The following is a 144,179-nucleotide window of genomic DNA, read 5'->3' as shown; positions in this document are numbered from 1 at the left end:
ATAGAGATTTTTAGGAGGGCAAAAGAATATAAATGGGTATTGGGAAGTGGATTTCAGAAATAGTGAGAGGAAAAGACCAGTGAGAATTTGCTAGTATGTGGAGTGACAAAAGACATTTTATCAGCAACAGACAGCAGTACAGTTTCCCGTGGTTTGCCTGTTATGCCAAGCAAGGCTCAGTAAAAGTCTACTGTGGCCAGGCAGTGGTGGCACACGCCTTTAATTACCAGCACTCGGGAGGCAGAGGCATGCGGATCTCTCTGAATTTGAGGACAGTCTGATTTACAGAGCAAGTTCCAGGACAGCCAGGGAAACACAGTGAAACCTTGTCTCAAAAAAAAAAAATAATGTCTACTGTACTTATACAATCATATTGAGATAATGGTGCTTTGGAAAAAAATCAAGAACTGGTTCCAAGCACAAGGTGACTGTGGTACAAGGAAGGATGGGAAGAAAAGTGAGAGGGAGTGGTCTCAGGGAGGGACCATAGCAAGCAGTGAGGGAGTGGGGGAGGGCCAGCTTTGCCTGGCACGTGGAATTGGAATTTCCGTCAGGACGGTTGGCCTTGGATGCCCAGGAGTCTCAGGGCATAGTAGACAATATAGATGTGCAGTCTATTTTTATAAGCGGTAACCGTGAAGGTTAAATCAACTGTGCCTCATGAGTTTTGGAAAGCATTTTATAGACCTAAAGTCATTGAATGTAAAGGGGTGTGTGCTATTGTTTTAATGTTTGTGGTGCTTTGAAGCTGTCACCTGTAGTGTAGGACATTTGAAGACTTGCTCCCCAGTTGGTGGCACTGTTTGGCAGTTCTCAGTGTTCAACTACTGTGAAGAGATACCATGACCACTTTTATAAAGGAAAGCACTTGACTGGGGGCTTGCTTATGGTTTCAAGGGGTTAGTACTTTGTCATCACCGTGGGGGGTGTGGTGGCAGACAGGAAGGCGTGGTGCTGGAGCAGAAGCTGGGTTCTTTACATCCTGAATCATAGGCAGAGATAGAAGGGTGGGGGGTAGGAGGGGAGAGAGGGAGGGGGAACAGGGGAAGAGAGGGAGGGGGAACAGGGGAAGAGAGGGAAAGGGTCTCTGGTGGGCTTCTGAGACCTCAAAGCCCACCCCTGGAGACACACCTTTTTCCATCAAGGCCACACCTCCTAGACCTTCCCAGACAGCTCATCACCTGGGGACCGAGTTTGTACATATATGAGCCTATGGCAGTTCTCCTGATGCGGCCTTGCTGGGGAAAGCATATCACTGGGGGTGGGATTGAGGTTTCAAAAGCCACAAACCTTCAGTTGGCTCTCTCTGTTTCCTGTCGGTGGTTGGAGGTATACACTCTCAGCACTGAGTTTCAGGCTCCAGTCACTGCTGTGTTGGTGATGGAACTGCAAACCCCGAATCAAGCCTTCCTTCTCGGAGTTGCCTTGGTCATGATGTTTTATCACAGCAATATGAAAGTAAGACAAACTTGCAACAAGGAGCAAGTTAAAGAGAAGGCGAGCAACTTGTCTAAGGGCCGGCAGTAAGCAGCACCCTGAGGTCGACCAGCCACACTCCCCTACCAGCAGCTTTCAGCACCTAACTCTTCAGAAGCCCCTGGTCCTCTGGGCCCCTTGCTCTCTCAAGTCCTCCTTGTCTAGCTTTACTGCATCTCTTGTATCCTCATCCTCATCTCCAATTTAATGTCTGCTTCGTGGGGCCTCAGCTACATTTCCATGCTGCAGGACTGAGTCTTCTTCAACCATTCAACTCCCTGAGGCTAGAGGACTCTTACAAGCCACATGGGAAGAAGGAAGACTAGGTGCTCTTGAGCAGTCCTTTCTCCCTAGTGACACTGAGGGTTCTGTCTGCTGTTGGGAAGTGGCCAACACGGCTGCCATAGTCCCCTCGCCCATTGCCCTATAATTTCTATGTAGGGCTATATAGTGACTGTCCCAGCATTAAATAGCTCTTGCTTCAGTGTGAGTCCCTTCAGTGCGGTTTACACACCTGCTACTCTTCTGGATACCCTCGTCAGAACAGTACACATTCCTCATCTGTTGCCTTGGAGAAGCCGCCCAGGATCCCACAACCTAGTTAGAATAATACTGTCTTGCTGTTGTTTCTCCGTTCTGTTTTTCATCTAGTACTTGTCTGTAGCTCACTAGATTAAAATGTGTCTCTTCGTTTCTGTTTTCCACTGGAGCTTCCTATCCTAAGAACAGGGATATTAACATCTTCCTTCACTGGTTGGTCTCACAGCCTCATGGTGCTGTCATGTAACAGGTGTTTCAAATACACCGTGAGCACCCTAGAGAGTTACAGAATGGATACATTTGTCTCACAGCATGTTTTACAAGCAAGGCTTTGCTCAGCACAGCACAAACTCCTGAACGGGGAGAAAGCTTTAGTGAGACCCTGCAGGGCGGGATGACAGAAGTGGGATGGTCTTATGAGTCTAATAACGGGGCAATGATGGTCACAGAGACCTCAAGAGCACTGTTCCAGCCCAACTATAGTAACAGCCCTATCCTACAGAGAGCCTTGCCAAGGGGTTACTGGCGGAGACTGAGGGACACAGCCAGCCAGCAATGCCCTGGAGGGAGGGATCTGGAAGAATGGAGGTCCCAGGCTCACTTCCTTCCCTCTTTTTGATCTCCTTCCAAGACCTGAACGGCTGGTGCCAGCAGAAAGCCCATGGATTATCTATACAGAACTCACCAATGTATCCACACAAGACACCGTGGAGGAGGGAGGAGGATGGGGCCAGATGTTCGGAAGAACCTACAGGAGCAGGAGTGAGCTGGACTGTGCCTCTGGTCCTTACTAACTCATCGTGTAGAAGGGCAGGGTGTCTCCAGACACACAGAGATCGTTAAGGACACTGTCTGAGTTCCATCAGATCTCTTAGGGCATCATCCTGCCTCTGGTCAGGCCTTCCAATAATTCTCTTCATGAGCTTAGTTGGTCAGAGTCCTATTAAATTCAACTTCCATTCCACAGGAGCTGCCAACTTTCTCTTAGCATAAACACTCCAGCTAACTCCAGACTGAGGTGAGCCATCCTAGCTTGACTGAGGGCTATGGACATCACCTTTGCCTGCCATACTGCATTTATTCAGCCATCAGCATGAACCTTCTGGTTCATACTCGCCCCCCCCCATCAGTCTTCAGATTTTGTCTTCCTTGGCACTTCACCATTGAGAAAACAGATTGTATTTCTAGCAAGAATGCATGATCACTCCTATTTAACCCCATACCCCAAATCCTACACAAAGCAGATCCAAGATCTGTGTGTAAGCACTGAACCTATAAAATGGGAAGATGGGCTTAAATCTAATCTCTGCGACTTTAAATTTAATATTAGTTGCTTATGAACCTATCTAAAGTATAACCAACCAATAAATAATAAATATGGCTTCATAAAAATTAAAAGCATCTATGCTTCTAAGAAAGAAAAAGATGGCCCACAAAACTGACATGAAGAGACACTTTTCCAAAGATACGCAAATAGCCAATGAACACATGCAAAGATGCAGAACATTATTGTTAATCACAGGAATTAAAATCAAAGCCACAATGAAACAGCACCGTGTACCTATTGGAATGGACAAAATAAAAAAGATACAGCAAATATTAGTGGGGAGATGCAGAAGCAGGATATTATGCATTGTTTGTGTAAATACCCACGATACCCAGCAATTTCATGTCTAGTAAATACATAAGAGGATTGAAAACATCTACATAAAAACCTGTAGTTCAGTGTCTGTGACAGTACTATTCATGGGTTAAAGCAGAAATAGCCCAAATGTTCATCAACTGATAGATAAGTAAAGGATGACACTCTTGCTGATGAAGGAATGAAGCCCTGGCATAGGTCACAATGTGGAAGAGCCTTGGAGACACTTTGTTAAGTGAAGGAAGCCACACACAGAAGTTTACGTGGTAATTCTATCCATACAACATGCCAGAACAGGCAAACAGAGTCAGGAAAGAGTTGGTACTTGCTAGGAGCTAGACAGGGAGGGGACAAGCAGTAACCCCAGGGCTTCTTTGAGAGAGCAATGAAAGGCTCTGAAATCTGAGGGGAGTGGTTAGACAAGCTTGTGAACACACTAAAATGTACCTCTTTGGACATTGGAATGATGAACTTTATAGATTATGAATACCTCAGTTTTTCAAATGGTGATAGTCACTACTGAGGCAGGACCCTTCTGGCTCGTCTTACACCAAGGAAGCTGGTGAGAGGGAAAAAGAAAAGCCCGGTGTTGCAAGAAACAATACGGATGGTGTCATGAAGTTCCATGGTTGCCCTTCTCAGAATTACAGCCGTAGAAAGGGAAGCAGACAGAGCACGGGACAGGACTGAGGCCCAGGAAACACCTCCCATGGACTTCACGGAAGCCTGAGATCTAACCAGGGGACCCTTCAGTCCAGTCCAGACGGCTGGGGGTGGGGGGGCAGCTCAGACACCAGCTTCCCTCCCCCCTCCTTCCCTCCTAACCTCCCTCCCTCCCATCCTCCCTCTCTCCCTCCCTCGCTCCCTCCCTCCTTTCCTCCCTCCCTCTCTCCCTCTCTTCCTTCCTTCCTTCCTTTCCTTTGAGATAAGGTCTCACACTTCAGCTCAAGGAGGCCTATAACTTGTTATATCACCCAAGCAGGCCTTGTGTTTTTGATCCTCCTGCCCCAGCCTTCTGAGTGTTGGGCTTACAGATGTGTGCCCCCACAACTGGAAGAGTGTTTTGTTTTTCCCATAAAGTGCTGGAAATAGAACCTATGGTTTTGTACATGCCAGAAATTAATTTTATTATAGATTCTGAACTTATAAATGGTCTCATTATATGTGTTTCTGTGTTAGGGACATTACTGGTGATCTGAGGATATAGCTCTGAGGAGTGCCTGCATATCAATCACATTTGAGGCCCTAGATTCCATCTTCAACACCAAAGTGTAAAACTGAAAACAAAATAAAACCACGACTTTGTTAATTTATTCAAAGTGCAGGTACAGTAGAGCATGCCTTTGCCTTTAATCCCAGCACTTTATTTAGTCAGGAGGCAGAGGCAGGCAGATCTCTGTGAGTTTGAGGCCAGTCTGGTCTACACATCAAGCTCCGGATCAGACAGGGCTACAAAGTGAGACCCTATTTCATAATGAATGCATATTTTCTGATGTACAACTGTTTATAACCTTACTTGGACATTTTTCTTACATTGTTATTGTTCTCATGAGTTCTGCTCCTCAGTGTTCCCACCTAGAAAAACAGGAACGGTCTGGTGTCCACCCCACTGCTGTTAGAAGGCGCTGACAAGCCATTGTGCAGAGGCCTGGCAGCTTCAGAAGCTGTTTGATGCAGGGAGTGATGTTCTGCATAAGTTCTCCCCATCAGGGCAATACAAGATAATGAGCAGGTGCTATGGACTGATGTTTTCTTCCTTTAGAGTCACATGCTGAACCCTTACCCTGGCATTTCTTGTGTGGCACTAATAGGATGTGGGACCTGTAGGGTGTGATCATGAGAGCAGAGCCCTCATCCATGGGGTTAGTGCCCTTGTAGGAGTCACACGAGAGCTTCGCTGCTCCCTGCCAAGTGAAGATACGAGGAGGCAGCTGTCTACAGCCCAGGAAAACACCATCGTTAGAACTTAACCCTGTTGGCCCCACCACAAGCAGAACTGTGAGAAACGCAGTTAGAACTTAACCCTGTTGGCTCCTGGCATTTTGTTACAGCAAGACCATGAGCATGGAACTCCCTGCACAGCAACAGAGTGTGCTGGTGGAGCCCCCTGCTGTCCTGCTGAACTTCCGGAGAGGAGCAGGAGTTCCTGATGAGGTGACCTGGACTCACAAAGCACACAGATGGTAAAGGAAGCACTTCTGAATCATAAGGGAGAACGGACAAGAGCCGCTGGTACACTGCCGGCCCTGCCCGTTAGAGCTGGAGCACCGTTGGCTGAGAAGGAACATGCCAGACCACATCCCAAACACCGCCCAGGGATGCATGCTGAGTTGGTGGCGGTTTTCTGAGCAAAGCGACAACCTATGTGAAGGCCTATCAGAGCTGTGTTCTTTCACCCACACTTCACTGAGCATCACAAGTCTCTTGTCTTACATTTTAGTTTACAGCGTGCACTCCTTAGAATAAACCTTCCTGGACGAGGACCTTGGAAAGTTCCTTGGCTGCAAATGCTTAGGAAGTAAAGCTGTGTGATGTAGTCCATTCAGACCTTTAGAGCAGAATGGCACAGGCTGAACAGCTAGCTTACAGCTAGCCAGATTATTCCCCACGGTTCTGGAGGCTGGGGAGAGTGACATCAAGGGGCTGCCAGGGTCAGTGTATGGTAGGGGCCTTCTCCTTATATCTTCACACAGCAAGTTCTCTACCTCCATTCATTTATTTTCTGTCTGTTTCTCCATCCTCTCTTGGCTCATTCCAACCTGGCCTCTGTCTGCCTTGCTATGTAGCCCCGACTGTCTTTGAAGTTTTGGTGATTCTCCTGCCTCAGTCTCCCAAGTTCTGGGATTACAGGAGTGAACCACTATGTCTGGCTCTGAAATTATGAAAAAAAAAGTGGAGTGGCGGTGGTGGTTAATCCCAGTACTCTCACAGAGGCAGGCAGATCTCTGTGAGTTTGTGGCCAGCCTGGTCTACAGAGTGAGTTCCAGGACAGCCAGGACTGTTTCACAGAGAAACCCTGTCTCGAAAAACCAAAAATAAATAAATAAGTACATAAAATAATAATGATAATCACATTCACAAAGGTTTCATGTTCAAGAACCAAAAACTCCCCACTTCCTAATACATTGTAGGATAGATTCACAACATATTAATTAGGGAGGGAGCTCGAGTGATCAGTCCATATTGCAAATCAGCAATCAGAGCAGGTTTCTATTTTGAAAACGTCCTGCCAGGGGAGGAATATAGCTTTGACTTAGGCACACTTTCAGTTGAGTTACTCTCGGCCTGATGTCAACGGTCCTTAGCAGATCCGTGAGAGGCACAACCCAAACCTTCAGGCAGTAGTCGACCCAGCAATTACTTCCAGCACAGGTTTTATAATTCAGCATGTGCTTTAGTTTCCAGATTGTACCTATCACTGGTCTCTGTGTAAACCACAGTTTAACAGGCTTTATCTGATTATAAACATAATTGGAATTAAGGTTTAGAAAGAGAGATAAGGCAGATCTAATCATAACACAAAAGGAAAACAGGTACCCACTTATTATTTTCATTATTTTAGTTGTTGTGCATCCTTAATACTTTTAAAGTTTTACATGGTGTACAGATTTGGCCTAACAGGACAACAGGAGAATGTTCATCCGGGTCTTCTAAAACTACTGGGGTGGCGGTGTTACCCCAGATACTCCGCAGCTGGCCTCCTCACTCAAGCACTGCCTGGTACTGAGAGACCTTCTATCCACTGCGCCTGCTCTGCCTCCTTTGCTTAGGGCAGGGACTACGGGCACCGCCTTTCCTGCCGGCTGTGGAGGAAGTGGCGACTTGGCCCATTCCTTCCAAACGGTTGCAGCTCTCTGCTCCGGACCAACCCAGGGAGAATGAAAAGCTCTCTTCATGCCTGGAGAGCCGCCTTCAGACAAGAAGGAAAATTTCACACCCACTTCTGATGAGCTCCACAAAAAAAGGCACTCTCTCAGCTCTGAAAAACCTGGCCAGAAAATTGCTTCCAGCAGCTCAGATCTGAAGGAAGGGCGTGGCCATGAAGGGAATGTGTTCATGTTCTCTGTATCCTCATCCCCCATCTTAATTTCACATTTTGGATATTTAGTCACGGCTCAATCCATCAGGGACGTGTGCCGGGACATTTCACCAGGGGTTTCCTGAGCTGGGGCGCATGGAGCCTAACTTAGGACAACCAACCTAAGGTGATGCACTCAGCTACAAGCCAAGTGGCAACCTGACGTAAACAAAAGTAGCTTGAGTACAGCAGAGCTCGGGAGGCTTGACTTCCTACCTCAGCTGAACTTGACTTTGCAGTTCCTCCAACTGCAGCAGAACTTCCCCCAGTCAATATTCCTGTGATGAACATTCACTCACCAAGTACCAAAGCACAGCCAATGCCAAGGCCACACCCTTCATCCACTTCTTCCTCTCAGGCTCTCTTCCATTGTAAGACATTCCTCCACGACAGTTAAGTGTGTACCCCAAAGAGACAAAATCCTTAGCAAAATGAAAATAATGAGAACCAAAAGTCCCTTTTGGTGGCTTTGGGATTAAAATCACACCAATTCCAAGAAATAGGACCAAACTATCAGAGCTGATTCTGAACAAGAAAAGCAAGGTCCACACAATTATGCCTTCAATTCTAGTTTTTGGGGTACCTTTCCTCATAAATAGGATTCTCCTTACTCTTTAAGCTATCAGCACTTTTCCAGTAGATGTTTATGGCAAATGCTATTCTTTTAAAATAATTTATTTTTATTTTATGTGCATTGGCGTTTTGCCTGCATGCATGTCTATGTGAGGGTGTCAGAAGCCCTGGAACTGGAATTACAGACAGTTGTGAGCTGCCATGTGCTGGGAATTGAACCCAGGTCATCTGGGAGAGCAGCCATCTCTCTCTCTAGCCCCCAGAAGATATCATTCTAAGTGGTTTGCACGGCATGAGCACACTGACTTGATGAAGCCGGATTGGTAAACTTAAACACTGAAGGTTTGGTAACTACCTCAGGCTCTCACAGCTGTCAAGAGGCAGAGCCTGCATTTGAATTATAGAAGGCATGCTTTTAACCAACTGCTTGTATGTAGTTCTCCAGAAGGAACTGACCTCACTCATGGTCCCTGTGAGCAACCCTGGCCCCAACTCACAAAAGGCTCAGGAACTTCCAAACCCCAATTGCAAAAGGAATATCATCTATTAAATTTTGTCTAAAGCTAACCTATTTCAAAGGTGAGTCAGTATGGAAAGGGAGATATAATTTCACATACTTAATGGCCCAATAACCTTGATACATGATCAACATTGAAGAAAAAAAACTCCACCTAAAGTTTCCCACGAATTAATCACAGATAAGTCGGTTGCTTCATCAGTCTTCTGTGTCATAGCTGCCAGCAACTTCACCTAGAGTGTGAGTCAAAGCATGTGTGAAATCCATGCCGCGGCATGTTCTTTTGGTGTGAGCCCTAAATTGTGTAACTGTAGACTGACTGAAACAGTCTCTCCATGCATGGACTTTGTCTCTTTATGTGACACCGCTCAAGAAGGAGGGGCTGAGAACGCCAGGTTCCAAAAGCCACTCAGTGCAAGGAGCATCACGCAAACACATGCCCAGGCTTCTTATAGACGCCCTCCGCCCCTTTGTCTCACTGCTCACCCCCAATGTGAGACTTTTATGAAGAAGGAACAGTTCTCACGTGGATAAGAGCACTTCTCTCGTCTTTGTGTAGACAGATTAATTTAAACAGATCCCAACTGCTGACGTCTAAATGGATGTGATCCACCTGCACTATGAGCTTGATGCCGTTTGTTTTTACCCTGTTTTTAGAGTGTGTGTGTGCTGGTGGGGGATGTGTGTCTGGCAGTGCACGCAGGCACAAGTGTGCACAGCACAAGTGTAGAGGTCAGAGAACAACCATGGGTGTTAGTCCTTGCCTTCCACCTTTCTTTGAAACATTTTCTTTGTTGGCCTGTGAACATCTAGGCATTCTCCTGCCTCCATCTCATGTCTCCTTGCAGGAACCTCGGGATTAGAGACACCTGAAACACCTTTAAACTGTTGCATGGGCTCTGGGAATTTGAACTCAGGTTCTCACATTTATAGGGCAAGGACACTCATCTCCCCAGCCCTAGAGGGGGCCTTACTTGTTCTCTCTATTTGTAAGAAGCAGACAGGGAGCATAGAACACCAGGAGTCATGCAATAGTGCAGTGCGTGGGGAATGAGTGTCTTTTTTTTTATTTTAAAGACAGGGTTTCTCTGTATAGCCTTGATATCCTGGAACTCACTTTGTAGACAAGGCTAGCCTCAAACTCAGAGATCCACCTGTCTCTGATTTCCAAGCACTGGATTAAAGGTATGCACCACCATTGCCCTGCAGGAACTCATTTTCTATTATTTATACTTCATTATCAACCATTTATTCCCAGAACAAATCTTTGTTGATATCCTTGAAAAACACTAGACATTTTTTATTGCTTTTTTCTTTCTTTTTAAACTTTTTTAACCTTTGTTTTTATTTTATGTGTATGTGTGTGAGTGTTTGCTTGCATGTGCACCGTGGGTGTGCCATGCCCTTGGAGGTCAGAAGAGGTTGTCTGGTCCCCTGAACTGCAGTGATAGGAGTTGTAGGCCACTCTGTGGGCTCCGGTATCCTAACTCAGGTCCTCTGGAGAACAACCAGTGTTCTTAATTTCACAACCATGTCTCCAGCCCTCTTCTTTCTTTTCCTGAGAGAGTGCTGTCACTTCTTGGCCTTGAATGTAACCAAGGCTAACCTAGGAACTCCTGATCCCTCTGCTCCAACTCAGAAATGCTGGGATACAGGTTTGTGCCACTACCATCCAGCCCAGACAATGATTTAGTTTCTATCAGAAAGGGGTGTCTCTTTTCTAAACGTCAGCCCTCTTCTGTGGTCAATGATCTCTGGATCTCTCTCATCTGCCCAGCTCATCTCGCAGTCAATCCCTGCAAGCAACGTTGTTTGTTCTTTCTAAGACACACACAGCTTTTAGCCCATCATCTGCATCTCAAAAGCCTTCAGCCACTGTCCACTCTCTTCAAGATAAAGCCTGCCCCAAATGGCATGATCTGTTTTTGAAGCCATCCTGTCTTTGTGGTTCTGCACAAACTGCCCATGCTCAGCAAACTCGGGTGATTGTTCTTAATGCCCTAAACACAGGCTGTGCTTGCCAGCCTCCCTATCTCTGCCTGTGGACTTTTCCCTTCCAAAATGCCACCTCTCTTGCCTGTGCCAACCCAACTCTGATTCACAGGGCAGAGCCCAGCCTGGAGGCCTCCATACAACCGTAGCCAACTGAAATCTGCCTCTTACAGGCATCTTTATCAGTCGCTGCTGTTTAAGGTTCCTTTTCCCACACGCATGTCTCCTACCCTCCCATCCAATTTACAGATTTTGCTAGAGCAGGAAACATTTTTTGCAGCAAAACTACTTCCTGTCAAATTTTATTCCTCCAACACATAAAGATAGAAGGCTTAGGTGTCTGACTAGCTCACATTCCCACCTGAGGTGTCTTGGAGACCTTCTTACCACACTTGGCATGATCTTGTAAGAGTATTCTAAAATTCCACAAGCTAATGGAACATATGTATAGGAATAGCCTCATATCTATGTTCATGGTGAAAGTCAAATATAATTTGCTGTATCTTTAGTAATTGGAACAGAAGGACATTTTGTTGTAACAAAGAATGCTTCTATATTCTGACTTAAAAAATCCTACTCAGACTCTGGCAGGTGAGATGGTGGCTTAGAGTGGCTGGGTTTGACCATCCAGAGGGATAGTGAAAGCTGTTGTCCTCTGATTCTGGATGTGACTGTAACATTCACACACACACACACACACACACACACACACGATTTAAAAAAAGCATGCAGATTTGACTAGTTGTTGAAACAAAGGGGATTAAACAAAATGGGAGGAAACAAAAGAGGGTAATGGGGAGAAAATATATCAAAATATAATGTATGAAAACATTATAACGATACCAATATGTATAACTGATATGTACTAAAATTTTTTTAAATTGTCCAAATCTACCCGAACATTAAATTAAAAAAGAGAGAAAGAGAGAGCAAGGTTCTAAATGGAACATGCCATACCACGTACTTAATTATTTTAAAGTTGTGAGTCGAGCTAAAAAAACTATCAAATAATGTTCCAATTTCTTTTCATGTTTTAAGTTAGCTTAGACATTACTAAATGTCACTAGGGCACTTTGACAGTGTGCTTAAGTAGACCCTCCTTCCCCTTGTCTACCTCACCCTGAGATCCTTGACCCTTTCCTAACCCTTCCCCCTAGTCTCATCCTCTTTTATGTCCCAAGTGTTCTGTCCTTTTGAGAAGCACACTTTTAACTTTATCTGAGACTCAGTGCTTCCCCTCTTCCACAGCCTGCCTCCATGTTATCCACAAGAGGCCTTCCACACCAGCCCAGGGACAGTTCAGCTTGTGCATGCAAGCTCGGAATGGAGTCCCCGGACTAACGCTTGGGCCCTTGGTCTTGGGAAGCCCTTCCAGCTGCAGGGTCTGCTCTCAGGGGTGAAGAAGAGGTCCAAGTCAGCCTTGGAATTGGAGCCACTCTTCCTCCCATCTGAGGACGACATTAAATCTATGTAATTTCTTTGTTTTAAATTTAGATTTATTTATTTTTATCCATATGAGTGTTTTGTCTGCGTGTATGAATGTGAACCACGTGTGTGCCTCAAGCCTATGGGTGCCAAGAGGGCACTGGATCCCCTGGAACTACAGTTACAGGTGGTTGGGAGCCCCTGGTGTGGGTGCTGGGAATGGAACATGGGTCTTCTACAAGAGCAGTCAGTGCTCTTAACCACTGAGCCACCTCCAAGCCCATTCTTAATATCTCATTTCTGTTGTTGCCGCCACGAGTCAGGGTTTTACTGTATAGCTCAGGCTGACCTCAAACTTAGTAGCCTATGAACCACCACACCTACGTTTATTTTGTAGTCTGAATGCAGCTGAAACGTCAGACTGAATTTAAGAAGTCAGGCATAGAGGAGCTTCCCTATAATTCCAAAACTCAGAAGGCAGAGTCAGGAGGATTGCCACAAGTTGGAAGCCAGGCTGGGCTACATAGTAAGATCTTGTCTTCAAAGCAGCAACAATAAAATTCGAAATAAAAAGTAAAAGCTTTGGGACTTTAAAGACCAATTAAACTTTTGAGGGCTTTTTAAATCTGTCTAAATATGAAAGCACATGAAAAGGGAAAGACTGCATAATTACGAAAGTGTGTAAGTTGTTAGCACACTATAGTGATTCCTGGGGGACTGCTGACACATTTACAGTGCACAGCGAGAGGGCTTCTATTAAACACACCGACACTGGGATGAGGGTGTAGCCCAGCAATGGTGCCTTACCTAGCAGATGGGAGCTCTTGGCTCCACCCCCAGTACCACAAAAAGAACCAAGAACACACTGGCAAACGATATGAGAGCACAGCTGACTATCTGAACACACAGTGTTTAACGTCAAGTCTTCAGATGACCATAGACATACTCCACGACACAGTCACATTTCTTTTCTCCAACCTACAGCATTCAGCTCTGAGTCAGTGTAGTTTGGCAGAGGTAATCTTCATCTTCATTCTTGTACACAAGCGATTCTTTTCTGATAAAAACATAGCCATGCATCATATTCCTCAGTGGACAAGGAAACTCATGCTTGTCTGACTGCACACACAGGGCAAGCTACTACACAGTTAGTGTAGGGGGCAACAACAGACCAAAGGGTTTTGAAATTACACATCTTGAAAACTGTCTTATGTCCCATCTAAGTAAAAGGGTTAGCATTTACATGGACAAGAGAACCTAGGGGATCTGAGAGACTCTAGGAGAGAAATTCCACCACAGAACTCAAGGGTAGCAGTCAGATCACTGGAGTCCATGCTGCCACGGCACACACACTTTTCCTGCTCTTGGTCGCTCTCTTCCTTTTTATGATTCACTGTACTGTGCCTGTCACTTTTCTTTTGGCTCTCCCTCTTTCTTCTTTCTCGCTCATGCAAGAAGTCAGCCAGTGAAGATGTCAGGGACTGTTCACACTTGCTGGAAATGTCATCCTCTGTTGGCCACTTCTCTCTTCCAAAACAGGTTTCTTTACACTATTGCGAGTCTCTCTCTCTCTCTCTCTCTCTCTCTCTCTCTCTCTCTCTCTCTCTCTCTCTCTGTGTCTGTGTGTGGGTACAAATGAAGGCCATGGGATGTGTGTGTTTTATGAATGTGTTCATGAGGGTGTGAGTGAACATGTTTGTGCATGCATTTAGAGAACCAGGATTACTGTACGTTGTCTCCCTTAATCATTTTCTGCCTCATTTTTGGAAACAGGACCTCTTAGTGAACTGTAGATGATCAGTTGTTTAGGCTGACTGGCTCCAGAAATAGTTCGTCTATCCGTCTACCTAGTGTTGGGGGTATAGGTGCCCAACACCATATCCAGCTTCTGCATAGGTCCTGGGGATCAAACTCAGGTTCTCAAGCTTTCACAGCATGCAGTGAACCTACTGAGACATCTTCCCAGTCCTGAAAGTTCATTTTTAAAATGTGGGGCTGGAGAGATGGCTCTGAGGTTAAGAGTTTGACTGCTCTTCCAGAGGTTCTGAGTTCAATTCCCAGCAACCACATGGTGACTCACAACCACCTGTAATGAGATCTGGTGCCCTCTTCTGGCCTGCGGGAACATATTCAGGCAAAACACAGTGTATATAATAAATATAAATCTGAAAAACCCACCAGTGGCTCATTTACCTATGAAACCCACAGCTTCTAGTTAGTATTTTCTGATAATATCTGCTCGTTTATATGATTCTTGCAGAGTTGCAAGTACTACACAGACAACAAGAAAATGAAGCCCATTTCTCTGGAGATTTCATTATTCCCGAAACTGGAAAATAAGGGAATTAAATCAAACATTTGTTTTGCTTTTCTCATGTGCGCTTTTAGGTAGCAAAACAGATGATGAGGGAAAGATTTTCCAATAGCAAAGTTCCGGCTAATAAATATGGCTGCATGAGGAGATGAACCTAAACCACAGTCATCAATGGCTGTAACACTGTCTGGTAAGGCTGTTGAAAGGGAGGCGTCCAGAGGGCCATGTCAGTCTTCACATTAAAAGGATGAGAAACTGGTACATGTTTCATGATACAGAGCACCGTCTGTGAAATATACTTCCCCAAATAACAGCATCAAGGCTGTGTGTACGTTTATGATTTGCCAGTGAACACCGTGCATAGAGGGAAAGTTCAGAGACACTATTAGGACAAAGCCAAAGGAACCCAGGATGTGGGACATTTCACAGGGGAAAAATCTGGCAGAGCTTGTGTGGGGGCTCACATGTTTAATCCCAACACTTGGGTAGATGGATCTCTGGGAGTTTGAGGCCAGCCTGAGCCAAGGCTACACAGTGAAACCCTTGTCTCTAATTAATTAATGTAAAAAGGTGGCAAGGAGAAAAGAGAAAGGAGGAGCTGTCACAGACTAAAAGAGGCCCAGGAGACACACTAGTCAAGCTGCAGCATAGAAACTCAAATCACATGTAAAATATATTAGATCACAGGAGTAGTTAGAACCATGGCAGGGCACTTGGTAATATGAAGTTACTAGTAATCCCTTCATCAGTGTGAAAACAGTACTGGGTGGTTTTTTTTTGGACAGCATCTTTTCTAGATATACACTGACATATTTATGGGGGAAAATAACTACATGGAATTCTTTTAGTTTAAGGACTTTAATTCTTAAACCAATTCTAGATTTATGGGAAATTGACAACCTAGTTCAGAGATTTCCTATGAACTACACACTGTAGTCAGGGTTCTCTTGAGGTACAGAACTGATAGAATGTATATATATTATATATGTATATTATATAACCTATATAACACATATATTGCATACACAAACATATCATATATATGGGATTCCTTAGAATGGCTGACAAACTGTCATCCAGCTAGTCCAACAATGGCTGTCTACCAATGGAAGATCCAAGAATCTAGTAGCTGTGCAGGCTGGGGATGTCTTAGTGGGTCCCCAGTATATGCTGGGATCCTGAAGAAGTAGGCTCTAAAGCCAGAGAAGGAATGGATTTTTTCCAGAGAGAGTAAGCAGGCAAAGAGAGCAAGCTTCCTTCTTCTGTGTCCTTTCATAGGCGTCCAGCAGAAGGTGTGACCCACATTAAAGATGAACCTTCTCACCCCCAAAAGATCTGGATTAAAGGTGGATCGCCCCATCCAAAAGATACAGAGTTAAAGTTGGACTTCCCACTTTACACAATTTAATTAAGAAAAAATCCCTCACAGGTGTTCCCAGGCACTTGGGATTTGGTTAATTCCAGATGTAGTCACGTTGACAATTGAGATTAGCCACCGCATATCATGGTTCATGTTCTCTGATGCTAACATATGGTATCAGTGTGGTCCGTCCATTACAGTTAATGACTTACAGTTGCACAATCATTAGCTAAGGCCCATGCTTGCTCCATAGCCTAATGTTCAGAAATCTTCTGTAGACATTTGTTCTTTCTTCTTCATCTATTTATTGTTTTGTTTTTTGTGTTTTGGTTTTTTGAGACATGGTTTCTCTGTGGCTTTGGAGGCTGTCCTTGAACTAGCTCTTGTAGACCAGACTGGTCTCGAACTCACAGAGATCTGCCTGCCTCTGCCTCCTGAGTGCTGGGATTAAAGGTGTGTGCCACCACCACCCGGCCCATTGTTTGTTTGTTTGCTTGTTTCCAAGACAGGGTTTCTCTGTGTAACCCTGGCTGTCATGGAACTCACAGAGATCTGACAGCCACTGCCTCCTGAGTGCTGGAATTAAATGTGAGCATCGCCACCGCCCAGCTTCATCTATTTATTTACAAAGCCCAAACTAAAACAATCCAACCCTAGACATATCATTCTCCTGAAAATGGGTCAATAACATGGCTAGTAAAGACATTTCAAAGGCCACACCACAATTTTATCATCATACTAAAAACCCTTATTGTTAAATTTTCCACATTATCAAATACCTGGCCAGTGTTCTAATTTCTCCTATCATCTCAAATATATTTCTGCAATTTGAGTCAAGGTCAGAGCCACGTCTGTATCTGTACTTCTAATAGACTTACACGAATGCCTCTGTATTCTGTTTGTTCTGTTCCTCAAAGCACTCCAGCTTTGGCTGTTAATGGTTCTGTTTTGTTTGTAGCCAGCTGAATTTCTTTCTTAAATGCCCTCACTGTTTTTAGATGTGTTTTACAGTTTTTACGTTCTCCACTATAAGGTACTTCAGGGTCATCTTACATGTTTTGTGCACTAGTGCTAAAGTCAGATATTTTCCCAAGAAGTCTAGGTATGCTCATTGTTTCTAGGACCTCTTGGCTGACAAAACAAGGAAATGTATGGGGAGCTAGAGACATGGCTCAGTCGTTAAGAGTACACGCTGCTCTTCCAGAGGACCTGAGTTTAATTCCCATGGTGGCGACTTTCAACCACCTTCAACTTCAGCTCCAGAGGACCGAATGCCTCTGGTCTCCAAAGGTATCGGTACTCACATGTATCCACTCAAAACTAAGTAAGTAAATCTTTAAAAAACCAACAAATAAAATGTATGGGTGTACACTCCAATGACTTACTTACAAATATATACCAATAGTAGTATGTGTAACTATTTGTATCTATAGGAAGTTAAAGATGAGTTCACATTGATTGGTTTGGCCTTTTTGACTTTTGAAAAATTATTAGTACATGTATGTGTGTTATGTGTGTTTCCATATGCATATACACACATAATATTTATGTGTGTGTATGTGTTCATATGTACTATAACGTATGTGTGGAGCTTACAAGACAAATTTTTGGAGTTGGTCTTCTATTTCTATCGGTATGTGTGTTCTAGGAATTAAACCCAGGTTACCAGGCTTCTGTGGTAAGCACTTTTACCCACTAAGCCATCTGGCCAGTAAGGTTTGGCTTTTAATTCTGTGTATGTCTATGATGGGTTGGAGATGGGATGCTGGTAATTGTTAAAACTGGATTTTGTGTAAATGGAGGTGGGGTGATGTGGTAGTTCATTATTTCATTACCTCTATTTTTGTGGGTGTTTTTGAAGTTACTGAACAGAACATGAAATATTAGTAAGACTAGAGCAGGGGGCATGAGCTTACCATGCAAGCAGGAGGACCTGAGCTTAGACAGAAACATAAAAAGACAGGTATGGGGGGAGGTGCCTGTAATCATATTACCGGGGAGATAGACACAGACTGACCTTGGGGCTTGCTGGATAGCCAGGCTATCTGACCAAGATTCAGTCAGAACATAAGGTGAAGCCAGAATGAGGAAGACACTCAGTATCAACTTCTGGCTCCAACGTGCAGACATGAATATTAGTGTACACACAGAGAGATATGTCACACAAAATAATATCAGAATTGGGGAGGGCAACTCTGACCCCTGACTCCAGTGAGTATTGTGGGCTAATTTCCAAGCAAATAACTAATTAAACATCAAAATCTGAAAAGGTACGCATTGACAAAAGTAAGAAATGACAGGTAACAAAAAGGAAACGTTTAGAAAAGAAATAATAGAAGGAGTATACAAGTGATAATTTACTATAGCAGCAGATAGAGTACACACTTCAGGGCTAATTGTGCAGTTCAGTGATAGGGAAGTGTGTGCTCAGAATTCACAGGGCTGTGAGTTCACCCCATAGTGAGCATGCAGGCTCAAACTCTCTCTCTCTCTCTCTCTCTCTCTCTCTCTCTCTCTCTCTCTCTCTCTCTCTCTCTCTCTCACACACACACACACACACACATCTCTACTTCAATAAACTGTGGGAACATTTCTGTATTTCTACGTAATTGCTCTGATCCAAATAATTATACATTACTGAGTAAAATCTAGATAATGTTTAGCATACTCTTTATAAAAGAAAATAAATATTGATAGCTAAGTGGTTTGCATTAAAAAAATAACAAAAGTTCTAACATCTCTAACCTACAAACCCCAAAATAAGCTATGTAGAAAACTCTGATGTTTAGAACAGCTCACTTCCTGAACTCCTAGTCATTTCACATTGCAGCTCCACCTTGGCTACCCGTCTCCAAAAACACTTATGTGATTTATTCATCCATGAAAGTGCACATTTGGAGCTCACAAGAATCTCAGATTTAACTTCAAAAGAAAAAATTCAACAAAAAAGATTCCTGTTGTACAACTCTGTGGAGGGAAAGTGCTACGGAAAAGACAACCTGTCTCCACCGATCGAGATGGTGCCTGCCTATAATCCCAGGACTGTAGAGGCTCCAAGCAAGGAAGACTAAAGAGTTCCAGCCAGCCTGGACTGCACAGAGAGAGCTTGTCTCAAAAAGAACAATTAGGACAAAAGCAAATAAAAACCTCACTGTTTTCAAATTCTGCTTCTGATTAAAAAATATAACGTGGACTATGTCTGCAAAATGTTTCATTGAATACTATGATAATTCTCTCCCTTTGCAAAACAAACAAACAAACAAAAACCTAAAGCCGTATTCAGAAACTGAGTGTTAAGAGGGTCAATACGAATTGCTTAAAAATGTATTTGAACCATTGAATGTTTTACTGGCCAGCTCAGTTTGTTTAAAGAAATGCTTCTCTCCCTAATTCAGACCAAAGATAAGAGAAGGTGTGTGAGATCCCATCTTTTCCTTTCTGTCTTTGACATCAAACAAGACTTTTTTTTCTTAAATGGCTGGCAGGAAGAGTGCTAAACAGGACAGGGGCACTGTTTCCCTGGAATCCGGGAGCTTGGAGAACTGACAGCTAGTCACTGCCTTCCACACTGACTCACAGCACACCTACTCTACCTGGATGTTAATGCTTAGCAGATTTGGGAAGTAACTGGCAGCTAAAAGAAGTCTGCTAACAGGCCCCTTGTGGAGCAAGGTGGTCCAGAAACCAACTCCTACGTGCTGCATCACCCACTGGGTGTAGAACAACTTCTGGGCTTATTTGGATAATATATACAGAAGACTAAAATAGATCCTGTGGAACCGTGATTAGCAGAAACTAGGTAGCCTTCCCCTTCAGCAGTCCAGGCAGCCACCATGAAAGGCATGCAAAGCTCTGCATGGGAGCATTCTCTTCCTAGGCGTGTCTGTGTGTGTGTGTGTGTGTGTGTGTGTGTGTGTGTGTGTGTGTGTGTGTGTGTGTGTCCATTCATCCCTGCAGTGAGCTAAAGGGATTCTAGAAGCAGACTTGTCTGTTCTTGGCTTCTAGAATTTATAAGAAATGCCAAATTGCATATTCAGCCCTCTTTGCAAAGAATAACACATTTTCCAGGCGTAAGTGACATTCTCAAAATGTTCAGGTGACATCTCTCCAAAGACTAAAAGTTGTACCCGATCTTCATTGAGGCAAGCCTCCTCCTGCCACAGTCCCCCCTCTCCCGTCCCCACCAAGCCACGCAGAAAGCAGTCTCCTTTCATGCAGGAAACCACAGGCTGGAGTTGAAACAGGTTGCCAGCAGAACCTGTTTTGGAGTTACTTCCACTGGGCGGTATTCAACAGGAGTGCAGATAGACTTCCTAGTGCAGGAAACCCATCTAGAAAGAGGAATTCCAAGATTGCTTTTTAAGCTCAGTGACTTAATACTCATAACCTGGACCCTGGCATCCTTGTTTTTCCTTGTTTGCAAAGCAGAAATAATGATACCCAGCTCAGGGGCTCGAGTATGGGCTAATTAATGATTGTACGGTGCTAATTGTAAGCAGGCTTCGTGGCACCAGCAGGCAGCATGGCCTTGAGGAATGGTATGTATTAATTATATAGTGTCGGAGCCCAGCACAGCTGCGTTAGTCACTGGAAGGAGGGTGGTCTGAACATATCTACACTCTTTCCTTGGAACAATTGCATGCTGGCCTTTGGGTTCCTGTTCTGCGCTCATCTTCATGAGTGGGTCCCGTAAGGGAAAGGCATGCTGGTATATTAGTTCTTCTGAGTGTGTCACCATGCCGTGTTCACCTGGATGCTACTGACCTGGAGAGAAGAACAGCAGGAGATGTCCCCAAGCAAACAAAGGGACAGTTTGAGTACTCAGGAGCATCCTGGCACAGGTGACAGCCAGAATGTGGGCCTCAGGCACAGCCACCAAAGCTGTTGCTTACAGAACTGCTTCTGAATCCAAAATGGCTTTCTGCTATGTAAGGTATCTACGAGGGGAGATTTTTTTCTAGTGTTGTTAATTAGGGGGCAGTGGATAAGAAGGGAACAAAACAGGTTTTGGACTTAACTGACTAAGAAACCTCACAGGACTGTTATTCCCAGCAATAGCCACCCTGTGCTGGAGAGGAGCAGAGTCCCTTATACTGTGTCAAACTGAGGTGAACAAGTCAAACTGGGTTTAAAAACTAACAAACTCCTAATGTCTGCTAAGTGTTAACGAGGTCCTTGGGAAGTCATGCAGTGGTGGGGCATGACTTTAATCCCAGCACTTGGGAGGCAGAGGCAGGCAGATCTCTGTGAGTTCCAGACCAACCAGGTCTACAGAGTGAGTTCCAGGACAGTTAGAGCTGTTACACAGAGAAATCCTGTCTTGAAACCCCAGCCCCCAAAAGGTCTTTGGTGATAAATGGCAAGCAAACTAAACTGAAATAAAAGAAACAGAAAGAGTTTGTCTTCCCTCAACCAGAAAGCTTCACTGAGCACAGTGTGTGTGTACCAGGCACAGTGCTAGGACCAGGGACAGCAGAGAGCAAGAGGCGGAAGTCCCTGCTTCCTGGTTTATGTTGAAAGAGACGGAAGATAGACAAAAACAAACAGGAAACTGTCACATAGTGATTTGTACTCTGCGGACAATTCCTGTAGGCTGAGGTGTCAGAGTGGCCTTCCTGCAGAGGTACCATTTAAAGGAAGTGCGGCGGGCGATCGGCAATCAGTCCCTGAAGGCGCCCCAAGGTGTGTTTTAGGCCCAGCAAACAGGGGTTGCTATATTATTTTTTCAGCAAGAAAGAGTTCAGGTGGGATGGGGTGAGGGGTGGGAGATGGGCAGTGAGGGAGTTGGGCACACTCTGGGTCACAGGGACTTAGGACCTGCAGGAAGATGGCGGTCTCTTCTCAGTACAGCAAGACCCCCTGGGGCACAAGCAGCATGGTGATGGGATGTGATTGCCACAGAACAAGATGGTTCCAGCTCCTCTGTACATAAAAGACAGTACGAAGAGGGCAAAAGGAAGGGACCCGATTGCTGCCACAGTCACAGTCTTAGACCTGGGATAGTGATTTGCTTATTTTGGGAAACCTAACAACCAAGGTTGTTATTGGTGTTTATTGTTTCCACAGGTCACATCTACATGTCTCCTGGGAAAATAAAAAGCCCCCACATTTTTGTGGGTTGGAACCTTTACGTACCATTGAATAACATGGCAGTCATGGCTAAGCATCCCCTTTTGGGTCTAGACTATGAGTCTATGACACTCCCTTCACATTGGCCCTTCTGCAGCCATGAGTTTGCTGTTACCTCCAACCATACCAGCCAGTGGTTTTCAGGTGATTATTGACAAGTCATGCTCTTTTCAGACACAAAGTTACCCATTTTTCTACAAAGAAAATTAACTCCAGCATGAATTTCTTCATGTGTCACTGCCATGTTCTAACTGACAAGTGTCTTTTACTCTACAAAATGATGGGCCATCATGCTCAACACCCCAGTCTCCAGTAACCCACCCCTCCCTCATGCTGAAGCCTTCTTAGCTCTGCCCATCTCCTCTGTGCTCTTCTTGGCTTCTAAAGATGTCTAGTTTGTCCCATCTTTCCAAGAGACCCCCACCCCTGACAGCCACTACCCACCCTTTCTTGACTTCTCCATCAGCCAGAAGACAAAGCCCAGGCCCCACTTCCAACAATGGGTCTTTAATTGTCTCACTTGAGTAAATAGCATACGTTTTTCCATCAAAACTATTAATGTATTATGCTGTACACAAAGACCATCTTCCCCAAATCTGAAGGCACATTTGAAATATTTCTATTTCCAAAGAGCTTTTCCCATGGGACAGAAGGCTTGGAGTAAGAGCAGGGAAGCAAGGCCACCTGCTTCTATTGCCAGATCTTTAAGTACTCTACAAGTTCAACACCATTCCTTTTGCCAAACCCAATATCCTGATTTTACCTAGTCTTTTGAATTTCCTTTTTATTTTGTCTTTACATTTTCTACTTGTTTCTGTTTGAAATTTAATCATTCATTTGAATCCCATGATCACTTATTTAACTCTAGGGACAGTCCCTGTGATTCTGTAAGCCCCCTCATTACTGTTTTCCCTGAAGTTGCTGCGAATCTTCCACCCCATATGAAAGGTTCCTGGAAACAGAAATATTCCAAAGAATCTTCAGATTTGGGGAAGATGCTCTGTGTATAGCACGGCACATTAATAGTTTTGATAGTAGAATGATATGCTATTTACTCAAGTGAGATAATTGAAGACATGCTGCTTCATATCTGCCCTAGTTAGATTTTGCTGACAAATAAATTTTGATGGTAATTTATAAAATTTAATAAATTAATTAATAACACTAAAACCTTCAGATTCTTATTTGTTCTGAAAATATTCCAAATTCCTCTAGCTAGTTTTCAAGTGACTACTTCAAGCTCAGCATTCTCTATAATGACCAGACGGGTTCCCACGTGATGCAGTTCCCTTCCAAAGACTCAAGTTTGTCACTAGGAACATGTCACCAGTCTCTGAGCCAAAACATTTAGAATAGTGTCTGCTCATCTTTGTTCATGTGATACATGGGATCTGTCATTCAGTGTCTTGACTTTATCCCTCTCAACAGCCTCTGCCACTGTTCAAACCCTCAGTGTGGCTGGCCACATGAGCAGTTTCTGAGAGTCCCTCTTTTCAAAGCTTTTTTTGTTCCCTGTACATGACTCTTGCGTTACACCAAGAAGACCAATGCCACTGTCTTTCCCACATTTAATCTATTATAAAATATTTATCTTTGCTTAAGATGTCCCAACAATTTCTCTGTCTGCATTTAATAAATGGACCCCATGCAACACTTGTGAGGGAAAAGAACTTCTATTCAGTTTCCTTTCTGTGCCCTTTCTTCTGCCCATAGACAGTCTCCATGGGCCAGCTTGTTCTCTCATTCAACCAGCACCTTTGTCCCGCTGCCTCTCCCAGATTCTCCAGACAAAGACAGTGTTAAGTATAACCAATATGGTGCATCTTAGCTTTAAACCTTACACACTGACATTTCACTTCTTTCAGTCTTGGTTCAGGCTAAGTGTTAGTAATATAGATAATTCTTTATCTTTTGCCATTCCCTTACTTTCTATTGCATGAAGAAGCTCCCAGGACAACTCATCAAGTATTAAATGAATAAGTAAATAGCATACATACCAAGTAAGGGACAAAGTATAAAACAAGGCATAATATTAGCAGTAAAACTGAAAAACAAAAGGGACTGAAGAGATGGACCTAGTTCAATTCCCAGCATCCATGCAGGGCAGTTCACAACCGCCTTAACTCCAGTTCTAGCATGTGCAACTCATACTTCTGGTCTCTGAGGGCAGGGCATTGCACTCATGTGCACACATCCCACACACAGATATACACACAAGATTAAAATGAAAAAATAGCCAGGTATGGTGGCACACACCTTCAATCTCAGTAATTGGAAGGCAGAAGCAAGCAGGGATCTTTGTGAGTTTGAAGCAAGCTTGTGTGTATAGGAAGCTCCCACCCAGCCAGGATTACACAGTGAGACCCTACCTCAACACAAATCAAAATCAAAGTCCAAAACAAAAAACTAACAACAAAAGCCCACAGAAGGGCTAGGACCTGCACTGTAGAACAATATTTTTGAATACTGTGAATATGTATTACTCTATTTGGTTACAAAAGAGCTGACTGGCCAATAGCTGGGCAGATAGAGGTTGGGGACAAAAAGAGATCCCAGGAAAGAAGGAGGGTAGAGTCACCAGGAGATTTGGATAGAAGCAAGATGAACATGTCATGCTGAAAAGTTATCCCCATGTAGTAGAGTGTGGAAAAGAAACAGGGGTTAATCAAAGTTCTAAGAGCTAGTTAATAACAAGCCTAAGCTCTTGGCAGAGCATTTATAATTAATATTAAATCTTTACATTTATTGTCGAGTTGGGGGTACCAACAAAAATCTCCACCTACAGGCCTGTTAGAAGGTTTTGGGTGAATGCTGAGCATGTGCTGACTTTAATCCCTTAATTCATTTCAGGCATTCTGTCCTCTTGGATCCACCCCACCCTCTCATTACTTTTCATGCTCTGAAATTACATATGGCTCCATTTTCTCCTTGGGGTGATAGCCACTGCATGTTTACTCACAACCTTGACACAAGTTGCTATTGTACGGATCATTTTTTAAAAGTCGTGAAGGTGTATTGTTGTTGGTATTTTCTTGTCCCACCAGGTCCTGCCACCCTTCTCACCCCCAAATAAGCACACAGATGCTATATTAATTATTAAGCTGTTAGCCAGTGACTAGGGCTTCTTATTGGCTAGCTCTGTCTCAGTTATTAACCCATTTCTATTAATATAAGTATTTCCATGTAGTCTTATCTTACTCTGTTACTCCTTCCTCTGCTGCACGGGGTCTCTTTCTGGTGGGTTCCCCTGCCTACCTTTCCCAGAATTCTCCTCGTCTTCTAGTTCCACCTATTTTCCTGCCTCTACTGGCTATTGGCCAAACAGTGTTTTATTCATCAACCAATAAGAGACACACACATAGAAGGATATCCCCCACCAGTATAAAGATGACTCACTCACTGCAAGATCATCTAGCAATATGAGGTCAAAGTACCAACTTAGTCAATTGTCTTCTCCTAGTAATTTCAACTTGATTATCATTCCTCTTGGTGGCTTTACAAATGACTGGGAAGAAGAGACATATCTAAACAGTTAAGATCACTGATGCTTAGATAAAATTAAAATGCAAAAACAATTAAACTTAAGAGTGATAATACAAACCACTACTACCACCAGAAATCCAGTAGGGACAGGAAGCTTACTTGAATGTAAACAATACTTATAAGAAATTATAGATAAGATGAGTATGCAATAGTAGAGCAAAAAGATCTCTACAGATATGTGGGGATTTAGGAAGTTAATGGTATCAGACAAAAATCTTTTTTTTTATTTTAAATTTCATTTATGTATTTATTTATAAAGAGAGTACAATTTGTAGACATTAGTTCTCTCCTTCCACTATGTGGATTCTAGGGAACAAACTCAGGTTGTCAGACTCAGCAGCAAAAACCTTTTCCCAGCCGGGCGGTAGTGGCACACGCCTTTAATCCCAGCACTCAGGAGGCATCTCTGTGAGCTCGAGACCAGTCTGGTCTACAAGAGCTAGTTCAAGGACAGCCCCCAAAGCCACAGAGATCTCTGTGAGTTCGAGGCCGGGCTGGTCCGACAGCCTCCAAAACAATACAGAGAAACCCTGTCTCGTAAAACAAAAACAAAAACAAAACAAACAAACAAACAAACAAAAAAAAACCTTTTCCCAATAGGCCACCCTGCTGGCCTCAAGTCTGTTTCTTTCAAAAAAGTAATATGAGAATAAGATGAATTGATAAAATTAGTTCATAAAATCAGATAATAGAGGCAGAAGAATATTATGAATAATCTATTCTAGTTGTTTACAAGACTTTGCCAGCACCTCAATATTTTATTCAAAATAAATCTGCACAAATTCAGCCAAATGTCAAAACCAGACACAACGTGGTGGCAGTAGTGTAGCCTTGAAGACACGACCTGAAGTGGACGAGCCCAGGTTCCTCTCCCAGCTGGCTTCCCCTGCCTCCCAAAGCCTGGGAGGCATCACCACATGATGCTGAGGCACCATCTAATCCAACTCCTAGCCACTCATTTTCAGAAGCCAAAACCTGTGGGCTCTGGTCTTCAGCTGCAGCTGGGCTTTGTTCCCATGGAGACGGCCCAGTGAGTGATGGCTCTTTCTGTGCAAGCCTGGTAACCTGATTCCATCTCCTGAACAAGGATGGAGAGGACCGATTCAACAAAGTTGTCCTCTGACCCCCAAGGCATGCTGTAGCACGTGAGTACACACGTACATCGTGCACAAATAAATATGGAGAAATTACTAGAATGTTTCAAAATTCCATGAGCAGTGACAGACAAGATTCCAGAAACCCAGAGAACCTTTTCAAATAAGGTAGTATTTAATCAGAACTTAAAGAGAAACACATAATTGGATTATTACAGTTAAAAAAAAACCTAGAAGAGGGCTCCCCTGAAAAAGTTACTTTTTTAGTTTACCATGTATATTGTCACTTTGTAAAGTATTTAAAATTCCAATATTTGTCATTAACATGCATCTTATGGTAAGGCACTACCTAATCCACAAATTCTTACAACTTTTCCTTTTCCCGTGAACCAGGGACTGCGGGCCGTGTGCATGCTGGCTGAGTGCAGGAACTGCAGTTCCAGCCTGTTTACTTATTCATGTAGATACAGGGTCTCTAAGTTGAAGAGGCTGGACTTGAGCTCATTCTGTCACCCAGACGATACTTGAACTTTTGAACTGCCTCAGCGTACCAGGTATCTGGGATTACAGGCTTGTGCTCCCAGTCCTGGCTAGAAGTTAACTGGTTTTTGCTTAATCGTTGGCTTTTTGTTTTTGTTTTTGTTGTTTGTTTTCCTTTTGGGCTATCCTGGAGTTCCCTATGTTGACCAGGCTGGCTTTGAACTCACAAAGTTCCTTCTGCCTCTGCCTCTTAGAGGCATGCATCACCACTCCAGGCTAGAAGTTAACTCTTGAAGAAGCATGCTTATTTTAGTTTTTAAGTTATTTTAGGCAAAGATCATCAGAACAGATGTGGGCTCTGATTTGAGCGGCATCATCATTAATGGGGAAATAATTTAAAGAGGATGTTTTAATACCAGTGACCTAAATACTCCCACCTCTCTCATCCTAACGTTAAGCAAACTTAGTTGCTCGATGCTCAGGGTAGGGTCACCTTGGAGAGCAGCATGCCTACTCTCAGGCTCCTAACCCCTTCACTCAGTGAGCTGGGCATGAGTCCTTGGATCTCAGTGTACTGAGGTGGCCCAGCGTGCCTGCAGTCACTCACAATCACAAATCTCTCTCCTAATCATAAGTTGTCACCAAGGCTCTGTGCATATAAGTTAGTGTTACTGGGCCTGTCTTCCAGCCACAAATTTGAGTTCTCTCCCAAGTTCTTCTGGACATTTTCTTCCAAAATGCTGGTTGGAAACCATTAAAAATACCTCTAGAGAATTGCCAATTAGCCAATAATTAGCAGAGACAATGAAGGTGGTGTTTAAAGCTAAGAATCTTCAAATTTAAGGGTCATCAGATACAGGGGCAGGAAGAGGCACTCAGAGGACACAACTGTAAAGTCAACAATCGTGGGGATAAATAGTGATTAAGATCCAACACTTGAAGTACAGGACACACCTGAAAGGATGCTTTGAGACTGATGTGGTCAGAGAAGGGCCAACATCAAATGCGTTTATTCTATTGAGCTGTCATTCAACACTTAGACGTTTTTTTCAAAAGTGTATTTCTGTGTACATGCGTGCAAACATACACACATTTTAAAATAAGCTGCCTGTTTCATTCAATTGTGGGCTAGAGTAGTGCTCTGACAGGGAGAAAAAAGGACAGATGAAAAGTTTATAGGACACGCTTTTTCCTAGAGCATATTACAAAACAAGACTGACACACACTTATGCATTCCATCCAACGGCTTCAAAGTTCCCATGCACAGAACAAAGCAAATGTATATATACTATTACAGGTGGAGAACAGGATGAGCAAACATCAAAGCTGAGTGCAGGCTGATGGGACAGCTTCTACGCTTTACAGAGCAGTACAGGCCCTACAGAGGGAGTGGGGATGGTGGGGAAACCATCCATGTTGAGAGCTAGAGCTGTGTCTCCATCTCACAGCTGGTGAAATGTGGTACACAGAAGGCAACTTTGGGCTGTGTATTAGAACCTGAGAATAGAGGCAACAGATATAGCTCAATAGCATAGCTCTTGCCTCACAGGAGCAAGCCCGAGGCATGATCCCCAGAACTGTAAACAACAGAACCAGAATCTGAAAACGATCATCCGCTTTTCTCAAAAGTCACTCCTCAAGGCATCTTGATATATTTTTTGAGACAGTCTCCTGTATCCCAGGCTGGCCTCAAACTCACTATGCACCCAATGGTGATCTTGAATTCCTGCCTCCATCGCAGTGTTGGGGTCACAGACATGGTCACCATGCCTGGTTTATACAGAGCTGGGGATCGAACCCAGAGTCTTGGGTATTTTAGAAAAGCGTTCTACCAACTGTGCTGTCCCCACCCCCGTTCTCCAAGCATCTTTATGGTTGATTGTTATCTAGCTCCATTAAGAACTTGGTACCCTGCAAATGAGCTCAGCACAAAGGAAAGCAGATTTAGAGAAAGTAGGAAGCTAGTTTTATTTATATTTTTCCAACACACGGTTCTGAAAAGCTTCACATAGAGTGGACTGAGACTCAGAGAATACCCTTCAGTAATACATTTTGGTGACATTTACTTCGCTAGCTGAGCCATATCAGAAGAAAAATAAACACAAGGCAAGGGGAAGGGGGGCAAAGAGAAGAGAAGAATGCGTATTTTAATTGTCCTGATCAGGATATTGACAAATGCAAGACTAAAATGTTTAGCCATCCACAACAGTAATAAATGCTGGCTCCCACTCACATATTTCATATTTGAACACTTTTAAGGAGACACTGTAAACAAAACAAAAACCCCAATGCCACAGAAGACTCAGTAAGAACTCACCTCAAGATCCCGGTCATAGTATCTGTTTCTGGAATTTTCACATCTATTCCGGGACTCAAGGCCCCTGTTTCGAGAGTCGACGCTTCTGCTACGATTGTTAGCACAGCCATTACACCTGCCACAGCCACAGCCACAGCCACAGCAATTTCGACCTCCCATTGAGGTGCTGGAGTGGATCAGCCTTCAGATTTTCTCCAAGAGGGAACAGTAAGGCTGCGGAATGAAAGCAGCGCCCCGGCCACACATGCAGCCAGGGGATGACACACAGGGGCCTCTGCTCTCGATCCCAAAGAGGGACTTCTGATCAAAACCGGCACTCTGCTGAGATGAGGAGAGACCCTGTAGCCATTCAAAAGAAGGCCATGCTCAACTGTGTCATCTCTCCAAATGAGAGATCCTCTCTCGGTGGCCTCAGGAAAACAGGCAAGCATCACTGGCATGACGCCTCTTTATTGTAGGCATGATGTCACCACAGCTTTAATTTTCTCCCGTATTGCACTTGCTCATAGGAATTCAGCTTGACATTTCAGGATGTCAGAACAATAATAGTAATTACCACTGCGCTGAGCTTTGCATTGTCCCTGTGGATTTTGGACCATTGCTGAATCCTTACAGCAGGTGTGCTGCTCAGGATAGTTACCACTCTGTGCTCCCAAAAGGAGGAGGCCTGTCTCCCCTGAAGCTGGTTGCAACATCCCAGAGGATCCCTCTTAAGTGTTTTCAGACCTTGAGTTTTAAGTCTTGGAAAGTTTTTGTGTCACATGAAAGAAATGAACTTAAGCAAAGAGGGTAAGAATGCAGACCGAAGGCCACTGCAGCCCTTCAACTTCCACACTAATAACTGCAAGTCCTACAATGGCTTCCCCTCTGCCTGACGGTCCCTCTAAGGATATAGAGAGGAAGGGAGGACAAGGACGAGGAAGGGCAGAGGGAGGAGGAGAAGGAGAGGAAGGGGAAGGAAATGCAGTCCTAGTATTCCAGGGGCAGAGGCAGATGGATCTGTTTTAATAACAAGTTCTTGGGCAGCCCAGGCTATATAGAGAGACCTCATTTCAAGAAAAGAAAATAGCAAAAACTTCAGTCAGTGCCGAGTATCAGGGGTTGTCACAGCATCTCTCCATATAAACAAGCCAGCGAAGACCCAGAGAAAGAAAAGGAAGAGAGAGTTCATTGCAGAAATATAAAATGACCAAAACCATTTTAAACAAATCTCAGCCTCATTCTTTTTTTTAAAATTGATTTACTTTTCTTTTTTTGAGACAGTGTCTCATTCTGTAGCCCAGGTTGGCCTGGAACTCTTGCCTCAGCCTCAAGTGACAGGAATACAGGGTGAACCACCATTTCTGACCTTCAACCTCATTTAATTGAAGAATTATAAATTTAAATAACACAATCTCAATAGACTGGCAAGACTCAAAAAGTTTGGTTACAAGAGGGAAAAAACAGACAAATCACTACTGTAGTGTAAGCTGGTAAGTCCCTTTTTATGGCCAGTCTGAGAATATGTTCCAAAATACAAATGCTTTAAATTTAGCAATTCTACTTCTAAGAGAATTCAACCCATAGAAGTCACTAACAAAAACAAAACACAAAGGTAAAAAGGAGAACACAGGAGAAGTATGATAGTCTATCCATCATATTACATAAGAAGAACACTACTCATCACAAAGGGGTCTGTTGTTACAGAGTGACTGGGAAAGGGATTACCAGGATTTCTTAGATAAGAAAAAAAAAACAAGTTGTCAAGGTCATTCTCAAGCTATGTAACAAGTTCCAGGTCAGACTAGACTATAGGTGACACTGGGTGGGTGGGTGGGGGGAGCAAATAAGTTGGAGAATTGTATGTACTTCTTGAATTTTCTGTTAAAATTAGCCCACACTGAACCAACTGCTCATATAGTAAGTAGTAAGAGATACAAACCAGGTCAGTTACCTGTCAAGGTAGAGTCTTAAACCTTTGTTTTATATATTTCATTACAATTGAACATTTCTTTTGCCACAAAAAATACAATATTTAGAAGAGAAATGATAAATATACTACCATGTTGTTTAAAAAAAAGCACACCCTCTTACAGACAAAGCCTTCTAGCTTGGCAGCATACAGGAAATGGATTGGCTTACATATATTTATGTGTTTATTTATACATATGTAAATAAACAACACCCACAGTGGCTACTTCAAAGGAAGAGACACCTGTACTTGGGAAGGAAAAAAAAAAAAAAACAAATTCCTCTCTTCCTGTTACATCCTGGTGACTCTGACACCTTCAGATAGAAAGCTTGAAAGTCATAAATAATCTCTCTCTCTCTCTCTCTCTCTCTCTCTCTCTCTCTCTCTCTGTCTCTCTCTCTCCCTCCTTCCCTCCCTCCCAGATACTTAGTTTTTAGCAGGCCCAGGGAACCCTACTGTTTGAAAACCATCTATAGGTACCAAAGCAATAGCCTCTGGCACACAACTTCTGAGTCTTCCTGCATGGAAAGGCTGTGCCAGCAAGCGGAGACACGGGGAGATAGATGTCCAGCGGAGAGAGAGATGTCCAGGGCACTGGGCCACGGTACAGCATGAGAGTGGAGGAAAAGGGTGGAGTCCTTTCTGAGGCCCACACAGGGCTAATCTGTGCACACATGCATTCCATGAGAGTTCTTGATCTTCTATAAAAGTCTAAACAAAAATAACGTTCAAACTGGCTCTGAAATGCTGCCAGCGTGACAGCATTTTTTTCCTCTGCGAACAGACTGCTTCCCAGCTGTGCAGGACTGACGTGACCCTGTCTGTGTCACATCCAAGCACCTGAGAGAAGCAGCTGAGGGAGGGGTTGATCTTGCTCAAGGTTCATCACGCGGGAACGTCTGGTGGCAGGGGACTGAGGGTGCTGGTCACACTGCAGTTACAGGGAGTCTCCCTACATCATCTAACCTAATCTAGAGAGTCCTTCACAGGCACCAGGGCGATCCTGCCGAGCTGACCATCAGTATAGACCACCAGAGGCCCTTAGAGTCTCCTGATCTAGCAAGAGGACACGGTGACAGCCCAGTGAAGGCTGAATTCACAGTACTCTTAAGGGAAGTGGCAATGCACAGAGAAAAATGAACAGTTTTCCTGGGCAGAGGCCACTGAGGAAGAGCTTGTCTATAAGAATATGAAAGTGGGGATGCTTGGGCCCAGGAAGAAGGTGTCCAAAGGCAGGAGACTGGCCTGTAAAGGACACCTGGGACCAAGCAGAATATCCCAGACAATGCAGGCAAGACTGTCACAGCTTATATAAAATCAGAGGGTCTGGGCAATCACCAATACACTCCTAAGTCTCAACTTTAATCACAATAATGCTTACATTATTCCTCTTTCCTCAGTCTTTTGAGTAAACAGTCTTTTCACACAGCTCCAGGGCAGAAATGCAAACATACACACCATCAAAGCTTCTGTCTCCTACCTGTTTATTTCCTACTCTACTTCATCTCAGCTAATTATTACTAGTGTGAATTAATTAACTAGAGACTTTGCATCTCTCTTTGTAGAACAGGCTAATTTGGAACTTGCAATCCTCCTGCCTCAGTTTCCCAAGTTCTGGAGTGTGCCTTCACATTCAGCATTGCTAGTTTTTAATGTATACTTCTTTATTCAATGCATTGATAAACAGATACACTTATGTTCTATCCTGCTGTCTTTTGTAGAAGCTACAACATGCTATGCACTATGCTTCCTGTCTTAGACTCCTTGTTTTGTTTTGTGTTATTTTTATTCCTTAGATCAACAGTGACTAAGGATAGAGACTCCTGCGGTGCAGACACCTTGAACTGAAAAACAGATTGAGATGAAGTACTTACACACCTAGGTCGTGTTAGTTTTTGTTATGTTTAGTAGTAGTGAGTGGACCTGGAACCTCACTCATGCTAGGCACAAACTCTGGAACTGAACAAAATCCGAGTCTCTAAAAGTAGCTGTGTAGATAGGTCATGTCCAAGGGCAAGGTAAAGACAACTACAGCCAGAGCTGACTGAAGAGGGATGCAGAGGGACGAGGTAGGTAGGTCCCAGTGCTCAGCAGTCTCTACTCACAGTACCAAATGGCACAGATTATCCAAAATGAAATCACTGGGGCTGGAGAGACGGTTCAGCAGTTAAGATGTTTGCTGCTATTTCAGAAGACTGGAGCCTGGTTTCCTGGACCCACATCAGGTGGCTTACAACCAGCTGTAACTCTGGATCCAGGCGATCCTATACCTTCTTCTGGCCTCTTCAGGCACACAGACAGGTGGACATGCATGAACACACACACACACACACACACACACACACACACACACACACACACACCTATCTTTAAAAAATGAAATCCTAATAGGAAATGCAATGTAGTATTGAGGTGTGCAGAAAAATGATGCTTTTAAGTCCTTGAAATGGTCACTGTGGGACAGTTGAACCTTCATTGGAAAATGCCTTAATCTCAGCGCTAGAGTTGGATCTTGGCCTTTGGGATGTGGGAAAACCACAGTTCTTCAAGATGATTTTTGAACTGTTTTTAGTAAAATTGGTAGCCAGAGTACCTTAAGACACATGAGGACCCAGTGATGTTTCTGTCCTGTGTCTTGGGACAGCTTTCAGAGGGAAATGTGCACTATGGCCTGTGGGATAGTGTAAGGCTGGGGTCCGGTTAAATTTGGAGGCCTCTTAAGCACAGCATATTATCTTCTGTATGTTTTGAGGGTGAGGATTGGGCACTCAACGAGAAAGCAGTGGACCCGTGACATTACCTTTGTAATTAGGAATCTTTATTTCCATGTACACAAGCAGGTATAGTAAATGTCATCTTATTTTAATGGAAGGATTCAATATAGTATTATTACCAGCCTTAAGGACTGTTGTTACAGTACTTTAAAATTATCAACAAGTAAATATAGTAATGCAGAATGTGTGGATCCAATATAAACTGTGATGTATTCTATTGTTTGGGGAAACACAAATCTTTTAGCTTTGCAAATTAAGAATGTAAACATTAGTTTGAATAAAGAGATGTATCTTTACAGGACTTCTGGTTGGGAGTCTTGGGAGAATCTATGTCTTCTCCTTGGGAAGTGAGGCCATGGGTGATCCTGACACAGGTACCTCAGTAAATCCGAACTCCACAGGAAAGAACTCAGTCTGTTAGGAAGAGTGGATGAGACAAGGGCCATCTGGGAAGCATAAACTGTACAGGACATTCATTGTAGATGAACCACAAAGAATTTCCTTTTTTTGTTGTTGTTTTCCCTAGAGACTGACCCCAGGGCCTTAGATGTCTCTGTCACTTTGAGACACCTCTGAGCTACACAGCATTTACGCTGAATCAACTTAATTTCATCCAAAGTGATGATCTTGGTGGAGGATCTGGAATCTCTGAGATACAGGTCCAATTGGACCTCTCAGCCATAGTCTCAAGAGATATAAAGTCAAATGCTCATTGGTTGGCAGGAGTGAGGGGCTGTCAACACTTACTGAGCAGGCATGAGGGCTGGAGTTGGGTCCTCAGGACCCATGTGAATGCTGGATAGGCATGGCTGTCCACCTATAATTCCAGCAGCACAGGGAAAGCCAAGACTCCCTTTGTCTAGTCTACCTAGCTAGACTTGCCAAGTCAGTGAGTTCTGGGTTTAACTGAGATAACCTGTTTCAGTGAATAAAATGGAGAGTGAATCATGGAAATTATCCATCAGGCATTCATGTACAGACATGAATATGGACACGCATCACATGTACATAAGAAAAAATGACCACCTTGGTGATGATGAGAAAGGATATTGCACCCTCCTCTTGTTTCCAGCCCTAATTAGTATGATAAATAAGAGACCGAGAAGGATTATGAGAGCCATGGTTCAAGAATTAGAACAAAAAAGGAGGTGGAGAGATGCTGGAGAGGTAGAGCAGGACAACAATGGCCAAGAAAGAGACAGCAGTGGACCTCAAAGCTGGTTCTTCCCACGGCATTTTGATCATCCCTGGGAAAGGGCAGCACACAGTGTAGAACAGAGGTGGTACCTGGCTGACCCCATTCTAGGTGACACTTGGGGACAGTGTGGCCTGAACTCTTTCCTGCTGGTTCCCTTCTTACCTGTTCTGTCAACAGTGGGCTCTGACCTTTCCACCTTCCCTGTCTCCTCTCCCTGGTGGCCTCAGGGGTCTCTCTTGGGTAATGCTCAGGACCCCGAGTTTCCTGGCTGCAGCCTGAAGGGGTGAGCAGGGACCCAGGGATCAAGTCGCTGTTGTGAAGATATGGCAATTCATGACACGCAGAGACATTGCAGAGCCTTCACCGCTCCTCCCCAGGGAATTTATCTATTGTTTTGATTGCTTTTTAAAAATAATTTTCTTTTATGCGTATGAGTGCCTGATGTATGAATGTGTACCACATGCCCTCCTGGTGTGCATGGAGGCCAGAAGAGGGCCTGGGAACCAAACCCAGGTCTTTTTCAGTGATCTCAACCTCTGAACCTCTCTCCATTCCCTCATTCACCTTATTCTGATGCTGACACCAATTGCTTCCTAGACTGCAGCAACCGCTAAGAAACCAAAATGAATTGTATTTACAGAACTATTTTCATCTTAAATGATAAAAGGTACAGTTTAATAATACCTTGAAACTCAAGCTAACGTCAATGACCAGACTTACTAGGGTTTTCCCCCATAGTTATAAATAATTGTATAAATAAATAATTTATGTGGAGAGAAGAAAGTGAGAAATCAATTTGAAAGTAAACGTACAATATAGAAAGTGTATTCATTTAAATTTGATCTTTCATTTATATTTGATATATGATATTTGTTATATATCAGATTTGATATTATGCTGTTCTAAGCTAGAAAGCACCCTGATTCTGTGGTAATAAAGACGCTGCTTTATTGAGTTTATTTAAAACCATCCTGCCTTATTTTCCTTGTCTACTTTTGCTATGTTCTGATGAAGTACAGGGCACACCCTTGAAATCTCATCATGTCTTTTTTTTCTTACCACTTGACATCACTAAGCAATACCTTTTTTGTTTGGTTTGGGTTGAGGTGTTAGAGATTGAACCAGGACCTTGTGTATTCCAAATAGGCATTCTACCAGTGAGCCCAACTTTTGTCTTTATGCTAAAATGCACAATACGGAAAAATTGGCCATCCAAGTCATTTTAAGATAGTCACATAGATGGTCTCTGGTACATTCAGACTGACAAACAATGAATATCCAGAACTCTTCCAACCTCTATTAGTAATCCTTGAACTTGGGAGTCCTCTGCCTTCAGCTGCCAGGTGCTGGGATTCCAGGCATGAGCCACCAGACTTGACTTGTACTGAGTAGCTACCTTTTAATATATAGTGTTAATGAGCAAATGCCTTTTGCATTTGGAGAAACCTCTTTCACAACAAAATATCTTTGATTATGCTCCCTTGCTGATAGTATACGTCATAAGGGAAAAGTGTATTCTACCTCCTCTGGGCCTGACAGTGACCTAGCCTTGGCTGTGGCTGAGAAAGTCAACCTCTTCTAAACTGTAGGTAAGTATATAAGGCATAGTGTCTCCATGCATACAAGTGAACACAGATAGCAAGAAAATACATCTGTCGCATTCCCAGCCTCAGGGACACCTTCCTTTTAATAAAATATAATTAAATCAGAGATTGAAAGCAGGGCCTTGTGGATCCCAAGTATATAGAGCAGTCTATGCAAATACCAGCTAGCAACTGCTGCCTGGAAGAGGTGTTCATATCTTTAATCCCAATGCTCAGGAGGCAGAAGCAGGAAGTTCTTGTGAGTTCCAGACCAGCCAGGGCTACAAGGTGAGATATTGTCTCAAAAATAATAGATAAATAGACGAGGGCAGGAGACATGGCTCAGCCATTAAAGGCTACACTCCCAACCAAAAATAAATAGATGAATAAATAAAAATTAAAAAAGAAAAAAGAAAAGCAACCAGCAACACTGAATGTCTGACCACAGGAAGAAGGCTAATAGCTTTTATGGGAAGAAGCACTAAATCCAAATGCTGATGCCATAGCACTTGATCCGCCCCAAGTGAAAGGAGAGAGGCAGACAAAGAGCCTTGAGAGTGAGAAGAAAGACTGATGGCAGTGAAGGCAGGGACTCAGCGTGCTCAATGGGACTCACATATCATACACTTCAGTATACTATGTTAGACTATGTATTATATAGGGAACATAATATATATTCCATATCACACTGAGTTAGATAATCATAAAATGTTAAGCATAACTACATAACAACATGTATCTATTTATAGTACATAGTGTTCCTTATAAGTATGCATTGTTTAGTTAGATGGGTTATCTTAGATGTTTTAATTACTAAAAGTATTTACTTCTGAGAACCATATATTGAAACTGAAACATTAAAGGTAAGCATGGTAGCTCACACCCTTAATCCCAGCACTTGGGAGGCAGAGGTAGGCAGATCTCTGTGAGTTCAAGGCCAGCCTGGTCTATAGAGTCCCAGGACAGCCAGGGTTAAACAGAGAAATCTGTCTTGAAAAACCAAAAGAGAAAAAAAGAAGAAACATTACCTTTTTAAACACCGAAGACTCTGTAGATGAAGGACCAGGCACCTCACTGGGGTTGTGAGATAATTGTGGTTCCCCACCATGCAATGCGAACACTTGGGACTCCCCTTGGCTTCCATCCAGTACACCAAAAGCTCTAGAAAGGATGAAAATGGTCACACCAATGAGTTATTAAGAGTATTGAAAACTGAAGAGACTTAAAGACATCATTGTGGATAATCAGGTACTCTTAAAGCACACCATAAGTAAGTCTTTATGGTGTCACCATGTAGCTAACTCAATTCTTTTACATCCCATGTGAAAACAAATCAGAACGGATAGGTATACAGATAACCCGATGGACAGGAGATTCAGGCATGAGGTACAACATTACATTTTGCAGTTTCTGAGTTGCTTTACTGCCATTGCTGTTAACAAAAGAAAAACACAGAAAAATGTGATGGCTCACACCTGCAATCCCAACACTCAGGAGCTGAGGCATGAGGACTGCTGTGAGTTTGAAGCCAGCATGGGCTACAGCACAAGACCTTGCCTCAAAAGCAAAACCAAAACCAGCAAACAAGAAGTGACAAAGAAATCGATACGTTTCATTGAAGAAAAGTGGACACCGAATCCCAGCTAGCAGAAGGTTTTACCAGGAGTGTCCAACCTGTGGACTGCAGGCATATTGGTCCCTGGCTACGAATAGCTGACACAAAGTCTAAAACTTACATAAAACATGATGAGGATTTATGGGATTTATTCTTGTAGTTTGATAGTACCGTTTTTGAGCATAAACTCTGTAGATGACAATGTCACGTCCCAATGTCCAAAGATTAGCCACACTTGAAAGGCTTTGCCAGGAAACTTTACTATTCCTAGGGTTATTAAATGAATGGGAAGAAAGTATTCCCTTTATCTAATCTCCTGCCATCTTCTCACACACACGTTTTCTTTGAGTCTAACACTGGTTTTATTCAAACACCTATCCTCATACATTTTGGAATCCACATCCAACCAAAGTAGTAAGTCATGGCTGGTTCAATCTTAGTGCTTTGGTCCCTTTACCAGTACTTAATTTAGGCATATCCCATGCCTATCTCTCTGCTGGTGTTACCACATGACTTTACGTCTCTGTGACCTGTCTGTGTGACCTTCATAGTCACTGTGGTGTAATTCTGATTGAAGAACTGTGACGGACAGGTGTTAAAGGCGGGGAAAGGTCGGTGTTAAAAGACGCCTATAGAAGAAACAGCTCTTCCTGTACGTGTGCATTCGTGTTGTGAATATGTATAATGGCTGCCTTGGGCCATGCTGGGAATTAGGCTGAGAACAGACTGAAAGAGAGAAGGTCATATGAACAAGAGCAGCGGGAATCTTCACACACCTTGTTGAGCTGCTAAAGTATGGGCTCCAACACCAGCTTCATCTCCAAGCTTTTGTGTTGAATTGTTAATACCCTACACTTAAAGCCATTTTGAGCTACTAGAGCATTGGAGTTAATACAAGAGTTCAAAGATTTTTCTCCCCAGTCATATGGTTGAGGTTGGAATACAGAAAGATTTAGGCTTTAAATGAATAATGCCAGTGAAGCAGGAAGAGAACTAACCATTCAAGGCCTCACGTTTCACAGAAGAAACAAACTTCTGAGAATTCTACAATATACCGAGGATAAAGAGACAACAGGGAAATGTTTTAGGATTCAGAGAAATTCATGTCAATGAGGTACTGTCAGTAAGGGATGATGTTTGCTTTTGTTGCTGCTTGTTGTGTTCTTTGAGTTAGGGTCTCTCTCATGTAGCCCAGGTTAGCCTTGAACTAACTTTCTTACTTTTTCTTTTTCTTTCTTTCTTTCTTTCTTTCTTTCTTTCTTTCTTTCTTTCTTTCTTTCTTTCTTTCTTTCTTTTCTTTCTTTCTTTCTTTTTTTTTGAAACAGGGTTTCTCTGTGGCTTTGGAGACTGTCCTGGAACTAGCTCTTGTAGATCAGGATGGTCTGGAACTCACAGAGATTTTCTTGCCTCTGCCTCCTGAGTTCTGGGATTAAAGATCTGCGCCACCACCTCCCAGCTAGCCTTGAACTTTCTATGTCATCAAATATGATCCTGACCTCTGATCCTCCTGCCTTTGATTCCCAAATATCGGGATTACAGGCAGGAACCACCATGTCTGCCACCATATGGGGAAGTGTATCCTGTATATCTTTGTTTAAAAAATATTCTTTGCATGACATAAAATGAGAAGGTACATTGGAAGCAGTATTTTTCTTCCTTCTAGACACAGAAAAAAAATTATGCCAGTATAACAAGGAATTAACTAAAGGATCTCACAGGCCAGTCATAGTGAAGTAGTCTATAATCCTGGCACCCAGGAAGTAGAGGCAGAAGAATGTGGAGTTCAAGCCCATCTGGGACTGCAGAGTCTGACTCCAAAGGAAAAAAATGCAATTATGCCTTTCATCAAGACCCACTTTCATCAAGAAGCTACTCCACTATCCCTAACAATGTTCACCCATCCTTCTGCTCACAAGTGCGCCAAGAGGACAAGTAAGTGAGAAAAGACAGAGCTTGAAACAGAAAAGTTATTTCCTATGAATTTGAGACTTAAGCAAATTGTATAGATAGGCTGCTGTCCTTAGTACTGTTCTTCTTTGGAGGAGTATATATGTGTTTATCAAATTGTATAGATAGGCTGCTGTCCTTAGTACTGTTCTTCTTTGGAGGCGTATATATGTGTTTATCAAATTGCCCAGGAGTTGAAGAGAGGCAAGTGCTCACGTGTGCTCCGAAAGAATTATGATGCTAAGGGAGGAGGGGCTGGCCCTTCCTGCTGCACCACCCATGCTAAATGCTCTGAAGACGGCCAGCCTGCCCTCTCTACACGTTTCTCTGTGAGTCAGTCCTTGTCCGTGTAGAGTACAGATCCTTTCCCCTGTAAGCAACACAAAGTCTAGCTGAGAGAAACCGTTTTTAGAAAGTTTGTTAACATATAAAACAAGAGCGGCTCCTGAGTTTAATGGGTGAATTCAGTTGCTGGCAACGCTGCAGTGGCTCTAGTCACAGGAGTGGCAGGCCCTTAGAAGTGTGGAAACACTCTCCAGAAGGCATCACATGCCACACCAGCTCCTGGGCCTTTCCTTTGAGGCTGGAGCCCGAAGGGTGTTACTGTCCAGATGGCTGTCTGAAAACCCGGGATTCTGGTAGGAAGGAGGCATGAGGAGAGGTGGAAATGGATACTCCTTGTCAGCTCCCTGGCTCATGAAGCTTGCTCCCACATTACTGGGACGTTGGTAGAGGTAGAGGCAGGACACGTTTATGGTTGAATCTGAGGCATCAAAGTAGAGATGTGTGTGATGTAGGCCTCTCAGTAGGCTGACTCCAGGCCACCTGTTTGCCCTCTTGACTTGTGGGGTTAAAAAAACAAAACAAAACAAAACACATACTTGTGTCAAGTAAGGCTTATCTTAAATCCAAGGGTAGATTCTACTGCACACGACTGTACTCCTGGTCTTCCAAACTCAAGAAACACATAATCCTAAGGCAGGTTTCTTATCAGTGGCCAGAGAAGGAGAGAACGGCGATGGGAAGTTGCAGGGAAGGGCCTTGCTTTAGTGCTGGCCTGGAACAGGAAATGCTGTTTGGGACACACCCAGAACTTCAGGCCTGCCTCTGAGGGAGGTGGAGGCTGAGGTACTGGTGACTTCCCTTTCCTTGTGACCCAGATCCAAGCAATGCAGCTATGCACCTGGCCACACAAGGCGTCCTCTCAGGACCTAGGTGAGGGGTGAGGAGAGGTCATATGATGCATGGCCTGAGAAATTGTCACCAGACAGGCTTAGCCCCAGGGCAGCCTTTCATACAATCCAGATGCTTCCATTACCCAGAAGTACTTCCCACTTCCTCTGTATTGCCTCAGCTACAGAACTCCTAAACACAGCAGGCTTACTGTGTAAGCGTTTCTCCTAAAACACCATGCCTTTAATCCCAGCACTTAGGAGGCCAGGGCAGGAGGATCTCTCTGAGTTCTAGGACAACTAGAGCTACAAAGTGAGACCCTGTCTCAAAAATCAAAAACACCCCTAAAACAAACAGACAAGTAGACAACAAACAAACCAACCCACAGTCCCCAGACTGTAGAGCAACAGCCCAAAATATAACTTGCACCATATTATGCACAGAAAAAAAATGCTCTGAGTCAGGGTAGAGGCTCTGTAGATTCTGAGTTAACTTTATAACTGTTTAGATTTCTAGCTATGTTAGATATCAGTGTACATAAAAAGGTACAAACCCATACCCAACCTATAGGATACTGAGGGTCTATGAGACCTAGGGCTGTAATAGTCCCAGTTCTGAAGAACAGTTGCATGTAGACTAGATATTGGCAAATCTCCCTAGCCTAAAAGTCAGCCATGATGAGATATTTGCAACAGCAAAGAATAGTTGGAAAGTTGTATAATTGTTCATGTCCAAGGAAATAAAATTTAGTTTCACTCCCAACAAGTAGGCTAGAGGAAAGGCTAAACCTGGTTTCCTGATGAGAAATTCAGGATTTGGAAATGTGTAAGCAGTTTCACTTGAAAACAGTCATTGCTGAAAACATATACATACATATTTGCACATGTGACACACACCAGTTAAAAGAGGCCACTCAATAGAGTAAGGGAGGGTACGTGGGAGGGCTTAGAGGGAAGAAAGGGAAAGGGAAAATGATGTAATTATATTATAATCTCAAAAACTATTAGAAAAATAAGAGTCATTACTGGTCAACAATCATTTTGCTCAATAAAACAAAATCCTCAGAAACAGCCAGCTTGCAATGGAGTCTTAGCAGAACATATTTATTAATGTGTTAATTATAATAATCCCTCCCTCTCTTCCTCCCTTCCTTCCCTTTTCTTTTTCTTGAGACAGAGTCTGTCTATGAAAGCCTTGGCTGGTCTGGAATTCACAATGTAGACCAGGCTGGCCTTGAACTCACAGCACTCTATCAGACTCTGTGTGCTTCACTACACTGGGCTTAATTAAAACTTCTCCTGTGTCCCTTTTAAGGGACAGACATTATGCTGCCATAGTAAATATTTGGTAAGTACTTGAATTTACTCAGACTTGTTTGTAAAGCATGAACCATTTGCCGGTTTATTTATCTTCCCATTTCCTTTTATCTGACTTGCTTCCAAAAACCTTCTCCCTGCAGCTGACTTGGTTACCGCTATTTTGTTATAAATAATGGCAAGGCTGTATCCTCACTCAAGCATCTGCTTCTGTTAAAGAGCCACATGCCTGTTCTCAGACAAAACCCAGTTTTGTGAAGCCTGAGACTTACTTCAAATAGGGTGTCTGGTTCTTTAAGAAAAAGATGACATGCCTAGGTGGCAGTAGCAGTGGTGAAGGACTCAATCCCAGCACTCAGGAGGCAGAGGCAGGCTGATCTTTGTGAGTTCAAGGTCAGCCTGGTCTACAGAGTGAGTTCCAGGACAGAGAAACCCTGTCTTGGAAAACAACAAGAAAAAGAAGACAGCCCAGCACAGAGCGGTAAGGGGTCCCCAGTCCTCCGCTCACAGCCACACTTCTGCTGTCTTCCTGTGTGTTGGTCCCCACTTCTGCGGTCCTCCTCGGTCCACAGCCACGCTAATGCTGTCCTCCTTAGCCCCTGGCCCCACTTCTGAGGCCCCCCAGCTGCCTGTGCAGCTCTGTATTGGAGTGGGTAGTGAGTGGTAAATGCAGAGACGTTCCTGAGTGACTGTGACTGCCCAGTCACAGGAGTGACGTCACCATTGACGTGGCTGCTGCGCACACGAACTCACAGCAGCTGCAGTTACCTGCACAAGACCAAGACACTTAAAAATTCCAGCATGGAGGTGTGAGGGGCTCCTGAAGCCCCAGTTCTGGCTGAGGGAGAGTCAGAGAGAGAGAATCACTTCGCTGGGGGAGGGTAACCATTGATAGGCTATCCGTCCCCTAGTGGCTAAACCGACAGCTACGGGAAACATTACTCCACAACTTCGGACAGCATTAACCCAACTCAGTAAATCATTAAAAAAAAAATGAGAACAGTGGCACACGCCTTTAATCCCAGCACTCGAGAGGCAGAGGCAGGTGGATCTCTGTGAGTTCGAGACCAGCTTGGTCTACATAGTGAGTTCCAGGACAGCCTCCAAAGATACAGAGAAACCCTGTCTGGAAAAACAAAAAAAAAAAAAACAAAAAAGGAGAGAGAGACAGAGAGAGAGAGAGAGAGAGAGAGAGAGAGAGAGAGAGAGAGAGAGAGAGAGAGAGAGAGAACACAAAGAAAGTTGGGAGTGATATGTATGGGCTTCAGGGGCAGCTGGAGGAAGGGAGTAGGGAGTGACTGTGATCACAGTACACTGGATACACGCATACAATTTTCAAAGAATACATTCTTAAAAAATAAAACAGACCCTGACGCTGGCTTCAGAATCTGCAGTGCCGATGTTCTCTGAAGACCCTGATGCTGGCTTCAGAATCTGCAATGCTGATGTTCTCTGAAGACCCTGGGCCCTGAGGTTCTTTTTGCTTTCTACAAATCTGCCCCAGGTTTTCCTACTAGTGCTCTACCTCACCAGCTTGTTCCTCAAGAGCTTTAGTATGTAAAGCCCAGTATAAAACAAGCTATGGAAACATCCTCATCCTGTAGTTATTGCATCAGAGGTAACACACATATGAAATAATTAAAGAAGAAAGGAAGAGGGGCTGTGCCAGCGGTTCTCAACCTGTGGGTCTTGAATCCTTTGGGGGTCTGCACACCAGATATTCAGATTACAGTTCATAAGAGTAGCAAAATTACAGTTATGAAGTAGCAGCAAAATAATTTTATGGCTGGACTGGGGGGGGCACCACCACATGAGGAACTGTTTAAAGGGTTGCAGCATTAGGATTGTTGAGAACCCTTTTTTCTCATGCTAGAAACTGACACACTATAAACTGATGCTGTGCTGTCCTCTGCTGGCTAAAAACATTATTACCGCTTTCCCCTAGCCCTTACAATTGGTGATAGAAAAGAAAGTGCCTCCCTGGGCTCTGAGCTTGAGGTGCCACTCTTTGAACAAGGCACTGGATAGAAGGGCTTGTAAATTTACTGGCCAAACACAGAGAGAGCCAAAATTTAACACACCAACTCATGACAAGAAGTTCACGTGGTATTTCTTTAGTTCAGCTGCCAAATGATAGGGAAAGGGCTTCTGGGTAATCTCCACCCCTCTACCCCTAGACTCTATATTAGATGATGGACACACACCAGCGTACAGCAGACACCAGGCCTGAACCTGGGGATTGCTTGGTGTGATCTACTCAGTGCAGTCTTGAAAGGTCACCGTGCTTGAGAAACCCTGAAGCTGACAGAAGTTTGGCTGCCTACGTGTGGAACTGGAGAACCTCACACAGATGCATCTACTGACAAGCCTCGATACAGCCAAGTAGCTCTGATATTTAACAAAGCAGAAGGGAAATCTATTTCCTTTTCGGGATCAAGGGTTTCAGACTTTCTTTCAAAAGCAGCGCTGTCTTCAAATTTACAATTTTTCTCACCTGATGAAAAGGTGGGATATAATAACACACAAATGGAATTCAGAGCATTTCAGGCTAGCCATTGGGAGTCTTAGCTAGTTCTGTAAATTTTCTAAGCCTCAGTGTCCTCGTCCAAGGTAATAATCAGATAGTAAAAGAGGATTTAAGTTAGGAAATATTCATGCTCACACCTCGTAGGTCCTCAATAAATGGCAGCTATTACAGTACACCTGGATGGCAGGTGACATGTCCTGAATAGTGGTGAAGGACTTTAATCCCAGTACTTGGGAGGCAGAGGCAGGTGATCTCTGTGAGTTTGAGGCCAGCCTGGTTTGTTACACAGAGAAGAAACCCTGTACCGAAAAAATAAAAAAAGACTAGTAGTTCTAATTTCAAATCCTCAGGTAATGAGTTTTGTGATCACAAAAACCCCAGTTGGATGGGAGAATGGAGATAGTTTTCTATGCTTAACCAACTTTTAAAAATTCTAGGCATTTTCAAGGTTTTAGCTAAAGAATGCTACATCAATACAGGTGTTTAGAGTTAACAATCGCAGCAGAATGCCTAAGCTGCCCTCTAGTGGTTGTACCTGGTCTTTGCAGTTTTGCAGTTCTTTGTTACCTGCCCGCCTTAATTGCCAGGTGGCCTCTACTTTCCTGGGCATACTGATGTAAATAGTAACTTGAAGGACAAGAGCATCTTTCAATGTGCTGTGGGCACAGAAATGCCCAAGTGCCCTTCGTATCTAGCCAGTACGATGCATACCACCTCTCCAATCTAGGGCTGGGACCCTTTGCTGAAAGAGGCTTTGGGAGCGCCACAGCCTGTGAAACTTGGCAAGCTGTCTGAGGGTCAGTGCTATGTAAACTATAGTTACTTGGGATCACTCTGCATGATTAGCCAACTATGAAACCCACCCAGATCCAGGCTGGTCTCACAGGAAGGAATGGCCCCATTCTAGGCAGAAATATAAGTAAGTGAAGGTTGAGAACTGCACAAGCCCAGGCCCACTATACTATGCTCCAGAGAGCTGAGAAGCTCCAGACAGCTCTGGGCCCTGGGGATGGGCCCTGTGTATCGAGAGTTATGGGTTTCATTCATGGCCGTACACACTCTCATCCACAGCAGCTTCTGAAGACCGTGCCAACCACACCCCAGCCTCTCTTTCTAACATACGAACTGAGCAAGTTCATACACTAGTCAAAATATAAAAGAAGGATTTTGTTTTTTGGATTTTCAAGACAGGGTGTCTTTGTATTGTTTTGGAGGCTGTCCTGGAACTCGTTCTGTAGACCAGGCTGGCCTGGAACTCACAGAGATGCACCTGCCTCTGCCTCCCGAGTGCTGGGATTAAAGGTGTGCGCCACCAAAGTCCAGCTAAAAGAAGGATTTTGATCACTCAAAGCTTCCTTTGAAACAACTCAAGTTCCTATAACATAGTGTAACAAAGAGAAAACAGAGCTTTTCTTTGGATGGCCGATGAACTCCCCAAAGGAAGGCTAGTGGTTCTAATATGTTCACAAATAATGGGCTAACAATGCAAGGGAGGGCATTTTAAATTGCTATTTTACAATTGTATTTTGTTGTGTTTATATTTGTATGTACATGCTGTGGAGCATGTGTGAATGTTGGAGGATGCTTAGGAGTCTGTCCTCTCCTTCCATGGAGGGATCCAGGCACTGAACTCGGCCATCATACTTGGTGGCAGCACTTTTGCCTGCTGAGCTATTGTGCAGGCTCTAAATCACTATGTTCTATAACAGAAATCAAAGCTACTGAGGACTAGACCATCATGGACCAGGCAAGGGGGAAGAGGCCTAGCAAAATAAGGTTATAGGGTCATGGGTAGAGAGGTCACCCTTCAAATTGCAGGGTCAGGCTGAAGGTGCTCTTCTTGAGGAGCCTCCTGCTCCAATCAATTCCACTCTACCCTGAGGACCCTTCGCCATCACACCTGAGCTTGCTTTGGGGGCTACAACGGGAGCAGCCCCCTGAGAAGTCTTTGATAGACACATTGCACTGTCGACAGTATCTTACTTGATACTGCGTATCTGTAGGGACTGAAGGGAGAAATCCGGTTTTGTTAAGTTCTATGAAAAGCTTTGTTCCCTCCCATGTACCCTGATAATGAATTAACATTGGTAATTGCAGAACTTTATGAATGCATTTCTGTGCAACCTTTTCCTGCTCTCACTGCACTGCCAGTCCCTCCTTTGGCCTCCACACACTACCCAGTCCCTCCTTTGGCCTCCCAGTCTTTACTTGTTCACAGAGCTGACTCTGACTGTATAGAACTCATTGTAAGTCCTTTACAGGAGACAACGATGGAGAGACACTGTAGCTCCCAGCCTCACGATGTCTTCAGTTTAGTAAGTTCCCAGCTAGTCCCTACTTCTACTTCCAACCATCTTACCTCCACAAACGACTGACCATTCTCTGTACTCTTATCTGAGAGCCATTTGATGGTTCAGCATGATAAGAAATGACAGCTCATGGTGGCTTCCCACTTCTGAATCCAATCTGCGCTTTCCTAGCTCCCTTCCCCATCCTCCGTTCCAGGCTATTTTGTGACAGTATTTTAGTTCCTAACATAACAGTCATCTGTGGCTCCTCTTCTCACACTCTTAAGGGGTTTCTCACATGGCACAGGACAATGTCTGCCACTCCACACACGCTCAGGGAGGGATTCCTGGGTGGAGCGAACATTAAGTCCCTTCTGCAAAGGTGGGCCATTCATGATTCGGCAGCCGCCTACAGATTCTGTTTCTGGCCTGAGTTTCTAACCCTGTCAAGATAAAGCTTTGGCTCAAAAGCTCCTCCTCCAACCGCAGGAGTGCCAGCTTGGGCTGCTCCATCTGATGTTTTCCAGAAGTCCATGGTGATGCCGCGAGCTTTGAAGTTGACTTTATAGCATCATCTGCCTGCTCTGTTTACCTTTGCTCCACTTTGGCTCACGAGTCCAAGGTGACTCATATCAATGGCAATTAATAAGAGTCTCTGAGATTCCCAAAGGTCGTGGAACACCTGGCACAGCACTCACATACATTCAGCCCCCCAGGGACTCGCAAGTCGTTCTCACCAGTCCTATGTCCTGATTACACCTGCATGTCTACAGGCATTACTGCTTGAGAGGCACTTCTCGAAATGAAGTTTGGAGGGAAATTGTGGCAACCATCCACTGTATCAAAATCTTTCAGCATTTGCTGTTCTTCCCAAACTCTCATGTCTCACAAATCAGATGCTCAACTTTCCTCCAGCTGTGCAGCAGAGGTCCAGAGGCTGCCTCCCACGTGGTGGCTCTGTAAATCCTTTAAAAACCCGTGAGAAAGGAGTTCTTTTTTTTTTTTTTTTTTTTTTTTTTTTTGGTTTTCCGAGACAGGGTTTCTCTGTATTGCTTTGGAGGCTGTCCTGGAACTATCTTTGTAGACCAGGCTGGCCTCGAACTCACAGAGATCCGCCTGCCTCTGCCTCCCGAGTGCTGGGATTAAAGGCGTGCGCCACCAACGCCCGGCTGAAAGGAGTTCTTAATGTTAGCGAATGTCTAGCTCTCAGCTATGACGAGCTCATTCCTGCAAACCCAGCACCATGGAGGGTGAGGCAGGAGCCGAGGCAGAGGAGTAAAGACTCTAGCTTGAAAAGGAGAACACCAAAAAGGAAAAAAAAAAGACATCCGAAATACTCTCCAACATAGTAAGGTACTTACAGTAAAATTTCTATAATCATGTGAAAATAAATTATTTTAAAATATAAGAGTTTGTGTCTCTAATTTTTCAACGTGAAGCTTACAGATGTTGAGGTAAGCATTTGTTGTTTGCTTTTGAGACAAGATCTTGTTTTGTAGCTGGAGCTGGCCTGGAATTTGCCATTTACAAGTTGGTTTTGAAATGCTGGCAATCCTCCTGCCTCTGCCCCCTGAGAGTCCTGGGACTAAAGGCAAGGGCCACCCTGCCTCGATGACAGAGGTTAGTTTCCTATTAGTTTCTTGTTTCCACATGCTCAACTTGCCCAGTTTCTAAGTACTGACCAGATGGTTATTCAGCAGGATAACATGGACAGTAGTTAATACATAATTCATGATTGCCTGAATCACACCTTCGGCTTCTCCCATCCATTTGCACCAGGTAGGTCAATTCCACAAGAGACCAGAGTTGCTTAAGGGCCTCCAAGATACATCCTTTCATAGTGATTAGAATTGCCATCATATTCATAATGAATGAGTTCAATTAGTGTCTTTAATTGATGCTAATGTTACAAAAGAAAACTCCAATTAAAAATGCATCTAATTAAAAACCACTTCTAATTAAAAAGCAATAAGGCTACATCAGGGATGCAGATTTGCTGTCTGAAGGAGACAGTTGAGGAGTTCAATTTGAGACAGACTGACAGCGATCACCTCACACCTCAGGAATAGGAACCTTCTCGGGCACAGAGCAAGAGAAGATTGCCACAGTGTCCCTACTCTCCACATAGCCTAATGCAGCTGTCTTTGAGAGATGCTGTTTGGATGATCTGAGCATCAGCTTCAGGGCCTCCACCCTAAGGTACCTGAAATATTGAACCACAGGGACAAGAAGAAAAAGAATGTCGTTATGAATCACAGACTTGCTCCAATATTAGTTTTAAGAAGAACAAGAAAAGCAATAAAATAGTCTGAGAAAGTGTTTGATTTCCTCGAGTGTAGATTTTTATTTTATGTGGAAAATAGAGTATTGAAAAACAAATCAGGGTCAACCAGGAAGGGCTGTGGTTGGAGACCTTTTCGGATCATGCAGGATGTAACTGTCCAGGGCTTTCCTTCCTTTCAGAAGCTGCTCTGTCTGCTTGTCCTGGAGACTCATACAGCCACCCGCAGATGGAGGTTCACAGTGAGACGGAAGGAGAAACGAAGACAGCAAAGAAAAGGAAATGGAGGAGTCAGGAGCTCTTGTTCTTGCAAAGGACCATTCCCAGCACCCACATGGTGGTTTACAACCTCCAAGCACTCATGTGGTACAAATCCATACACATTAAATACATCCTAAAGATGAAAATGAAAAAAAGAGAAGCGGGAAGGAATTGGGGAGAGGTTTTCCTTGGCTGAGACTAGGAAGGAAGAGTGGAAAGACTCTCAGATAAGATGAGGGTGGGTTCAGGATGGGCGGGAAGTGGATGGTGGGAGAGGACAGCAGGGGCTCAGCTCAGCAAATGCACAGCACGGGAAGATGAAGACAGGAGACCCTCACTCACCCCGGCCTGAGCTCAAAGGCATTCGTCTCTTCACTGAGCAAGAACTGAAGAACATGTACAGGCAGCTGATGGGCCTGGCTCAGGAGGGGCCATTATGAAATACACTTCTGTAGATAAGTTGGCAACTTCCTGTGGTTTGGTATTGTTTATTAAGTGTTCCTATTTCTCAAGTCAATTATAGGCTTTTAGAGAGCAAAGATTCAAACCTTTTCTGTCCCTGTAACGCATGTCCAATAAGCGCCTTTATTTATTTATAGCTTTAGTGGGGATGCTATAAAACAAGCCCTTTCTTGCACCACTGGTTAGTTGGGAATCCGGGCTTCCAGCTCGGGGAGAGAGCTGAATCACTAAACCACAAATATTCTGTCCCGAGAAAATATTTATTTTGTTTAACAGGATTGTAAATGAGGGAGTGTTTGTTATCTGCCGGTAGAACGGGGACTGTGAGTCAACCATCTGTGTACGCAGCGGAGTCTTACTTCTGAACTGAAGATAAAGGCGGGGACTTTTACAATATTTGATCTGAAAATCCAGCACACGCTAACAGAAAGATTGTTTTCATTTTCCTCTCTAAAATATTTCCACTCTGGTTTTTTAACAAACATGTTTATGTATAGTCAATAAATTAAAAATGCGTGTTTTTTTTCTTCTTGAAATAGGGTCTCAAGTAGTCCAGGCTAACCTTTAGCTCATTCTGTATCTGAGGTTGGATTTGAATGCCTGATCTTCCTGCCTCTGCCTCCCAGGTGCTAGAATTGCAGGCATATGCTACCACCCTTGGCTTCAACTTTTTTTTTATGAACAAGGTAATATCAGGCATATGGAAATGCTTCTAAAATAAGCAATTCATAACATTAAAAGGGAAATAAGTTTCACTACTATTTTTCATTTGACGTATTGTTGAGTGTTAAAGACTGCTTTGCATTTCCCAGCTGTAGAGGTTAATTTTTACTGACAAGAGTAACAATTATTTTAGTTGCAACGCTAATTTTCTGTAAAAGGAGAAAGAATTTAGGTTGGCCTCTGCAGAAATGTTGAAAGCGAAGCCTTTCCTCTTGTCACCAAATCAAAGGAAAGAGAAGGGCTGGAGAAGCCGGAGAGCTGGGCAGAGGCTCAAGAGCCCTTGCTCTTGGAGAGGCCTGAGCTTGACTCCCGGCTCCCACACCGGACACTCACAACCACCTGTAACTCCCGGCTCCCTTGCTCCAGTTCCAGGGCATTTGACTCCCCCTCTGACCTCCATTAGTGCACACGCACACACATACACACGTAATTAAGTTAAAAACATTAAAGAGAAGAAGGGAATATTTACTCTAAAGCAACAGAATGTCATTTTACAAATTGCCCTGTCTTTTGTCTTCAGTGCTGCTGAAGGGCTACTGGTTATAAACTCTCAGCAAGCAATTTGTCTGTACTTACTAAGTGCCAGTGTGCTAGCACAACAGCCTACATCTCTACTTCTAGAAAGCGATTCTGAGGAAACCAATAAGGAACACTCCACTTATTTGCAGCAGTGCCTGTGGCAGTATTGTTTCTTACCACGAAACACGCAGACAGCTGAACCCATTTAGGCAGCCGTGAAATTGATGCACTTCCATGTTACCGTGTGTCATTTCCCACTTAAGACACAGCAGCAAGACTTCTGATTCAGTGGTGGACAAGAAGACAGGTAAGGACCTGCTGTCTAGGTAACGCAGCCAGAAACACAGTGAGGGGACTCACAGCCTCCAACAGTGTCATCTCCAGCTAACTGGATTACAAGGGTTTATCGTCTCTCCTGTATTCTCCCAAATCACCACACTTCCCGTTTTAACTGAAAATACAGCCAGTAAAAAATGTCTGAAAAGCTCCCCCTGGCTGCTCTGGAAAGTTTAAACGGGGATTTTTGAGTGGTAGTGGTAGAAAGTGGAATCCTGGGAAGGAATGGAACTTGTCATGTGAGCTAATAGACAATATCGACACAGGCTTTTTCCTACCAATCTCAATTTCCCTTTCTTGGTTCCTTAGGCTGATAATTCCCAACCTAAGTCATGGACGGCTCCAGGTTACCGCCACTGATTTCACAAGAGTCTGGTCTTGGATGATTTCCAAGGTAGCATCTGTTTAAAAAACAGAACTCACAGGAACCATCACCTGTGTGAGGTAAGCACTGTCTGTCCAGATGTTTCCTGGAGAATAAAGCAGCCGTCATTTCAAGTAATTGTGTGGTCCTGGCAGCTAGACTGAGGTGGAGAACACAGAAAATTGATAGAATTGATAGAATTATGCTTTCTCTCTCTCTCTCTCTTTCTCTCTCTCTCTCTCTCTCTCTCTCTCTCTCTCTCTCTCTCTCTCTCTCTCGTGTGTGTGTGTGTGTGTGTGTGTGTGTGTGATGGACATGCATATGCATATGTGTGCAAGTGCCCTTAGAGGCCAGGAGAGGGCACCAATGCCCCGGAGCAGGAGTTACAGGTTGTGAACTGCTAAACATGGGTGCTGGGAAGTAGACTTGGGTCTTTGGCAAGAGCAAGCTCTCCTAAGCACTGAGCCATTCCCTGACCCTTCATTTTTGTAAGCAGGGTTTCCTGGGACCACCACTGCCACAGTGGAAATTACAATACGAAAATGTCTATGGCTGTTTCTTCGCTCTGATGGCAGAACCAAGCAGCTCCAACTGATGATGCCTAAGATATTTACCACCGGCTCTTTACAGAAAGAGTTTTCTGGCCTCGGTTTAGGTTGCAAGTCCCTGCAAGCTTCCTTAGTTCACTTCTTTATGCACTTCCATAGCTTTTACTGAACAGAAAAAAAGCACTAGAACTAGCAAATCCGTCAAGCAAGTTCAAATTTATCCACATCTGGATATACAAAAACAAACAAAAAATCAGCCCAGGTCAAAGATTGGAGTAAAAACCTAAGTAATTTATACATTTGCTCAAGTTTTCTTGAATGTTAGAGTCACCCTTTATGATGTCCTATATAACCAAACAACCAGAGAGCAAGGGGCCCAGTCTGTCCTAGTTAGGACCTCCATCGCTGTGACAAAACACTGTGACCAAAAGCAAATTGGGTAGGGAAGGGTTTATTACAGCGTATAACTCTCAGCTTAGAACTCTAAGGGAGTTCGGGACAAGAACACAAGGCAGGATCCTGGAGGCAGGAGCTGAAGCAGAGACCATGGAGGGCGCTGTGTACCGGCCTGCTCTCCTGCTTCATGGAGGGTGCTGTGCACCGGCCTGCTCCCCTGTTTCATGGAGGGCGCTGTGTACCGGCCTGCTCCCCTGTTCCATGGAGGGTGCTGTGTACTGGCCTGCTCCCCTGCTTCCTTATATATCCCAGGACTACCTGCCCAGAGGTGGCACCACCCACAGTTGACTGGCCCCTCCCACATTAACCACTAATCAAGACAACACCCCAAAAGCCCGCCTACAGCTAAACTGATGGAAGCATTTTGTCAGTTAAGGTCCCCTCTTCACAGATGACTTGGGTCAAGTTGACAGAAAAACCAAGCAGGACACACGCACAAACTGATGAGACCTCTTTAAACTCCCAAGAAGCGCTCAGTCTCCCTTCTCTTCCACTTTAGCCAGAAGATGTAAGCAGTATCGGTGGCATCTTACATCTGTGTAACATTTTATAATCTGAAAGTGGCAGTTTCGTCACACATCATTTCCACAACCTCTTGGGATCCCTGAAGTGAGAGCCATCTTATTATTTGGAAAAATAACGAGTGCGGGAGAATACTGACAGAGGAGCAGAAGCAGCACCTGGTTGTCTGGGAAGCGTTAGGGAGGTTTTCATATGGAAAGAACAGGACTCACGTGACAGGGCCTCCGGTGGAATCAAGGGTCAAGGTTGGGGATAGCCTGGGGTGCACCTGTGGGTTCCTGAGTAGGGTTCTATTAGAAAACGCGCCTTTCCCCATCAGTACAGCATTTCCTGGGATCCACTTACCAGACCGATGTCTGGTTTGGAATACAGTGTTGGCACTTACCCCCTGGTTGTTCAAGCCCTCCTGTGACCTATGGGTGTCCCCTAGTATACACTAGCCACTTATCTGAGAAGAGGAAAGGGGGAAGAAAAGAGGATAAGAACAAAGAAGGGTTTTTCTTTAATCCTTCAAACTACAAAACCTATTACATTATGTAGTGGTTTATTACCTGTTTGTTTGTTTTGAGACAAGAGCTTGTTCTATAGCCCAGGCTGGCCCAGAACTCATGCCAAGTGCTAGGATTGTGAGCATGTGCCACCAACCTGGTTAACAGTATTTTCAATAAGCCTGTGTCACTTCATTTCATGGACCTTCTCTCCCAACTAAGATTTCTAAAGCATAATCAACACTAATAAATAGCCTGGTGGTGGCGGCAGTGACACATGCCTTTAGTTCCAGCACTAAGGAGGCAGAGTAAGGCAGATCTCTGTGAGAGGCCACACAGACAGACCCAAGCTTCAAGAAACAAGACCAAACCAAACCAAAACGAACCACACTGAAACACCTAATAAACAAAACTTCTGGAGTAGGCAAAATCATGCCAGGAAGTGTGAGAAAACTCCTCTTTGAATTAGCAGTGGTTCATCTTGCAGGGAATCTACATTCCACGGCACAATAAAGAGCTCACGTTGTTTACATGTGTCACTTTTCAAGAGCTCAAGAGATTAGACGCATGTAGGAGACGGCAGTGCTCTCTGCCTTGCAAGAATAAACACACGGGAGGGTCCACAAGCATTCAGCTGCCTAAATAAGCAACATCAATAAACCCCTCCATGCCAACACACCTCGTGGGTGGCAGATTCATTGTGCCTTTTCATCTGCTGACAACATCTAGTCCTATAAGAGACCACTGTGTACCCATGACAGCTTTTGACCTAGAGCCAGAGAATCCAGTACTTCAGGGTACAGACGAGTTTCTTTTCCGATTGCTTGAGAGAATCCCCATAACCTAAGGACTGAAAGTAGCCAGGCAGTGGTGGCACACGCCTTTAATCCCAACACTCTGGAGGCAGAGGCAGGCGGATCTCTGAGTTCGAGGCCTACAGAGGGAGTTCCAGGACAGCCAGGGCTACACAGAGAAACCCTGTCTCAACAACAACAACAACAACAGCAGCAACAGCAACAACAACAAGAAGCCCCCAAAACAAAGCAAAAGGTCCCAAAGTGATGGAGATCAAGAAAAACACAACCGTGGAACAGTGTGACCCTCCAGCACAGCCCTGCTCCCTCTCAGAGTAATCTAACCAGCTGTGTGGAATGAGTAAACCCACAGCATGGAAGCCCACAGGTCTCCTGTAGCTTAGTGTTTGTGTTTAACTGCTACACAGGAATTGTTTGCCCAAGTCTATAATGCCCTCATCTTAGAGTCTGCCTCAGAAAAAATTTCTCAAATGGTTTGAATCTGGATTGCAAAGACTGAGAAAGAAAGAGCTAAACTGAGTCAAAGACTAAAGCCAGGTATGATGGTACATAATACAGCAATCTCTTGCTGAGGTAGGAGGATCGTGAATTCCAGGTCAAGCTGAGCTGTATAGCAAGACTCCATCTATAAACAAACAAACAAACAAACAAACAGGGGAGAGTATACTGGCATGATGGCTCAGTGGTTAGGGTCACCTGTTTTTGTAGAAACTCTGGGTCAGTTCCCAGAACTCACATGATGGCTCTCAGGCACACGTAACTCTAGATCTGGGGACCTAATGCTTCTCTGACTTCTGGGGTAACAGGTACACTCAGGATACACATACAAGCAGGCAAACACACACATAAAAACTTTTAAGTATTTTTACAATTTTTTAAAGGAAGATTTTTGTTTGTTTGTTTTGTTTGAGTCAGGGGCTGAAGAAATAACTCAGAAGTTGAGAATGTTTGATGCTCTTTGGAAATGTAGGCTTGGTTCCCAGTGGCCCAGCTTGGGGGGTTCATAACCACCTGTAACTCCAGCTAAAGGGGAACTTATGCCTTCTTACAGCTTCTGCAGGTACCAGGATGCAGGTAAAACACACACACACACACACACACACACACACACACACGCACGCACGCACGCACGCACGCACGCACGCACGGCACACACATGTACATATAAATAAAAATATAAACTTAAATAAACATATGTATGTATTTAAAGATAATGTCTGAATGAATTTATATAATACTTGGGCAAGTTATAAAATTTTGACTATTTTTAATTATTAATTTTTAATTACATGTGTGACTCAGTGTAGTTGTATACATAAGTGCAGTGCCCTCAGAGGCCGGAAGAGGGCACTGGATCCCTTGGAACTGGAGTTACAGGCCATTTTCAACCACCTGACGTGGGAGATGGGAGTCCAAACTCCCATCCTGGGTACAATCAGCAGATACTCTTAACCAGCAAGCCTTACATTCATTGAGAGATGGTTTTCCCAAAGTAGGGAATAGATGAGAATGGCGGTGTTTCTATAGCCTCCCACACAGACAGGATTGTGAGTCCACAAGTTTGAGGGCAGCCTTGACTCTAAAAACAATGGGAACTTCTGGGTAACACGGCACGCTGGCCTTTGCTTCTTTGAGCCAGTGAAGGAGAGTCAGAATTGAGGTCTATTCTGGAGAGTGGAAGCACTTTGGAAATCCAGAAAGAAAGTGAAAGCCCTGGAGAGAGCAGAGGAGATGGGGTGACACGGAGAAGCCATCTGGCACCACTCCAGCCATGTGGTTCCCGGATGAGGATGGGGCAGCAGATGACATTCTGGAAGGTGAATAGTCTGAGGCTCAAATATGGTTGTGAGCTTTGGTGAGACAGTCAGCCATGGAGAGCAATTCCACCTCTTACACTATGACAAGAGGGCACTGCGGGAGGGCAGGGCCGGAAGCCATCCTCAGAAAAGATCTACTGTTAAACCCTGAGCTGAGTGGGACATGGGTGCACGCCTTTGATCTCAGACCGAGGCAGGCTGTGAGTTCAAGGCCAGCCTTGTCTACATAGTGAGCTCTAGGGTTATGTAGAGAGATGAAGACAAAACAAACATAACTGGGCTGCCCTGTGGGTCTGAGATCAGGGAACAACCCTGGACCAGCAGTGTGGCCTGCAATGGCTCTTGGGTAAGGGAAGTCCCAAAAAGGCCTTGGGGAGGGCAGCAGGAGGGCCAGACGCTGACAAACCAAAGTCACAAGAGGCCGGGCTCAGACAGGGAAGTGTATAGGGAAAGATTAGCCTTTGGTGGCCAGGAGGACATCACATTGATGAGGATAACCTTGGACTTTCACAGCTCTGCTCCTGGAGCCAGCAGGTGGATTAAAGCCCACAGCCATCTGTTCCATTTACTGCTGTAGAGCCTGAGACTTCTTTGGTTCCAGGTGTACTCAGTACCCACAGCTGATTCTCCCATCAGGGTGACCGATGCTCAGGAGGCCTGAGAGTACAAAGACAGGTCCCCTGCTGGACTGACTTCAGTGTTTTGGTCACCCCCCACACTCCCATCGCGCTGGGGAGACAAACACCCCTCCAGCTGCAGGAGAACAGCTTGGGGGTTCTAGCAGGGGTGACAGAACATGCCCAATCCAGACTGCAGGGCTAAGTACGGCTGCTGTCAGTTGTTTTTAAAACTCTTTTTACTCTTTACTCTTTGGGTCTTTTGGAGGCCCTGCCACCCAGCTCCCAAATAAATCCACATGGACACTTATTACTACTTATAAATGCCCAGCCTTAGCTTGACTTATTTCTAGCCAGCTTTTCTTAACTTAAAATGCCCTGTCTACCTTTTGCCTCTGGGCTTTTACCTTTCTCTGTTTCTGTGTACCTTTCCTCACTTCTTACTCTGTGACTTGCAGTGTATCTGGGTGGCTGGCCCTGGAGTCTTCCTCTCCTCCTGCTTCTCACTCCTCCATTCCTCTTCTTAGATTTCTCCTATTTATTCTCTCTGCCTGCCAGCTCTGTCTATACTTTCTCGTTCCTCATTATTGGATGCTCAGCTCTTTACTAGATCAATCAGGTATTTTAGACGGCAAAGTAACACAACTTCACAGTTAAACAAATGCAAGATAAAAGAATGCGACACAGCTTTGCATCATTAAAACAAATGTTCTACAGCATAGACAAATATAACACATCTTAAATTAATATTCCACAATATATGACCAATAGAGGATCCTGATACACGCAGAAGGACCCTTCAAGGTATAGACAAGTCTATCCTACATCAGACACGTGTCTAGCATAGGCTTAGCAACTGTAAAAATCACAAGGAAGGTAAGCGCCCATTAGTTCAACTGACCCTCCTGCACGCCCAGGGCTAAGAGTCTCCAATTTTCAGAAAGAAGCTACTCCAACATCTCATCTTGCTTTTTAAGATTAGTGTTGTTATTATTTTATTTATATGAGTGTCTGTGTGCCTGTTTGTGTGTGTCTGTGTCTCTGTGTGCATGTGTTTGCATACAGTCTCTGTGTGTCTATGTATGTGTCTGTCTGTGTGGGTGTGTCTGTCTGCCTTTGTATGTGTATTTATATGTGTGTTTATCTCTCTCTGTGTGTGTGTCTGTCTGTCTCTATGTGTGTATGTGTCTGTGTGTGTCTTTCTCTCTGTTTGTGTCTATCTATCTGTGTATGTGTATTTCTCTATATGTCTCTCTCTCTCTCTCTCTCTCTCTCTCTCTCTCTCTCTCTCTCTCTCTCTCTCTCTCTCTCTGTCTGAGTAAATGTCCAAGGTGTGAAGGTACCCAAGAGGGACAGAAGAGGGCATCAGATTCTTTGGAGCTTAAGTTACAGTTGGTTGTGAGCTGCCTGACATAATTACTTCTAACTGAACCTGGTCCTCTATAAGGGCAGCAAAAACTCTTAACCTTTCAAGTCCAGCCCAGCTCCTCACTCCCTACACATTAATTTCACTATGTAGACCAGGCTGGCCTCCAACTCACAAGGATCCACCTGCCTCTATCTCCCAAGTGCTGGGATTAAATGTGTGCACCACTACACCCAGCCTCCGCTTAAGCAACTTAAGTTTTTGCATTTTAATTTTAAGTGTTTGTATTTTTGTTTGTTATTATCTTTCACGCATCCATCTAATCTTGCTCCTGCACATTTTCACACTATTGGGCAATAGATTTTTACCTCCATAGCTTCTTTCTTCCCTCTCTTTTCTGATGTCCAATAGTATTCATTTTGTTTTATTTGTGTGTGTGTGTGTGTGTGTGTGTGTGTGCAGCATATGGGCCATTGCGTACATGCACAGACCAGAGGACAACGTTGGGAATGAATTCTCCATCAGGAACTGAGCTCAGGCCATCAGTTTTGCATAGCAAGTGCTTTTTCCTGCTAAACCTTCTTGCCAGCCCAACACTCAAGAATATTTCACTTCACCTTATTGATTTTTATAAAACACTCTCATGTTTTTATTTTTTATCCATCATCTTATACTTATCTAATTCATCTTCTTACACTTACCTAATTTTGACAAGATGATGAATTAAAAATATTTTGAATTATCGGGAAATCATATTTTCCATTTTTCTAACCTCCTGCCCCTTCTATCCCTTTTTTCCTTTCTTTTATTTAACCTTGCTTCTCCCAAATTTCTTCCCTCTTTCTTTATCTCATTCACTTGTTAGTTCCACAGTTATCTTCAATAACATTTAACTTCATAGCACACTCTGCAGTAGTTTTAGTCTGGGTATCTTTTACCTTCTATGGGGGTGGAGAGCAGGGATCTTTATACTCAAGCAGCCTACTCATGAAGCTTCAGTGAGGGGAAAACAAGCTGTTGTAACATTAACCATACAAGACACAGACATACACTTAAAATCGACTAAAAGTTATCACTATTAGCAGATAAATTCAATTCAGAACCCTGAGAGAATGTTAACAACATGGCAGAAAAAGCCAGCAAAGTGAATGAGAAAAATCTTCTGTACATGTTTCTCTTATTGGTTGATGAATAAAGCTCTGTGGCCAATGAGGCTGAAAGATAGGTGGGTCTAGAAGATGAGGTGGTGTAGGCAGAGAGCAGTTGAGATGTAGAATGCCAGAGGAGTTACATGTCCCCAGACCTTTCTCTGGTAAGGTAAGACCACGTGGAATACTTAGATTAATAGAAATGGGCTAGTAATTAAGACAGAGCTATCCTATAAGAAGCCCTAGCTAGCGGCCAACAGTTTAATAATTAATAAAGCATCTGTGTGTTCATTTTGGGGCTGATGTGGCTCTGGGACCAGGCTGGCAGGAAGAATGCCCGTAACATGGATGGATGCATCAGCCAGCAATGTGGAAGAAAAATTATTCAAGGAAATTGAGATGGTGTCACAGGATTGTTAGAGATGAAGTCAGATAGACTCTGAAGTAGAAAGTATCAACAGACTCGCCAAACAGAAGAAAAGAGTTCCAGGGATGGAGGACACAGCTGACAAAATACTACATCATTCCCTCAAAAGGGATGATGACAAATAAGCAAGATCACAATATCCAGTAACTCCAGGATGCAACCAACAAACCAGACCTAAGCATCCACAGGATTTGAGAAGGTACCCAGAGAAACACTAATGTATGGAGGCCCTATTCAGTGAAATTAGAGCAAGAAATATCCCAAGTCCAGAGGAAGAAATAGACATTTCAACATGAGAGGCTTTTTAGAATTCCAAATATACATTAACCGGAGAAGAATGTCTCTGTGACAGATCTTGATCAAGATGCCAAAAATGGAAAGCAAAGAAACAATATTAAAGTTATATGGGTGTGTGAACTCACCCACAAAGGTAGAAACAACAACATCACCAGGAAAACATTGGATGACTTATTAAAATTGATAATTTCCAACCAAGACTAATATAACTAGCAGAGTTATCCTTTAAAATGATGGAAAAATAAAGACATTGCAAAATAAGTACAAACTCAGGCAGTCCATGATCACCAAGCCAGCACTTGGGATGGCACTTAAAGGAATACTACACACAGGGTAAAGAGAAAAGACAGTCTCTATCACAAAGACAGGAACGAACAGAGGAACAGACTAACAAAGGAGTGCTACAAGGAATTCATCATATCCACTAAGTAAATCTGCAAACCCCTAACACCAATAAGAAAGAAAGTACAGAACAAACAACAATCCAACTAACCAACGAAACTACAGCAGTGACATCTCTCAATATTATCAACTCACCAATAAAGTGTTAGGGGTTGACATATTGGATTAAGATAAGATCCAGGGCTACAGATACAGCTGCATTGGCGAGTGTCTTCACTGCATGAACAAAGCCCCAGGTTCAACTCTCAGCTCTACAAGAAAGCTGGCATGGTGGTACATACCTATCCCAGCACTTGAGAAGTAGATGCAGGAGGATCAGGAGTTCAAGGGCACTGTCCACTACACAGTAAGTCTGAGACCAGCCTGAACTACCGTAAAACTCTGTACACACACACACACACACACACACACACACACACACACACACACACACACACACCTCTTTCCTCCAAGAAACACACCTCACTGGTGAAGATATGAACAGACTGAGACAAACGGTACCTAATAACCAGTCACATGAACAGAAGTTGAAACAGCTGGCAGAGCTATTCTGATAGCTGAAATAGACTTCACACCAAAGCCAGAAGTGAAGAAGGGGTCTTAGGTTTTTTTTTTTGATACAGGGTTTCTCTGTAGTTTTGGAGCCTATCCTGGAACTCGAACTGTACACCAGGCTGGCCTCGAACTCACAGAGATCCACCTGCCTCTGCTTCCTGAGTACTGGGATTAAAGGTGTGAGCCACAACTGCCCATCTTGGGAACTTACATGTTAATAAATGGAACAACTCAACAAACAGATAAAAGAGGTGTGTATATATGTGTGTGTGTGTATGTGTGTGCATGTGTGTATATGTGTGTATGTATGCATATGCGTTTGTATGTATATGTGTGTGTATATAGTGTGTATGTGTGTGCGTTTATCTATATGAGTACTTACATTGAAAACTCAGGTGCTGAATATACACGAAACCCTGGGTTCAGTCTCTGACTCCATGTACAACCAGGCATGGTGGGTGGTACACACCTATAAACTCAGTATTAGGCAGAAAAGGCAAGGGGATCAGAAATTCAAGATCATCTTTGACTATGAGTCCACCTCATCCTAGTTGGAATGGCTTATCATCCAGAAAACAGACAGGAACATGAACCTGTGCAACCAGAAAATCAGCATGGAGTTCTTCAGAAACCTAGACATAGAATTACCCACCACAGCATTGTGCAGGCCTCTTGACACACCACGGAGAACTTGCACATTTGTGTTCATTGCTGCGTAATCCACCGGAGCCAGGAAACAGAAGCAGCTTAGATGCCCATCCACACATGAAGAATATGTGGTGCATAGCTAGTGGACTTTATTCAGCTAATAGAGACAAATTAAACAATGGCATTTGCCAGACGATGGATGGGGCTAGAAATCATTATATTCCATGTAATAAGCCAGACTAAAAAAGACGAATATTGTTTTTTTTCTCTGATATACAGAACCTAGAAGTAGTTCTGGCCTCTGCTGGCACCCGGCACACTCACAGAACACATAACACATGTAGACAAAACATTTCATACATATAAAAATTAAAAATAAATAAAATCTAAAAAAAGTAGATGTGGTGGCTCATACCCTTAAGCCCTCAAGAAGCAGAAGACAGATATCTGTGAGTTTGAGGCTAACCTGGTCTATATAGTAACTTCTAGGATAACCAGGCCTACATAGTGAGACCTTTTAAAAATAATAATAAACAAAATTGTACATGTGTGTATTTATGTGTGTCAGTCATGAAGCTGGAAGGGACCCCAAGAAGGGAAGAGAGAGCTGAGGAGGGAGGGGTGAGGAGGTAATGGAATACAGGTGGTAAGAAGCAGAGGGGAGACCCAGAGAAGGGGGAGCCTGCCACAGGGGACAGGGAGAGCAGTGGGGAGCACTCTAGTGAGACCAAAGCACAATGACACCAACTATGAAAATGCCAGGCGAAACCCATGGATTTTATGCCAACAACAAAAATTGCTAAGTGAGGGTCAGGGAAGGTCCTCTCACTTCTCAGTTCACTTACAGAGGCAGGGTTTGTGTGCTTTTCTCTTGACTGAGTTTTCAACTTGTTATTAAATGTTGTTTAAGACAACAAACAAAACCAAGGTGGGACTGAGAAGACTCCGTGGCAGAGGCTAGGCGAACCCATGTGGGTGGCTGCGCTGAGTCTCCCGAGGTGGCCCTGATGACCTCCTCACAGCACGCTGCTCCTCACTGTTCTTCACAGCGGATGGCCCAGTTCTGTTCCTTCTTGAGCAGAATATTAGAATTGCAGAGGTGCTGCAAACGTTAGCTCATGCCTCTAATCCTAGTACTTGGCAGGCTGAAGCAGGAGGACGTGAGTTCAAGGCCAGCCTGGGATACTTAGCAAGACCCTGGGGTGGGGGTGGGGGGAGAAGAGGTTACTTGCTGAATGGTCAGGCCTGAGACTAAAGGAACTAGGCTTGATGTTCCAACCTCAGCAGGCACTGTACAAGAAGAGACTTGTGGATTGCACGCACTCGTAAAAGTTCCAGGTGCGTCATCATTAGGAGGAATAAATGACAGTTACTTGGGCTCACCCATTTTGGGGGTAGATGCTATGCAGCAAAGGATAAGATAAACAGGCTAAAGTTGTATAGCCGTGTACAAAAATCTATTTTACTAAAACTATCATGGGTCATTTCCTTTTTTATTTTATTTTAATTGCATGTGTATGTATGTGTGTGCACACCTGAATACACATGCCTGAGGAAGCAGGGAAAGAGAGATATTGTAAGCCTGAGGACTGGAATTACAGGCGGTTGTGAGCCACCCAACATGAATGCTTGGGAATTAAACTTCAGTCCTCTGGAAGAGCAGTAAACATTATTAACTGATGAACCAGCTCTTCACCCCACACATGGTCATTTCTTTTCTTCTTCTGTCTTTTTTCTTCTTCTTCTCTTCTTCTTTTTTTGTTTTGAGACAGAGTTTCTCTGCGTATCAGTCCTGGCTGTCCTAGAACTCATTCTGTAGAACTCACAGAGATCTGCCTGCCTCCGCATCCTGAGTGCTGGGATTAATGGCGTGCACCGCCACCATCCAGCCCTGATCATTTCTTAAAGAAAACCTTCCACAGCAAACACAGCTGTACAATGTTTACTAGGTGGCATTTGAAATCTTTAAGAAAGGATAGATAGGTTCAGGGCGGATTTTAAAATATATTCCCTAATTTAACTCACAGTTTTAAATGGATGGGCATCAGCAGAAGGCAGGTCAGGAGTCAGTCCTTGTGCTCAGCACCTTGATCACTCTAGGTTAGCAGCTACTTTTTCCCATCTCTGTTCAGCACTAAGAACTTTATTACCTTGTGATCCCACAAGGACACAGGACTGATGCTCTCACTGGCAGTGTACTCAGGTGAAGAAACTGAGGCTCAGAGATAAGGGATTTGCTTATAGTCACACAAGAAGTTATAAAACTGAGATCTTTAATATAAAACAGCTTCCTTGGGGGCTGGAGAGATGGCTCAGCGGTTAAGAGTCCTGGCTGTTCTTTCAGAGGTCCTGCGTTCAATTCCCAGCAACCACATGGTGGCTCACAACCATCTATAAGGAGATTTGGTGCTCTCTTCTGGCTTGCAAGCAGAACACTGCATAATAAATACAAATATAAATAAATAAACAAACAAATAAATAAATAAATCTTATTTTGTTACTTTCTTTTCTGGAGAAGCATATGCCTTGTATTAACAACTAAAAGAAAAAGTCACTATTTTGGTTCCAGGATGTGACATGAGTATTCTGTTTCCAATTTGGCTTCCTTTTGTGCTTCAATAATGGCACCTGGTCACCATTACATGACCTCAGGAGGACAAGGGGAAAATCCCCATATATAGTTTAGACTTTTGTCCTTTTGTTGGTTTGAAGGGACCAGACCCTCACCCAGCTCCTTGCTTTGGCAGCTATGACAGGCTGCAGAAAGACATAGGCCCCTGACTCAGCAACATGTGCTGAGGTCTGGACCTTGCTGACCTCCTAGTCACTAGGAAGCCAGATGCCCTCCATGTGGCAAGGAACCAATCAGAAGTCAGCTGGTGGGCTCTGGGTGTGCTTTATGGTAACAGTGGAGAGCAGAGCAACCTTCTTGCAGCTGCAGCTGGCCAATCAAAACAGGACAGTTGCCCAAGCTCATAAGTGCACCAATCCTGAGACTGTTGCAGACCCCAGACACTCTCCTTGCTCTGCCCCAATAAATTCCTTGCCTCATGGTCCCTCTGGGTCTTCTTGCTCCCCTCCCACTCCGCGCCCCCGTGTCGAATGGATGGAGGATCTGAGTTAATACAGTTAACTAGTTAACTAATTAAAGACTCGTTTTTGCACCAGAATGGGTCTCCTGATGATTTTGGGGTTCAGAATTTGGTCATAAGAGGTTCATCTTGTGTCCCTCAAAGAGTTTCTATTACATAAAAGGGGACGGAGGCCCCCTATTCAGTTACAATGACTTCTCCAGGTCAGCCCTCTGTGAACTCTGGCTGACACTGTCATCGTTGCTGACAGTGCCTGTCCCACTTTCCCCCTTCTTCCTAAAGCCTCCCTCCACCATAGCATGTGTCATCTTTCCATTCCCAAAGAGAACTGAGTCTTGATAGCTAAGCTGTAAGTGGTGATTCAGGACACACAGAAACAAGAAAATGAAAGAAGCAGTTTGCCAAAGAGTGAAGTTTCCAGGTCCACCTCTGGCAGGCTTACAAATGAGATTTTCTATTCTCCCAACTCTAAAATGTAAAAATCCCCACAAAGGGAAGCTGGTCTATGACCAGGGTCAGGGGCAGCTCAGCTTGTTTTTAGTCCATCTCTGAGCAGCCGGCACTCACAAAGACAGACTCACCCTCTGAGACTATAAGCCAACTCCCAAATAAGTGCTTTATTTTATAAGTTACCTTGGTCATGGTGTCTCTTCATAGCGATAGGACAGTGACTAAGAAGCCCTGTCTTAAAAGAAAGGAAGAAAGGATCAAAGCAAAGAGGGAGGTGGGGGGGGGAAGAAACGAGAAACCTATAGGACATCCAGATAGTCTGGGATGCAGAAGAAAAGCTAGTGTTGGAAACACAGATGCAGAAGTTACACAAAATTGCAAGGCTAACTGGCTCACCTAGGAAGGAAATGCAGAGGGAAGAGGGCTCCAAGGACTGAGCTCTGAGGCCCCAGCATTTGGGAACTTGGAAGAATGACCAGCAAGAAGCACAAGGAGACTTCAGGGAGATAGAAACATGAGGGCAGGTGTGTTACAGGACACACAGAAGGAGCTGGGGACCGTGTTAAAGGATGCAGACTTGAACTTGACAGCTTGGCATGAACAACTTCTTTGTTTCCTAGCTCCGTAAAGGACTCATGTAGGGAAGTCTGGACCCCTCTCGTCACTCAGCCTCCGTGGAGATGGTAACTGTTCTGGCTGGCAAATGTGAGCAGAATTAACCTGGCAGGCTTGCTCCACCCTCTTCCCCTTGGGAGCCAGTGGTTTCCTTCCCTGCTTCTCCAGATGTGGCTCCACTCAACCTGAGACATCAGAGCTTTCCTGGTTTGTACAGGACCCCAGCAAAAAAACAGTGCCACACCCCTTGGCGACCTCAGCAGAGAGTGTTTTCCAGTGCGCTGCGGGTGGGACTTAATGGTGAGGGAGACAGCAGTATAAACAATCCTTTGTCCAGACTTTCTGTGGGTCAGAGAATTGAGATATTGGGTCTAGAAAGAGTGAGTGTTTACAAGAGATAGGTGATGTGACAGCAGGATTTGGGTATGCCACGATGATGCCATGGTGCAGGCAGAAAATGACACAGGAATGGGAGGGATTATTCCAGGCCAAGGAAATCCCTAAGCAGCAGAGAGGATGGGACCAAGAGCACAGTGGGGAGGAGCATGGGCATCCGTGGTGACAGATGAGAAATTACAGGTGGGAATGAACGGAGGTAAGTTGGTATGGGAAGGGTGTAGGGTTTCTATGACCGATTCTGTTTTCTGAGAATAAGAAACAAAGCTAGAATGTGAGATGGAGTGTGGGGCTTAGATGTTGGAGGGGAGGTGAAGACACAGGGAAATGGGGGTGCTGAAGGGACAGACAGCAAGACTTCTAGAGTCCAGTTGGGCCTGTTTGGCACTGTGCTAACAATCTCAAAGTGAAACCAGCCAGCTTGATTGTGGACATCTCCCCAGTCACCTTCGTGAGAGGACTGTCTGTCAGCATTGGGTCTTTCTCAGGCAAGACACCAAGACACCAGGCAAGGAAGCTCCGTGTGAAGGAGCAGTGGTAACAGATCCAAGTTACACAATGGAGGGAGTCAGCCAGCACAATGGAAAAACCACAGTTCCAGGACGAGGGGCAACTGTGGGTTTTGGAGATGATAAAACGACTGACAGTGACAAGATTCTGCGAGCAGTAATGGACCTGGTGGAGGTGGAAAGGGGACAACAGAGAGAAGTCAACATGCTGGAGTACTTATCAACAAGGATGCGGAATCGCCAGGGGCAGCGTGCCTGGGCTGGTCCTGGAAAGGGAGGTGCTGTAGGTACAGAGATCTTCATCCAGGAGGGATGCAGCTGTGTGTGTGGGGGGGGGGTTGGGGGGCGGGGAACGAGCGGACAAGACTGGACGGGACTGGAGTGCCGCAGGCTGTGTGAGTCTCCAGGGCTTTGTGGAGGAGCGTGGGTAGCAGGCTGGAAAGCACAATGAGGAACAAGGAAAACATCTCTGTGGGGCGAGAAGTGGGCTGTGTGGAAAGAAACCAGTCTAAGGCTGGCATGGGTGAGGGAGGCGGGGAAGGCAACACCCTGGGGCAAGAGGCAAGGTTAGTGCAGAGAAAGTAAGCACTGCAGAACGTTTGGGGGTGTGCTTGATGACGCACCCCGAGAGCCAGAGGACACAGTGGAAGGACTCTGGGAGTGAGCCAGAAGTATGAAGGAAAACCCCTGGGGACAGGGAACATTCAGAGAAGCTAGACTTCTGGTACTTGTAGGGCTTGGCAGCATCACCGCTGATAGTACCAGAGCGGGAGGAGGGATCAATTCCCGTGAGAACTTATACCTGCAGGCTGGTAACCTAGGCCGTGTGTGAGGGAAAGACATGGGGCACAGATGAGGAAGTAGTTACCGGAGTCTCAAGTTATCATTCGGGTTTTATTGAAATGTGCATTGTTGGGCTGCCCAGACAGCTCAGTGGGTAAAAGGGTACAGTGCCAGCTGGACGACCGAGTTTGATCCCTGGAACCTATGGTGGAACAGGAACACCCACTCTAGAAAGTTGACTTCTGACTCCCACACATGCACTGTGGCACACATATGGCCTCACCCCACACAGACTCATCCTTCAAACACATACACATGACGACGATTATGATGAGAATGACAATGACAAACAAAAGTGTAAGAAGAAATACCTATCAGTGAACTTCATAATTTCATTTGGAGGGTCAGGAAAAACTAATTGATTACCATTCAAAGAAAACGCAAGCAAAACAACAACAATAACAACAACAACAAAAAATGAAACGAAAAGAAAAACCATTTTTTTGTTTTGCACTATGTGTTCCTAAAAAGATTGCTTGGCCAGGGAGTTTGTAAACCAAAGCATGCTTCTAGTTTGCTGGCTAAAGGAAATTAGGTGACTTTGGAAAGTGGAGGCTTCTCTGAAAGACAAATAACCCTTTGCCTTATTTCTTAGATTTTTTGTTCATTTGTTTTGTAATAGGGCCTAACTCTGAAGCTCACTGGCCTGAATGCACTAGGTAATCAAGTGCCTCCAACTCATTGCAGTTTTCTTGCCTCAGCTGAGCTCTGTGCAGTGAGCCACTATGCCTGGCTAAAAGTTGTAAACTGGGTTTTCTGAAATTACAACATGTATGGGCGACAGGAGGTTTAGGAGAGCAAGAGCAGACAGCAAAGTGAAAATATTTAAGATTGTCAAGGCTAATATGCACACCCAGTTCAACCAGGAAAGTTCATTGGATCAAATTGTGTCACTGCTTCTGTCAATGTCCTGTACTGGCTCCCCACGGTACAGAGGGCAGATACATATTCAGTTCTTTTACATTTCCTATTTGCTAGAGATCAAAAACCAAAGTCATTAAAAGGGAAATTCTGGCTGGAGGTGCACAGGCCCTGGGCTAGGTCTCTGGCATTGCTGGAAGAGAGCGGGTGTGGGAGGGGGTTAGTAAGTGACTTTCTATGCATCATGAAGTAAATACATTCCTAAATGGAAGCTGGGGGGGGCCTGTAATACTTGCTGGATTATCTACAGGGACAATTCACTTCCAGGACTGAAGGCCTTTAAATGAATGGTTTTATTTTGTCTTGTTTTGGCATGTAGTCATTTAGAAGAAGTGACAAGTCTGAATGGAAACTCCTGAAAAGGGTGATGATGAGTTCTTTAGGCTCCATCTAAAGTACATCTTGTTGGTAGTACTATCACATCTTTATCTAGAGGCTTCAGAGAAGCCGTAAGGGCAGGAACTATCTTCCACCATGCCCACAGTAAGCACTGTGGTGACGAGTAAATGAAAGCATTCAGAGAATGGCCCAAGTCGAGGCAGAAGAAAGAATAGAGTGTGTATTTTATTCTTGGTATAAAAAGTCTATAACTCTTGACGCCAACACCTACTGAGTTGTATTTGCCAATGTTTCCCAGACAAAATGTAATGCATTTTTAATAAAGAAAGAAAAAAATGGATTGGGGAAGAGGGTCAGAAGAGCAAGAAAAAGGGAATAGTTATTGGGACTATTACAAGATTGGGTATAGTTCAGCGCTAGAGTGTTTGCCTAGCATGCATGAGAGCATTTGCATTCTATGCACAGCCTTATGCTTGTCTTCCTTAGAGACTTTAGTCTTCCAGGTCAGCCTCAGTGGTCCTAAAAACCCTGTGGACCCAGACTCCTGAAGAACACATCTGCAGATAGGCCTCAACAACTTGCACTCATCACATGTAAAATATAGTTTCCACTACCCACACTGCTCACAAGTGATGAAGGAGGGCTGGGGAGATGACTCAGTGTGTAAAGCACTTGCCCCACAAGACAGACAATCTGAGATAGGATCCCCAGAACCATGTAGCAAACCAGACACAACAGCGCATGCATCTGTAATCCTCCAGTGTGTCCCTACCAGCAAGTGGGAGGGGACGCAGAGGAATGTCTAGCAGCTTGCCAGCCAGCTACACAGCAACAGACAAGAGACACCCTGTCCCAAACAAGGTTGGAGGCAAGGACTGACACCCCAAGTTGTCCTCTGCCCTCCATCTGTGCACCTTGGCCTGTGGGTACACACATTCACACATGCACACACATACATACACACACACCAAACACACACCCAAACCACACACACCAAAGACACACCACACACACATACATACAACCCACACACAATTCCCCCACACATGACACACACCACACATGCACCGCACACACACTACACCGTACACAAACACACACACACACTACACTCTATACACACATGCACACTACACTGTATACACACATACACACACACACATGCATGCGTGCGTGTGCACACACTCACAGACCAGGCAAGAGAAGCTCATCTCTCTGTACTTCCACTTCTTCCCCAGTGCTAGCTTGGTCTGGTGCTCCTTGCAGAGTCAGGCTCACATAGGCTGTCAGCATCATGAGTCTGGAATAATCTCTTCTACTCACCTACCCTGCTATACTGCTTGTTTTAAGTCCACTTCACACAAGCTGGAGTCATCTGAGAGGCGGGAACCTCAGTTGAGAAAAGGCCTCTGTAAGATCAGACTGTAGACCAGCCTGTAGGGCATTTTCATAATTAGTGGTTGATGGGGAGGGTCCATCCCATTGTGAGTGGTGCCATCCCTGAGATGTTGGTCCTGGGTTCTACAAGGAAGCTGTCTGAAGAAGCCATGAGGAGCAAGCCAGTAAGCAGCACCCTCCATGGCCTCTGTATCAGCTCCTGCCTCTAGGTTCCGGCCCAGTTTTAGTCCTGGTCCTGACTCCCTCAGTGATGGGCCATGACCTGGAAGGGACAGTGGAGGAGACCCTTCTCACGATGCTTTTGGTCATGTTTCATCACAGCAGTATCAAGCCTCCACGCCCCTTCTGCACGGGTCTCACCTGCAATACTAGTCAGGGGCAAGCTTTTAAACCAGCGAGGGACCTTACGGATTTGTCAGCCTCCTGTCCAGAAAGAAACAAAAGCTGCAAAACACTTGAATTTGCTGCTATCACAATTTCTTCCTGCCTTGTGATTCTAGACAAGTCAGAACTGAACTCGTTAGAGGCTGTCTACTGAGTTACTAGTTTAAAGCCTGGCACAGTACAGGGGAGTGAAGGCAGGAGGATCAGGAGTTCGAGGTCATCCTTAGCTATTTCATAAGTCCTGAGCCATTTCAGGCTTTGAGACCCTGTTTCAAAACAATAGCAGAGGAGTTACTAGTATAACAAGACATCTCTGTAGCTCTGTTTATTTGTTTTCAGTGCTAAGGACTAAACCAGAGTGTTGCGCGCGACAGGCAAGTGCTGTACCCGAGCCTCATCCCCACCCCGCATGATTCTGTGACCCTCTCCTCATTTTAACACCTACGAGGCTAACCTCAGCTCTTGTATTTGTTTTCTCGTGGTACAACATTTATTATAAATACACGATAAATGTCTATGGAACCCACAGTTATAGACCCAAGGAGTTTCTGTGGCTCTTCCTGTCATTATGACAGTTAAACATTTAGGAAAATAGTTGGAAGCTGGTGTGAAGGCTATGCAGGTGAGAGAGAAAATGGACCCTGGCATGGTGGCCATACTCTTCCTTTCCGCATCTCAGCTACCATGGGACCACCATGCTTTTTAATGACTGCTCTCTAAAACTTAATTTAAAAAATGTAAACTCCACCATCTCTTCTCTGTCGAGCAAAGGAAAACACAGTCAATACAAAATAATTCAAGAAACAGAGAAATGCGAAAGGAATTGGGGTAGGACTGAGCGTGTTTACCCAGAAGATGTGAGGCTCAACCCGCAGACCACAAAGAAAGAGGAAAAAAACCGACAACAGAAATAAGGCAGTGACTGAGTATAGTGAGGTTCCTAGAGATTGCTCCTAGAGATAGCCACTGCACATCTGAATGGTTTTAGTGTCTATGGATATGTGCCCAGCTATGCCGAAGGGACACACACACGTGCAAATGACTAGGCTATAGATGGTTCGTTTATAAATTTATCAACACTGTGTCACAAGTGTCTTCTATGTCAATAAACCCATATGTGTCTAATGAAAACCCTAAGCTGTTTAGTATGTCTGTGTTGAAGGACTTTCAGGGTCATTCAGTCTTTTGCTTTTATTAATCAACTGATTGTTTATTCATTTTATTCATTGCTTGTATTAGTCAATAAATCATATATTCATTTACGCAAATATCTACAACTTTCTTCCTTTTCAGAATTCGGGGGCAATGGGAACAGCTCTGAAGACAGCTTATCAGAGAAATCTGTGACCCACATACCACAACGCAACAGAACCAGTCAGGTGGCTTTCAACCCTCACCTTTCACCTCAGGCATAAATCAAATAAAGCTGGAACCCTGAATCGAGATTGGTGAAGAGCATGTCACAGTAAAAGCTACAACCCTTGTGTCATCCCCCATCCTGTCTCCACTCCTCAGCCTTGTCTGTTTCTCTCCTGCTGAAAACAAAACAAAGTAAGCATGTGTACTCTGAGAATACTCAGTGGGAATTAAGACTTCCTGCCTGCAGGAAGAAAGGACAGAATTTCTTTCTCTCTCTCTCTCTCTCTCTCTCTCTCTCTCTCTCTCTCTCTCTCTCTCTCTCTCTCTCTCTCTCTCTCTCTCTCTCTCTTCCTCTCTCTGCTATGCTATCTGGTGTATGAACTTTGGGCCAGGGACTATTCTTCGGAGAGTTTAAGGACTGGAATTTAAGGACATCCATGGACAATGCTAATTTCCTGCTCGAATTCTGAAAGCTGAGGGAGGAACAGGCTTGTGAGAGGGAGGAGTTCACAGACAGAACAAATGAAGTAAAAGCCACAGGGGTCTTCCAGGTGGACATAGGCATTACGTTTGAGGAGTGGGCTGCCTGGGCTGAGCTCAGGGAAGGAATCCCAAGGGCAGAGATGCAAGGAATGCTGCAGGGAGCGAGAGGCCACACTGCAGGGACAGACAGCAGCAAGCACGAGAGGACAGTCAACTGCACCAGCTAAGGAGAAACACTTTTAGGGCCTTCCTCTGAATCCTCACTCACTTCCCAGCTTTGATGGCTGAAATAGAGAAGCAGCCCTGGGGAATACTTTTCTGAAACAGACTGATCAAAAAAAAAAAAAAAGCATTCGCTATATGCTTATTACGCCATCCATCGTTTTATGTGATCATGAAAGTCGCTTCCTGAAATCAATTAAATACATCTCAAATGTATGAACCTCAAAGAGAAACTTGACTTTATTTAATGTGACTTGAAATTATGGGAAGGGTTTTGACATTCTGTCAATTTTGGCTTTGTATTAATGACAATATGATTGAGTCACATGAAGACCAGGGTTCCTTCAAATTCCTGCCACTGGAATGCATTTGCTTTGATATCGAAGTTAACAAGGGCATTTGTTGGTACGGCTTCCATCTCTGATGTTGCTTCTATCAGGGAAGAGATTACAAATCCCCCTTCTATTTCAAAGTCATGTAGGTGGGAAAATACCTATCAAGAAGTCTATAGAGTTCAGGTGACATTTGTTTATTTGTTTGCTTTTCCAGACTCTGTGTAGCCCTGCCTGTCCTGGAACTCACCATGTAGACCAGGCTGGTTCCAAACTCATAGAGGTCCACCTGCCTCTGTCTCCTGAGTACTAGGATTAAAGGATGCTACCACGCCCCACTCTCAAGAGGTTATTATTTTATGCATATGACTGCTTGCTTACAGTATTTGTGTGCCTTGTGCATGCAAAGCTCAGGGAGGCCAGAAGATGGCGTCAGATCCCCTGGAGCTGGAGTTACAGGCTGCTGTGAGCTGCCTGCCCCGGCTATGGGGAACTGAAGTTAGGTTCTTTGTAACAGCAGCAAGTGCTGCTGAGCTTTTTCTACAGCTTCCTGGGTGACTTTTGTTTGAGGAAAAGGGTTAAAATCCTGCCTCAACTTCTCCACTGTTGCGAGATTTCCAGTTTCTTCTTCAAGGGGTAGTATAGAAAGGGCACTTTGATGTTTCCTTCATCCAGGACATCGCCAGCACAATAGCAAGATTTGTATCTGTGTTATGAGGCAAGACTTCCCGTATCTCTCTCCTAAAGAGAGTGGAAGACTTGAGAAATCATTTTTAAACTTGTCTCTCAGAGCTCATGGCATCTGTGTGTAAGAGAAAGATGGTAGTGCACTCGCAATTCTTCGCAAGAACAAACAAGCAAAGAAGAAGTCTCTTTACATGAGGTCATTTCAGGCCCCAAGAAGCAGAAAGCATCCCATGGACAGGTCTGTGTGGCAATCCACACTGGTCAGAGAGCAGCAAAAGCTCTGGTCTTGTGCCATTTCCTTACCAAAGGAGCAAACTAGGTATATCGCTAGGTGTCCAGTCCAGGCCTGGTGGAATTAGGGTCAAGATTTTTCACCATTTCTAAGACAGTGGAGATGTCTGAAGCACTCAAAAGAAGTTTACAGTAACAGTCACTTAAAAGATGTATTTTTATTTATTATTTTATATGTGTGGGTTAGGTTTTGCCTACTTTATGTCTGTGTGCATGCAGTGCCCATGGACACCAGAAGAGGGCATCAGATCCCCTGGAACAGATGTTACAGTTGTGAACTGTCATGTGTGTGTGCTAGGAATCCAAAGCTGGTCTCTGGAAGAGCAGTAAGTTCTCTGAACTGCTGATCCATCTCCTCAGCCCAAGAGAAACTTCTTTATTACAAAGATTTTAGTTTTATTTCTCGGTACTAAATATAGAAGTAGCCATATTTTCACATATCTATCTACTTTTCCTTTATCTTTTTAAGTTAGTTATTGTTTTGTTGTTTGTGTTTGGTTTGGTTTTTGAGACACTGCCTTCCCGACCCCAAATTCTGAGATTCTAGGCATGCACTTACTACAGGTATGGACTGTTCTTTTATTTTCACAAATCCTTTCTTTCATTTTACTGGACTATTCTGATGACTAATACTAAGGTTTCCTGGAATTCTTGGTTGTACTTGAAGAAGAGATGTAAAATTTGCTCTTTTGCATTAAATGCCATGAAGTCTAAGACAGAAATGGGAGCAGAGGACCAAATCAGAAGTCTCCCTCAACTGTTCCCTCCTTTAATTTTTGAGACAGGGTCTGTCAGGGAACCGGGAACTTGCTGGTTGACTAGACTGGCTGCCAGCAAGTCAGTGACTGTGGGGGGTTCCCCTGCAGCTTACAGAAGGCTGGGAAAAACCATTGGGGTGAGGTAAGAATGAAATTCCATTCAGCCCAATTTTATTGTAACCAGCATGGATCTAGCATCTGGCCCAGATCATTTTACTTTAGACATATTTAAGCACAGCACAAATTTGGAAAAGTATTCAGATTAAGATTCCTTACAAGGTACGTCTGGCTTCTTTCACAAGAGTGGGGACTGTCGACCCAGAGATTGTGCTCAAGATCTAGGGTCTAGGGAGCTTTACTAAGTAGATGTTGGGATTGGCCTGACCCTAAGACAACAGAGAAGTCACTTAGGTTGTTGTAAGGCACAAGTGACATCACTCATTAGAGTTATGATCTAAAAGCAATGCTCAGGAATTAGGGAGAAGGGTCTGGGATAAGTGAAAACATGAATTCTGGTAGATATGGGCAGAGCCTGTCTTACTGGACAGCAGGGGTCACGAGGTTGTAAACCTCACCATTCCTGGCATTCCAGGGAGATCAGCTATGCACCTCACTCCATTGAAGAGGAGGCTGGGTCTTAAGCTTTCCTGACTTCTCCAGAGTTATCAGCCTGCACAAGACCTTTTTGTCCCCTACAAGTGACCCTCCCATCTATGCCTTCGAAGGTCTGGGATACAGGCATGTGCCACCACACCAGCTCTTTATGTGGGCATCAAGATACAGAACTCAGGACCTCGGGCTTTTGTGACAAGTATTTTGCTAACTAAGCCACATCTCCAGCACCCAAAACACACATTCTTGTTAGGTAAAGGGGCACATGGGGTGGAGAAAAGAGTTTATTGTCTGAGAATTGGCAGTAATGCAACCGAGACTAGACCATGTTCCTCCTCTGTTAAATGCCAGAACAACCCATGATGTTCAGTATCATGGCATCCCCAACTCTCCAACTGTGTATGACATCTTTTTAAACAATTATTTAAGTTTTTTTCATTTTACATACCAACTACATTTCCCCCTCCCTGCCGTCCTCCTTCTCTCCCCTGCATCTTCCATCCCCCATCTGCTCCTCAGTAAGGGTAAGTCCTCCCATGGGGAGTTAGCAAAGTCTGGCATATCAAGTTGAGGCAGGACCAAGCCCCTTCCCCTGTATTGAGGCTGAGCAAGGTATCCCACCATGGGGAATGGGTTCCAAAACATCAGTTCATGCACTAGGGATTGATCCTGGTCCTACTGCAAGTGACCCCACAGACTGCCCAAGCCTTACAACTGTCACCCACATTCAGGGGGTCTAGTTCTGCCCTATGCAGGTTCCCCATCTATAAGTCCAGAGTCAGTGAGCTCCCACTAGCTCAGATCCGCTGTCTCTGTGAGTTCCCCCATCATGATCTTGACCTCTTTGCTCCTATAATCCCCCTCCCTCTCTTCGACTGGGCTTCAGGAGCTTGGTCCAGTGCTTGGCTGTGGATCTCTGCATCTGCTTCTCAGTTACTGGATGAAGGTCTATGATGACAATTAGGGTGGTCATCAATCTGACTGCAAGGGAAGGTCACTTCTGGCACCCTCTCCACTATTTCTAGGAGTCTTAACTGGGGTCATCCTTGTGGAGTTTCCCTGGCACCAGATTTCTCCTTAACTCCATAATCTCTATCAAGATTTCCTTGCTCTCCCTCTCTGACCCTCCCCCAACTCAACCAACCATTCCCTCATATTCTCCTACCCCCTCCCCCTCCCTCTCCTCCCCTCCCAATTTACTCAGGATATCTTATCTATTTCCCCTTCCCAGGGGCATTCATGCATGGTATAAGATCTCCTCCAATCCTCCATCCCCAGGAAAGCATAAAAAATTTCAGTGTCTAGTCAGGTGGTGGTGGTGCACATCTTTATTCCCAGTACTCAGGAGGCAGAGGTAGATGGATCTCTGTGAGTTGGAGACCAGCCTGGTTTATAGAGTGAGATCCAGGACAGCCAGGGCTATGCAGGGAAACATGCAACTACCCCCATCCCACATGAATTTTCAGCATGCTTGAAGGAAGGGCTTTTTATAACAGATCAAATACAAATTTGGATAAGCCCTTTTAAAAGTTACCTCTCATCATAGTAAACACCTGTCTAGTCCTACTAGCTCAGGAATCAATCAGCTGTCTTGTTGATTTCTATCTGGGAAACCATCCCTCCCAGGCTCTGATTGTGTGGTTCATTTTGGACTCAATCAATGCCCACTGTGACCAGAGCTTAGAATATACTCACTTCCTATCTACAGACATGTAACCCAAACCAGGCTAATGATCCACAACCCCAAAGATTTTTCTGGTGCGACTGACAAGTTCTTCATTCTGTAGGATCAGCTAGCTGCGATGGGATGGAGATTAGAACTGCACTCAGGCGAAGGCACATCATGGCAGAGGGTGGGAACATGCTTCCTGCAGATGCTATCCTCACAGAAGACAGCAGAGTCAAAAAGAAGCAATGACTTGACCCTCAAGAGTCAACTGATGGGGGTTGTTCTTCTGTATAAGACACTGATTGGCCAGGCAGGAAGTATAGGTGGGACTAGGAGATGAGGAGAATTCTGGGAAAGGTAGGTAGAGAGGGTGATGCCATGTAGTTTTGGGGAAGATAATATGCACTGGTGTTCTCTGGTAAGATAAGGCCATGTAGAAATACATAGATCAGTAGTTAAGGGTAAATAATTAAGAGAGAGCTAGCCAGTAAGAAGCCCTACCATCGGCCAACAGTTTAATAATTAATATTGTACCTCTGTGTGTTCATTTGGGGCTGAGACAGCTGTGGGAGCAGGTGGAACAAGAACCTCCAGCAACAGTCAAACTTTCCCACAGCTGGGAACACCTTAGATTTCCCAGGTGTCTGAGTCAAGACAGCCCTTTTAGTTCTCTTTGATTAGAATTTGCATGGCTTTCTATACTTGTTCCTGGCAGAGTTCCGAGGAGATGGCTGATGGAACCCAGGGCTTGAGCTTTGTGGGCTTTCCCCATCTACTGGTGAGGACAAAAGAAACCCTGTAGTATGGTGCTTCAGCAGATTCCCCATTGGAGAGCAAATAAGGACTGATCATCTTCAGATCATTAATTTTCCTTTATCATCCACAAGCTCAGGCCAATGTAAATAAAGACAGATGGCCCTAATCACAATGGCAGGATTGTGTATTCTAGCACCCATCAGTAGCAAAGTACTGGAGACATCACAGCCTGGCAACACCATCACCATACCCTATAGCAACAATACCTGCCTGCTACACACAGTGTGGGGTGAAACAATAATGGAATCATGGACACTCTGTTTTCTAACAGAGTCAGATTTTAAAGTAATAGGATTTGGGTTGATTAAAAAAAGAAAAAAAAGGGGAGGGAGGAAACCTTCCCCTACTCCAAATACAGAGAAAACCCTGCATGCCTTATAAACTAAAAATTTAAATTAATAAATACAATTTATAGGCATTTTTGTATTTGCTTTTCATTTGTGTGCATTCACATACATATATGTGGAGATCATGTGACAGTACCTTGCTAGAATTAGTTCTCTCCTTCCACCACGTGGGTCCCCGGGATGGGATCCAGGTCACTGGGTTTAGCAGCAAGCACCTTTACCCACTGAGCCATCACTTGAACCCAAGGAAGAGAATTTTAAAGAGGGGATATGAAGAGAAAAGAAAATGGGGGATCCTCAAACTGTCAACATTAACAGTCTTACACTACCTGTCAACACCTGGGCCAGCTGCACTCAGGGCTGGGTCTTTAGGGCCAGACCAGCGGGAAGGATGACCTAGGCTTCCCTCGTATGGATGAGTCTTTAAAAGCCACCATTGCCGTGACTGAGGAAGAGAAGGATTGGCTTTTTGGTTTTTGCTCAGATAGGTCTGGAACTCATTTCACGCAGCCCAGCCCAAGCTGGTCTCAAATTCACAGCAATCCTCCTGCTTCAGACTCCTGCAGTTTGAGATAGCAAGTGTGTGCTGTTTAAACAATTTGGGCTTTGAGGTGTGAAGTCTTTGTAGATAAAGGTACAGTCCTATGCCACCTAAGAATGCATTGTAAGAAGTCCATTGCTATGCATATAATCTCTATTTGACTATTACAGAATGTACTCACATGAACCTAGATGGTATAGGCTACTAACGCCTAAGCTACATAGTATAGAAGTGTATATCTATCTATCTGTCTGTCTATCTATCTATCTATCTATCTATCTATCTATCTTATAGAAAATATCTTCCCAGGATCATGATAGACAAAACAACAATCAGGACATAAAATCAGATACTAAAAAAAAATGATGCCATCAGGAGAAACGGTAATGGGGAGAGAAATGAAACTGCTTTGGGCATAATATGGTTGTGGAACTTTCTTAATGAGGAGGCATATATTCAAATAGCAATAAAAATACAACACATTAAATAATATAAGCAAATAACATGGTCATCAGTATTATGATCCAGTCTGTACTTATGCATGTTATGTGCTGGGAGTGGAATCTAAAGTCTCCCACAAGCTAGGCAAGCACCTTGCCATGGAGCTCTCCCCGCCCTGCTATACGTCTCCATGGCTGGCAGAACAGCAGGCTAGTGTCTGCCAGTGTCACTACACTAAGATACATGGTCAGTGGACAGTAGGAAATTTCAGCTCTATTATAGTTTTGGAAGCTATCATCACATATGTGGCCTGTCTTTGACTCAGCATGGGACATGTATTTGGACCTAAGAAACTAAAGTATCAAAATTGTTAAGTCTTGATGAAACTAGTAGGCTAAGCTGTCCCTAGGCATATCACTAGAGCCTACAGCATGTTTGGGTTTCCATGGCAACCAACCCCTACCAATGGCACATTCATTTCAGATACACCTTCCAAATCACCATATGTCATCAGGTTGGTCCAAAGCCCTGGATAAGGCCCTTGGCACTGTAATTCTGGATCACAAGAATAATGACTTTGTCACCTGCTTATGTTAAAAAGAATCATTATTCAGTGAACATATTGTTTCAGCCTTTGGAGCTAATTCCCTCTGCAAACTGCAGCTTTGGGTGGAAAGCAAATTTCCAATGGACTTTATTGCTTTACTAAGCTGCTTTCCTGGTTTATATATATTACTTATTAACCACATTTATCAGCCATCTTCTTTACCTAGTTCTTAAGATTAAAATAAGTCTCAGAATTTATTATTTTTATGATGAATACATTTCTTTAATATTTGTTTCCATTCTTGCAACCAGGATATCTTGTAACAGATGTTGGCTGTTCATGCACAAGCGCACCTTTATGAAACACTGGGCATGAGATTGCTGAAGGAGCCATTCATGCACTTCAGTGCTAATTCTTGATGTTCGGTCAATGGAACGCCACTAGCAGCCATCCTAGCTCAGAAAGGTCAATGAGCCGAAAAGCGGTGCAAGCAGCCTGTAATCTCGTTCTTTTCACTGCATGTACAAAGCAGAGCAACACAATGGGAGAGTCACCAGTCTGGTGACAGATAAGGAGGGCAGGAATCGGGCCCATACCAGTCTTCTCCCTTGGAGACTTGCATTGCAACCAGCCACCTCCCCACTTTGGTTTCCAGATGTCTAAAATGGAGATTACATCAACGAGCCTCCAAGCCCCAACTTGTCTGAGGATGGAATCCTGGAAACCTGGGCCTGAACCCTCTGCTGATAGGATTCCCAGGTGTCCTCATGAAGGCTGACTTCACTTTGACACTTTTCAACTGGATTTCCACAACTCCTAAAACCCTCCCAACAGACACCTACCATGAGTTACCTTGGCCAAGAGCCTAGCACCTCTGCAGATTTCGGCGTTATTTTGTAGTGCTAAGGGCAGAGACCAGGGCCTTGCACAGATAGGCATGTGCTCTCCAATTGAGCTACACCCGTAGCTTTTGTATACCGGCTTTAAGTCATCTATCCAATGTCTATGTTTTCTAAAATATTTTATTTTATGTGTGTGAACAATTTTTCCTGCATATGTGTTATGCTCACTGTATGCATGCAGTGCCTTCAGAGTCCAGAAGAGGGCATTGCCTCCTCGGGGATGGAAGTTATAGAAGGTTGTAAGCTATAAATTGGGAACTGGACACAAGTTCTCTGGAGGTGTGCACTTAACCATTGAGGCGCCAGCCTACTTTTAAAATTCTAGTTGTGTGATGGCTGAGAGGCAACATGGCACAAAATGGATTGCAGAGCAGTAGTGCTTTGGCTTAGAGTCAGGAAAACATACAGAGAGTGCTAACATAGAATCCCAACACAAAACCTGTGATTCCTTGTAAGCCCACTGCAAACACAGCTACAGTGTCTGACCTATTGACTCACACCAGGCTTTCCTGTGTACAAAACAATTGCAATGCTGACTAAACGGTTTTCCCAGGTGAAGCAGCTTTGACAGGAAGTAGTGAGGTGAGTCATCAGGTTTCCTCATTCTCTTTGAAATGCCTCGACCCTAGTCAGCAGTGAACTGGGCACTACTGATTTAGCATGAATTACTGGCTCCTTCTACTGTTCACAGTAAATTGTTTCTCTAGGGAAAATTCTTCCCAGGAAAGATTTAATTTAAGCTGACATATAGTCCCTAAGTGTAAAAACCAGTAAGAACATGCTTCCCTCAAGGGCCCACTCGTAGTCTGCAGTTAACTCGCTTGACCAGCCTTTAGGAAACATGTACAGGGTCACATGAGGCATTGGTGTTGGATGACAGCTGTCTCCACGCTGCTCAGGTTCCACGGTTATAAGAATTGTGTCAGATGGACTTGGAATGTCTGAAGAAAATAAGGTTGATTTTGCTTGGAGCAAACCAACAAGAGTTCATAGAAGCCACAAGGAAATGGCAACAGTGAGAAGTGGGAGAAGGAAATCAAAGAATAAGAGGTCAAGATGGAGAGAGAGAGAGAGAGAGAGAGCTAGGGTGTGGGTTAGTGGTAGAGCAGCTGCTTAGCATTCTCTAAGCCCTAGGTTGAGTCCCCAGCACCACACAGACACACACACACACACACACACACAGACACACACACCACACACACATACACCACACAGACACACACACCACACCCACATACCACACATACACCACACACACACACCACACATACACCACACACACACACACACACACACACACACACACATACCACACCACACTCGTATCAACAAGGTGGCTTGGGAAAAAAAGGTCACCCAGCAGAAGTCATGGAATATTTGAAGATGTAATGTAATAGTTCAAATGAATACACACCATGTCTCTTTTGCTATTTATTAGTTGCTGAAATGGCTTTGGAATTCACTAGTTGTTTGGTTTGCTGGATTTTTCAAATGACTGTCATTCTATGCCATGTCTGGTGCCTGAGAGCCTTCAAAAGTGAGGAAGGCCAACAAGAGCCCAATCTATATATTGACTTCAAAACTTCCTGAAGAAAAAAAAATGAAAAAGAAGTGTGTCCTACTCAGTGAGAGCCAATACTTACTGGCAAGCTAAGTACCGCCGAGAACTACAGATGAAATACTCTAGATTTGAGAGAGACATCAATTTCCCAAGGATCTCACTGATAAACAGCAGCTCAAACTCCCAGGAGTACAGCAGAGGTCAGAGCCAGATTCCCCAGAACCCTGAAGGGTGTATCTGACTATTACACTTAATCTCTGATAATCCTGTTAGAAATGTCCTAATGCAGAGATCATCGCCCAGTTGATTCGGGACTCAGCCAGGATTCAGCAGCTGCTTTTACAGTGGCAGACTTGGCAGTAGCCTTCTGCTGACCCCGAACCATCTTAGACAGGAACAATGTGCCTACTGTGGAGCGGTGTTCCCGGATGCCACCCTTTTCTTTTTCAGAAATGAGAGGGATAAGACGCAGACCCATGGAACAATCATACTGAAACACTGAACTGAATCAGGAGAATTAAAGGTGCCCAACCCTCAGAGCCCTTAAATTTTCTTTGATGTTTGTATTGATGAATCAATCTCCAAAACAGTGATTCTAAATTCTCTTTGCATGTATGGTTATACTCCTAGTAAAGAGAAAACAATTTCAGTTATGCAGGAAGGAAGAATTCTGGAGGATTCTCATAGCACGGTGACTGTAATTAATCTACTACACTGTGGCCTGACTTGGAGGTGCACGCCTGTAATCTTAGCAATGGAGGGGTGTAGGCAAGAAGGTCCAGAGATCTAGGCCAGCTTTGACTACGAAGATTGCTCAAGGCCAGTCTGGTATTCATGAGACCCTGTCTCAAACAGACAGACAGGCAAACTATTACTATATTGATTCTTGGATTTGTTAAGAGAGATTTACTTGTTTGTTTGTTTTAGGGGCTGGGAAATGAACTCAGAGCCTCACATGCTATGAAGGCCCTACCATGAAACTATTAAGAGCACCCCCCACTAGATATTCCCAGGAAGGTAGCCATGTGAATTGATAGACATGTTAATTAGCTTGATTGTGGCAATCATTCTCTCTCTCTCTCTCTCTCTCTCTCTCTCTCTCTCTCTCTCTCCTTCTCTCTCTCTTTCTCTCTCTCTCTGTCTCTCTCTCTTTATCTGATGCTTACAATCGCTAAGGAAAAGAAAAAAAAAGAATCAGAATTTGTGCTGGGTGTGCTGGTACACACCTTTGATCCCAGCACCAGGAGGCAGAAGCAGGCAGATCTTTGTGAGTTTGAGGCTGGCCTGGTCTACATGCTAAATTCCAGGACACCCAGACCTACACAGTGAGACCCTGTCTCAAACAGATAAACACACAAAAAAGCCACTTGCAAAAATAGTTTTTAAATACTGTGCCCTCACATAATATCACAGCAGTCTAGCTGAGATATTTTCACACATTTTGATGTACTGAATCAAAAGCATCAGTGTTCCCCTGGATGAGGGCTACCCTATGGTTTTGTTTTTCTATCAGAACAGGGTGTTGACAAGTTCAATCTGCTCATTTGGTTAATAGGCAATCAGATTACACTTAACCCTTTTCTAGTTGTTGTATATGCTCACAGTGATATGCCAAACTTTCCAGGTGTTTTTTTCCTGTCTCTGGTGCCCAAGCAGTCAAAACAAACAGAAACCTGTCCCCAGCACTTACAGCAGGTGGCTCACAATGCCAGAGGATCAATGCCCTCGCTCTTCAAGCCCTCAAAGATGCACATAAAAATTCACACAAACTAGATATTTTAAGAAAGCTGAGTGGGTCTTCTTGAAATGCAAGCAAAGAAATAACACCCAGCTCTCCTACTTCGCTTTCTATTTTTGTGATGAACCCACAACTAAACACAACTTAGGGAAGTGAGTGTTTAGTTCCCTATGGCTGTCAGTTCATCTATCACTGAAGGAAGTCACAGCAGAAGCCAGAGCAGAGACCACAGAGGAACCTCCCTACTGGCTTGTTTGCCATGGTTTCCTCACCCTGCTTTCTTAGACAACCCAGAAAAACCTGCCCAGAGTGGCACCACCCATAGTGGACTTCCACATCAATCATCAGTCAAGAAAATATGCCACAGGCCAATCTGATCAGGACAATTTTTCAATTCAGATACCCTCTTTTCAGATGACTCCAGATTGTTTTAAGTTGACAAAATACACAAATACCTAACCAGCACAGCAGCCAAAGTTATGTAATTCTGCCCTGTCAGAAACTGACAAAATCACACACAGAGAGAACAATATGAAAGTTACTATTTTTTTTACAAAGGTCCTGGATGCTCAGAGGTCCACACCTGATGATGGCCTTCTTACTGAGTCCTGGGGTGACATCACATGACAGGCAACATGCAGCACACAAGTGTCATGCCTGTGTTTCAGAACTGTACTTATTTGCTTTTAGATACAGGAGAATGGTGATATGCTTTGCTTCTACTGAGCTTCTGAGTTCTTTCAGCATCCCTGCTGAAACGGAGTTAAATTCTGCTTACTAAGAGGCCAACACATAGTTGAAACCCTGACACAATAAATACAAGAAACATATATAAGAAATTATTTGATAAATTAAAAATTCCCATTTGAACTTCTCTGTGTAGGCTGGGGGTGAACTAAGTACTTCTTGTGTGTTAGAAAAGCACCCCACCACTGAGCTGGCCCCTCTTTTTTTTTGCTATATAGCCCAGACTTGCCACAAACTTAGTTATCCTTCTGCCTCAGCTTCTCAAGAACTAGTCACCAGGAGCCCACAGGGTGCACATACATACATGAAAGCAAAACACATATCTACATAAAATAAAAATAAATAAATCTTTTTAAAAATGTGCATTGAATAATATTTCTTAAACTTTAAAAGAAAAACATAGATATGCATTAGTAATCTTTGGGCATGTTGCAGAGTTCCAAATTTTCAAAGGTAATCTCACATTTAAAACACTCTAAAAAGATGATATTGTAAAGTAACAATTTTAATACCTGGAAGAATAAATCAATGGAATAAACTCCTCAGTTTGCCAGTCAGTTGTTAAAACAAGTAATTTCTTTGTCCTAAAATATCCTTTACAAATCACCATGGAAATCCTGGGCTGTATGAGATGTACTCATGCTCTAAGATGATGGCAAGCACTTCTGTGATCTTCCAGTAATGCCTAGATATCTCAGAGAGAACACTGGAAAATGCTGAAACACTTTCTGCTATGCTCATCAACTCTCTATGACCTCATTAAGGAAGGGCACCACAACTAGGAAATACTTTTTCTCTGACAGATTGAGCCAGTCACATTTTAAGATATGTGTTTAATTTCTATTTACTTGTATGTATGTGTGCCTGCATGAATTTATGTGCACCACATGCCTGCAGGTACACACAGAGGTCAAAGGGCATCAGATCCCATGGAACTGAAGTTACAAGTGCTTGTGAACCTCCTTATATCTGTCCTAGGATCCAAACTTGGGTTGTCTGCAAGATCAGCAAGAATTCTTAACTACTGAACAGTCCCTCCAGCCCCTAAATAAGTATTTTTAACTCATCATCAATAAGCAAAAATTACATAGGTTATTTTAATGCATTATTATGAAACAGATTTAATTTTTTTGTTCAGAGTCTCCTTTACTTTCTTTTTAAAAAATTTTAAAAAGGATTTTATTATTTATTATGTATACAGTGTTCTACCCACATGTTTGCCTGCACACCAGAAGAAGGGCACCAGATCTTATTTTAGATGGCTGTGAGTCACCATGTAGTTGCTGGGAATTGAACTCATGACTTCTGGAAGAGCAGCCAGTGCTCTTAACCCCTGAGCCTTCTCTCCAGCCCCTCCTTTACTTTCAAAAGTAGTCTAGATTTTGAAAACAACTTTATGAGTAACTATTTCTCTCTCTTAAAAATAGTTAGCTTTTGTAAAAAGTGTGTGTGTGTGTGTGTGTGTGTGTGTGTGTGTGTGTGTGTGTGTGTGCTAGTGAAGGAGAAGCCAGAAGGGGTCTGATCCTGGAGTTACAGATGGTTGTGGACCCCTGATATGTGTAGTAAGGACCAAACCTGGGAGTTAATGGCAGTTGTGAGCCACCAGATGTGAGCACCGGGACTGAGCTCAGGTCCTCTGCAAGAGAAGCAGGTGCTCATACCCACCGAACCATCTCTCCAGACTTGCATCACCTCTCTTTTGCTAGATATAAATAAGAAGCAAGCAAGGAGTGCCAATCTTTCTAGAATGAAACCTCTAAAATAAAAACTTAGTGGCAATTTTACAATAATCTTGAAAAACATAAAGGAAGCTGAGGGAAACAAAAGAAAAAGGAAGAAGAAATTATACTAATTTCTCAGTTCTCTGGCTAAGTGGAAATGACCATGACAGAGATAAAACATAGACTTCAGCTGGAGTTTCAGTTCAGTGGTAGAACACTGGGTTCCATTCCCAACACCAAAACAAAAAGCAGAGAAACAGACACATAGATATCAAATTAACTTTTTAATGCTCACAGGACACCCATGAGCTTAAGACACCATTGTATGTGGAAGGAAGGGGAACAGCTGGCCTATTCCTTCAGAATGCTTTTGAAGCAGGAAAGAGGACAAACTAGGACAAATGATGTTAAGCCACTTGTTAACAAACCATACTCAGAAAAGTTAGGATCAGGGGCCTTCACCCCGTCTACCGAAGGCTCATTCGAGGCTGAAAAAGGAGGATAAGCTGTGAGTTCAAGGCTCACTTGGGCTATATAGCAAGTTCTTGGAGGGTCTGAGCTACATAAGACCTTACCTAATAAATATACACACAAAAGATCCCTTTTCAGTCCAGTGTGGTGACACACACTTTTAATCCCAGCACTCTAGAGGCAGGAGAATCTCTGAGTTTGAAGCCAGTCTGGTCTACATAGTTTTAGGACAGAGAGGACTACATAATGAGACTCTGTCTTGAAAAACAAAAAGCAGGAAAAACAACAACCACAACAGAACATGTGTGAAAAGTGGAAACAACTCATATATGCATTGTTACACCGTCATGCAATGGAAGAGTTCACAGCAATCACCACTGCTACAAGAAATACAGATAACTGTCATAGAAATAACATTGAACAGGAAGTCAGACACATACCATATGATTCCAATTAGATGAAAATCAAAGAGTAAAAAAAATCTATGATGAATAGACCAGGGAGGTACAAAAGAGCTTTGGGGGTGTGGCCACATTCTATATTTTAATTTGAAACATGATTATATATAGATTAAATATAGATATATAATCATTGGACTGTCATCTTAATTTTGTTTGTCTCTGTGTAAATTACAGCACAACTAGAAGATGAGAGAGGAATAGAATAAAAGTGTGGTAAGGGGGAGATTGGGTTTACATTGTCATGCCATTATTTTGCACGACATAATTTAATTTGAAAGTACCAGTAATCAGTACTAACCTCAGGGTGTGTGGCAGTGACTCTGCTGATGGAATGCTTGTCTAGCATGTAGAAAAGACCTGGGTTGGATCCCCAGTGTGGTGGCTCAGACCTGGAATCCCAGCAGGAGGATTAGAAGGTCTAAGCCATCCTTAGCTACATAGTGAGTTTGAGGCCAGCCTAGATGACATGACACCTGGTCTCAACACAACAAAAAAGACCTGTGGTAACTTCTTCAATAGTCTCTGTTTTATTAGGAGGTATAAAAGCCCAGCACTTTCAAACAATGTGGTGTTTGTGCTTTGGTTATGTCGCCCATCTTTTGAATGATTCACCTTAGCTCTATTTGTCCGGGAACAAAGGCAGGCTTTATGGACACAATGAATTAAATCACTTACTTAGACCTAGGGACCACTGCCAATGAGCATCAAGCAGGGTACCCAAGTGACACGGCTGCTGGGCAGTGAACACCGAGGGAGAAAGATTAGGTATGGCTTGGTGGAAAAAAAATATTGCAAAGGGTTACTCAGAAGTACAGCTTTGCCAAAAGTGAGCACCCAAGTTACTTTTGGAACACCCAAGTAATAGCTTAGGGAGTGGGAGAGTGGTTCTGCAGTAAAGAGCCCTGGCCGCCCTTGCAGAGGACCCATAGGTCACTCACAACCATTCTCAACTCCAGTTCCAGGGAGTCTGACACCTTCTAGCTCCTTAGGCATGCGTGTTGCACACACACATACATGAAGGCAAAACATGTATGTACACACATAAAATATCTGTTTTTTTCATAAAAGCAATGTCTTTTTGATATGTAATTTAAATTTTGTTTTTCAAAAGGGCTGATAGGGGATGTCCTTATGTATATCTATTTCTTTTATTGGCTGATGAATAAAACACTGTTTGGTCAATAGAAGTGGGAAGATAGGCTGGCCCAGGAGATAAGGAGAATTCTGGGAAATGTAGGCAGAGGGAGACCATGAGAGATACCATGTAGCCAACAAAGGAGTGACAGGTCATGGTGTTCTCCAGTAAGCCAAGATCATGTGGAAATACATAGATTTATAGAAATGGGTTAATAATTAAGAAAGAACTAGCCAATAAGAAGCCCTAGCCATCGGCCTGCAGTTTTATACTTAATATAGTGTCTGTGTGCTCATTTGGCAGGACCTAGGTAGGACAAGAAAACAAAGGTTTGTTTGTTTGCTTGTTTATTTGTTTGTTTGTTTTTTTGTATAGCTTTGGAGCCTGTTGTGGAACTTGCTCTGTAGACCAGGCTGGTCTTGAACTCACAGAGATCTGCCTGCCTCTGCCTTGGTGGGTGCCACCATGCCTGGTTCAAAAAATTTTATTTACAGAGATTGCTTTACTGGTTTGCCTTGAAATTTGAAACAATTGGTTTATATTTGGATTTTTTGGGTGTATAGGTGCTTTCCTTATTTGCATATCTATGCACTATGTGCCTGCCTAGTGCCCAGAGGCCACAAAAGGGCAATGGGCCCCTGGAACTGTAGTTACCGATGGTTGAAAGACGCTATGTGGGTTCTGGGACTCGAAATCAGGCCTTTACAAGAGCAGGCATTGTTCTTGACCACTGAGCCATCCCTAGCACCTGGTTTCCATTTTCAAAATAGTACATTAATTTGGGATACTACTCTGTTTAATAAAAAGTTTACATTGGAAAAAGTTGAATTTTATAAAGAAAAAGTTTAAGTTACCATCTAAAGTAGTAATATACTATTTAAGGTCCTAAGACTAAGGCCAAATCATAGCTACACATTTCAGTTTTACCTCTGAGCTTCCACAAATCAAGAAGCCAGACATACTAATCTTAATATGGGCAAAGATATGCCCCAAAAGAGGAAATACAGGTTAAGTAACTAGCAAGCTTGTGAAGCAACATCTAATCCCTAGCGGTCAAACACAAATCTCACAGGAAGTCATTCTTGACGGGGAATGTGGGCTTGTAACATGGTTCGGCTCACCAGAGTGTGTACCCAGTGTGTGCAAGGCCCTGGGTCTGACCCAGTGCTTAAAGAAAAGGAAAAGTTACAGGTGAAAATTATGCAGGAGGCGTTGGGAAAGAAAAGTTAATTCGGGGTGAAAATTTGCCACGGGTGAGGTGAAACAAGTCAGCCCCCACGGTTAGACAGTGAGAAGGTTCAGATACTGCCACCGTTTCTTTCTCTGCTTAGGCACTGTCTGTTTTTTTTTCTTTAAGTTGAAAAGGACTTAGTATCTCTAGCTACCATGATAAGTAATTCTATGCTTATTTAAAAATACACTTAATAAAATGTATTTCCTTTTATGTGTGAGTGTCTTGCCTGCATTTTGCGCCTGTGCATCAAGTGTGTGCCTGGTGGCCGCAGGGCTCAGAAGAAAGCACTGCATACCTGGAGCTGGAGTTAGAGCTGTGAACCACATTGCCAGGTCTGGGAACTGAACCCACGACCTCTGCAAAAGCAACAAGTGCTCTTCACTGCTGAGACATCTCCAGTCCCTCCTTTCTCTTAAAGGGACAGCAGTATGCTGATAGACTCTTTCAGTTACTCACCCATATAGTACAACTCTAGAGTTTTACAAGACGTTAGGGCTGAAAAACTCTCCTTTTGGCATCTGCCTATTGATTTTTGAGGTAGGTTATCTCTTTATAGCTTGGGCTACCCTTCAACTTGAGATCCTCTCACTGCAGCCTTCAGAGTGCTGGGACCATGGGTGTGCACCATCACGCACCATCAAAACACTGGTTCTTGCTTTAATTGCCAGCAAAGTATAGAAAAAGAACTGTCAGAAACTTGCTAACCTGATCCGAGGGTGAAAAGTGTCATTCCTAAGGTTGGATAGCATATTTCTTGGCACCCTGATGGTCAATACCAGAAATAATAATCCACTGTGGAGTTGAAGCACCTACCCCTTCCCCTTGTTTTGGGTTTTATGTAGCCTAGGCTGGCCTTGAACTTCTGATCTTTCTGCCTCTGCCTTGCAAGTACTGGAACTATAGGTGTGTGCCATGACACTGATTTGTGCAGGGCTGGGGTTCAAATCCAGTGGTTTATGAATACCAGGTCTTAGAAACAGAGGGGTACCATGAATGAATATGGAAGTCAGCTGTGAGAATAGAGGGGGTGGGGATAGCTACCTAGGGGAATGGATTCTCTTCCTTCTTTCTTGTGCATCCAAGGCAAACTACAAGATCACAATCACTAGTCACTTTCTTCCTCCCTTTTGTTTGTATCTGCGTTTCAGGGTTTCTTCTTTCCAGTTTCTTCCACTGCACTTATGTTTGTTCACATGGGTCCTGATGACTAAACTTGGGTCTTCAGGCCTGGCAGCAACATCTTTACTCACTGTTCATTTTGCCTCCTTTAAGGATGATGCTGGGAATGATTGACTGTGGGGTGCTGTGTGACTTGAATAAAAATGGTCCCCATAGGTTCACAGGGAGTGGCACTACAAAAGAGGTGTGGTCTTTTTGGAGAAAGTATGTCACTGGGGTGGGCTTTGAGGTTTCAAACACTCAAGCCAGGGCCAATGTCTTTCTCTTCTTGCTGCCTGCAGAGATCCAGATGTAGAACTCTCAGATACCGCTCCACTACCATGTCTGCCTGCATGCCGCCATGCTTCCCACCATGATGATAAAGAAATAAGCCTCTGAACTGTAAACCAGCCCCAATTAAATGCTTTCCTTTATAAAAGTTGCTGTGGTAATGGTAATGGCATCTCTTCACAGCAATAGAACAGCGACTAAAACACATATCAAGGAAGAGGGGATGAAAAGATGGTAAAAGCCAGAGGGAGTAAGTGTATACAATGAAACAGTTGCAGACACTGAAACTGTGACTACACCCACAAGACTTGTCCAAGACCATGCCTGCTATTTACTAGCAGAGCTCAGGGAGGGGCTCATATAGTCATACCCCTATCTGAGAAGCTATTGGCATTTGATAGCTTCTGAGGAAGGGAGAGTCAGTTTTCTTCAGGGAAACAGTCCCTGAAGCTACCCATGCTGCTGTAGACAGGCCAAACTCATGCCTATACAGGCCGTGCCATATGGACTTTTGGTTCTTAAGGGAGAGAAAGCACGTGAAGTTGGAAGCAAAAAGTGGTGGGGAGATAGGAGATGAATTGGAGGGGAGAGAATGGAAGGTAGATCTAATCCAAACATACTGTGTGCATGCATGAATATTAAATAAAATATTTTTCTTAAAGAAGATGGCCTTACTGAGGAGTGCTCAGCCCTAAATGGGACATCTATATCACACTGCCTCCTTCCAAAGCACAGGATCAACATGGAAGAGGGGTAGGAAAGACTGTGAAGTCCACAGGTAGCAGAGCACTGTCGCATGACAGTGCTTTCCAGGCATGAGAGGGCATGAATTCACAGCAGCTATGACTTCATACACAAGACCTACACAAGATTAAGCCAGCTGATACCCCAGAATGGGTGACAGAGAGGCTCACAAAGTCTCACCCTAACTGTGGAGATGGCTGCTGGGGGAGGGGGAATTGGGTTAATTTTCTCTAATCCTTAGAAGTTACCCATTCTCCAGTAGACAGCTCTGCACCCACGGACACAGTGGACAATGTGATGTGGGGAAGAGTCCCATAGAGTTGGGAAGAAAATATGGAGGATAGGAGAGGAGTTGGTGGGGGACCCATATAATATATGGGTTTTCAAACAATAAAATTTTAAAAATGAATATTTTTATAAGAAAAGAAAATGATCTCTGGGCTAAAGATACAACTGGGTAGCGGGTAGGGGGCATTTCTCCCATGCAAGAGGCCCTGGATTCAATATCCAACACAGAGGGAAAAAAGAGAGGATGTTCCAGTGTCCTCTGGGACACCACTGGAAGGCCAGTGTGCTGTCAGTCTTGCTTTGTTAATCCCATTTGTGCTGGCTTGTTTTTTGTCAACTTGACAGTATGTCATCTGGGAAGAGTGGACCTCACCTTAGAAACTGCTTCCATCGGACTGGCCTGTGGGCAAGACTTTGGCGATCTTGATGGATGCAGCAGGGCTCATCCCATGGTAGGCAGTGCCATCCCTGGGCTGGTGATCCTGGGTTCTATTCAAGAACAGACTAAACAAGCATGGAAGCAAGCCAGTAAGCATGGCTTCTTCTTCAGTTCCTGCCTCCAGGTTCCTGCTTAAGTTTCTGCCCTGACTTCTCCCGATGATAGAGCGTGACCTGAAAGTGGTGTACACATGGTTGGAAGATGAGGGAGACTACGTATGCAAAACAGCGGGAAGAAGTTCTTGCTGAATGTGAATAAAAGCTGTGCAAATAAAGATGCAATCAGAATGAAAGCATTGTGACAGCTCACATAGCTTCATGCTACAGCCTCATTAGGAGTCCAGTCCAACTTGCACTGTTTGTTTTGCTCTATGCTCTTATAGGAAGTGAAGCCCAGCCTTCCAAGACTACTCTCATTTTAGATGGTTTCATTTAGACATCTGCATTTCTAAAAATATTTATTTATTATATCTGTTTCTATGATTGCTTATGAAGAGCACAAGTATGAGATGTGGCGTTTATGAAAAGCCCAGACATAATATACAGAAATGACTGCTAAAGTCAAGAGAGCTGGTCCTGGTCTCAGCTCTGACACCAGGCAGCCAAGTGCACTTTGGAAGTCCCTCGAGGGCAAGCAGTTTTCAACTCTGACTTAGAAGGGATGTGTGGTTCTTAGCTGTGATTACTACCTTGGGAAATAAACCAAACGCAGACTACACCTTACAGCACATCTACCAAATTGGAATTTCCATAGCTGGGGCAACAATCTGTTCCCACTGGCCATGTGATTGTGATTTGGACACAAGACTTGATGGCCTCTTCCTACACCTTGAAAAACACAGAACACTCTGGACCTATGATTAGGTTGGGTTAAATCCACAGCATCCTTTCAAAAGGAAGTTGAGTAGAGTCTCACTGCCCTCAATTACAATCTGCCTTCCATGGGCACACACTGGGATTTTCTGATAGTTCTGGTTGGGTGTTAGTAATTGACAGTAAGCAGGTTGTCTAATAGAAATGAAGTGTGGTGCTTTTTAACCATGAGCGACATGCTTAACCCGAGGACTCAAGGATAATGACTTACTAGGTCATATTTATTAGTAGTGTGTGTGTGTGTGTGTGTGTGTGTGTGTGTGCATGTATGTGTGTGTGTATGTGACCTAGGTCTTCACTCATATTAGGTAAACACTCTACTACTGAACTACACTCCAAATATATTGTAAATGGTTCTTGTTATACATATATTTACAGTGACTTTTACTGTGTTGCTTAAGCTGGCTTTGAGATCCTGGCCTCAAGTTATCCTCCTGCCTCTACCTCTCACATAATGTGCCATTTCACTTAGCTTAATCAAAAGTACAAAAATTATCAAAAGCCTCTATTAGCTTCTGCACACTAGTGATACGGAAAACCTCGTAAATGTTAGCTTAATATTGGCACAAATGCTAAGAATAAAACCTATACTTTACAAAAAATGAAATGACCTCCTAATGGGTGACACCTGTTTTTCCTCTGCATCAGGAGCAACCAATAGAAAGACTGCTTCTTCATCTGTGGTACCAAGGAGTCAACAGTACAGGGCATGCTAAGCAAGCACTCTAACACCCAACTGCACTCTTGGCTCCAAAAGATTATTTTTAGAACTGACCTCACCTTTATGATGCTGAAAGAACAGGAATTGGATCCTTTGCCAAGCATTCTATATGACTACATAGATATTTCAAAACCTATGACACCGGACACTGATTGCTGGTCTGATTCTCCCTAGAAAATTATTTATCTTCTAATATGCCTTCACAACACATTAGGGAACTTCCTTCCTCATCATTTCCAACATGAATATGGTCCTCATGGACATTACTCCCTTTAAAGTGTTGCGTTCTTGGTGTGGCAGCAATTAGGTCCCACAGTTTTGACTACTGACTGTTGACTGTGGAGTGCTGTCAACATCCCTTTTTGCAATGTGCATGATGAGCCTCCCAGATCAACATCCCTTTTTGCAATGCCCATGACAAGCCTCTCAGACCTAATAGACACTCAGGAGCCTGCCCCACCCTGGCTGCTACATGCCACTATGGATAGGCTTTCCTGAAGTTGATGAGGGCTCTCTCATCCTGGGTCCTTCTTCAGTTTCTGGGTGGTATTTCCTTCTAGGAATGCATCTCTCCCACTTGCTGCTTCACAGACAGCAGTCTGGATGCAGTGTTGAGTGTATACTGCCAAAAAATCATCAACAGCTGATGTCTTTGCCCTGGTCCACACAACTAGGGACATCTGGACTTCCAACCACTTAGCGACACTTTGAGATTTGGGGATTTTCCAGCACAGGAGATGCCAGCAGGGCTGCTCCAGCAGCAGTCGATGACTAGCAGAACTTGGTGTGTGGGTCCTCTGCTTCTTGTCACTCAGGGGAGGCATAGCTCTGAGCTTTATACCCTTTTCTCCTTTTGGTTGCTTCTGTCCTAACAAAAGACTTTCTATCATAACAAGAAAAGTCACTAAGACACTGGACTATTGCCCTTCAACTGCCCCACAACAACTGGTTATCCCCTAGACCAAGGGAATACAAAACCTGGAAAGAGATCACTAAGAACCTTTTATCCCAACACTGGCTCCTTCACAAATGAGAGAAGTGAGCTATAAAGAGGAGACATGGGTTACTTAAGTGACATAGAAATCACTAAATAAGAAACAGAATTTAAATAGTTTTGTTCAGAGTTGAAAAATCTCTGTCTCAAATATGTTAAAGAAAACAGGGTGATTTTTGTAGATTATGTGTAAGTATGTATGCTTTCATGTGTGGCAGCAGCTGTGTATACACAGGTCCATGAGCACATGTGTGTATGCTCTTGTTGAGGCTCAAGGTTGATTGGTGCCCTCCCACATACCTCTCTATGTTCAGTGGGCTTCTTGCTGAACCTGGAGATTGACATTTTGCTAATCTGGATAATATCTTGCTCCAGTAATCCTGTGTTTATACCTCCCTTTGCATTGAGATTCCAGGTGAGCCACCATACCAACCTTGATTTTTTTTTATGGATTCTGGAGACCTTAACTCCATTCAGTCTTCACACATGGTGAGACTATAAGCTGAGCTATCTCCCCAACCTGAGAATGCTTTTCTGTGGAGTCAAAAGACACATTGTGACTAATAGAAGCCATAGAGAGAAATGTCCTTCCTCCTTCCTTCCCTCCACTCTATCTTCTTTCCTATGAAATTGCCCTGGCTGGCATCAAACTCCAGATTCTTCCTGCCTTGCCTGGGAGTAGCCATGATTACAGGTGTGGGCTACTGTACCTGGTTCTACTTTTTTTATTTATGACTCTTTGTCATCAGTAAGATCTTCTAGGCTTCAGGCAGGAATGGACTGCCTCAATGTATGTTTATGACTCATCCAGATTAATAGAATGGAGATCAAATGTAAGGATCAAAACACCATTCCATTCTTGCAGCCTCTTCCTATTATTAATCTGAGCAAATGCATAACTTTTGCTGTTTTATTTTTTCTTCCATAATCATCCAAGTTAGACAAGGTTTCTATTCAAAAGGAGTATACAAACTCCAACCTTGTCCACTTATCTCATGACTCTGATGACCCCGACTTTTCCCCAAGAGTCATCTCTATAATGCTGGAGGTAAAAACCATTAACCCAAGCCAGTTTTCATGTATGGTAGATATTGCTGCTTATTATATCTATAATAGCACAAACTTTCCTATAAAATTATAAACTTATGCTGGGTATAGTGATGGATTCCTTTAATCTGAGTACTTGGGAGGCAGAGGCTAAATATGCATTCAGTGCTATTCAGATATTACTTAAGAAATGTCTGGAAGTTGGTATAAGTACATGATCTTGGTTGCAAGTTGTTGTGTGCTGTTTGGGCACACTACGAGGCAGCTCTGGAGGCAGACTTGGTTTTCACCACTTGAGACACAAGAATGTTTATGTAAAATGTCATCAAAAACCTCTGTGCTGAATCAGATTGACCCCCTGCTCTGTGAGAAGGAAACAAGAAAAACAGCAGCAAACAAACCAAGAGTAAAAGTATTGCACCACTGAGAAAGTAAACTCTTTCCAAGGGAGGTCCTGGTGTTTGTTTTGTGACATAATAATGCATACAGTGTGGATGGAGAGATGGCTTAGTGGTTTAAAAGAATTTGCCCCCTCTCAGTGGACAAGAGTTTGGTTCCTAGCACCCATGTCAAGTGGCTCACAACCATTTGTAACTCCAGTCCCAGGGGACCTGCCACCCTCTTCTGGTCTTCCTGGTCACCTGCGTGCAGACACACACACACACACACACACACACACACACACACACACACACACACGCGCGCGCGCGCGCGCGCACACACACACACACACACATTTCTGTGTCTCTGTCACACATAGGACAGCACACACACAGAGACACTCAGTCTGTCTGTCTCTCCTCCCGCCCCACCACTTGCCACAGGAGTGAAAATAGAATAGATCTTAAAAGTGCCTATAGAGAAATATCGGGGGAAGAAGTTCATCTGTGGAAGGTAGTCTGCCAGGAACTCCCAGTGGGGGAACTTCAGCATGACTCCCTAGTCATTTCTTCTGGGAGATTACGTGCCTAATGCAATGATGTTATCTGTCTGTAGCTCCCCATTTGTTCTTTCCTTGGGAGCCTCACCTAAAGGGGTGCTCGGCTCCACCCAGCATTCCTGATCCAGCTGGCTGCCTCACTGGGGCCCCAACGGGGCTTCCCCAGTCAATTTCAGCTGAGTGTTTGCAAATTCCCAAGTTAACAACGTTTCCTTTTGTTTGATCTCTCCATTGGCCACTACAGTCATCTCTCTATCTGCAGTCTACCCAATTGAGGATGTTCTGCTATCTGCTGCTTCTCTCTCTCTCTCTCTCTCTCTCTCTCTCTCTCTCTCTCTCTCTCTCTGACACTTTATTTATTCTTTTGCTTTTGCATATTCAAAATGGAAGGCCTGTCTACTGGAGGTCACTCACCAGGCTGTACAGACATGGAGCTTAGTGACACACATTTGTAATCCTGGTGCTGGGGAGGCTAAGACAGGAGGATTCAGGGCAAGGCTATGCTGCTGAGCATGACCCTGGTTCATAAAGGAAAACAAACCAGCTCTCTAGAAAATGCATAAGACCCAAACATAAGAGTTCTGTCCAGAGGGGTGGCTGCTGAGGAACAACTTTGGGGGTTTTGTGCCACTGAAGCTTTCTATGTCAGAGCGGGGACAAATTCTAGATAGGGAAATGCTTAGGAGCAGTGTATCTCTCTTTCCTTTGCTTTTTCTTTTCTTTTCTTCCTTCCTTCTCATCTTTCTCTCATTCTTATTCCTCCTCTTCCTCTTTTAAAGCTTTTCTAAAAGTTTTATGTGAAGCAGTACTGGAGGAAGGACTAGATAAAATTCTGGAGTCCTGGGATATCATACCAACTCTCATTAAAAAGTGTCGTCAGAGACAGACACCCACAGCTAAACACTGAGCTGAACTCAAGGAACCCAGTGTCAGAGAGGGAGGACAGGTGAGCATAGGGGTCAAGACTGGACTTGTTTAACACACAGAAACAGCCGACCCGAACAAGGGGGAGCTCTTCAACCCCAGACTGATGGCTGGGAATCCAGCATGGGACTGATCTAGACCCTCTGAATGTGGGTGTCAGTGAGGAGGCCTAGGCAATCTATGGGGCCTTGAGTAGTAGATCAATATTTATCCCTGGCATACAAATGTACTTTGGGTGCCCATCCCACAATGAGAGATGCTCTCTCAGCCTGGACTCTTGGGGGAGGGCCTAGGCCCTGTCCTGGATGAAATGACAGACTATGGACACCCCCATGGAGGATCTCACCCTCCCTGGGGAAAGGAGTGGGAATGGGAGTTTGGTGGGAGTGTGGGGGGGGGAGGGAGAGGAAGAGGGAGCTGAGATTGACAAGCAACCTTGTTTCTAACTTATATTTAAAAATAAGAAAAGACTTAAAAAAAGAGTGTCCTGCCTGAATTCTTTAACCTGTGAAACAGGCCACCAAACCAACATCACCCTGGGAATATCAAGGAATTCCATGAGCTTTGTGAGAGTCATGCTGTGTCCATAAAGGAGAGGTGACTTCGTGGTCCTGGTGGAAGAGGAAATGTGTAGTTATGAATCCAGCTGTCATGGTTCTCTACACCATTGGTACTGTGGTTTGAACATCAAGTGTTCCTCATTCTTACAGGGCTGTGTATTGAACTTGGCCTCTGGCTAGTTCTTTGGAATGTGGGTGAGTCTTGAGTGTTATAGCCTGGCCCCACTTTGGGCCAGAATGCCTTCTTCCTGATCCACCTGCACAATGTGATCAGCTTCCTCACAGCTGCCACAACGATGATGTTCCTGCAATGTAGACTGTGTCCCTTGAACTGTGAGCCAATTATACCCCTCCTTTCTTAAATGCTTCTGTTGGGTATTTAGTCAAAGCAAGCAGAAGATGACTAACATAGTAGGGGGCAGACAGCAAAGGAGAGTAAGAAAGAACAATGGAGGGGCTGGAAGGTGACTCAGTGGTTAAGAGCACTTGCTACTCTTGCATAGGAGCAGATTTCTGTTCCCAGAACCACATAAGCTGCTACTGGCAGCTCCAGCTCCAGGAGGTCTGATGCCCTCATATAACCTCTCCTGGCACACACCACATACACACAATAAAAACAGATCTTTGCACAAACAAAGATTGAGAGAGACATGTGAAGCAATGGCTACATCTCCCACACTTCCACATTTATCTCTGTACCTGTGTATTTAGTTTTTTCTGCTATTGGAAAATGATTATTAGAAAATGAAAAATAATTTTCATAGCAAATTTTAAGAGAATTGTTCTTCCATACATCTAAGTAAAGTGATTCATTTCCATGGGCATGAAATATAACAATGCTTTATATAGATCATGAGTACATGTATTCATATGCTCATGTGTGTTGTAAAGGACTAGGATTTTAAGTAACCTGTTGAGTCCTGGAGTCTCAGTAGTCCACATGGTGCAGATCTTGTCAATGACCACCTAAACACAGCAGAGGTAACTTGTGTTGTAAAAGATCTGTGGAGAGGTAACAGCCCCAGTAAATTTGATGATTGCTGTGGAATATGTTCTAGAAAAATCATATACTGTGAATCAGGGCTGATGCAAAATCAAATGAAGTTGGCTGCCTGCCTCATGCTCTGTGCCTCATTTTAAGACTGAAAAGAATACTGATCATATGCTTTCACAAGTCCTGAAAAGGCTTTCTCCAAGGGGAAGTCTGGAGCAAACATGCAGAAACATAAGAACAATGCAAGTCCATGCAGGGACTTTACACATGGATGAGCAAGCCACCCAAGAATAAGAGGGAAAACCCAAGCTGAGTTACCAGAAAAGCCACAAAGGTAGCTGCAATGACTGAATCAGTAACATCCAGAGGGGGGAAAACTGAGAACATTTGCCCTGGAAGGGACCCTGCTCAGCTCTTGGGTACAGATGCTGAGTTGTACAAGTGCTGAAGGAATTGCCTCTTCTCCTGCTCCAATAGCAAACTGCTTATCCCTCTAGCCTACCCAAGTACTTGAATTCAATTTACACCATTTTTCCAAAACTAGCATCAGCTCAGACCTGAACTAAGTTAACTCTACTACCCGACTCTGAGTTGTCTTTTATTCTTCAACACTATAAAGTCTCAAACCTGAATACACTAAAAAGATTATGTCAGTCAGATCTCAACAGGAACCAGATGGTACACAAAAGATATGATGAAAAGGGTTCAAAGAACTGCGTTTACAGGTGAGGGAAAACATAAAAAAGACAGGACTCCTGGGCACCCCACAGTAGGATGCTATTACTATCTCTAGGTAGAGGCAAGGGGAGGGAGGCAGTGCAGGAATTGGCAAGTTCTGAGATATAGAAGTTCACCCATTGGGAGCAGTGGTCATAAGACACCAGAATACCCTGCACTTAAGAAGACACTAATGGAAAGCTGTGGAATTGGTCTAGATGGCCATCTAGATAAAAGGATGAAGAAAATGTAGCACACACTATGCATGCTCAGCCACAAAGAAGGATGAAAGGGTGACATTTGCCAGAGAAATACAGCATCACTCAGGCTTCTCTACATAGGAAGCATATAGAGGCCTATATAAATATCTTTGGGAACTTAGCCAATTACAAGGTTCACCCCACTCCAATGTGTCATTCAAATGAAGACAATTCTCAACCCTACAACAAACTCTAACAACTTAAAATACCTCAAGACTTCCTTTGTGTGTATGTGTGTGTGTGTGTGTGTGTGTGTGTGTGTGTGTCTGTGCATGCACGTGCACGTGTGTCTCTGCATGTGTAGAGTCTCTCTATGTAGCCCTGGTTGTCCCAGATCTCTATCTGTGGTCCAGGATAGTGTCAAACTCAAGAGATCCACCTGCCTCTGTCTCAGGAGTGTAGGATTAAAGACATTCATCATCATGTCTGGCTTAGATTCTTCTCCTTAATCCCTGTTCTCCTGATGTTATAAACACAGTTTAACCTGCCACGGGTAATCTAACACTTCATACAAATATAAGTGAAGTCCTAGAACATCTGGATGTGCATATGCCTGTTTATATCCAAACACATGCTATGAGCATCTGTCTTTGATAGAAATGCCATCTCCTTTGCAGAATGTATAGCTGTGCTTCTGACCATGCCTGGATGTGCCTGCACTGACATCATTTGCAGCTCTGTGGAGCTCTTTCAGCTGGAGAACTCTTGAGAGCTTCCGTCCTTTGTCTTCTATGAAGTCTGGCTTCCTATTCCTCAGCTTCGTGCACACATTTAACATGTCCTCTCCTTTATCATGAAGGTGAGTGTGGAAGCATTTGATTTAATGGTGGACATGGCAGCGTCTCTGGAAGGAAGATGGGTTTGAGACTATTTTCTATAGATCTTGAAGTGGTATACCACCTTACATACAGTACAGTATGAAGGAGAAAACCAATCCCTACCTAAAGCTGACATTTAGCTTCTGTAATACACGCACACACACACACACACACACAGAGTACAGTATGTGTTTGCTCAGTGAATGACTTATAGTCATTTCACATTGCATAGACACAGTCACTGAAGACAGAGCAGGATGCACTCAAGAGGCAGAGGCAGGAGGATTGCCATGAGTACAAGACCAGTCTGAGTTATATAGTAAGTTTCAGGCCAGCCTGAGCTGCAAAGTGAGACCCTATTTTAAAACAAACAAACAAACAAAAATGAAGTAATGAAAACAGTGTGTATGGGGATCAGAGGAGGGAGGAAGGCAATTAGTGCACAAAGAAAGGAGAAATGGAAAGGAGGGGAACAAAAAGTAAATAAGGAAAGAGGGGCCAATGAAATGGCTCACCAGGTAAAGGTGATTGCTGCCAAACCTGACTACCTGAGTTCAATCTCTAGAACTCCCACAAACGGTGGAAGGAGAAAACCAATGCCTACCTCAAGCTGACATTTAGCCTCTGTAACACACACACACACACACACACACACACACACACACACACACACACACACCACACTCTAATATATTTTTTTACGTTTAAAGGTAAAAAATGAAGAAGAGATGTTCTATCTAGATGCTTTGGGGATGGAGAGATGGCTCAGTTCTTACAAAAGACCTGGGTGGCCACATGACAACTCAGTGGTTGTGACTTCAGTTCCAGGGCATTCGGCTTCCTCTTCTGGCCTCCTCAGACACCAGGCATGGACCCAGCTCTCAGACATAGATGCAGACAAAATACTCGTGCACATAAAATAAAAATAAATCCAGGAGCAAAATTTGGGCTTAATGAAGTTTCAGGAGAGGGTGGGGCACAAAGTAGGGTGGCATGGATGGGACAGGATGTAAGGGTTAACTATCTACAAGCCTCAGGAGGTCGGAAATGCTCCAAGAGAGGACAGCTGGCTGAGGGTATCTGTGGAAACTTCTGGTAAAATCATATACCAAAATCATATACCTCTGGTGCTCACCACCTCCTGACTTCATGGGAACTGAAATTCTCAAAGAATGAATAAGATAATTTTAACGATCTTAAAAATAAATATTTTTAAAATATACATGGAAATAAATCATTACTTGTAAACATAACCTTAAAAGTTTGTCATACCAAGCACTGTGGCTCTCAGCGTTCAGGAGGCAGAAGCAGAGGCAAGTGGGTCTCTATGAGCTGGAGGGCAGCCTGGCAGCCATAGTGAGTGCCAGGCTAGCCAGGGCTACATTGTGAGACCCTGTCTCACACAAAGGAACAAACAAACAAAATAAAGTCTGTTGGGTTACAAGCGGAAACAGAAGCAAAGCACGAGGAAGCATTCATACTCTTTGTTCCCTAACAGTGCATGATGTAACCAGCGGCCTCAAGCTCCTGCTTGCCTCACTTCCTAACCAGGAAGGCTGCACTGTGGACTGTGAGCTAACAAACCGTTCCTCAAAAAATCTGTCAAATACATAAAAATAAAACCCATAGTTTAGGAAAACAGGCATAAAAAGGATTTATTTCAAGACTTTTTTTTTCTGAGAAATGATTTCACACAGAACCAGGCTGCTTGAACTTCTGAAATCCTCTTGCCTCACCGTTCCATTGCTGAAATTGTGAGCATGTGCTACCATGAACAGATACCTGAAGGAATTTTATAGACCATTTCTACCAAATGACCCACATCTTCCAAGTCTATTGTCTCTCCTGTACATGTGGATTTCAGAGAGTCCACAGTTTCTTTCTCTTTCTATGGTGGCAGTCCCTGTGCAGAGTCAACATTCTCAACATTTCCCCCTACATTTTTTACATATGCAGAATCATCAGATGCAACAAGTTTAGTTAACATTCCAGGGTATGAGTCACCCACTCTCCCCAAACCACCTGTTGCAGGTACCCAGGAAAGAAAGATAGCCCATGATTTCCCACAGCATGTAATGTTTCTTTCCTGGATAATCCCTTTTCTAGAGGGCCCCAGGAGGGTTCAGACTAACAAAATAGAGAAACTCTCTTTCCTGCTTTTAAAAGGGTGACAGTAAATGGTACCTGGACTTTTTCACCCTCCTTTTTTGAGACATGGTTTCATGTAACACCATCTGTATTGCTAACTTGCTATGTAGCTAAAGATATCCTAGGACTCCTTGGACTCCTGATCCTCCTGCCTCCACCCCCACCTCAAATGTCCTGGGATTGCCTGGCTGGATGGTTCTCTTTTACCTCCTGTGTACAAACATCCTCCAACAACAACTTGTTCACTAGGCTAATTTACTTTCTTGGTGATGTGGTGAAAATATTATGAGTTTGGGTATCAGAAAGAATTGGGTCAAATAGTGGAGAGGCAACCTTAAATGCCCTTCCTCAACAATGTGATTGACAACTTCCTTGTACTCCATCCTAGAGCCTTCATCCAGTGGCTGAAGGAAGCAGAGGCAGATACCCACAGCTAAATACTGAACTGAACTCCTGGAACCCAGTTGCAGAGAGGGAGGATTGATGAGCAAAGGGGTTAAGACTTGGTGGCTGAAACCCACAAAAACATCTGATCTGAACAACGGTGAACTCATGGACCCCAGACTGATAGTTGAGAGATCCCCTGAACGTGGGTGTCAGTGAGGAGGCCTCGGCATTCTTTTGGGCCTCGGGCAATAGATCGGCATCTATCCCTGGCATCCAGATGGACTTTGGGAGCCCATTCGACGTGGAGGGATACTATCTCCGCCTGGACACATGGGGTAGGGCCAAGGCCCTGTCCTGGATGATATGACAGACTCTGGAGATGCCCTGGAGAGTGGAGTGGGGATTGGATTGGGGGTTGAGAGAGGGTTGAAGGGGGGCAGGGGAAGGAGAGGGAGCTGGGATTGATATGTGAAACAAGCTTGTTTCTAATTTTTAAAAAAGAAAACAAACAAAACAAAAAGAAGTTTAAAGGAACTCAAGTTATCTTGGAACACAGACAACTGTTTTGAAAAATAAAAATGCTCAGGGGAAAAAAAGAGTTGGGTTGAAATCTTGGGCTGTAACTAGTCGTCTCTTTCAGATACTGTCCTCTCAAAGGTTAGTATAAGGTTGAACGGCTGGCATTGCACAGCACCTACAGATTAAATAATATATTGCATCAGAAGGTAACTGTCATGTAGCAAGCACTCAGTATTAGTGCAGGCCCCTTGATCTATGTCTTTCTCCTTTTTGTTCGTTTGTTTCTTGTTTTGAAGCAGGGTCTCACTATGCAGCTCTGGCTGGCTTCAAACTCACAGAGTTTGCCTCTGCCTCTCAAGTGCTGGGATAAAAGGCATGCACCACTACACCTGGCTGGCCTATTTCCTCTTGACTAAAGTTACTGTGCGTATTTATTTTATAGGAAAGATTGAGAATTGATCATCTGGCAGAAAAGAATTCTTTCTCCATTACCCTAATGTCATCTATTTTCCTTAGAAAACATGTCTGAATCATACTTATTGTCACTTTTGCCCTTGGTTGATCAGTTATGGAATGGTGTTAGTTAAGAAATTTGAAGCCTATGTTGATGACACATGCCTAAAACTCCAACATTTGGGAGGTGGAGGCAGGAGGATCAGGAGTTCATGATCAGCTTCATATTAAGTCTGAGGTCTGTGTAAGTTACATAAGATCCTGCTTAAAATAGGTAATGTGTGTGCATTTCTTTTTAACTTCTGTAGGCCTTGTAAAGAGTGGAGATGGGGTCCAGGCATGTCTACACACAGAGAAAGGCAAGCGGCAAGCCTGTGTAAGCAGGGAAGTCCATGCACAGTCCCTGAGGATGTTCCTTGCCTACCCCTTCAAAAGTTATGATTCAAAAGGGACTGGTAAACCCCTTTGAGGAATTTTTAAGAGCTTAATAAAAATTAAACAACCGAGAAGGGTACAATTAACTCTTAATAAGGCAGGAATGCCAGAACATCTAGAAACTTCCTATAGGGGTAAAATCAGGACAACCTTAACATGCAAACTGGAAAGAGCCTAAACTTTGAGCAGATTCCAGGCATTCCATCACACTTTGCTTTCATCTTGAAGAATATCCGAAATGTAGCTTGTAGTCTAGCGTGTTTGGACATGCTCACTGACACATACTGGAATGCAGTGCTTGATTCCATTCAAAGATGATCCCAAGAAACACTCCTGATCAATAATTGTGTAAGCTCCCAATCATTTGTTTTGAAAAGCCCATATGAAACAGAGTATCTTTGTATACTACCCTTGCAGTCATCACATTTTCTTGGTTTACAGGCAACAACAGTTTTCAGGAGAGCTAACAGTTGGGAGTCAAGCCAACATTTGTGAGGCGGCAGAGCCAAGAGTGGCTGGCAAGGCCTGGGAAAGCCTCAATACACAGGCTTGAAAAGGACCGGTTCCTAGTTTCTCATGGCACACAGATAAAGAAGGCACTTCAACTCAGGTGTCAACAGAGTTGCTTCTGTTGAATCTTTTTCTAATAGCAGATGCAAAAGCAACAAAGCTGTGTATTCATGGGATATTTATGAGTCCGTCAGCATTATGAAAATATTTAAATGATGAATCATAAATAAAATATGGTGCACCTCTAACATCAAACCCCACAAAGGGAGTTCCTGCATATGGCATAGTACAATCCAGGCTGACTCCATAATTGTAATGACATGTTATCACTTTAAAATCTACTTGTGACCAAGCATAGGTGTGCACACCTTTAATCCCAATATTCAGGATGCAGAGGCAGGCAGACGTCTGTGAGTTCAAGACTAGCCTGGTCTATATAGGGAATTCAAGGTCAACAGCCAGGACTACATGGAAAGATCCTGCCTCAAAGAACTAATAAATAAGTAGACAATTAATTAAGCAAATCTTCTTGAATCTAAGCAATAGTAGAGAGGCTATCTTAGATGCCCTTCCCCTATAATGAGATTGATGATTACCTTAAATGTCATCATAGAGCCTTTATCCAGTAGCTGATGAAACAGAAGCAGAGATTCACAGCTAATCACTGAGTGGAACTCCTGGAATCCAGTTGTAGAGAAGGAGGAGTAATGAGCAAAGGAGTCAAGACCATGTTGGGGAAACCCACAGAAACAGCTGACCTGAGCAAATGGAAGCTCTCGGACTCTAGACTGACAGCTAGGGATCTTGCATAAGACTGAACCAGGCCCCCTGAATGTGGGTGACAGCTGGGGGGCTTGGGTAGTCTATAGGGCCAGTGGCAGTGGAACCAGATTTATCCCTAATGCATGAGCTGGATTTTGGAATCCACTCCCTATGGAGAGATACTTTGCTCAGCGTACATACAGGGGGAGGGCCTCAGTCCTGCCCCAAATGATGTGACATACTTTGATGATCCCCATGGGAGACCTTGCCCTCTATGGGTAGCAGCGGGGTGGGGTGGAGTAGGGAGATGGTGAGGGGGAATGGGAGAATGGGAGGGAGAGGGAACTGGAACTGGTATGTAAAATAAGATTGTTTAAAAAATAAAAAAGTTAATAAAATAAAAATAAAACTTCTTGTGGGCTGGAGAGCTGCTCAGTGACTAAAAGCTTGTACTGCCATTACAGAGGATCTGAGTCCAGTTCCTATCACCCTTATCCAGTGGCTTACAATCACCAGTAACTCTACCTGGGGGATCTATCTGATGGCCTCTTGTGACATCCACAGGCATTGAACTCTGTGTATACACACACAGAGAGACACATAATTTGAAAGAAAACAAACATTAAAAATAAATTTGAAAAATCTGTATTTTTTTTCAAAATATGTGTTAAGCTGTTCATTATGGTGTCAGGAAGGGACCAGTTAGCAGAAACTCTGGAAGCTTTGGCCATGTCAGTAAACAGTCTACATTGCAGGCATCAGTTAACTATTAGTGACCCAAACTTGGGGTCTGTCTTGGAGTTGTTGGTCATGGAACAAGAAGATTTGCATGGGTGTGGTCACCAGAAGGTAGGTGAATGACTTGGGCTTTGCCACAGGTGGACATGGGCTGGGAGCAACAGTCAAACCTGTCCCCCAGGAGACCTCAGAGCAGAGTAAAAACCCAAGTCTGAGATTTAGTTCTGCTTTCTCTCTCCGGATTATCTTCTCTGAACTTCAGTTTCCTTCTCCACCCCAGGGTGTGGACTTCACAGGCCTGTCTGAGCCTCCATAGGATGATGGAGCAGTGGGGGTTGATAATCTGACAAGTTCAAGGTCAACCTAAGTAGGAGCCTGTACTCGGCTGGTTAGTGCCTATGCCCTACTGCCACAGAGAAAGGCTGGCTTAGAAGACAGGTTGGCCTCTTGGTGATGCTGCTTCCTGAAGGTTGGGCCAGAGGTTCCAGAAAGGATCCAAACACAATACTTTCATTTCTATATTCAGTATGTTTTCAATATTTGTTTATCTTTATTGTTTGTGTATAAGTGTGTTGCCCATGTATCTGTCTGTGCATCATGTGTGTGCAATGTCTTTGGGGGCCAGAAGAGGATGCCACCCTAGAACTGGACTTACAGAGAGCTGATAGGTACCCTGTGTGTCCTGGGAACCAAATTTTGATCCTCTCCAAGAACAGCAGAGTTCTTAACTTCTAAGCCATCTCTCCAAGCTCCTGCACTTCATTTTTTCTGCATTAGCTGCAGGAACAACACAGATTTGGTTATAACTTGTTGGTGGGAGATGCTGGCATTACTGTGGATGGAATTTTGGATTTACTTACATAGCTGAAATCCTCATAATTCATCCCAATGGTGCTCTAATGTGAGAGGATAACTTCTATGGAGTAGGCCATCCAGAACACAACTAGCACACATATGATCAGCTTTTGGAAGACTGAGACATAGGATCTCAAGTTCAAGGCTTTCTAGGGATACAGAAAGAATCAAGACCACCCAGAGCAACTCAATGACATAGTCTCAAGATTAAAATAAACAAACAAAAATCCTTAGAAAACTGATGAAAGAGATGGTGAGATGGTAAAGGAAGTAAAGAATTTGCCAGAAAACCTGATGACCAGAGTTCTATCCCTCAACCTCCCACGGTGGAAGGAGAGAGAAGCTGATTTAGATTTTCAAAAGTTACCTTCTGGATACCACAGACATTCTCTCTCTCTCTCTCTCCCTTTCTCTCTCTCACACACAGACACACATGCACATTCTCTCTCTCTCTCTCACACACACACACAAATTAAATAAAATGTAACTAAAATTATCTATGTGGTAGAGTTCAGTGGTACAGTGCTTGCCTAGGATGAGAGTCTCCAGATTCAATTCCCAGTACATACAAACACACCTGAAAATGTAAGATATGAACTCATACTTCATGGCCCTCTGGATAAAAGACTAGAATTATTTTTAAGGTGAACATTGGAAAGACATGTGTTGATGTCCCAGGCACTTAGATTACGAATCAAAGCTTGGTCTTAGTAGTGATTGCTTTTTTTCTTGAACCCAGAGTCTCACACATGCTACATTCTCTGCCAAGATATAGATTCCTGCAGTTCAGCACTCAGGAACTGAGACAGGAGGATTGCAAAATTAAGGTCAGCCTGAGCAACATAACTTCAGTCTAAAACAAATACAGAAGCAAAAACAAATGAAAGAAGAAAAGACAAAGCCAGAGTCTCATGGCAATGCCAGGGTCATTCAGCAGATCAAGAAGACACCGATTCAGCCAGGCACTCCGAAGGACACCCTTCTTAGATTCAAAATCCACTTGCATGTCCAGAGTCCTGAATTTCCAGCCAATGATTCTGCCAGTGACATCACTTTAACCTGCACCTTCAGACAGGGCCTTAATATCAGGTTGCCACATTCTAAGTTTTATTTCTAGGTACTAAAATGTGAAGGGAGAGCTGAACTAGACCCTGTGTTTGAAAGAGCATGTCTGTACAACCCTGGATATGTGCCTTGTGGTACCAGTGCCACTATGAAATGAAGTTTCTGGGCTTTTCTTTTGGCCTGGGATTGACTATCATTGAAGATGATCATAACCCCAATGTGTAGCCTTTCATGATTTGTATTATCAGAGAATAAAATTTCTCATGGATTATACAATATGAATAAAATTTCATGAGAGAAAAAATAACTTCTGCTTCCTCAAGATCATCCTTCCTTTGACCTCGACACATTGGATTAAATCTTGCATTTCCTCACTGAAAGCATCATGTGCTCCTTTATTCAGTTTCGTGCACACGCCACACCCTCCCCTAGACTGAAGTTCTCTTAGGTGGAATCTCTTATTAGTGATTGTTCTAGTTCCTAGTATTAGTGCTTCTTCATGTTGCTGATGCTAAGAAATGTCTCTTGGAAATTCAACTCATTTTATCATTTCAATAACAAGGTAGAGGCAGGTGTGTAACAGCCCATGCTTAGCAGTTTAGCATACGAGTGTACACACACATATACACATACAGAGGCACATAAACAAACATATTCACACACATAGACACATAGTCACATACACACAGACACACACATATATATACATACACACATATATACACACATATACACATACATACACATATATACACACTTGAACACACACATATACACATACACACATGTACACAGGCAGATACACACATATACACATAAATACATGTACACAGATATACATACAATACAAGAGGGAATTCTTGCCATAGAAAAATTCATCAATGATCCTGGCCTGTATAAACAGGGTCTCCAAGTCTTTTGTACCAATAAATACAATGTAGATGGAGACTAAGCAGTTATTTCATAGAATTTTTGAAGGACGACAGAAAAATACAGAACTCAAGCTTCAAGTGCACTTCCAATCCAGTCAGACACAGGGCTTTTAGTATATAAATCACTTTTCTTCTACTTGGACATTTCTCAAACACAAATGACCCTTCAGTGAACTCAAACTTTAAGACAGGCATGTATTTGTAATGGTCCTACCAGGATAGCCATTTTAATGCAAACTATTCTCAATATCTGATATGTTCAACCCATTGATACACTCATGTTCAATAATTAAAGCAGCCATTTACTGGTCTCTGATTTATAATAAAAGTTAAAGAATCTGGGCAAGGGTATGATTGGATAGTGAAGGGTTTGCCTGGCATGCCAGAGGTCTTCCCTAACACCTGCCTACAAAGGAGAAAATGACAAAACTGAAGCAAAAAGGAGTGACCCCAAGTTTCAAGGGTCTTTTAAGAATCTCCAAAGGACTTAGGTCACTTATCATGATATATATGGACTGAGTAGGTTATGACTCAAAGTGTGGAGATGGAATGAATGGAGTGACAATGACAGAGATAAGTGGCAAACTTATCAACACCAAGTGTAGGCTCTCAAATCACTTAGTGAAGCAACTCCTTTTGAGTTATGTTTGGCTTCCTAATGAGATACATCAAAACCACCCGTTCTTTTTCAGTTGTTGGAGCTGTGATTGAACCTACCCATCAATGCTTTTAAGTTACTGAATGCTCATATACACTAACAAAACCACCCTTAAACTGGGAATGGCGATGTGCACTTTTAATCCCAACGCTTGGAAGGCATGGGCAGGTGGGTCACTACGAGTTCAAGGGCAGTCCCATCTACATATCAAATCCCAGGCCAGTCAGGGCTACAGAGTGAGACCTGCCTCAGGAAAAAATCCATATATTTACAGGACTTCAAAAACTGTTGGAGACAGTGGTAACTTCTAGGCTTCTGAAGTTCTTTATCTACTGTATGTGTGCATTAAAGACACCCGAATTGCTAAGATAACAGTGACAGCTCTCAGCACCATCACCCCTCCCGCAACCACCTTTCCCAGACGGGGTGTGGTGGTAGGATGAAAATGGCCCCCAAAGACAAATAGAGACTGCCATTATTGGAGGTGTGGCCTTTGGAGGAAGTGTGTCACAGGGGTGGGCTTTGAGTTTTCAGAAGCTCAAGCCAGGTGCAGTTGCTTTCTTTCTCTCTATTCCTGCTGCCTGCCAATCCAGATATAGAACTCTCAGCTCCTTCTCTAGTGCCATGTCTGTCTGCGTGCCGCCATCTTCTCCCCATGATGATAATGGACTAAACCTCTGATCTGTAATCCAGCTCCAGCGAAATGTTTTCCTTATATGAGTAGCTGTGGTCATGGTGTCTCATTATTTTTTATTTATTTATTTTTTTGGTTTTACGAGACAGGATTTCTCTGTATTATTTTGGAGGCTCTCTGTCCAGCCTAGCCTCGAACTCACAGAGATCCGCCCGCCTCTGCCTCCCGAGTGCTGGGATTAAAGGTGTGAGCCACCACCGCCCGGCTCATGGTGTCTCATTATAACAATACAATCTTAACTAAGGCACAGGGCCGTTTCCATCTCTAATATTCATTATCACAGAGGGATGTAAGTGAAACATGGTTACTTCAGTTTGCAGGTAAAGGAATGGAGGCTTACGGAGGCTAGAAGCTGTTTAAATGGAAGAGGCTGGCTCAGAGAGCATAGCTCAGGAGCAGGGTTTATGTCTACGCTGTGCTAGACCCTGGGTTTGATCTCCAGCTCTGCAATAATCAAAACTAAAAAAGGCAGCTTTGAAGCTGGGACTACTAACATGGAAGTCAGTGTTCTTCTCACACCCATCTGCTCCCAGAGTTTCCAATTATTAATCATCTGTTATTTGACAGGAACTGGGAACATCATCTAAAACATATGCTTAAAGCTCTCAAAACCAGTGTGGAGAGATGGGTCACAGATCATAAAACTGACAGGGAGCAGGCACTTAGCAAGGAGCTGTGGCTGCTAAGTGACAGCAATGAATGGCATTCCCTATTTATTAGAGATGAAATAAACTTCAGATGCAAAGGAATCGACTTAGTGTCAACCAGTATAAAAGTAACATTGGAGAAAACAAAAAAAATAGACTGACTTCCCCTGTCTTTTTCTGGGGCTGGGGTTCTAGCCCAAATCTTCATGCATCTGGACAAGCATTCTACCAGGAAGCTACCTTCCCAGCCCTAACTAGATTCTATTACTTTTGAAAATCGGTAAACCGATTTTCTCCACACTGAAGCAGCCATTAGAGACTGGAAGCCAGAATCCATTTGAAGTTACAAAGATTAATGTGACAGCTCCACAATTCTTTTAAACAACTGATTATTCTTGTTCTAAAGGTAAAAACTCTTAAACAAACAAAAAACCATTTATCTTGTGGCATTCTAGAGATATAAAACAGGGAGTAAAGGGGAAGATCTGTATGAACAGGTCAACTACAGGATAGACCAGAGTCTGATCCCCCACCTGCCCAGTGGGGGTGATGGGCTGGCTAGATTTATGCTACCTGTTACAAGGTCGAGCCATTTGGGAAGCTGGAATCTAAATTAAGAAAATGCACCCACCAGATTGCCCTGTAGGCAAGCCTACTGTGCATTTTCTCGATTGGTGATTAACGTGGGAGCTCACTGCCCAGCTCCCTGTAGGCAGTGCTACTCTTGTTCTGTTGACACCGAGTGCTACAAGAAAGCGGGCTGAGCAAGCCAACCAAGTGAGCAGCATCCTCCCATGGTGTCTTCGTCAGCTCCTGCTTCCAGGTCTCTGCCCTGACTCCACTCACTGAGGGACTATGATATGGAGCTAAGCTGAAACAAACCCTTTCCTCCCGACGTGCTTTTGGCCATGGTATCTTGTCACAGCTGTAGAAACCCTGACTAAAACAAGTGTCCTCTCCGCACTCACTCTACTTGTCCTCCAACCAACGCAAGGTTAGCTGACTAGAGTTAGACAAGACCCAGCCACCATTTGGGTTTGGTTACCTTGTAGAGAAAAATTACTACTAGGGTTCCTCTAAGCTACAGGGTAATCATTTCAGTTCACTCGTGTTGGCCTTACACTAACAGCTCTTTTCAGGTAAGGGGTCTGGGATAGATGCACTACTAGAGATGGAACCTATGGGCTAGAGGCATGCGAGGCAAGCCGTTTGCCAGTGAGCCAAGGCACTAACACCACTTCTTTTCATTTTGTTTCATTACATGCACACACATAAACAAAAACAAAAAACAGCACAGGTGTGTGTGTGTGTGTGTGTGTGTGTGTGTGTGTGTGTGTGTGTTTGGATACAGAGTCTTACACTGTAACTCTCACTGGCCTGGAACTCACTCTGTAGGCGAGGCTGACCTTGACCTCCCAGAGATCTGCCTGCCTCTACCTCCTGAGTGCTGGGATGAAAGGCGTGTGCTGACTTCTGATGAAGATAATAATGTGTGGCATGGAAGATGCTTTGACCCCAGAAGGCATGGGTCACTTCTGTGAAATAGCATGCTTGCCAAAGTCGAGGTAGAAAAGATTTGAAGAGTGAATTGTAGGATGAGAGGCAACCATCCATATAGGTAAAGAAACAACTGACTCTTAGGATGTTCACACTAAAGCCTTAGATATTCCCAGGCATGTTTGCAATGGTCTGTTCTAGGAAAAGTAGCCCTTTCCCCATCCCACACTATTTCCCCATTTCCCCCTCTACATCTTTCCTTCATGACCTTTTGAGATTCACCTTTGAAGCAAGCAGTACAGTAGTCTCTCTATCCTAAGAAGAGGGAAGATGATCCAAGGTAGTCCACTGGATACCTGAACTGGGTACCAAACCCTGTTTGTGTGTGTGGAGCGGCACAGAGAGGGATTTTGTTTTGTTTTCTAATACAATTGGCCACCACATCTCAACCAAACCTGAACTAAATATACAAGACAGGGAGTTGGAGAGATGGTTTCTTAGTAAAGGACGCAGAGAACCCACATTCTTTATGCTGAACCTCTAATCTGGTAGCTGTAACACCAGCTTCCAAGGACCACACCGCTCACTCGTGCGCGCACTCCCACACACACACACACACACACACACACACACCCTAATTAAAAATAAATATTAAATTAAAAACAAAACAAAAGAGAAAATACTAGCAAAAACATTGTATCTGTACTGAACATACACAGCCATTTCTTCCTTGACATTTCTTAGGTAAGATATGTAACAACCAGTTAAAGCATTTACATTGTATTAGGTATTAAAAATAATCTAGAGATGATGAGGTATACTGCAGGAAGGCATGATGGTGTCACAGCCTGAATTCCCAGGGCTTGGAAGTCTGGGGCATAGGAACTGCCTTTTCTAGGCCAGCCTGGTGTATACAGTGAGACCCTAAATACCAATAAAAACAACACCAATAATAAAGTATGTGGTAACACCTGGGCATAATGGAAGCCACACCGACCAGAAGTTTGGCTGTTCTCTTTAAACTTCAAGAACTTTCTCCCAGCTATAAGTGAAATATTTGTAAAGAAGCCCCGATTAGGAAAATATTCCAAGGACAAACAAATACATTTATTTTTCAGAGCTCTTGCTAGTTTACTGAAGGAATGAATGAAGTGTTTCCCCACTGGCCTAAAATACATGAAAGCTCTAGAAGGGAAATATATTTGCCATTTCAGTAGCAAATATGTTTTCTTTTTAATAAAATACCAACAGCCATGTGCTGTTACATTTTGATAGACTGGAAACAGGACTGGGATTCCATTGAGCCAACCATGAATTCTGATAGGATAAATGAAGAGTTACACATTTACAATGAAACTAACACAAAATTAACATGTAATTTAAAAGTACAATAACTATTATTACCCTTTACTTTTTCGGTGTTGAAGAGTGAACCTGGGGACTGGCACAAGGTAGGTCAGCACTCTGTCAATGAGGTATAGTCCCAATGCCTGTATTTTAAGAACTAGGTACTCCCTGGTTTTGTCACTGATTCCATTGGGGACATTTACCCTGGGGCCTCCATTTCTCTATCCTTTTTATAGAGCCAACTATGACCACCATTTTCTCCCCCTTGGTCTTGTGAGGATAATGGAGACTAATATCGATGAACTTATGAGTTTTTATGATTAAGGCACTAAAATCAAAATACTTCCAGAGCTCCACGGCATTCCTAGAGGCATTCACCTTGACACCAGCCCTTCTCTGCCCTCTGTTTTTCCGCAGCTGCGGGTGCAGACTACTGGGAGAAAGTCCAAATGAAGGGCCCATGCATGAGTCTTTGGAGCTGGGACTGAACCAAAGCTGAAGGGCCCGGAGTCCTGGCACGGTTTCGGGACAGGATGAGCCTTGCCAAACCGGGGAAGCCGAGACTAAGAGAGTTGGCACGGGAGATATCCGCATATGCAGCCCTTACCTGGTCTCACCAAGCCCCGAGGGCGGGTGCGGGACGAACACCCCACAACTGGACGGTGGAGACTGCTTCTTCTTGGAGCGCCAGATATGGAAAGTGGGGTGCTTCTTGGGGGCCTTGGACAGGCTGGCCTCTGTGGGTTCGCCCTGCGATGGTGGCGACAGTGGCATCTCCTTGCGTGCCTCTTCTGCCGGCTGCTCCAAGGCTGTCCTTTCTGGCCCCACCGTGGTGGAAGAACTCACCTGGGCGCCAACTCGCCCGCCTTTCCCTGGATCCCGCCCCCTTGTCTCCCTTGCGGGGGATGGGGGAGGGTTAAAGGACAAGGACCTAAGAGGCTGGGCGCGGGAGCTCCCTGAGCATGGCCGGATCGTTCCACAGCGCTCCCGCGTGGCCAGGGCTGCAAGCCAGGTGCGACTTCGGGAGCATCAGGTATCTCCGGCCCGCCCCTCTGCCCCGGCTGCGGGGCAGCGACACCTACTGGATATCCCGGGACATAGGGTTCTGCAATACCTCTGTAACTGCCATGGGGTCACCTGCTGTAGTTGGTGGCCTCTGTTGACCTGTGTCTGGCTGGCAGCAGGAGTGGCTGCTTAGCCACGAACTCCACCTGGGGACGAATGGGAGAGGCACGTCCCCTGGCCGCACCGCCTGCCAATTAGAACTCCTTCACTCTGGGTGGCGTGGGCAATCACCTGCTGGGTGGTTTCTGATGCTGTTTGTAAGCACGAGTGCCAACTTCTCCACTCCTCATGACTCTGAATAATTAATTTGGACTCAAATCCCATAAAGCACTAGGGGATTAAAAAACACACGAAGGGCATTAGCTAAGCTTTCCAGTTCCTAAAGGGCCCAATATATCCCCCACTGTGAATTAAATGTCAGTCCCATAAGATACATGTCACCTATTTTAATGCACACCACTTTCTTTACTGAAGCACCACTAAGATGACTAAGTAGCAAAGGCAGTGATATTAAGTGACGGACTTACACTAACAACTCTGTGGCATCATTAGGATATGAAAAGCGTTAAGAACACTGCTCTAAACTGAACGCCATCATGCTGTAATGCTTTCCTCTCTTTTTGAAAATGCAGCTCGGGTTTTCTAACCTTCACTTACTCATGCAGAGAATATGCACTGGCATTTCATCGTTTCCTTACGATGTAATCGAGATATAAACTATATATGGTTAAAATGTACAAACCATGACAGGCATGGTGGTGCACGTCTTTGGTCCCAGCACTTGGGAGGCAGAGGCAGGCAGATATTTGTAAGTTCAAGGTCACTTGGTCAGTGTAGCTGTTTCCAGGACTGTCATGGCCATATAGAGAAACTTTGTCTCAAAAACAATACCAAAGTACCAATCATAAGCATCTCAGGATTTCTCATATTTAACTGATTGGAGGTGTAAAATGTTTTCAGTGAAGGGCAGATGACGTTGTCGTGCAATATTCTTCTGCAAGAGGCTTTAAAACACTGTAGTTGGGGCTTGGAGCTGAGTGGTAAGTGCTTGATTAGAAATATAGAAACACTGGGTTTGATCCTAAGTGATAATGAACTAAACAAAACAAAACCAAACCAGACCAGATAAAATGTCACCACAAAAACTGTCTCCAGCATTTGTTCAACCATGTTCACAACACCATTATTTGTAATAGCCAGAAGCTGGAAATGTCCTAGATGCCACTCAACTGCAGAATGGATAAAGAAAATGTGGTATATTTACACAACGAAGTATTACTCAGCAGTAAAAAACAATGACATCTTTAAATTTCGGGCAAATGGATGGAACTAGGAAAAAAACATCCTGAGTGAGGTAACACAGACTCATAAAGACAAACACGGTATGTTCTCACTCATAAGTGGATATTAGATTTAAAGGATAGCTAGGCTACAGAGAAGCTAGGTGAAAAGGGGGACTCTAAGAAGGACACACATGGATGTCACCAGGAAGGGAAAATAGTTAAGACCTCCTGGATAAACAGTGAGAGCAGTAGAAGGGAGAGGATGGGGGGGGGATACGAACATGAGAGATCAAGAAGACAGAGTTGGGGGAGGGTTAGAGAGGAGAGCAATGAAAGAGACATCTTGATAGACGGAGCCATTGTGGAGTTAGGGAGAAACCTGGTGCTAGAGAATTCTCAGGAATTCACAAGGATTATTCCTACACAGACTCCTAGAAACAGTAGAGAGGCTGTCAGAACTGGCCTTCCCTTTTATGGGATTAGTGACTGCCCTAATTGTCATCGAAGAGCTTACATCCAGTAACGGATGGAAGCAGATACAGTGACCCACAGCCAAGCACTGGGTTGAGCTCCTGGAGTTTGGTTGACGAGAGGGAGGAGGAATCGTATGAACAAGGGTGAGGGCAAGACCACAATGGGGAAAACCACAGTGACAGCTGACCCAAGCTAGAGGGAGCTCACAGACTATGGACTGACAGCTGGGGAACCTGCAAGGGACCCAACTAGACCCTCTGAATGTGGGTGACAGTTATGAGACTAGATCTGTTGGGGGGAGGCACTGGCAGTGGCACCAGGACCTATCTCAGGGGCATGAACTAGCCTTGATGCAGGGGGGAGGAGCTTGGTCCTGCCTCAATTTGGTATACCAGACTTTGCTGACTCTCCAAGAGAGGCCTTACCCCTTCTGAGGAGTGGATGGGGGCATGGGAAGGGTGGGAGGCTGTGGGGGAGGGACAAGGGGAGGATGAGTGAATGGAGGTTGTATGTAAAATAAAAATTCAAATAATAAAAAGATAATAAAAGTAAATAAACAAAAGCAGAACTGTCTTCACTTCAGAACCTTGTCTCCTAACCCTTCCTGTGAGCAAATGTTCATCCTGTAAGAGTCATCCATTAGTGTAGCCTTTCTCAGCAGGATAAACAGCCTGTTCTGGAACTTCACTTAAATGAATCAAAAAATGTGTTCTTTTGATTTGAATTTCTTATCATTTACCCAGTGTTTATCTGTGAACACCATCCATATCCTTGCTTTTAGCCATTTAAAAAATGTTTTATACTTCCACTGCATGGTATGACTATACCAGACAACAGTGGATGGATATTTAGAGTGTTTTCATATTGGAGCTATAATAAATAAAGCTGATGTAATTTTCAAACATTTAATGAATACGAATTCACTTCTATTGGAGACACATACACACCCTCACAAACAAAGACACACATTTGCACATATACACACACAAGACGCAAACACACACAGTCACACACACAGACACACTCACAGACACACATACTGATACACACTCACACACCCATACATACACTCACACACTCTCACACCCATATACACCCACACAATACTCACACACTCTCACACCCATACACACACTCACACACAGATACACACTCACACATATACACACAAACACACACACACAGACACACTCACACAAACAGGCACACTCACACACTCACACAGACGCACAAAAGACACACACAGACATACTCACAGACACACATACACTCTCACATACTCACACATATATACACACACTCACACACACACTCATACACATATACATACACACACTCACACAAGACACACACACATATACACACACTCACACAAGACACAAACACACATTCACTCACACACACTCACAGACACACATTTTCACACATACATACACACTCACACACATACACACTCTCACACAAGACACAGAAACACACACAAACACACACACAGACACACATACACTCACACATATACATCACATATTCACACAAGACACAAACACAAACACACACACATACACACTCACACAAGACACACAAACACACACTCACACATACACAGACATACTTCTGGCAAACTGTAAAATTTGGTTTTGTAGCATTTTTAAGATTCTTCAACAGTGTTTGAAAATTCCAGTTTTTTAAGATCTTCATCAAAATTTGATATTCTAAACCAGGCATTTTAACTCACACTGTAATTCAAACACTCAAAAGACCAAAATAGTAGAACTGCTGGAGTTGAGCTAGTCTGGTCTACATGGTATGTTCCAGGCCTGTCTGGACTACTAAATGAGACACTGTCTGAAGGAAGCAAGCATTGTGGGTAGAGTAGCACTCACTTTTAATGCCACCACTGAGCAGGCAGAAGCAGTTGAGTCTCCTAGTTTGAGGGCACCTGATCTACATAGCAAGCTCCAGAGCAGATAGAGATCCTTCCACTCCTCCCCCAAAAGAAAAAGATGGACAGAAAGAAGGGGAAAATACATATTTGAGCCAGGTCCTGGCTAGGAGGGCACAAAGAGACGTGTAGAGAATATGCATCAAAGGATAAGGAAACATTAGATATCTCAAGGCATGTGGGACTTGTGAAAAGCCCTAGCCCAAGACAATAAGAACAAAGATACGGAACTGTCAATACAGGTTTTTAAAGATTTGTCCCTTAAGCTCCTTAAAGAGCAATGCTAATAGTAAAAAAGAAGTTGGAGGAGGGAAGAGAGAAATGGGAAAATAGAAGAAACGAGAGGCATGAAGAGAGGCATTTTTTCATTATTTGTTCTTTTAAATTTCATTTTGCATGCCAACCACAGTTCTCATCTCATCCTCCATAACCTTCCATTCACCCCACCCCCAGTCCACTCTCATGGGTAAGGGCTCCCACGAGGAGTCAACAAAGTCTGGCACAGTAGGTTGGGGTAGGGCCAAGCCCCTCTCCCATGCATTAAGACAGAGCATGGCATCCCACCATAGGGAATGGGTTTCAACAAGCTAACTCAGGTACCAGGTGTATATTGTGATCCTACTGGCAGCCACCCTCAGATGGTCTACGCTTCAGAACTGTCTCCCACACATGGAGGGCCCAGGTTGGTACCCTGGAGTCCCTACAGCTGCCAGTTTAGAGTTCATGAGTTTCCATGAACTTGGTTCAGCTGTCTCTGTAGATTTCTCCATCATGATCTTGACCTCCCTTGCTCATATATTCCCTCCTTGAAGAGAAGCAATCTTACGTGTAACTCATATTTGTGCCAGCCGTAAATAAGTTCTTTTGCTTTTCGTGTTTAATAATTTAGTTCTTCGTCCTTGGCTTTTTCAACCAAGTCCTTCTCCCTACTTTGTGCTACTTTTGAATCCAAATCGTATTTGTTTATCCCACTTTCCCATTGCAGTGAAGTAAATAGTTTAGAAATTTGTCTCCTATTAGCCTAAGAGAAATGAAGGGCATTTCTCATTTCTCTTTATATTTTCAAGGCACAAATGGCCATTAATGGACATTTTTATTTAAACCAATCGATGCTGATGACTCAGATGGACATCTAAAATGTTCAGACACACCTCTTTTAGGTTGTAAACATCATATAAACAAAAATCACAAGGTTATCACAACTATTATGTGCTTAATGACTAGAAGAGGGAATAACTCAGAGAAGGCATTTACTATATACTAACATTATAAGCAGCTCAAAAAATTCAAATTAAACCAGGCATCATGACACAGGAGTATCACTCTAGCCCTTGGGAGGTTGAAACAGGGGAATAATCAATTTCAGGCTAGCCTGCACTACACAAGGTAACCTTGTCAAAAAGTGAGCCAGGAATGATGGTGTGAATTTTGTAATCCTAGTACTGGAGTGACTGGGCCAGGAAGTTTGCTACAAGTCTGCAGCCAGCATGGACCACACTGAGGACCGAACCAGCCTAATCCATAAATAATACAACTAAACTATAGACAATACAACAAAACGATTCTCCCTCAAAATCCTAAACCATGGGACAGATATTTGCATCCCAGCACTTGGGAAGCTGAAGCAAATGATTTATCACACATATTTAAGGCCAGTCCAGACTCAAATTAAACTATATTTAAATGGTTTTAAAAAGCCAGGCATAAGAATACATGATTATAATCTACACACTCAGGAAACTGATGTAGGAAGATTCCCAGGAGATGGAAACTTCTGTAGTCCTACTGCAGCCTGTGTCCAGTTGCTGAGATGGAGAAGTGAAGAAAAAGCTGTCCAACCACCAGATAAGTATCAGCCCCGAATAACTTCAGCCATTTATATTTATACATGAAAAACAAGCAAGTTTTTCCGTAACAAGCAAGTGTTTCCCATCCTCCACCATTAACCTCTGGCAAAAATAAATACGTCAAATATGCTTTTCCAAGCTTTTACATAAAATCATCTTTAAAACAAAAACAACACTTATCATTTTGCTAGCTTGGCCAAATATCAAACCAGTAATCCTGTCTTTACAAAACTAAAAAGTGATGAATATAGGCACACATTTTCAAGGACAACAATGTGGTTCAAAACTTATTTACAAACAAAACTAAAAAGTGGTGAATATAGGCAAATATTTTCAAGGACAACTATCTGGGTTCAAAACTTATTTACAGAACGGGGTGATCTGCTTCCTATCTGGTCAGCACTGAATCAGAACAGCTCCAGGGGTCTGGAGTGTAACAACTGGCATTCCCAGACAAGAAACTTGAGGAACATCAACTCCCAAAGGATTTTAGGGGGAAATATTCGAGAAAAAAAGGGGTTTCCAGGAACTATCACATCTGTCCCAGGCGTGGTTGACAATGTGAAACCAGAGACCGCATGGTCTCATCAGTGTTCTCTACTGCCCCCGGCATCCACTGGTCCTTGCTGAGTGGCACTGTCCCAGGCTTTTGACTCACCTGGAGACCCATTGGACAAACATTCATACACTGGTCTGAAACTGGGTTGCACATCTCCTAACAAGACCCTGTTCTAAAAGAAAATTAAAAACCAGACAAGACAAAGGAAATTGGAAGCACATTACATAGAATACACAATAGCTGGGGTTAATGTAGTATATCAAGACAGGCAAACAGATCACAAGGAGTTAAACTGACACAGATTCTAACCAGGGTATTTCAGACATTACTTTTCAGTTGATGCAAATACAGATTCATTCAGACTGTTTGAGGAGTTTATTCATCCAGTTCATTAGGTGGTTTGTAAAATATCTGGGAGATCTGGGGACTCAAACATTATCAACTGCCCTGACAATATGCTATAGCAAATGATCTCATTGTCTCTCAGCACTAGACATTACAACTCTACCACTGGACACAACCAAGGCCTGTCTACATAGATTTTGCTAGATGATCAGTCTCCCGCCTCACTCCTGGAACACACATAACTCATTCTGAGGGACTGGTGAAGTTCTACACAGGGCCACCTGATTAGAAGTGTCTGGGTCCCTTTGTTGCTTCCTAACTACAAGGGAGATTTTGGCTTTCTAGGATACACATCAGAGAAATGGAATTCCTGTGGTTAAAGAATTGGCCAACAGAGAAGGTATTCAAAGAGGCCACTTGCTCAGTGTGCACAATGGTTACTTCTAGAGCAAAGGGCAAAAAGGAATAAGACTTCAGAAGTGACTAAGTATATCTTGGTGGCTCAGGGAAGTCACCAACAGGGAGGTGACCAGTTTGTGAGTTGTCCTGATGAATAATGAATAAGAATTTCCAGCAAGGAAAGAGAAGGTGTATAGTCTAGGAAGAATAAACAAGATGTGTCAAAGGTAAGGATTGCAAAAGGCCATGTGTTGTTAGGGAAGCTGAAGAGAGCATAAGAGGTGGGAAAGAGGCAGGAGATAAGATGGGTAAGATTGGGTAGAGCTGGTGGGATAGCACATCGTGAATCAGCTTCCTAGAGTTTGGCCTTGACTCTGTGGGCAATACACCTATAGTCTAGATTTTAAGTATTCATCAAATGTGCATATGGTAAAGGCTCAGACCCCATTATGGGGTGATTTGAAACTGGTGGGCCCTTAAGGAGGTGTTAGGATGTCTCCAGGTCTTTGGAGGTATGCCCTGGAAGGAGATAATTTTATCCTAGGCTCCTTCTGATGGGGGATTTCCTTCTGTATATATGTTTCTCTTGTTGGTTGATGAATAAAACACTGTTTGGCCAATAGCCATTAGAGGCAGGAAGATGGGGCTAGGAGACCAGGGCAATGCTGGGGAGAGAGGCAGAGAGATGGCGTGAAGGGATGCCATTTAGATCACAAAGGAGTAACAGGTCTGGGCATTCTCTGATGAGACAAGACCATGTGGAAATACATAGATTTATGGAAATGGGTTAATAATTAAGACAGAGCTAGCTAATAAGAAGCCCTAGCTATTGGTCAACCGTTTTACAATTAGTGTAGCATCTGTGTGTTTATTTGGGGCTGAAGGGACTATGGGACATGGCAGGACAAGAACCTATACCCTTCTCTCTCTCTCTCTCTCCCTCCCCCTCTCTGTTCTCTCTGTCTCTCTCTCTTTCTTTCTGTATTGTGACTGTGAGGTGAGTGGTCTTCCTCTGCCATCACCTTTGCCATGTTGGGCTGCCTGACTACAGGCCTAACAGCAGTGGCCTACTTAACGTAAATTATGAATCACAATGCATCCCCTCTCTTCATAAGTTGATTACTGGCTAATACAGGGACCTGGTTATATTTTATGCAGAGAAGGGACATGCTCAAACTTGGGTTTTACTAAAAGGTGGTTCCCTGGGTGGCTCAGAGTTGGGAGAAACTCTATATGGTGAAACCATTCAAACTTAGAGTTTTCTGGAAGAAGTCAGATGATGGGGTCCATAAGAAAGGGCAATGGGGACTGGAAAATGGCTCGGGGAAGTGCTCACATTTGAAAACTGGGCCAGACCAAAACCTTGGAAAAGCAAAGATGGGAAAATCCTGTGACTTTGCTGCCGGAATCAGTGAGTTGTAGTGAGCATTCTTACCAGATTTTCCTGGGCCACCAGCTTACAAATGAAGACATGGAGACTTATTAATTATGAAAACTTGGCATTAACTTTGGCTTATATCCTCCCCCAGGAGGCTGGGTCTAGGTGGAGTTTACCCAGGGAGTTTTTCTCTCATTAGGGCTCCTTGGTAAGGGCTCTCTGCTTTGGATTCATTTGAGCACAAATCCAGGATATGGCTGAGACATCCTGCACTAGGCTGTTCTGAACCATGCAGAAAACGTTGTGGACCCCAGATGGAGGAAATTTATTAAGAGTCCTGCCAGTTGTTTCTGGGAGAACGATCTTTCCCTCTGGTGTCCTCCATCAGCCTGTGTGTTTGGGTGTGAGCTGTCCATTTCTTCTTTTACCATAAGGTGTCAGGCAGTACTGGGTTGGGTCCTGGCACGTTATCAGGGCCATTTGTCTGGCATCCAGGTCAGAAGCCCAGTAGCAGAGAAGTAATTTGTATGGGAAACCAAGTTGCCTCTTGTAAGGTCAAGATTTTTTAATATCATTTTCTCCAGAGATAAGAAGTCCTCTTTCTCTGTAGATGATACCATAATCATGCCTAGTAGTAAAAGTATACAGAATGATAGTCTGTGTTAGGATAGTGGACTTTTCTTTATCCGTCTGAGAGACTGGGTCAGATCAATGAGTTCTCTGGGCTGAGGTACCAGGCATGAGGCCCAAAATATTTTGATTAATGTAACTACTGCATTTTCACATACATGGTTTCATCTTTCATCACCTGACAGTCATGGATGTGCACCTGCTTCAGCAGGCAAGTGGGTAGCTGAATTATTAGTGGTGGATTTCTCAAACTGGACTTGAGGGTGGGCCAGAGTTCTTGTGTTTCTCAGAGGAGAGCCTCAGCTGTGTTGTGGGGGTGTTGTGAGTATAAGATCTTGACCCAGAGTTGATGTGTCTGCTTTATTTAACTAGCAGTAGTAGACATAGCTATGGGTCCAATCATTTGGACAGGTGTGATAGAGGGCATCTTCTGTACCCTCAAAGTTTGGGTTAAAATGCCCTTTGCCTTTTGTTTCATGAACAGAAAGATGATAAGGTTTTGAGACATCTGGAAGTTATAGGGCTGGAGCAGAGGTCAGAGCTGTTTTTAAAGCCTCAAATGTCCTTTCTTCAGTCTCAGCCAGGATTAATGGCTTAGTGTACCACTTTGCCCTGGTGTATACATGTTTTTCTATTTTCACAAACTTTGGTATCCAGAGAGAGTAACATCCTGTTGTACCCAGGGATTCACGGTCCTGTCTCTTCCACTTTGGACTGGGATCTGCAGGATGCAGCAGTCCTACTCTGAGACAGGCTCCTTTTGCCTCCCTTTGACCTGCAGCAAAATGGGTATGGGATTTCTTAGCTGATATTTTGTATCCCAAGGTCTGTACCTCTTGCAGCAGTCCCTCAGTGGGCCTTTTATAATCTATGTTCACAGGAAAACTCTGACAGAAGGGCAAGAAGTCTGCATTTAGTGTCTTTAAATCCAGGTATGGTTCCCACTGTAACCATCCACTTAGTCTGTCCATTTAAAAACAAAGACGGATTGTCTCACCTCTGCCAATAGGAGGCTGAAGAATGCATCCTTCAGGTCCAAGAAAATGTGCATCTACTTCTCTGGAAAAATCAGGTTCATGAGAATCAGAGGTCCCAGGTTTCTTCATAGGCAGGAGAGTCAGATTCCAGGATAACTGGCAGAGCACCAGGATGCCTGCTTCTTCAAGCCAGGAAATATGGACTACAATTTTCCCTTTTATTTCCAGGGTCATTGGGTATTGTTTAATCTGATCAGAGGTAGTTGAACTGGTTAGTTGAACAATTATAGGAACTTGGTGTTTGGCCTGTCCTGGGGGTTGTTTTTTTTCTGACAGAGGGTGAGACACCAAAATTTTGTTATGTATCTGTAAGTCTAACTATATCTCATTAGAGAAGGTGGCAGTGGCTTTCAATTTATGCAAAAACTTTTGTTCCAACCAGTTCTCTATTGCTAAACACCCTTTAAGCTAACTCCAGCAACTAGGGCCTATTAATATCTTTAACTTTAAAAAATGTTTTGGTTTTATGAGACAGGGTTTCTCTGGATTGTTTTGGAGGCTGTCGGACCAGCCCGGCTTCGAACTCACAGAGATCGGCCTGCTTCTGCCTCCTGAGTGCTGGGACTAAAGGCGTGCACCACCACTGCCCAGCTAACTTTTTAAATTTGCATACCCTTTTTCTAATATCTGGGGTCAGCTGGGTGGCAAAGGAAATCTTTTCACCAGCTGTCTTTAATCCTTAAAAATGGCTTAGAGAAAGCTGTTTAAAGTCTCCTTGGTCGGTGTCAGACATAAGGGAAAATACAGTCTCTCCACAATGAAGATCTGGCATTGATCTTCATGCCCAGCCCAGCCACCCCTTTTATTTGTCAGAGAATGGTGGGTTTCCTGGATCCTTGGTTGTTAATAAGGAGACATAATTATGAAAGAGAAAGGAGTGGAACCCTTTTTTTCCTTTGGGCTGACCCAAGGGGAACTTTCCCCTTTTACTGGCTTTTACTGGTGCTGCTTAGAGCAGCAAGGAAAGGAGCAGAGGGGATGCTCACTCGGGGCAACTGTTTTCCCCTCCCAGTGAACATTCCATGTGGATGTCTGGGGCCCTGTATGAGAAGCCCATCCTCTCCCCACCTCCACACAGGGACCAACTCTGACCTTGAGCAGGAGTCAAGCAACAAAACAAGCAAGTGCTCCTGCTCCTGGAGTGGACAGGTGGGGGCTTTCTCTGGGTGATCTGACAGAGCCAAAATGATTCAGGTTTCCAATAGCAGGCGGTACAGGTCTTAAGCCAGGGAAAGTCATTTGTCAATAAAGGGAAATAAAACTGACAAAAGCACTTAGAAAACATGCAGAGACACATATGAACACGGAGAAACACAGTAAAGACAACTGGGGTGGCCACCATACATTCAGAAATCCAGTGATGTCTCATATGGATCCTGGATACTGGAACAGCAGCCATGTCTGGTCTCTGCTATGAATACAAACAGAAGGTCCCTGGACTAGACTTACCTCCAGAAGTAATAGACCAGGTAACTTTCTAATCTGTTTCCTTTTGGGCCAAACACATCAGACTCCTCTGAAGCATTAGGCAGTGATTGATCAAAGGGAGCCCTGGGGACCTGGAACATCTCAGGTTGTGCACCCTGTAGGACTTCCCTAACCACCACACTCTACATAGCTCCAAGGGTCTCTGAGACCCTCAGTATCTTGAGATTTGGTCTCTGGAATATCGGTGGGGCCTCCAGAAATGTGAAGTATTAATCAGAGAAGACTGCTCAGACATGAGTTTTAGCCAATAGAAAGTCTTTATTAGTCAGCCTGAAACTACACTGGGATATTGAGATCCCAATGTAACCCAGAGCCTTTTTTCAGGATGAGATTTTTAAGCACAGAAAACACATCCTGGGTTGACATACTTCAATTAACAAAAACAGTTAACCAGAAGTAGAACTACAGAAGCTGAAAAGTATGGTTAGTCCATTTAGAGACTTTCCCATAACTATGGACTTTGATGGATTAGTTCTTTATGTTATTCTTGGCAGGTGGTGCTGTATACATGCTTAATTTTACAGCCTAAATGGTATTTACATTATGGAGTTTATTGTGCTAAGGTCTGGGGGCCTACTAAGATCTGCGGTCTTGTTACAACAACAAATATCAACTTCTGGCCTCCATATGCACATTCTTATACACATGTATAAACATACACAAATTGAATACACACACACACACACACACACACACACACACACAGTTTTCCAAGAGGAAACAATGCTGGCAAGATGTCTCAGCAAGTAAAATAACTTGCTATACAAGCCTGGTGACCTGAGTTTGATCCCTAGAACTCACAGCAGAATGGGTGAAATGAATCCTCAAAGCTGTCTCCTGACTTAACATACACACGTGCGTGCGCGTGCACGCGCGTGCACACACACACACACACATGCAAATGGCATGGCATGGCATGCACACTCCTGCATGCATGCACATAAAGAGTCTATTTAATGGAACAGAATTGTGGGAGATGGAACGACAGTCCTTGTAATGAGAAAGGAGAAACAATGAAGGGTTACTATATGTTAGCTGAGCCTTCCAGCTTAGGTAGATAGACAGCTTTAGCCAAAATAGAAATACTGGAGAAAGATGAGAGTCTTTTCATATAAAAGTAAGCTTGGTTTTGAACATAATGAAGACTGGAGGATCCATAAGTAGATTTAATTTAGGAATTCATTGAGGTCATGAGTCAGAACAACATGTAGAAATGGACATTGTGTCTGAACAGATTTAAGTAGAGGCCATGGGACTCAATGAGATCATCCAAAGAAAATGTATAGAGTAAGACTAGAAGAGAATCAAACATGTAAGTCTTGGCCACATAAATGACTTCCATGTGAGGAAGATCCTACATACATCAGAAGCCAGACAGAAAACAGAGGTGAGAAGACAGACAGATAGAGGTGAGAAGACAGATAGACAGCAGAGGTGAGAAGGTGTCAGGGTAGAACCCTTCCTGCTGCCTATCAAGCTGACTTATTTCAGAGACAAGTTCCCTTCAATCAACACTGATTCTTTTTTCTTTACCTAACATTTTATTTAAATTTATTTTTATTTAAATTAGAAATAAGCCTGCTTCATGTGTCAATCCCAGCTCCCTCTCCCTCCCCTCCTCCCCCGGCCCCCACCTCATTCCCCTCTACTCACCAGGGAGGGTGGGCCCTTCATGGGGGGTTCCCATAGTCTTTCATATCATCCTGGGCAGAGCCTAGACCCTCTCTTATGTTTCCAAGCTGAGACAGCATCCCTCCACGTGGAAAGGCTCCCAAAGTCCATTCGGATACCAGGGATAAATACCGATCTACTATCAGAAGCCCCATAGATTGTTGAGGCCTCCTCATTGACACCCATGTTCAGGCGGTCTGGATCAGTTCCACGCTGGCCTGTCAGCCATCAGTCTGGGATTCATGAGCTCCCCCTTGTTCAGGTCAGCTGTTTCTGTGAGTTTCACTAGCCCAGTCTTGACCCCTTTGCTCATCACTCCTCCCTCTCTGCCACTGGGTTCCAGGAGTTCAGTTCATTGTTTAGCTGTGGGTGTCTTCCTCTGCTTTCATCAGTCACTGGATGAAGGCTCTAGGATGGCATATCTCATTATTGGGGAAGGACATTTAAGGTAGCCTCTCCACTATTGCTTAGATTGCCAGTTGGTGTCATCCGTATAGATCCCTGGAAATCTCCCTAGTGCCAGATCTCTCCTTAAACCTATAATGGCTCCCTATATTATGGTATCTGTCATCCTGCTCTCCTCTATTCTTCCCCTGCTCCCCCATGCTCTCCTCTCCCCTCCTCTTCTCCTTCTCTCTTTCTCCCTGCTCCTTTTCCCATCCCCCCATGCTCCCAATTCGCTCAGAAGATCTTGTCCCCTTCCCCTTCTCCGGGATACCATGCATGTCTCTCTTAGGGTCTTCTCTGTTCCCAGTCTTTCTGGTGGTTTCCTTACCTAGTCTCGTATTGCATTTTATCTGAATTTAAACTGACACCATGACAGACTGTGGAAATGCCCACGATTCTCTACTCATCTCACAATAAGCAAAATATTTTTTCTTAGTCCTTACATTGGGTTATGAGGCTTCCTTACTAGCAAACATAATGCAAGCATAACTCGAAACATCCTTGCACACCAGCACTTACTTCACTGCTTCATGAGGAATCTTTCCTCTGTTCATCTGTTTTGAGATAGTTCAGGCTGGTTTGGAACTCACTACATAGGCCAGTTTGGCCTCAAACTCATAGTAACACCCCTACTTCAGTTTCCCATGTACTGAGTGACATTACAGGCATGATCTATTACACCTGACTTGCTTTTGGGTTCTTGCTATGTGTCTAGAGTTGCCCTTGGGTGATAAGAGGTGAGTGGGGAATTCACCATCATCATCCTTAGCCAACAGACAGCCAATCATTATAGTGTGAGTGGGGCCATTTGAGCCCAGTCAGCATACAGATAAGTCACACACTGGTCCAGGTATGTGAAAGACAGTATTAGAGATAGTTTGCAGCTGTCCCAGGCCAAAACTGTCTGACACAAGCATGATCTAACTAAATGGTGCTAATTAAGAACACATATTGTTATTTTATTGTTTATATTTTAAAGATCTATTTATTAATTTATTCTGTGTACAGTGTTCTGTCTGCCTGCAGGCCAGAAGAGGACACCAGATCTCATTACAGATGGTTGTGAGCCACCACGTGGTTGCTGGGATTTGAACTCAGGACCTCTGAAATAGCAGCCAGTACTCATAACCTCTGAGCCATCTCTCCAGCCCTGTTTATAAATATTTTTAGATTAATGACATAGCATAAGCTTAAACGCAGCTAACACAATTTTTATCTATATTTTCACCTCTGAGATATACATTAAGTGAGAGGTGATGGGAAAATCCTGAACGACTCATCAAATAAAAATTCATTTACTTTCAAGCTGCTAAATAAAAAAACGAAAACTTGCCTCAAATTAGTTGCAAATGTTTCTTAGTTTAGATAAATTATAAATCTTTTAAAAAATAATTTGAGTGGGTAGAACATGGAATCGTTAAGCTAATCTGAATGACATAAACACTTTATAGCACTCATCACAAAACCAGCACAGCTGCTTGACAAAGATTCAGCAAAGCTGAGTCTCTTGATCTCTGCTGTGCCATTTTGTGTTTTGATTTCCCTGATTGGGCGAGGGTGAGCTTTTAATATTGTAAAACTTGGGGATGTTGGATTAATGGGAAATATCTTATGAATCATTTATACCTTCTCCCAGAAGTACCACTTCTAAGCTTCCCCAGGAAAGTCCTGAGCATACTAGCCTACCCCCTTGTTTTTAGGGAATTATCCTTATCTGGGAAGGTCTTTCTTATGCCTTGGAGGCTATGACACACACAGAGAAGATATGAGGCTTTGAAATACTCTTAAAATATCCACCCCTGCACTTACTCAGGAACAAGATAATTAAAACAAAATGAACTTTAAAAGGTCAACAAGATTTGGTAGTCTAGAGGAGCTGGTCACAGATCATATTAGAAGCCTCTCCCTATTATACACTTGGAAGATAATATGGCATACAGGGCAGCAAATTGAGATTGGTTGAAGTTACCCCTGCCCTGCACAGAAACTCATATTAATGGGCAAAGAATTGTGGGGAAAGATGATAAAAGAACGAAGTGTCAGGCCTCCCTGTCTTAGAAAAGTTAGCTCATGTAAGGCCACTGTGATGTCCTATAACCAAGGAACAAAATAATGCCAGGATTAGACTTACAAATTAATCCTATAAAGATATAAGATGCAAACATTGTATTATGCCAAAATCTGAAAAATAAGTGCAGCAGCTTATCCTAAGGATTTTTCTTGGGCACTCCGACCATTAAGAGTTAATCATACACTGCTCAGGACATGACAATATGACTTGGAGATTGTCTGTCTGATATTCTTGAAATCACAGAACTACCTCAAAGTTGGGTTATGGGATGATGAGTAAAAATGATTGCAAAAGATAACTGTTATCAATGATGAGTAAATGGTGTATAAGAGGAAGTGAAACATGTGTCTGAAAACAAAAAAAGAAATGGTCTATGTTTGGAACAACACGAATCTATCCCAGTTTACTGAATTCTGTATAAATAAAGAAGTACGCCAACATTTAATCAGTCAGGCTTCGAGATTCTCCCAACCACCGAGCCTGGTTCAGTTGTCCTTGAACTAATCCTTGCCTCCTCTCTGGAACCTGGTTATAGGCAGGGCTGGCTCCTGGCAGCTTTAATCCTTAATTATCAACATTTAACAACTAGAGCAAAATAAATGAAGGAAAACCCTTTAATTTATGAGAGCAATGGGCAGGATAGAGATATGATTCATGATAAAAAGAAAAGAAACATTGTATGTGGTTCATCATGCAATAACTGTTCTTGCCTTCTGCCTAGAGGCAGTTTCTGGAAGGTATCCAGACCTAAATGATTCTAAACAGAATAAAATGGACTTTCTTACCTGACAAGACAGATATTGAACTTTTTGTTTGTTTGTATTTTGAGACATGGTTTCTCTGTGTATCCCTGGGTATGCTGGAAGTTATTCTGTAGATCAGGCTGGTCTTGAACTCAGAGATCTGTCTGACTCTGCCTCCATCATGATGGGGATTAAAGGCATATGACCACATCTTGGTTTTGGGATTAGATACAATTTTTTTGAGGAAGCTGAAGTGGATAAATGTTGTGGATCGAGAATCTTTTATCATCTCCGTTAGTTTGGGTCTTCTGGGGAGTGACATCAAAATGGGATTAAGTTTGACAGTACAGTATTAGAAGGCATTGCTGTGATAGCAAACAGGAGGAACACCAAAGGGGCTGGGAAAGCCAACCATCAGCATAGAAGAGAAAAGTGAGCAGATGGAAGCCAGTACAGACAAGGATGGTGCTGTAGGATATTCTGAAGTCTTCAAGCCAAAGTCATCAGTCAGAGGGGCCACATGACCTCCCAGGAACAGGATGGCCATGGAGTGTGGGCTGTGTTAGTCTCCTAGGAACTATCAGAGGGTGAGAGTTTTAGAAGTAGGATATTGGGCCCTTGGTCAGTATTTTTTTACTTGCAAGGCCCATTCTTCTGGCTGCCATGGCTGTCTGGTATTTACTAAAAAATTTTCACTGATTTTGTTGATGTTTTTGTTGGTAGCTTGTTTGTTTTAATAGGATACATTTTATTTACATTTTGAGAATTTCATACATGTTCCCCCTCCTTCTTTATCCAGGGAGCACCCAACTCTTCCCTCTCAGTCCCACAGGCATCCCCAACACATCTCCCTCCCCACTTCATGTCCCCACCTTTTTGTTGTTGGTGACCCACTGAATCCAATTAGTGCTGCCTGGTGGGACGTTGACTGATCTTGTTAATTTTATCTTGTACATACAATCACATTTATAGTGAGTTCATGGGTGCAACAAGCATGTCATGTCTCAAAGACAGCATTTCACCACTCCTCTCCATCCCCCTTTCTGCCCCTCTTCACAGATGGTCTTTGAACTTTGGGAAGGAGAAGGTTTGATATAGATGTCCCCTGTAGACTGAGTGTTCAACAGATTTGTATTCTTAGCATGTTGGCAAGTTATGAGTCTCTACAGTATTTAATAGGACCACTGTAGAGGGAAGCTTCTCTGGCCAGAGTTGAGGAAAGTACCAGTATAGATACAAATATTTAGAAGGCTGTTTGACAACATAGCATTCAGCAAAAACACAGTAATATGTTTCTCCCTAGGGCCTGTGACCTCCTAAGCCATGGCCCTTTGTTCAGGTTGATAGTACCTGGTCTGAATTCCTTTCCGTGAAGCAGGAAACCAGATCCAAAGCAATTGGTTGCCCCCATAGCCTTCGTGCCACTATTGCTTGCTTTTATTGTTGTTGCTGTTTGTTTGTTTGGTTTTTTGAGACAGTATTTTGTTATACAACCTGAGACAAATTTGAAGTCTTGATCTTACTGCTTCAGTCTTCCAGATCCTGGGATGCAAATTCCATTGTGTTTTAATATACATGTAAGTAAAATTCCAACATAAACCATTCTTGTGATCAAGAAGTCCTAAGATAGGCTACGTTCTTTGCCTGAACAAAAGGAAGCAGGGGGAATGCTCTGAGCCAAGCATGATGAGGGGATGCCTGGAATCTCAGCTCTCAGGAAAATGAGGCAAGAGAGTTGCTTTGTTGTCAACATTATCCTAACCTCACACTCTATTTAGAAACTAAGTGGTGTTGTGTGAGCTTTCTCCCTCTAATCTCCTCAGGCAACATTACTCACCACTCCTTTTTTCCTGTTTGTTCCTGGACTAAATCAAGTTCTCCTTGGTCCTTTTACATTTGGACAAGATTTTCTTGGCTAGGCATGGCGGTGTCAGGACTACATGATTTTTTGTTTGCTTTGTGACAAGGTCTCATGTAGGCCAGGATCAAATCCATTAAGTAGCAGAAGATGACTTTGAACTTTTGATCTTCCTGCCACCATACTTGACTTACTTTTAATTTTATAAGTGGAAACCTGCCTGATGTCTTATAAAAGGGGCTTGAATCTAGACTTCTATAATTAAGGCAATGGAGAATCTACAGTCCATGTAAATTCATGCATATGAAGACAAGTAATGGTATTTTAAGAATACCATTTTAAAGAAACTCAGAAGCTGCTTAGACAGAAGTGCACTGGAGTTCTCTGGATATTAAGTGCTACAGTGAATGGGGTAGGCTATCCTACAAAGAAGTCAGCCACAGGGAGTGCTCTGGATACTAAGTGCTGTGGTGAATGGGGTAGGCTATCCCACAGAGAAGTCAGCCCCAGCAGCCAGTTAAGCAGCGTCTGCATCAAACTGCATCAACACTCAAGCTCCCTCTCCTATGCTTTCAAGATAGTGTATGAAATAGCATTCCACATTTCTGGGTAGGGAAACCAAGCCACATAGCTCACTTCTGATGTGTCATCTGTAGTTAACTCACCTGCCTCACATCCTTTTATAGAACAAGATAAATATGAATAAATAATCTAGTCATCTATCATTCACATACCTTAGTAAGCATTGCAAATGAGAAGAAAGGCTATTTTCATTTCTGCCTGTGATGATCCGGTCCTCTCTTGCAAAACCCTCGCTCTTCAGTAAGAATTAAGCAATGTTCCCTGTTTACTATGGTTAAGAAATGCTTAGCTTGTGTGGTATGTGGATGTGTCATAGCTTAGTTCCAGAGCACAGCCTCATTCGAGCAATTTCAAACACTGGTTTTGTTCATAATAGTTATTTAGGCCAAGATAGGAAGGGAGAAGTAATAGTGAATGAAGGTATGGTAAAGAAACAATATAAAGATAAAATTTATGATGAATTGTATGCATCACAATCAAAAGCTGAATATCTATGATAAAAATCCACTTAAACCAGCTACAGCTTTTTAAAATATGCATAATGTTTGCTTACATATATGTGCATGTACCATGTATGTGCTGGTGCCTGTGGAGGTTAATGGAAGGTACCTGTCCACTGGAGCTGATGTTGTAAATGATTGTGTGCTACCACATAAGTGCTGGGAGTAGAAGACAGGTTCTTTGCAAGAGCAGTAAACACTATTAAAAGCATCTCTGCAGTCCCAAGGATTTACATCTTAATTTTGTTGCTATTAATTATTGTTGCTCTTATTAGTCTTATATGTTTGACAAGATCATAAATTCATAAAGGATGTTTTAGGATTCATACAGCACTAATCAGCATTCTTAGCAATGTTTATTTATTGGCTGAGATATATGTATTAAACATTGCTGCTGACTAGTAGAGTTCACATCTGTAAGCCCACACTTGGGAGAAATGGAGCAGAATTGCCATGGGTTAGAGGCCAGCCTGGACTACTTAATTAGTTTGAGGTCAGCCTGGACTAGTGTGTGAGTCTTTACAAATAAATAAAATCTTAAATGAGCACACTTACCCTTATTACTTACGATGCAATCTGCTATTTACATTTTATTCACTATTTTGCCGAAAAAATCACCACAAACCATTAAACTCATCTCACAATCCAGAAAGAAATGTTTAGAGCTCTAAAAAATGAAGTGTAAAACTCCACTTTTGTTTTCAATCCCTTTTCTCATATCATCCCACACCAATAACCCTGGCGTTATTCATTCATAAATAGTCCTTGATTCCCATTGGCACTCATTAGCCAAGGTAGGAATAGCAAGGGAAGGTTCAGTGCCAAGATGAAGTGTTTTGTGGAACACAGGCCAGTAAAAAATTCATTATCATTCAATAATGAAATGAAGATAAATACATTTTGTTGCTTTGGGAGTTTTGGTTTGAAACAGGGTTGTCACATGGCCTGGATCTTACTATGTAGACCATCCTGGGCTGAAACTCAGAGATTCACCCATCTCTGCCTCCCTAGTGCTGGCATTCAAGATGTGTACCCTCAGCATCCCACGCCCACCCCCTGCTAAATACAAACTTTTCCATGGTGCAGAAGAGGTATACTTGAACAAGTTTTGGTGGGTAAGGAACAGCTTACCACAGGAAGAGACTCATAGGCTGATCCACCAAGTAAGTAGGAGTTAATCAGGAGAGGGCAGGGGTGAGAGATCAGATCCTATGCAAAAGAAATAGGCTCATTGGCTCAGAGGCCTGTACACCAATACAGACCCCAGCTGCAGCAGCACTATGGACCCATACATGGCTCTCAGCAGCTCAGGCCTGGACGCCACCATGGTCCCGGTGGCTGACTAGACCTCAGTGATAACAAGAGCCACAGACACCAACTCAGACCCTGGCTTCTGCAGGTTCATAACCCAGATAGGATCTAGGCCCCCATGACACAAAGGCCCCAGATGACCACACAGGCCAGTCAGATCATCACGGCCCTAGCAGCAGCATGGCCTGTGGACACCAGACACATAGAAAATCCAGTGTCCAAATAAAAAAAGAGAGATGAATAGTCAGTCGAAGGTCCCGCTGCATCCTAGAGCTGCTTAGGACCAAGGGCTAGGTACAAAGGCTTGGCCACTACTGAGAAGCTCATGGAAAGTGGTGACAACTATCAACATTAAGGTTTGAGATGCTGCCAGGTGTAGCTGATACAAGCCTTCAATCCCAGCAGTCCAGAGGCAGAAACAGGCAGAAGCAGGAGGCTCTCTGCGAGTTCAAGTTCAGCCTGCTCAACAGAGTGAGTTCTAGTTTAGCACAGGCTACACCGTGAGACCCTGACTCAAAAAAATCAAATTGAGGCCCTAACAGGAGGTATCCAGGTTTTGAGGGCCTGCCCTTTGTAGGGTGAGATCCAGTTACCTGTGGCGCTGACTACGCCTGTTGTGGACATGGCCACAGGTGCCTATGGGCATGTGGAATAAAGGGCTGAGGAGAGGGACACTCGCTCTCTTTTGGGGTTCTGGTCAGGTCTGGAAGGACTGCAGAGACTAACCTGGGTTTTTGGTGTCTCATGTAAGTAATTTCCCACAATAAATAACCAACAACATCCATATCCCGTGTACTGTTATATTTCCTCTACAGCTGGTGTCAGGAGTGCGGGAGGAGTGCTCACGGGAACCACTGGCCACTAGCCCTGCACCAGAAGTCGCTGCTCTTCATCAGTCCTCGAACACCAGCTCCAGCCACACACAGTCTCGCCATCTCACTTATCCGACTGCAACCTCCCAATCCGAAATTTCTTGCTTAGCTGAATCCATGCTGCTGCTGAAAACAGAAGGTTCCCCGGTATTTGCCGGCTCCTGTTCTGAGGCTTAACTGCTCTACTCGACACACATTTCATTGGAGCCATGCTCACAGCAGGACCAGTTCCTACTCCAAGATGGGCCACGCCCATGATTTGCGCAGGGCTCATTTAATCCTCCTTTTAACAAAATCCTGCTCACTCTAAATTTGTGTGAAAGTTACTTAGAATTTTTCAGATTACTTTTGGAACTGAACAACTAACCCTGGCTGAATTGTGCTTGGCGGTACACCTCTGCCACCTGCCGGCCAAACATAGTTATTGTAAGTCGAAATCCACACCACAGCCCTGAGACTAGAAAAATCGCTGAAGGTAAGCATTGCATTCCTTATATCTTAAGCTAGTAATAATAAGTAAAATTAACTATTCTATACCTATGGCAGATAATCTTATGATGCAGAGCATTAGGGATATTTTTGCTTCTTATATGGATGGAATTTTAGAAGAGGATTATGACTTGCCCTGAATACATACATACATACATACAATACTAATTATTAGCTTCATAATCCATATAATATCCTTAAAGAAATGATTTGATAATAGAGCAAAGATCAAGGAATTTGAACAAACTATTGATAAATTAGAAAGAAGAATTCAGCATATTGAGAACAATGAGGAAGTGACCAACAGAATTGGAGACTTAGAACATAAGGGGCACTCACTCCCTTTTGGGGTTCTGGTTGGGTCTCGAAAGGCTGTAGAGACTAACCTGTGTCTTGGGTTTCTCATGTAAGTAATTTCCCACAATAAACAACCAACAGCATCCATATCCCGTGTACTGTTATATTTCCTCTGCAACCCTTGGACAGCTTTGTGGGATTCCATTCCTTTCTTCTTTGCTTTTCTCCTTCATGGACTGATAAGTCTAAAATTGTTAAGTGAAAATAAAACATTTCTCCTTATGAGTTAGTTATCTCAAGTTTTTGTTGCAGAAATAAAAGCTGGATAACACAATTTCTTCTTATCAAGTGGTGTGTATAAATCTTACATATGCAGGAGAGGTAATCTTGCAATACCCCAAGTATGAACTTGATTGTACACACTAGTAATAGCCCAAGCTTGAACTTGATTTTGCATACTTGTAATACCCCAAGCATGAACTTGATCATTTTACTGCTGACTATGCCAAGTGTTTCTTTCCTTCTCTGCAATACCCAAACATTCCTTCTTTCTTGCCTTTTAAGTCAGGCAGTTCCTTTTAGACTGGACTTGCAATAGATCTGAGAAACAAAGTAGCAACAGAGCATTTCATTGCAGTGAATGTTGTGCATTGCATTGTCTGGAGAACATGAAAATTAAACCATGGAGTGCCTGTGCAGATGATTCTAGTCATGGCGAAAGATGATGAGGGAGGGCTGGCCATGGCCTCAGATCCAGAAGGCGAATGAGTAAGGAGACAGACCTGTCAGCAGCTCAGGACACCTGCTGCCTTACTGAGGACCCAAAATCAGTTCCCATCAGTCACATAAGGGGGTTAACAGCAGGCTCTAATTCCAGTTTCAGGGTTTCTCATGCCCTCGTCTGGCCTGCAAAGCCACACACAGACACAGACACATACACACATACACAAAAAGATCTTTTAAAAATAATAACATGTTTTTGTCAAAATTCAGCATGGCAGCCTTGTTGTTTTGTTTATGAAGTAATATGAATATCTCAATTTAAAATAAAAATCAGTCTTTATAATCATATTCACTTAGGGGATGGAGGCCAGCCTCAGCTACATAGCAAGTTTGAGGCCAAGCTGCACAGATATGGTCTGAAAGACACACACACACACACACACACACACACACACACACACACGTTTGCATACTCACAATCATGAATGAATAAATGAATATTGTTTGCTATGAAATTCAGAGGAGGTAAGTTTTGGAAACATACCATCTCTGTCAGATGTGATTACTGCTGTTAAAGATCAAATCACTGCACAGAAGGGCCTCAAAGAATGTGCATGGATGCATCTCTATGTAATTTTAATTAGTAAATTTTAGAGTGAAAAAGAGAATCAGCTAAAGAACCTCCACTAGCTACTCACATGTAGCATAGCCTTGCAATCAGCAGATGGGAAATGGAGGCAGGAACATCAGGATTTCAGGGTCAGCCTGGACTTCAGGAGACCCCCTTTAAAAAACCCAGAGGGAATGAAAGCAAAACACCAAAGTGAGACCCTGGTTAAAGTCAGTGCATTACAAAACAAAATGAGGAGGGCTGGGTGTAGTGGCAATTTTGATCTCGGCACTGGGGAGGTAGGGGCGGGGGATCTATGAGTTTGAGGCCAGCCTGATCTACATAGAGACTTCCAGAATAGCCAGACCTCTGTAGAGAGATCCTGTCCCAGAAAACACACCAAAGCAAACCAACCAACCCACAAGCAAAATGAAACAGAACAAGGAAAAGACCATTAAGGAAGGGTGGGGTTGGCAGGAGTAGGTGGGAAATAGGAGGGACTGGTGAGAGTAACCAGAATACATTACACATGTATGAAATTGTCAATGAACAAATCTAATAGGTTATGTTTAAAAGCAGGGAGAAGGTGCCTTGTGTGGTGGCTCAGGCTTGTGACTACAGGAGTTGGAAGCCTGAGTGAAGGCCGACCTCCAAACCTCACAATAAGGAGGGCGTATTGCCAGTGGCAGAGTACTCATCTAACACTTGCAAGGCTGCCTGTTCAATACCCAACACTGAACACATAACAACAACAAAAACGCCCACCTCATTCTCTGAAGAGACATTGAAGAACCTCATGTGGCTACTAGTAAGGGAAAAAAGCAGTCTAAAACTCCAGTGTGCACTTCCATTATCATTTCCTCTTTATGCAACTAGAGTGGCAGAAACATGCCATTGCACAAGTCAGAACCTACGGAATGTGCACCAACAGTGAATCAGCATGTAAATTATGGATGTTCCGTGCTAATTATCAGGTTCATTGTCATGCATGAGCCTCAGTGCAGCTTCATTGTCGGTAATAAAGGTGCCACAGTGATTCAGGGTACCAGTACTGAGGGTGGCTGGGTGGGGGAATATCCACATAAGGTCCCAACTCTACTCCAAGGAAATAAGACAGCTTATTCTAAATCAAACATGGTGGCACATTATTGTAAACTCAGGACTCAGGACAACAGGATTGCAAATTCAGTGGCAGCCTAGGATTTATAGGGAATCTTTGTTTCAAAAGAAAAAGAGTTTCTTCTCAAACAAATATGAGTGTAAATGGTCTAAGATCACAGATTCATTCCCCGAATGACATGTCCCAATATGGGAGAGATTGTGTGAACTTTTACAGTCACAGAAAAGAAAGTAATGAATAAATGTGTTGACAATACACATAGGTGGGGTTGTCAGCTAGAGCTACTGCAAGGTGATTCTTTGTTTAGGAATTCTTTGTAGTTGTTTCTTTGTTTAAGACTTGTCTCTGGGCCTGAAGTGATGTCTTAACAGTAAAGAGTACATGTTGTTCCCATAAAGGATCCAAATTTGGACTCTAGCACCCTGTCAGTCAGCTTAAAACCACACATTGCTCCAGCTCCATGAGTTCTAATGCTCTGTACTAGACTCTGTAGAAACCTACACTCATACCTGCACATATCCATCCCCCCTCCCAGCCTCCACCCTGCATAAACACATAAGTAAAAAATAAAAATAAATTAAAAATGCATGTCTCCTTGTAGTTCAGGCTTTCCTGAAGATCACTATGAAGATCAGGCTGGCCACCAATTTGTAGTGGTCCTTCCACCTCTGTCTCCATATGCTGGGATATGCCACTTCATCCAGCAAACATTTAGAAGCACTGGGATCAAACCTAGAACTTTACATAGGCCAGGAAACATTATCCCTGAGCTGTAATCCTGGTGTGCTATATTGCTAACCCAAAAGTTTTATTTATTAATGTGTCTGTACATGTACCTATGTGTGTTCATGTGTGCAGTTACACATGAGTGTATCTATAGGCCAAAGAAAACCTTGAGTTCCATCTTTAGTAGTGCCATCCATCTCCTTTGGACTTTCATCTCATTATACTAATCAGCAGCCCCAGGAGCCTATCTCCACCTCTTCAGCACCGGTGTGACAGGCACGTGTACTATTGGCATTTCGATATGGGTTTTGGGGATTGAACTCATGTCCTCATGCTTGCAAAGCAAGCACATTACAGACTTAGTCATCCATCTCTATAATCTCTCTCCTGCCCCAGTCTTTTAAGGTGACAGTTCTGGTAAGATCTAGCCAATTCAGGTTGGTATGACCATAGACCAGCTGTTCTTAAGCTATGTGGGTCTTGACCCCTTTGGGGGGAGGTCAAAAGATCCTTTTACAGGGGTATCCTAAGACCATAAGAAAACAGGCTTGTACATTACAATTCATAACAGTAGCAAAATTTAGGTTATGAAGTAGCTATGAATATACTTTTGTTGCTGGGGTCAGCACAACATGAGGAACTGTATTAAAGGGTCACAGCATTAGGAAGGTTGAGGACCACTGCCATGCACTGAGGTTATCATTCTGACATTCCTAGCTTAGGACTGATGGAGGCTAGAGGTATGCACAATTTAGCAATACATTCCAAGCTTCTTGATTGTTTGTGAAAGGGGCTCTGGACTACTCTTTCATCCTTTCTTCAGCTCCTGAGATCTGCAATAAATAGTTTTATCTCAAGGTCAAAAAAAGTTAGATGAATAAGAAAGGTTGATAGTAAATGTCCATCAAAAAGGGTCATGAGAACTAGGCCTGTAACTCAATGGTAGAATGTTTATCTAGCATGCAAAAGGCCCTGAGTTCACCCTGTGTCTGAGTCCACCACATAAACCAGACACATGCCTGTAACCCTGAACCTTTAGAGGTAGAGACAGAACCATTAAAATTTCAGGCTTCCACATAAACCAGACACATGCCTATAACCCTGAACCTTTAGAGGTAGAGACAGAACCATTAAAATTTCAGGCTTCCACATAAACCAGACACATGCCTATAACCCTGAACCTTTAGAGATAGAGACAGAACCATTAAGATTTCAGGCTTATCCTTACCCATATAGTAAGTTCAAGGCCAGGGAGAGAAAGAAGCGAAAAGTAACCCTAGATAATTTTGGCTTTGGACCCACAACAATATCTTTCTCCCCAGTCACAGGCAGTCAATGTCAACCCTTCTGTGGGATCTTTAGCACTGATACA

The sequence above is a fragment of the Mesocricetus auratus genome, unplaced genomic scaffold (assembly GCF_017639785.1).
Source record: "Mesocricetus auratus isolate SY011 unplaced genomic scaffold, BCM_Maur_2.0 Super-Scaffold_100018, whole genome shotgun sequence".
Classification (NCBI taxonomy): domain Eukaryota; kingdom Metazoa; phylum Chordata; class Mammalia; order Rodentia; family Cricetidae; genus Mesocricetus; species Mesocricetus auratus.
This window is presented reverse-complemented; position numbering follows the sequence as displayed.